Source organism: Trachemys scripta, chromosome 3, assembly GCF_013100865.1.
Source record: "Trachemys scripta elegans isolate TJP31775 chromosome 3, CAS_Tse_1.0, whole genome shotgun sequence".
Lineage (NCBI taxonomy): Eukaryota > Metazoa > Chordata > Testudines > Emydidae > Trachemys > Trachemys scripta.
Genome location: NC_048300.1, coordinates 17,399,726 through 17,543,904, shown reverse-complemented (window position 1 = coordinate 17,543,904; position 144,179 = coordinate 17,399,726). Strand labels below are relative to the sequence as shown.

General features: G+C 42.7%; 1 protein-coding gene across 2 annotated transcripts; it reads left to right on the top strand.

Moving 5' to 3' along the window:
- Positions 1-44,652: 44,652 nt before the first annotated feature.
- On the top strand, positions 44,653-132,682 carry SPRED2 (sprouty related EVH1 domain containing 2). 2 transcript variants are annotated; one of them, XM_034764229.1, is made up of 6 exons: positions 44,653-45,125; positions 103,659-103,836; positions 104,811-104,979; positions 108,018-108,082; positions 129,143-129,292; positions 129,964-132,682. In XM_034764229.1, exons 1-6 carry the CDS (start codon positions 45,079-45,081, stop codon positions 130,612-130,614), a joined length of 1,260 nt encoding a protein of 419 aa, XP_034620120.1. In that variant the 5' UTR covers positions 44,653-45,078; the 3' UTR covers positions 130,615-132,682. The 2 variants fall into 2 exon arrangements, with proteins under 2 accessions (XP_034620120.1, XP_034620119.1); XM_034764228.1 differs by having other exon boundaries at positions 44,655-45,125; positions 129,961-132,682.
- Positions 132,683-144,179: the final 11,497 nt, after the last annotated feature.

The following is a 144,179-nucleotide window of genomic DNA, read 5'->3' as shown; positions in this document are numbered from 1 at the left end:
AAGCTAAGAAGATGAATGACTAACCATGTTGAAATATCAGATCATCCCAAGAACAATGCAAGCTTCAAGCAGCTACAAACCATAGTACTGTTGCCTTTATTTAAACTATCTATTTAGAGCTGAAAACCTGTTCAGGCCAGAATTCTTTGGAAATATGCTACTGAACGTGCCTCTAGTGTGGAGATAAAACAAAGGCGTTAAAGCTGCTAGGAGATTTGATAATGACGATGAGGGACTGGTTGCAGCCTGCAGAAACCTGAAAGGAAACTGGAGAGTGCAAGAATTAGAAGGCATTGCTATGGCAACAAAGCAAACCACCCCTAAAGAGAATAGAAAATATGTATAGCGAAGCCAGGATCATAAGGAAAGAAATGTATATTCCCAGTGGAGACAAATGATAAATTGACTTAAAATGTATAAGAAGTCATGCTAAAGGCATGATTTTGATTTCAATTATTACATCTTCACTAAACACATGTTTTTGGGGGGGTAAAAGACATTTCCCCAAAACCAGCACTTAGCCATGTCTTTAGGCTTTGAGGAGATGTAATGATATCATACGGTACATATTTTTGTTTTAATCCTGGATGTTAATTAATCACCGGGTGGAAGGGAACAGAATCTTCTTTAGACTATTCTGCCCTTAACCCAGTCACAACTAATGTACTTTTGTTTTAATTCAGTGTTAAAGATCTTTTTTCCTCCTTCAAATAAAGTTAGGCTGCTATTTGTAAAGGAGTTTTTTTTTTTAAATTCATATTCACAGTCCAGTGCCCTTCATTCTCTGGTGCAACTGATTGGAAATTTCTTTAGGAGCTGTATTTAATTTTGAAAAAGTGGTGTGGGGGGGTATAGTGCGGCGGCTGCCCCACTCCAATGGGCACTGGTTAAAAGCAGCCCTGGAGAGGGCTGCAACTGGGAAAAGGAGTGAAAGCACCTGAGTGAGTAGCTGACCACAGGTGTGACCAGCTCAGTTAGGGCTCAGCTGGCCCTGATAAGAGGGCTGTGGGACAGGAGGAGTCTCTCTCTAGCCCTTGAGGGAGAAGGGCTAGCTGCCTGAGAGAAGGTACCTGAACTGGAGCAGAGCGGAGCAGAGCAGTGCTGGGGAAGGGCAAAGGGAGCTGGGGAGCTCCAGCCTGGTAAACCTCCAGGCTGCAGGCCTTGGTGAAGGCCTACAAAAGGTACTGGGGCTGCAGAGGGGCAGCCCAGGGATAGGCAAAGGCAGCAGGTCCTAAACCCCTTGCCAGTGATGAGTGGCCATTACAGACTGCAGTTTGCCCCAGTGAGCAGGGGCTAGATGACAACTGGCAGTAGCCACTGAGGCAAGGTGGGTTTAAAGGGTTGGGGGTTCCCCTGGGAGGGGAGACCCAGAGCGGGGGGACTGCAGGGGCAGAACCCTGAGGTAAAGGGGCACTAGGGTCCAGGAGGGATACAGGGGGCCTGAGGCAGGTGAGCCACTGGCCTGCTGAGGGCGCTCTGGGCTGGAATTGAGCTAATTCTCAAGACGATCAGCAGGAGGCGCTGCGCCAGTGAGTCTCGCTTCACTACAGGGGGTTAAAATTAATTCATAAATATGAATACTGCAGTCAGTTCAGTAGCTTGGGATGGGTGCACTGCTCCTTTAAATCTGTAGCAAGAAACCACGCAGGAAGGGAAACTAGGGAAGTCTCAAAATCATGACTGGGACAAGGGCAGTCAGGCCTAACAACTGGAGCTCTGGGTGTGTGGCCAGGGCTGGAGATTAGAGCAGAGCTGAGCTGGAATCAATAATCTGGACAACTCCGAGCCAGGGATCAGAAGCCAGTTGCCAGAGTCAGTGGGTGAGCTGGAAATGGGGTCAGGAAGCGGAGCCAGAGGTCAACGCTAGGTTTGTCAAGGATGGGTACGGGCAGGAACTGAAGCAGGCACAAGAGCAGGCTGGGCAGGAGCGGCCACAGGAAGCAGGACCAAGTTCAGCTGTGGGCGTAGCTCTGGCTGCTGCTGGGTCAAATAGTAGCTAGCTCCACCAATCAGGAAGTGCAATCACTCAGGCAGCCCTTGCCAGGACCAGCTGTGTCCAGTGTGTTGCTAGGAGACGGACCCTGCTGCAGCTGGCTCCCTGACGTTACCTTCCCCTAAAGGGTACCAAGTGTCTGATAGATTTGGTCCAGCATGTCCCAGAAAATGTCATTCACAAAACGCTGGAACATAGCTGTAGCATTACCTAGCCCAAATGGCATGACTAAATACTCAAAATGCCCATATTGAGCATGGAGTGCCATCTTTCACTCATTGCCTTCCCGGATACGAATGAGACGGCAGGCTCCATGAAGGTCCAGTTTAGAAAAAACCCTGTCCAAGCAAAGTCTTTCAAAAAGTTCATTAATAAGTGGCAAAGAATAGCAATTTCAAACGGTCATTCTATTCAGAGCCCAGTAATCAGCAGAGGGGCACATGGAGCCATCTTTTTTTTGCTAGAAAAGGATGGAGGTAGGATGAATAAACCCCTCTTCTAAATTCTCACAGAGCTATTCCTGAAGTGTCTGGCGTTCCGGTTCGGAGAGGGAGTAAATACGACCGAAGGGAATGTCAGCTGCAACGGTACAGGTGGGTTAGGGCAATCATAACTGCAATGCAGAGGCAACGAATCTGCCCTCCTTTTGTCAGAAATATCAGCATGGTCTCAGTAATTCTCCTGAATACCCAAAGTGGATGAAGAAACGACAGAGTGGGTGGCATCTACTTTGAAAATCCCCACTTCAACCACTGCGTTGTAAAGGGGTTTGAGTCTGACACCCGACCTTGGGAGATATGACTGGAAGCAGAATCTTGACATAAATCGCACTGTGCCTGATCCCTATTGGATGCAGAGGTTATGAGTGACCAGCCAAGGAATGCCAAGGGTAACAAGGAAGTGAGGGGTGCAGATCAGTCCAAATTGCAGAACCTCCTGGTGGCCCTAGAAGGTGGTCACAGTCAGCTCTGTTGTTTGATGAATAACTGAGCCAAAAGGGGGGGACCCATCAATGGATTCCACCAATATTGGGGATGCTTTTATGCTGAGTGGGAATGTTATGGGTCCAAGCAAAACCTCAGTCCTTGAAGTTGTCAGGGGGCTCTGAGTCCACGAGCTTCCTCAGCTCGACCTCAGACATGGCAGGATGCTGTGACTGAAGAGGAAGTTGGAGGAAGGTGTCTCAATGGCTGACCATAACCAGGCTACCAGTTGACAAAAAGAAGCTTTTCCCAACTGGGGCAGGACATGAGTCTTACTAGGGCACCCCTTAAAGTGACCAGACGTCCCAATTTTATAGGGACAGTCCTAATTTTTGGGTCTTTTTCTTATATAGGCCCCTATTACTCCCCACCCCATCCCAATTTTTCACACTTGCTCTCTGGTTACCCTAGGATCCCTGGATGTACGTTCCCCATGATATAGGCATAAGTCTAAAGCTCCTTTCTGTGTCAGAAAGGCAGGGTCAAATCTGATCAACCTGTGGGGGACAAAAACTTGACTCCCTTTCTAGTTAGCATTCATCCAGGCAATCATGGATGCTGATGCAGCTTGACCACAGCATCTTGGTCAGATGGTGGCTCTACCTGTGCCAGCTCATGCTTGATTTTTTTCTTCAAGCCATGCTGGAAATGGTAGTGATATACTGCCTCATTCCATCTAGTGTTGGCTGCTAAGCACTGGAATTCCACAGCAAACCCACCAACTGATCTATTACCCTGGCATAGGTACTGAAACGCATGCTCAGCAGAGCAGGTACAATTCGGGTCATCGAAAACAATCATGGCTCAGATTAATTCCTTGGCTGCCCCAGCAACGGGCTATAAAAGTCTCCAGGAGTGGAGAATGCCCAGGCCAGGGCCTCTCAAGCTAACCGACTGAAAATGAGCTCCACTTGGGCCCAGTCAGTGGGAAATGACAGAAGTTGTGCATGAACAGAAAGCAGCATTGATTCAGAAAGCCACAAAATTTCCATCAGTCACCGTCAAACTGGACTGAAGCACAATCTTCAGTTCCTGAAATGCCTGGGCCCCAGGTAGTGAGGCCTGAACCTGCAGAGCTGTGATCTAGGTCTGCAGCCTCTGCAAGGTAGCCATTACCTCAGTCAGGAAAAGGGAGGCATTAACAAGGGTCAACCTCACAGCTGAACCCAGTCTTCAGTCTCTCTCTCTTGGGCTTCTCAAACTTTCAGGATCATTACCGGAACGTGGGCAAGTGGACTGGATGGTTGGAACCATGCCTGGAAAGCAGAGAATTAAGACCACAGCATGTCCGGGGGGCACAGTTGCAAGCAGAGCAGAGGGTCAGGGCCAAGGATCGGAAGCCAAATGCCAGGGCCAATGGGTGAGCCAAAGACATGGCCAGGAACCGGAGCCAGCGATCAAAGCAGGAGTGTCAAGGATGGAACTGAGCAGGCACGGCAGGAGAAGGAACAGCTACAAGAAGCAGAAGCAAGTGCAGCTGCAGGTGTAGCTCTGCCACAAGGTGATGTAGTAGCTAGCTCCACCCCATCAACAATCAGAAAGTGCAATCAGTCAGGCAGCCCCTGCCAGGATCAGCTGTGACCAGTGCACTACTAGGAGACTAACTCTGCTGCAGATCGCTCCCTGACAGGAAGTTTCTAGGCAGAAACTCTGCTCTGAAGAAGAGAGAGAGAGTGAAAGACTTTGTTCTCATTCTAAGTGCAGCTCTTTTTGCGATTCCTTTGGCACATCTATCTCTCTTAGACACTACTTACATGACCCCCTTTAACACAGTATCTGAGCATCTTTCACAGCACCCCTGGAAAGCAGGAAAATGCTATTATCCCTATTTTACAGATAGTCTGTCTTTGCCTCAGTTCCCTATGGGACCAGACCAAGGTCAAACAGGAAGTCTGCGACAGAGCAGGGAACTGACCCCATGTCTCCTGAATCCCAGACTAAGACCCCAACTACTGTTAACTTTTGACACTGTCTTATGTAAGAGAGGAAGGTGACTTAATTTAACTAGAAGTAGAAGAGGAGAAAACATCATTTGATTATCCCTTGGAATGTGTGAATGGTAGTGAAACATACAGTTTAACACAGAGACCAGTGAAACACAGGTAAGCTTGTTAATTTACACAACAAGGAGTGAATCTGAAAATATTTATTCATAATTTGCCTTTGCTAAGGAAGGAGATGAGACTAACTATGACATTGTTCTTAAAAAGTTTGAGGAACATTTCATTGCAAAAAGATGTGCGATACACAATGAAGCATGCGTTTGCCACATGGCTCACAGGGCCAGAGAGCATATGGAAGCCTTCATATGAACAAACAGAGCAGTGGCACTTCCATATCAGTAAGGAAGGCCACAAAGAAAATGTCTAATAGTTGACATTTTAAATAAGGAGCATTTTAGAAAAATTACAGTTAAGGTTTGAGCTCAATCTGGAACTGGCATGAAAGTCTGAGCCAGTTGAAATGCAAGTCACCGAGCAAGAAAATAGTGGAAGGCAATTGCAAGCAGTAAAGAAAAGTTTTCCATGCAGAAAAGAGAAGCAGCATTAAGAGCACTGAATTCCGCAGGCAGAAACATGATGGGTGTAGCAAGGACAAACAACAACGAGGAGGCCTGGCCACCCAGGGGAAATATGTGGGAACATGAGAGCATGTCCTTTGAAACAAAGGAATCAGGGAGGAAGGATGAGTGCGTGAGTGATGTCCGTTTCCTTGACTGTATTCACTGGTATTCTCAAGATCTGTAACACCGTTGCACATTTAAATACATTTAAAATGGATTCAAGAGCGGTACTGGTTGTGATTTGTAAAGAAACTTTTAAGGAGATGATTCCTAGCCCTAAACTGAAACAGCCCAGGGAAGTGCTCAATATCCCAGAGGGACAGATAAATTGCTTGGGGCAATTAATGGCCCATATTAGCTAACAAGACAAGGAATAGGTGTATTACAAGCACCCTGCGAGGCCAAACCACAGCTATTGTGAGGGGCCACAAAAAGCCCACTGGGGAAGTTAGAATGGTGTGGCATTTGGCCTTTAGAGGAAATGGCCTTTTTAAAGGAGTACTATGGAAAAAGTGTGGATCTCATGGAAAAAGGGGTCCATAACTCTGTGCTCCGTGCACAAGGGGTCCATTCCACTGTATTCCAAAGTGAAGGAAGAACTGGATAGACTAGAGACGAATGATTTAACTGTGCAATAAAGAACTGCCGCAAGTGTGTCCCTACAGAGCATGTTATGCAAAACAATGGACATTTCCAAATATAGGAGCTTGTCTAAATGAGACATTTTTCCAGTTATAGTTATACCAGTATAACTCCCTGTGTGGACACTCTTGTTTTGATATAAGAGTGCCTTTTCCCCATTTAGCTTCTGTCATTTTGGAAACAGTTTAAGCTAAGCCAAAAAACAGGCTAAAAAAAAGACTGGCTTCCCCTTTCCTACTAGCATCTGCTAATCTGGGACATTCATTTATTCCCATAAGATATCTGTCAGCACTCTATGATCAACTCCATCCATGACTGCTGAGGGATCCAGCAGTATCAGCATAGAAGTTTGTTTATAGTTCAGATGCTGAAGTATAGAAGCCATCGTTTTCTGGATAACGTTACCATGATAAGGAAGGTTGGAGACTGCGTGGTAGTTGGTGGTCATTGGCATTAGGTTGTATGCTTCTTTAAGGTCTGCCAGACTACTCCATGCCTTAAAGTGTCTAATGGCTTCCTTTTTTTGAAGGAGGGTTTGATAATAGCTTTCAAAGGGCCTGATTAGATTTTACAAGGCATGAAGGTTTTACAGGTGGTGGCTCAGCCATTTCCAAGAGCCATCCAGGTTCTGACTGAGTGACTGGCTAGAACTCCATCAAAGTAGAAGGTGTGGGAGGGGAAGGGCGGGCTTCACCCATGTTTCGGGGTGTTTTCCTTTGTCACTGTAAGGCCCTCTTTGATTTTTGTCCATGAAATAAAGAAAAAACAAACACCTCCTCTCACACAGACTTTTAAAACTAAACTGAATAACTCTGTACGATCTTCATTGCCCACTACAGGCCTGTAAGCTCCACTGCTTTTGCTTGAGACTCTTTTCTACCACTGCCAAGGCTGTCCTTACCCAGAGTTCCAAGTGCAGTGTACAGTTATAGAAAATAATGATATTACTGGAATACACTCAGTGCATTACACCACCAAATTATCGAATGAAAAACACTGTCCCAGACCAAACAACATACTGCACCGACCAACACAAATATTATTTTCCTTCTCCAAAATGAATGGTTCTTCTACAACATGAAGTCACCTCATAAGTTTTAGACTGCAAACCAAGTACATATGTTTTACTGACCTTTTGATAAATACAGCTGGGCTTCACTCCCCTTTGATAGATAATAATTACACCTATCATTTTTAGCGGACAGGCAAGCCTTCTTTGCACTTCTCCAGAAGGGGGAGGTATATAATTAACACCTTGTTGGGATAACGTACCTTCTTTAAGAACATTACTACATTTCTTACAGATTTACAATTGAGGTTTTAAACATTAGTTTCAGCTCATTTTCTCCTTGCTTAAAAATTAACCTCCCTCCCACCAACCAAGTCTATACTACCAGGGCTACAGCGGCATACCTACAGCAATGCCACTGAAGGGTACACACTTCCGACAGCAAGTGTTTTTCTGTGGGCTGGTCTACACGTGAATAGCATAGCTGAAGTCAAAGTATCTTAGATTGATTTACCTTGGGTCCTCATGGCGCGGGATCGACGGCCGCAGCTCCCCCATCGACTCCGCTACCGCTGCTAGCTCTGGTGGAGTTCCGGAGTCGACGGGGAGCGCGCTCGGGGACCGATATATTGCGTCTTAACAAGATGTGATATATCAATCCACAATAAATCGATCGCTACCCGCCAATACGGCGGGTAGTCTGGACATACTCTGTCACTGTAGGTAATCCACTTCGCTGAGCGGCAATAGGTAGGCTGACAGAAGAATTCCCTAGCAACGATTACTCCGGGTGGTAAGTCAGCATAGCCATGATGCTTAGGGGTGTGAATTTTTCACAACTCTGAGAGCCACAGCTATGTCAACCTAATTTTTAAGTGTAAACACACAAGGCAGCTGAATTCCAGAACACTGAAGCAAGAGCTTAACTAAAATGTTTGTCTATATAATTGTATCTCCTAACTTTTAAGGGGAAGATTTGGGTTGACGGCATCAGCAAGCGTCTGCAGCATCAGTTGTATCAATGGGAAGATTATTTCAAAACAGCTCTCAATTGTGTGTCGCCTGCAGTCCCTCTTCCATGTGAAGAGAAGCAGGAAGTTCCAATAGTCTCCTTCCTTCAATTAACGAGAGATCTGTATCGCAGTCCATAAACCGAAGTCTGGGAAGGCACCGGGGGTTTGTAACATCATCCTTGCGTTGCTGAAGACAGATGAGAGTCTTGTTGTACTGTGGTTGCATAGGCTCTTCCAGACTATCTGGTGTACTAATATCATCCCCACTGACTGGAAGAAAGGTGTTATTCTGCCTAGTGATAAGCCTGAATGTAGCAACTATTGCAGTATTACGCTGCTGTTGGTCCCAGAGAAAGTCGTCTCTTCCATCTCAGTGTCTCAAATCAATGATGCACTTCATGGCAAAGGCCAGGATAGTCAATGCGCTTCAGACCTGGTCATTCCCTGTTGGCCAGATCTTCGCCTTGAGGCAGCTTTTTGAGCTTTTTGAACTGACTTCAATAATGCATGGTACTTTTTATAGATTTTTATCAGGCCTTTGATTCAGTGCATTAAGAAAGTTTGTGGGATCTGGTGAGATGACTCGGCATCCCTGAGAAGACAGCGTCATTGTTAGAAGAGCTCTACAATGGAACGAAAAGATGAGTTCAAGTCAACAGCAGATACATGACATGGTTTCCTATCTCCACAGGAGTCTCTTCTGTCACCATTGTTGAATTTTGTCATTGACTGGTTAATGAATAAGCTTGAGGAGACAGCTGTTGGTGGTGTCAAGCTGAACAGCATTCTGCTTTGAGATCTTGAATATACTGATGACATTGCCTTCTTGGCTCAATCTGATGAATTGCTGCAGCTGATGGCCGATCTGGTCAGGCAAGAAGCAGCATGCACAAAAGATGTGGATATGGTTATAGCAGCAGCTGCTGCCATGTTTTGGGCCCTTCAAGTTGCCTCCCTGAGGACATTGTGACATCAAGCTTGCTATGACTCTCTGGATGTACCGAATCACAGTTATACCAACTCTACTGTAGGGAAGTGAAATGTGGACACTGAGGAAAGCTGAAAAACATCAGATTGATGTTTTCGAGTCTCGTTGTCCTTGTGAGCCACTTCATGCTGAGTAGTGGCAGGACAAGATCAGGAAAGGAGATATTTGAAACCAAACCCAGCAACTGCCTCCATCAGCACTGGTTTGATTTTGGCAGCCTTCTTGGAATGGACATTATTAGAATGGAAGACCAATGAATCCCGAAGCTTGTGTACAAAGCAATGCCGCTGCATGGCCAGCAATCACGTAGATGTCAAAAGCTTCAATGGTGCAACAAGATAGCCAGTGATGGACATAAACTGAATATACAATCTGACCACCTTAAGCATCTTGCCAGAGATTGATCCAAGTGGCTCTTGCAGGGAGCCTATGGGATCTGCCAGGATGATGACGGAAGATCTCTGCTCTGTCCAAAGCCTTTTGCCATTAATGGCTGGGGACAAAGGGGGCCGTGCAGCCTTTCCCTGAGTGGAAAAGGAAGCCCAGCCATCAATCTCCCTGAAGAGGACTTCTCTGGGAAGAGTGCTCTAGCCTGAAAGGGTATGAATGTGGGGAGAAAGATACAGAAGGTAACAGAATAAAGAAAAAGCAGAGCTGGACCATAACACTTGACTAAAATCTCTGATTTTACTCACATATGCCGAAACGCCTTCCTTCCAAATTTTCTGTGACAAATTAACTGATAGACCAACAAATGTCCAAGGAAACTTGTAGCATCCATCCTTTCCAAACTGATCACTGTACCTTCCATGTCTTAGGACATACGTAATGGCCAAATGGGTTTTCTTCAATCAGAGCAATACAGCTCAGTATGAATCAAGTGTTGGCATTCTCACTGCTGAGTCCAAAGATCAGGTGTGAAAATCTCACAACATAACTGCTCTTATTCACACTCAATGGTGACATCTTGGAGTGGTACAAGATGGTTGCTGTGTATACTAGCATTCTTGTTAAAAATCTCTCTTTGCTTCACCAACACTGCAAGCTAGACTGGGAACACTAGTGTAGATGGGTCATTGGCAACTGCTGGCATTTTAACTACTATGTCATCTAGACCTACTCTGCTCTGGGTTACAGGATACAGAAGTTAAAACAAAGATGGCTGTCTACATTAGCACTCTCATAATTGTGACCACCAGTGGTAGTGCAATGGTTGGAAATTTGAACAAAGATGTTAGTGTAAACAAGGCTGCAGCTTGCCTCCGAGCCTGGATAGACAAACACTTGCTTGGGTGAGTAGCCCCTCAGGCCAGAACATTCAAAGTGCTATTTTTAGCACGCTAGCTCAAGCAGAGCTAGCACATGTCTGTTTCACCAGACTGGGCACATTCCCAGCTGCAGTGTAGATACACCCAGAAGTTCTGTCCTTTGGATCAGATGTTAGAACTGGCATCAGTTTAACTACCTCCAGCAGCTGTCGAGGTGGAAATTAAAAATGTCATCATGATTTTAAAAAGAAAAAAGGATAACCTTAATCCTGATGCTTTGGCCAACATTGGCTCTCTCAGGAAAATGGGTTCTAATTAGAGCCGCGTTAAACTTTCATAACTAAACCTGAAACCAGTTTGTTTGTTTTAGGTTCTGTTACAAACCTAAAAGTCAGACCAAGTTTGCAAAAACTGGGCTGAGTTTCAAGTGAATCCATGCCAACGTATGGTTTTGAGTGGAAACCAGGCTCAATTCAGTAGTTTCACAGTGTTTTGATCTGAAACCAGGCCCAATCTGGCAGCTGCAAGTGAGGTTTGCTTTGAGATTTCATTTCAAACTACATACATTTGCATGAAGCTCAGAGAGTAAAAACCACCAAATTTTCTCTAATGTCCATGACTGTGGGGACCCTAGAGCAGTGGTTTTCAAACTTTTTTTCTGGCGACCCAGTTGAAGAAAATTGTTGATGCCTGCGACCCAACAGAACTGGGGATGAGGGTTTTGAGGTGTGGGAAGGGCTCAGGGCTGGGGCAGAAGGTTGGGGAGTGAGGGCTGTGGGATTGGGCTGGGAATTAGGGGTTCAGGGTGTGGGAGGGGGGCAGGGAGTTGGGGTGTGGGAGGGGGCAGGGCTCTGGGCTGGGGTGCAGGCTTTGGGGTTGGGGTTTGGGGTGCAGAAAGGGGCTCTGGGTTTGGGGGCACTCAGGGCTGGGGCAGGGGGTTGGGGTATAAGGGGGTCAGGGCTCTGGGTTGGGGGTGCAGGCTCTAGGGTGGGGCCAGGGATGAGGGGTGCAGGAAGGGGCTCCAGGTTTGGGGGGGCTCAGAGCTGTGGCAGGGGATTGGGGTGCAAGGTTACCACAGGTGGCTCCCAGTCAGCGGCGCAGCAGGGGTGCTAAGGCAAGCTTCCGGCCTGTCATGGCAGCATGGACCACGCTGCACCCTGGAAGCGGCCAGCAGCACGTCCAGCTCCTAGGCAGAGGTGCACAAGCGGCTCCACGTGGCTCTCGCCTGCAGGCACCGCCCCCGGCCAATGGGAGTGCGGGGCTGGTGCTCGGTGTGGGGGCAGTGCACGGAGCCCTGCCCCGCCCCCATCTCCCATCTAGGAGCCGAACCTACTGCTGGCTGCTTCCAGGGCGCAGTGTGGGGTCAGAACAGGTAGGAATTAGCCTGCCTTAGCCGGGCAGCACCGCTGACAGGACTTTTAACAGCCCGGTCGACGGTGATGACCAGAGCTGCCGCAACCCAGTGCCTTACATTCCGCGACCCAGTACTGGGTCGCAACCCGCAGTTTGAAAACCACTGCCCTAGAGGAATGAAGGGAGGGAAGAGACACCCACAATGGATGCCACGATTGCATACGCAGGCACTGCACTACTAATACCTACATGCCATTGTAAATTGGCATGGTTCCATTTTTACACCAGCACAGGATGTGTGATATATTTTGAGAATGTTTGAGTAAAGAAGCTGTTATACCAACCAAATTCTGCTCTGTAGTGGCCTGCTTATTTTTTCCTTTTAAAAAAAAAATCATTAAAAGACATCTGTTTCTGTTGGTTTAGTACAGTTGACTTTTTATCAGCTTGCAAACAAAGCTATGGTGGTCTGGTATCACAGGCTATAAGTTACTTTCCTGCCAGTGAGTTAGAATACTATTGGAGAATGGATAGTAATACACCATTTGCATTTAAAGAGAAGGTACATGCCATAAGACATACACATTGCTGCATTATCTTTGGATTTGGGCTCATCCTGCTCTACACAGATGTAGGCATGTTTTATGTCTGTTTGTTATTTTTAAATAAATTTTTTGGAACATTTTAAAAAGTGATGGCAATTTATCTTATTGACAAATTTGACCTCAGTGCTCAGTAGTTTGTAAAGACAACCTTTGATAAGGCCAGAAAGTTAAACAAGAGTAACGTGCAACGGACGCCATTATTTAAGAATATAGCACATTGTTTCAGAAGGCTATTTCACTCTACAAAATGTGAAGCCTCCTCTATACCAAAAACATCTCCAATCTCTATGTCCTACTTAACAAGGCTACTGCTGGGCATCGGGCAGAATCGGACCTTAAAAGGTTTTAGTGAAAAATCCTAGATGAATGTAGATTTTAACATACAGCAGCAATTAGTCTGTGCTTCAGCAATTAAGACAACTAGGCCCCAATCCCACGAAGATTTTACACACTGAGTAGTTCCAGTGACTTCAGTGGATTATGTGTAATGTTAAGCACATGCTTAAGACTTTGCAGGACTGTGAGGTTTAGTTATTAACAAAACAAATACATAAATAATTTGCACTTATATAGTACCCTCCATCCTAGTATCTTAACATTTAAGTAGACTAAACTTTGTAAAATGATAGTATTTCATGACAAAAATGTGAGTGAAAATGAATCTTTGTACAGGATACCAAAGAACCATCATGAGATGCAGCTTTGGTTAAGCAGGAGATCTCCAGCTGGCACAAAGCAAGCAAACCTTCTTCAGCCATGAATATTCCACAAACCATCAGGAAGCCACAGGGAAGTTTTGCTCATTGTTTTCTGTAGTGGTTTTAAAAGGAAAACTGATCATAAATAAGATGGGTTTAACATATGAGCAGTTCTTTAGTCAGTCAACTTGATTCACTTCTGCGGGTGCAGAGGAATAATTTACTCCCTATGTACTCCCCTTAGGGTGACCAGATAGCAAGTGTGAAAAATCGAGATGGGGGTGGGGGACAATAGGCGCCTATATAAGAAAAAGCCCCAATATCGGGACTGTCCTTATAAAATCAGGACATCTGGTCACCCTAACGCCCCTCGCTGTACTTGCTGGAGCAGTTATGCCCAAGGGGCAGTTCATCCACAGAAAAAGGGGAGGCTTAAACTCCAGCCGGGACCCATATAAGCCTGTCAGTGGAAGCTGACCAGGGGATCCACTCAATCAGTGGATCTCCTGGGACTCTTGGTTCCATCCCCTTTCTCCATTACCTCACCCACTGAGTGGGCTGTGACAGTCATCTTCAGGTCCTTATCAGAGCAGTGATTGCAAGGAAGCAGTGTTTGTCTGTGTGCTATCCCTCCAGGTGGGCTTTCTGTCCTTAGGGGCACAGCCTGAGTTCTGCCAGAAGAAGATGGTTGAATCCAGGCAATGAACAGCCCAGTGCTGCCAAAAAACATGAGTAACTCTATTCCTTGCCAGACAGAAGGCAGTTTGGGCTGGTATTCCTTTATTTATCATTCCCAAATTTACAAGGCTATGAGATCTGTTAAAAGTGTAAATCATCCCAGGCAAATCAAGTTAGGGAGGAATTTCTAGATGCGAATAATGATTGCCAGAGACTCCACAGCAATCTGCATACTGAAATACTTGAACAACAAACCAAATTCATCCCTGATGTAATTCCACTGAAACAAATTACATTCCACAAGGGGTAAAGCTGGCCCATTCCTTCTAACGACACATGCCATGCTGTAAGCCAGTTTTCTATTTAAATTTTAAGTAACCCTCTCAGACAATACCATGAATTAGAAAACAAAGCAGTTTTGAAGAAATTTGTGCTAGTAACACTGATTACAAAATAAAATTATTCCATCTGGGACGCCACTAGGTGACTTTTCGTTGTTATTGTTTTATGCCCTTTGGGATAGAAACTAAGTCCCCATTCCAATGATAGAATAATGCATGCTGGGAGCCCATTGCTTCATTACAAAATAATGCACCAGAATGCATCAGAAGTTATCCAGCTCCAGTTATGAGGACTTAAAATTTAGAAAAAAAATAAGTTATCTTAAAACTATCTATGTGCAGAAATCCCCTCCAGCTCCTTCTATTTGGAGCACACATTTTAATTATTTATTTGATGACTTATAAATATCACACATTACCTAAGTATATAGCACTCATCACAAAATACAGAACTAAAAAGGTCTGATCTCATCATAATCATTTTGGCAAATCCCAAAGACACGTGTTCTCCTTGCAAATCGAGCACCACCCACATCAATCTCTAGCAAGGTACTTAAGGTGATCTGATTGTATATTCAGTTTGATCTAAATATCTGTAAATCCTACCTTAAAATAATCCAGAAGTCAAGTACAAATTTGATCAGATAGGTACAATATACCTTAGGTACGGTTATCATATTTGACAAATAAAAAAAGAGGACCCTCCATGGGGCCCTGGCCCTGCCCATTCCCCACCCCAGCCCCGCCCCAACCCCGCCCCCTCCTCCCTCCCACTCCCAGCCACGCAGAAAGGGCTGCCTGAGCTCTACCAGCTTCACGGTTTGCTGGGCAGCCCCCAGACTCTGCGCCCCCGGCCGGCGCTTCCCCAGCGCAGCTGGATCCCAGGAGGGGAAGCGTCCAGCCGGGGGCGCAGGGTCTGGAGGCTGCCCGGCAAACCGTGAAGCCGGTAGCGTTTGGACTTCGGGCAGCCCCTATGCCTCCGGACCCTGAGCCCCCGGCCGGGCACTTCTCCTCCCGGGCTCCGGCGGCACAGGGTCCGGAGGCATGGGGGCTGCCCGAAGCTGGTAGCGCTCGGGCAGCTCAGCTCTTAAACAGAGCCGAAGAGTCAGGGGAGGAGCAGAGCAGCCGCGGGAGGGGAAGTGCCTGGCCAGCATTTTCCCGGACATGTTCGGCTTTTTGGCAATTCCCCCAGGACGGGGGTTTGATTGCCGAAAAGCCGGACATGTCCGGGAAAAACCGGACGTATGGTAACCCTACCTTAGGCTTGTCAAAATAGAGCTCCCAGAGTGATCAGGCTCCTCCACTGAGAATGTCTTGCTATCAGTCCTGCAGTGTTCAACCCCAGACAGTAAAGATATGAGACTTTGCTTTCTCCACTAGCATCCAGGCATAAGTTGCTGGGGCATGGGAGGCCTACCTAATGGGTGGAAAAGAACCTTGTTGAGTGGTTGTGGTGGCAGTTTGGCACAATGGTGAGTCAAGTACTGACCTGAGGGTGAAGCCAGTGTCAGGGTCACGGAACCAAGCCAAAAGGGCAGAACCAGAGTCAGGATCAGAAACACCAAGCTAAAGGGTAAGCCGGAGTCAGGGTCAAGAGGTCAAGCCAAACGTCAGTCTGAGTCAGAATCAAGGCAGGGAAGCAAGGACTAGACTGAAGCTGGCATGAGTCAAGGCAGGAGGAGGACTGGAACAGGAAGCGGAAGCAGAAGCGAAAGCGAAAGCAGTGTAAGCACAGAGCTGTTGCAGCAAGCCGCAGGCTCCCCTGCCCAGTCAGGAAGCATGACCATTTGGAAAAGGCTCAGTGGGCCCAGCTGAGCTTGCTGGGTTGCCTAGCAACCAGACTGGGAGCCAGCTGTCTCCTGACATCAGGTGCTTTCCAGCCATAGCCCCAAATATGGCAGTGATCAGTCGCACTCCAGCCTTGGGCTACAAAAGTTTGAATTACTGTGACAAGGTCTGTGTCAGACCCTGAGGCCTCTGGGCCACCCATTAATGAAAAAAGGCACTGCATGCCACTGCAGTCCCCTGGGAATCCAAGACAGGCGTAGCTATGATGGTGCAAGTGATGCAGATTCCCAAGGGCCACAAGATTATGGGGGCCCAACCAGCAGAGGCTGCTCTACCTTAGACACCATCAACGTTACGCCCCAGTCTAGCTATAGGCAGACAGGGCTCGGAGGGGCAAAAAGCAGCCCCCACCCAGGCAGAGAAGCCCTCTTGCCCCCTCTCCAGCCATTTCCAGCCCTCAGTGTAAATAAAATTGTGGCCACCACTCCTCAGGCCCTGACTGGCTCAGGGCTGGTTCTGGCAGATCCAGCCCGTACCTACTGCTCCATGCCGGGCCCCTGCCCTGACTGCTGCTGCCCCGGACTCGCACTGCGACCACTGATTCAACAGCGAGGAACTTATCCAGAAAGGCGCAGGGCAGGGGGCAGAATGGGGGTGCAGAAGGCCAGGCGGGGGGAGTGGTCTGGGTTAAGGATGCAGGGGACAGGCAAGCTGGGCTTGTGGGACTGTGTGGAGTGTGGGGGCCAGGAGGGCTGGACTGGGGTGATCCTCAGGGCACATGAGCCCTCTGACTCCAGTTCCGCAGATCAAGACACAGGCCACAGGGAGTGGAGGAAACTGGGGGAAGGGTTGCGGGAGAGAGGGGACAGATGGGGAGCAAGTCCCTGGCCCCAGACGTTGGAGGAGGATGCTGGGGGAGAGATGCAGGAGGCATATGGGGAGTGGCCCCTGATAAGAATTAATCTCTTTTCACTCTGTTATAATGTTTTTCTCCTAATGCAACTAGATTCACTTTTGCAATGGAGCTCCCATCCAACATTTTGACATGGAAAACCATTGTCAACTTGGTCTGATCAGCTAGTTAAATTGGATTTATGGAGTGGCCCAAAATAGCTGAAGCATACCAGTAAATCTTGCCCCTCGTGGGGCAAGATCAAATCCAATCCGAACAGTGTGTGTATTTTAGGGATACTTAGAAGATGATATTGATATTGGTGAGGGCTGGTTTTTTATCTAGATCAATTAACATTTTGATGATATGGAAATAGATACACCATAAGTGGCTGACTTACACAGTAATGTAAAACGGACTAGGCATCATAATCTTTGAAAAGTGCTGAGGATGTTATTATTTTAATTGTTTTTAATTGCATGGCAGTATGAATCATTGTGTTTGGTTTCTGTGACACAGAGACCACATCCTCAAGAGTGGTCCGTAAATTTGTGACAACACTTGTTTGCATTTGGTGCCACACCATTGGTGAATGCAAAGCTAGTGCTGCTTGTGTTCAAATTGCAAGTTTTTCCATCGGCAAAATTGTAGGTTCAGCTATAAAGATTTGGGGCCTGATTCGCCATTACATTACTCCTCTTTTACAGTGGTGTAACTCCAGACATTTAGTTCCAGTAGAGTTGTACCAACTTGAAACTGGAGTAACATACAGTGGTGACTCAAGCCCTTGGGCTTTTTGACAACTATATGTCTTGCTACTTGATTTAAAGTCTCAGCTATAAAAGGTGAGTTATTTGTATTGCTAGAAATTTACACACTGTTTTTAAAATGTTAAACAACTGAGTGGAGTGGCTAAATTCAAGAAGCAAAATTAAACTAGTGAGCAAATTAGCCAAAAATTGATGGTTTTCTTAACACTGCATCAGATGTTTCTTAACACTGCATCAACATCTTCAGCTACCAGAGACAAAATCATGGAAGATTTTGGCAGTCAGTGTCTGTGTTGAAAATGTTTTAATCCTGATTTACCCAAGATAGTCAAACTTGATAGTGCTCCAGGAGCAAACTCTGGTCAGAATGAAAATATTTATACCTCAGTAGCATCCACTGATGTCTTATTGACTGATTGCAGTGAAGTTAAAGTTGAGTTGTCTAAAGAAAATCCCATTGACAAATCAAAATTTAGTGCAGAAACTTTAAGTTCCAAATAGAAACATTTTATTGTAAAACGTGGCCTTTTTTCTCAACTTCTGAGGGACCATTCCCACATGACTCAGACAAATCAATTTTTTTCAACATCTTCTTATGAAACCAGGTGTAATGGAGTGCACTCACCTTATGGAAGCACCCCTTAATCAGGTGTGTATGTGTCTGCTCTTTTTTCTCAATTTTTCCACTCACGGTGTCCCCTGCTGGCTGCTGTGCTCATCAGGCAGGTCTTTGATGACAGCCCTCCAGCCGAATCACACACAGGCCATGTACAAAGCCAAACAAAACCCTTTTAGGGCACACGGGTGCCCCTCCAGTTGAGATACTCCTCTCGAACTCAGTTCATGGACCCTAGCTCTCCAGCTGAGTCAGTCTCAGTTCAGCCCCCTTCGGGGGTGTGCGGGGGGGCGGGGTAACAGTTCCAGATGCAGCCAATCCCTAGGCCTGTTTAAACTCCCATTCTCAGGGCATAGCTACTTCCCCAGTGGTTGATGAGGTGGCAACCCGGACCCAGCCACTATTCCAGGCCCCAACCCTTGGACCCTATAACTACCAACCACATGCCACAGCCCTCTAACTGTATTTCCCTGGGCCACTTTCCCATGTTCCTTATCTTTCTCGAGTCCCAGCAGCCAGCCAGGATCACCTTCTCTGCTCCCCTGATCCCTGCCAGTAACTGCTTGCCTTGGTCCTTGCAGCTCCTGTAGCCACCCAGGAGCACTTCTTGCTCCCCTGGTCCCGGCCAGCAGACTGAACTCACTCTTTCCCTGTAGCTCCTTTTATACCAGCCTGCTGAGACCTGGTTGGCTGCTTCCCAGCAGCCTCTTTCTGATTGGCTGCGTCCAACGCAGCCACTCTAAGCAGCTTGGAGTACTCACCTCCACTGCTCCTTCCTGGGACAAGATGAGGTAGGATCGTGAGGCCTCCAACAGGGGGCCTCCAGACCTAATACACTCTACCACTCCCTGTCAAAGGCTGAAATCAAACAAACAAATTTGGTTATGCTATTCTCCTGTGCAGGACAACATTTACTGCCAACTCTGTTGGCTTTTCAGGGACTGAGGGGAAAAAATGTCAGATGACTTGGCCTCAATAAGTGGAATGATAAATACAGTGATATGTGAAACACAGAATCATAGGACTAGACGGGACATCGAGAGGTCATCTAGTCAAATCCCCTGCACTCATGGCAGGACTAAGTATTATCTAGACCATCCTTGGCAGGTGTTTGTCTAACCTGCTCTTAAAAATCTCGAATGATGCAAATTCCACAACCTCTCTGGGCAATTTGTTCCAGTGCTTAACCACCCTGACAAGAAGTTTTTCATAATATCCAACCTAAACCTCCCTTGCTGCAATTTAAGCCCATTGCTTCTTGTCCTATCCTCAGAAGTTAAGGAGAACAATTTTTCTCCCTCCTCCTTGTAACAACTTTTATGTACTTGAAAACTGTTATCATGTCCCTTCTCTGTCTTCTCTTCTCCAGACTACACAAACCCAATTTTTTCAATCTTCCCTCATAGGTCATGTTTTCTAGACCTTTTAATATTTTTTGTTGCTCTTCTCTGAACTGTCTCCAGTAGACTGTCTGGACTGTCTCTTTCCTGACATGTGGCGCCCAGAACTGGACACAATACTCCAGCTGAGGCCTAATCAGTGTGGAGTAGAGTAGAAGAATTACTTCTCGTGTCTTGCTTACAACACTCCTGCTAATATATCCCAGAATGATGATGATGGGTTGTTGTTTTTTTTTCCCCAACAGTGTTACACTAACAACAAGGAGTCTGGTGGCACCTTAAAGACTAACAGATTTATTTGGGCATAAGCTTTCGTGAGTAAAAACCTCACTTCTTCGGATGCATCCGAAGAAGTGAGGTTTTTACTCACGAAAGCTTATGCCCAAATAAATCTGTTAGTCTTTAAGGTGCCACCAGACTCCTTGTTGTTTTTGTAGATACAGACTAACACGGCTACCCCCTGATACTTGACAGTGTTACACTGTTGACTCATATTTAACTTGTGATCCACTATGACCCCCAGATCACTTTCTGCAGTACTCTTTCATAGGTAGTCATTTCCCATTTTATGTGTGCGCAATTTATTGTTCCTTCCTAATGGAGTACTTTGCATTTGGCCTTATTAAATTTCATCCTATTTAGTTCAGACCATTTCTGCAGTTTGTCCAGATCATTTGAATTTTAATCCTATCCTCCAAAGCACTTTCAACCAGTGGCAAAATAACATATGGGTCAGTCTGGAGGCCCCCTCATGTGCACCAGAACTTGGGTAGAAGTGCAGGGGGAACCGGCACTGGAACTGTGGCCCTTCCCCCTGCTCCTTCTCTTCCCCCAGGGCTCTACCCTCTGGCCAGGCCAGAAGTCAAAGTTGATAACTACTCTCTGGGAACAGTTTTCCAATCAGTTATGCACCCACCTTATAGTAGCTCCATCTATGCTGTATTTCCCTAGTTTGTTTATGAGAAGGTCATGTGAGACGGTATAAAAAGCCTTACTAAAGTCAAGATATACCACTTGTACAGTTTCCCCCCGTCCACAAGACTTGCTTCCCTGTCAAAGAAAGCTATCAGGTTGGTTTGACACAATTTGTTCTTGACAAATCCATGCTGACTCTTACTTATCACCTTATTATCTTCTGGAGTTTGCAAACTGATTGCTTAATTATTTGCTCCATTATCTTTCTGGGTACTGAAGTTAAACTAACTGGTCTGTAATTCCCCAGGTTGTCCTTATTTTCCTTTTTATAGATTGGCAGCATATTTGCCCTTTTCCAGTCCTCTGGAATCTCTCCTGTCTTCCATGACTTTTCAAAGACATCTGCTGTCATTTCATAGCTTGCTTAGTGTATGATCAGGGGTCCTTGTATAGGACCGTTGACAAAGATCTCAAATTGAAAATAAGGAAAAGGGGCCAGTTGCTTATGGCAGGACCAAAATCTTATCATTGACACACCATCACTTTATCTATGTCTAATCTTGTATTTAGAAGTTGTAGAGAAGTAACTGCTGAGGGAAACAGCAGTAATTTTTTGTCTACTGTCGACTATCAGACAAATACAATCCTGTACATCATAAGGAAGCCAAAAAGCTCAACAGTTTACTTCAGACCAGAAATTCCAAATGAAATCATCCAGTTGCTATTAGGCCATGTTACAGAAAGTATTGTTGATGACATCAAGAATGCTCCATTTTACTCAGAGATAATGGACATGACCCAGGATTTATCCAAAATCGACCAACTAAAGCAAGTTTTTGGTAGGTTACCATAGAAAAAGATGAAAAAGGCAATCCTGCCAAAATAAATATTAACAAGAGTTTTTTAGGATTTCACAGAGTAAGTGGTCAATCGGGTGCTAATCCTGAAAGCAATACCAGTAAGTATATTGAAGATAGGTCTAGAACTATCAAAAATAGGAGGACAGGGATATGATGGCACTGCAAATATGAGCAGAATCTATTGTGGTGTAGAAGCAAGAACTGCTGAGAAAGTACCAAACACAAGATGTGTGCTCTGTGCTGCACACAATCTGAATCTAGTGTGAAAGGATTCAGTACGGACAATCACAGAATTTCAAAATTATGATGATTTAGATGAGTGATTACAAACATTTTTTAAATCACAGCATTAACTGATGGGCTTTGTGCTCTTCCTTTGTAAGTGAATCCAACCTAACTCTGAAAAGACATTCGTCTTCTTGTTATGAACTTCTGCAGACAGTAGGCAAAAATATGTAGACATAGTCTGTATTTATGGATGAGATAGATACGTTCTCATTTTCCAAGAGGGTAAAGATAAGCAAAATTTTAGATTTCAGATTGGGGAATGGGGTCCCTTACCTATTTTGCACCATGGCCCTCTTGGGCCTTGTAACGTCCTTGATCCAAGAAGAGTGATGGATCTAATATGTCCTCTGGACTGCAAATGGTAAGAGTAAGTCAGAAACCGTACTGCAATCAGTTACTCTAGAGGTTTCCTTTTGCATATCAGTATAATTGCTGTCTTACCTGGGATAAGTGTAAGGCAGCTTGCCCTTACATATATCCTATATCTGTCAGAACTGTAGAGGAAAGCAAGGAGACCACAGTATCGGGGTTCAGTGAAAAGGTGATGCAGAGCTGAGTAACATCTGCATACTGATGACCCTGTCAACCATCTCACTGTCTCCTCTCGCAGCTTCACAAACAAGAGGGATGACAAGAACCCTGCGGACTCCACATAAGAGAGCCTGTAAGGAAAAGGGTACTCAAACTATCCTTTGGCACCACAGAGAGAGGAAAGAATGACCCTGTCTTTCCCATCCATCTTTGCAAGGATCCTGCAGGCAAATTAACAAAACCTCAAGGTCAAAGGTATCAAAGGCTAATGCTAGCTCTAGCAAAATCCACTCGGACTACTTACAGGCATTTATTGTTAGAAGATCAACCATAAATAACAATACCATCCCCCAAGTGCAACCACATTTAAAAATCAGACCAATAGGAAATAGAGGACAGAAGACAACTGCAAGACTAAGATGTAAGTGCTGCTGCTCCAATATCACTTTTTCAATAGCTTTCCCCCAACACAGAAGGTGTTAACTGGCAAGATTCTTACAATCAAGGGTATTTTTTTACATCTGAGTTAACCCAGGCTCTTATTCGGGTGTTGTCCCAACCCCGTCCCCATCCACACACAAATCACTCTCACCATAGGTAAGTGGTGCTTTCAACCCAGGCTAACTGGCCTGTTCTGGGCTTGTGGGTTAGAGCCCAGGTTCTGTTTTCACTTGGGCTGGCAACCCATCCACCCACCGCCTTCCCACAGTTCCTCCATGGGCCCAGAAGTACAGTCAAATTCTCCCACAAGTGACTGGGAAAGAATCAGAGTGACCCAGCATATTGCAGCCCAAAGAACCATGGGATAATATGTCCCCAGAAATCCTAGCAGCATACAAAAGTGAGTGCAGGACCAGGATTCAGTTATGGCTGTGTAGTGTGGCTGCTCACACCTGAGCTAGGCTAGCCCAGGTGCTGATTACCTGAGTTAACTCTGCAGTGAAGACATAGAAAGGTTTTTATTCAGTGCTGGTTCTTTAAGGGTGGATGGTGCCATCTTCACTTTGTTTCTGATTGCCTTTTCCCCATTTCCCTTTAAGCTTTGTTTTCCTCCTTCTTACCCCAGTAGTGGCACAGCAAGTGGTAGGGCTGAACCTGCAAGTAGCCAGCTGCTACCTCCCTTGATCCCCATTGTGTGCGCACACACTTATCTCCCACCCTCCCCTGCACATTGATCATAGTTTCAAAGTGAAAAACTACAGCACTGTAGGGGGACTGTCACAGAGAAGCATAATGGTAGGATATAAGCAAGATTCGTGTGGAAGTGGAAAGAAAAAGGGGTGTCCTCTTCTCCGTTTCAGTACGAAAAACTGGTACACTTGACTGTAAAGGGAAGGGTGTGAAAAAATAATGTTTATCTCTCTGTGATCCAGCTTCCCCCAACCACCACCCACTCAGAAACAACTATTCACCCAGGCTGAGGACCTGTGGAATCGTTCCACAGATCAGAACCACCTTCTTCCTCCCAACGTCCACAGGATCAGAACAACTTCTCCACAATACACCCACAAAAGCCTCCATGCTCAGAACACTTCATTACCAGACACCCAGCACCCCCAGGTATAGAATCCCACCCCCCAATTTGTTGCTGACCCTGTATTAGCTCCACAGAAGTCTGTATTCCATGTCCTGGGCCTACTCCTTGTGCTACCGGCAGTATAAGGGCTAGAGACTTCAAGAAGCCATATAATTTGCCTCTTTGGGGCAAAACTGAATTAGTCCCTCAGAAACCCATTTTTATTCAGGATGCTTCACCCCTAACATAAATTTCCCCTAACTTGTGAACCAAAGTCTTGATCCATATACAATTTTTACATGGGGCACTGTGAATGAATGTGAATGGCATAAGGAGTTGGGAGATCCTGAATTCTAATCCCAACTCTGCCACTAACTTTTTGTGTGGCTTTGGCAAGTCATTTAACTTCTGAGCCTCCATTTCCCCATCTATAAAATGGAAATAAGCTTTACCAACCTGGCAGGTCTCGGTGAGGATTTGTTAATTTATACAGCATACTGAAAATGCTAAGTACTGTATGTCTCTAGACTATTGTTATGCAGTGACTTTTATTACCCTTAATTTCAACATCTACCAGTAGGATAAAGAAATATTTTAATAATCTAAATCTATCTAAGATGTTTGCCTATTTTGTGATGTTATTCTGCTCATAAATGCCACCTGCAGCCAGGCACGTAGAAAAAGAAAACAACTTTTTTTTTCCACCTTTCACATTTGTTGCATCCTCTTCAGTGGGTTTCCGGCGGTTTGCTGTGGCCCCACAACAGATAGCTGCACTCACAGTACCTGTAGGTGTATGTCTTTCTCACTATTTCTCATTGAGAGATTTGTCTAGAAGATAAAAACAAGCTCAGGGACGTCCTATGATTCTAACTGTGGGACTGCTCTCAGACTGGGTCAGTGCAAATGAGGGAGATTACGGTGACGTTTCAAAGGTCCTATTGAAACACACACACCAAAGTTTTCCATCCCCACAGGACAAGACAACAAAACCTTAAAATGAATCCTGAAATGCTGGAGCCACCCCTCCTCCACCACAAATGAGTGAGACTTGCCTGCAGCTCTGTGACTACATGCACCATGGCAAAACTTACTTTCACTTCCACACCGCAGACAACATGCCCACCATCTGGACTCAAAGAACAGGGAACTCCCTTACACCTTACAGAGCATACACACAGAGAAACCATATGCACACAGCAACCTGAGTACCACACAGTCTCTAATGTATTTATCCTCACAACCCCCCAGAAGGGCTGGAAAGTATTATCCCCGTTTACAGATGGGGAACTGAGACACAGAGAGGGTAAGTGATTTGCCCAAGGTCACACAGGAAGTCTGTGGCAGAGCAGGAACTTAAACCTAGGTCCTAGGCTAGCACCCTAACAACTGGTCCAGTCTCCTCTCCTTAACCTAATTATAGGCATCACAACCTCTTGCTCTGCTGTACACACTATACACATCCAAACTAAAAAGAGACGACCTGATTCTCCTCTCCCTTAGACTAGGGTAAAGCCTAGAAACTCATGATTATATTTTTTTCCATTTTCTGATTTTCAGAGATTGAAAAATGTTGGGGTTTTTTGGGGTTTTTGTTTAAAAAACACACAAGAAAATTATAATTTTGTACACACACACACACATACACATACACAGAAAATGAAATTTAAAAAAAAACTGTTGGTAAGACATATTTTTACTATTTTTGACCAGCTCTACTTTGAACTAGTTCCAAGGACTCAGTGAGGGAGTAAATCAGGACCCCAGGAAACTGGGAACTTCCCAATATTACGGCTCAGTCTTTGGGCTGGTCTACACTGGGGGGGAGGGATCGATCCAAGATACGCAACTTCAGCTACGAAGTATCTTGGATCGAATTATCTGGGGTCCAGACGGCGCGGGATCGACGGCCGCGGCTCCCCCATTGACTGCGCTACCGCCGCTCGCTCTGGTGGAGTTCCGGAGTCGACGGTGAGCGCGTTCAGGGATCAATCTATCGCGTCTTAATGAGACGCGATAGATCGATCCCGGATAAATCGATTGCTACCCGCCGATACGGTGGGTAGTGAAGAAGTACCCTTTCAAAGCAAGCATAGGATGAAATTCCTCTTTTTTTTTTTTTCTTTTTTTTTCAGAATATGGAAATGAAAGGAATAAAAAAATAAACCTCCTTGGAAAGGGTTTAGGTCCCTCTTTCCACTTCAATCAGAGACCTCATCTTCCATAGGCAGTTTCTCAGAGTAGAGGTCTGATTTAGAGGGCAATCAGGAGACGGCTTGGAGAGAAATCCCTAGGACTCAATAACAATAAGTAATTCCAAATGCTGCTGCCATGAAAAAGAAAGACATTCCCTCAAAAGGAAGGGAGAGGGGAAAGATCGATAGCACATTCCAGTTCAAGGTTCTCAAGGTACTTATCAGAACTGTTGTTTTGCAGATGCACACAGCAGAACAGCCAAAGTAGCCAAGGTAGGTCGTTTCGGTCAATGGTGGCAACTCCTGTATTTATTACCTTTTCTCCTTGGCTTGCTCAGCACAGCCCTTCTATTGCACCTGGTAATCTGGCTGAACTGTGGCTGCGGCCAATTCTAGACATCAATATTGTATCTACTCAATTAGCACTGGGGACTCTCAAGCGGAGACAATTTAAATGAGTGATCGCGAATGTCTGATAATTGAACCGTATTGCAAAAATCTTTCCTCACAACAGTGAGTTACTTTTAAAGGCTGACTTAAAATTAATCTAAAATGAGGACGTCTCACCCAACATGGTAGGTTTGTTTGCAAACCACAGGACTGTAACAGATACACATTTGGAATTCGAAAGGGGTAATTGGACTTCAGTGGTATTTATTGTTAATCTGATACAAACTCAGAGAGAGATAGACAGAGAGAGTGAGAGGACTCCAGATCTGTAGGGTTATATTGTTTACGGCTATACGTAGACAAAAGAAAATGTGCTGACGTTATATTAAAAGCCAGATTCTGGTCTCACACTTGTATCAATCCACAATAAAAAAAGTCAATGGAATTATACCAGCGTACATGAGATCTGGTCCCAATCGTCTAATTTAACCTACAAAAGCAGAGGATTAGTAGCTCAAAGAACTGGAGCTAAATCCACTTTCATTTAGGGCCAGATTGTAAACCTATTATTCCCACTGGTGCTGTTATTCAACACCAATCAGAGTTAGGGTTTAATGATTTAGGCTGGGATTTTGAAAGAAGCCTGAATGTCACTGGATTTTGGGTACCTAACTCCCATAGGCCCATTGAAAATCTCAGCCTTGATCTTCTTTGCAATTAGATGCAGTGATTACAATACCTTTTATATTTCAGTGTGGTTTTCCTTTAACTCGCCCACCTGAGTCTTTACACTATAGCATATTACAGTATATTCCAACCTAAAGTAATGCAAAGCGGTAAATGTTATAAAACCATGAAAACTATAGAATACAATAGAAAAGGCAGCTAAATTTAACTGTAGAGGCACAAACATGATACTATAAAGAAGTTTCTTAATGGAATGCATTCTTCATATAGACCTTCGTTACAAAGATTACAATTAAGAAGGGAGATGGTCTATGTCTTCCAATAAGGATTATGTTTTTAAAAAGAAAAGTATTACAACCAGGAGTCTAGGTTTTATGCTTTATCCAAGTTGCATGTTGGCACCAGTGCAAAGGAAGGGGCTCATGTTTAGGCAAAGAGAATTTGTAAGTGAAAACAGTTTTTTGGAAGGGGAAAAAATGTGTTTAATCTGTGGGGAGTTATTTAAAAACAAAGAAATTAGGAGGTAGCAAGTTTTCACTACAGTGGGATGGAAATGTACAATGGATGTTCACTACTTGGGCCAAGTCAAAAAGAATACAGCCCTGTCCAATTTGATTGGGCCCTTTTACTGCCTTTTTCTTGATTCAATCAATATAATGGTAAACTAAATAAATATGAGAGGAGAAAAAACAGTACAATATTTAGGCTTGGAAGGCTCAGATTTTACCCTACAAATGTTGCTAAGCACACACACACCTACCTCAAAAAAATGACAGAAAAATCTTCATCCTTCCCAATAAAAATTTACAAAGAGGGAGAGTTTTTAGCAATTATTAAACTATCATTTATAGGCAAGGAAGAATCCCCAGCCTATTATACATAAACATGCATTGGGAATGAAGTAATGGTGAAGCTGTGACCTTGTGGATAGGACACTGGACTAGTACTCTGGAGACCTGGGTTTTACTCCTTGTCTTCTGAGTGACCTTGGGCAAGTCTCTGTGCCTCAGTTTCTCCATCTGTAAAGTGGGGATAATGATACTGCCCTCCTTCGTAAAATGGCTTGAGATCTACTGATAAAAAAGCACTAGGTATTATTACGTATGTTCGCTGATTATATCAGTGGTGGTGTAGTATTATTCAGTACATCTGTGGGTGTCTCTTTTCAACACAGGATGTTTGAAAACTAAATAGTAAGAACTTGCTATTATGCAATTCAATCGTTAAATATGATGATCTTATTTTGGAATAATGTATTTGCTGTAAACACAAAGTCACAACAAATCTTCTGTCACTTTCTGCTGTATAACTAGTCAAAGTAAAGAATTTACCATAATTTCAGGAGCTCTTATAACAGTATTTTTAATGTACTTTACAAACATTAAGAACCAGATTCCGATGCTCTTTACTCAGAGGGACCCCTAGGCCCCTTGATTTCATTGGAACTAATCATGGCATAAGGCACTACTGAACATGAGTAAAGAATCAGAATTTGGCCCTAACTAGTTAATTTACACACCACCCAGTGAGGCAGGTCAGATAAGGAAACTGAAAGAGGGAAGTTAAGTCCAACATTTTCTAAAGGTGACCATTGTATTTAGGCCCCCAACTTGAAGTCATTTAGAACGGCCAGTATTCAGCACCTCTGAAAGTCAGATTCAAGATGTCTCAAGTTGGACACCCAAAATCAGTGGCCGCTTTTGAAAATTTGGGCCCGTGGCTATGTATTCACTGCAGAAAAAGGGGTGTTTTTACGTGGATATAGCTATCTTGTAAAATCCTAGTAGAGCCAAAGCACTGTAGTCTTTACCTTGATGTAATTAGTAGAGATAATACCCAGATTGGGGGAGAGGGGTACGGAGTTGACCTTGACTAACCACATCAAGGTAAAATGTACCTGTGCTTGTCCTCATTAGGATTTTACATCGAGATAGCTATAACCTTTGGCCATAGAGGGAAGGAGTGTCCGAGCCCAGGATTCCTGCCTAGTGGTCCTTTGGTCAGACCACTGGTGCCCATATTTTTCTCAGTCTTCTTGTAAGACCCTTTAGGAGCTTGCACAATTTATTATTTTGGTAGAATCAGAGATGTCAAAGAGAAGATCCCAATCTTGTTAGGACCGAGTAGCAATTATTTATGGCAATACATTAAGAGCTGGTAGTATGATGACTGTGCAGGCTAAAGGAATGTGTACTAGGCAATAGCTCACACACAGCACTTAGTGTTAGGTTAATTCTGTCACTTCCAGCTAACTTTTGAGCTTGGTTTCCTGTGACACCGCAGCAAGGAACATGTGGCACAGATCTGACAGAAAAGAGCAGAGCTGGAAGTTAAAAACTGCAGAGAAGCCTAGATTATGCGATATGTCTAGTAAAAAACAAAACAGATGCCCTTTTAAAAAAAAAAGATCAATCACTAACAAAAAAATAAAAAACAAACTTTTTGTTCATAAGTTCTTTATTTGAAAAAATTGGTAGAATACTTGGAACAATGGGTAACATAGTCTAGAACTGCTTCTGGTGGTTGTTTTGAGCCTATTGGTTGCTGAGGGGTATGGATCTAGTTATATCAGTAACATGGAACACCTGAAAATTAAAGACTTTACAAAGGGAGGCCCCTAATTTTGCAAAGATTTTTGTGCGTTTAACTTTAAGCATGAGTGATCCCCTCTTATGTCAACTGCGCTATTCACACGCTTAACATCAAGCACATGCTTAAGTCTTTGCAGATCAGGGCCTATGATTTCGCAATATTTCACAGAATCTGTGTTCTAGATTCTTGAAATAGATTCTTTCTTCTAAAAATCTTATCCAACTCCCAGTGACTTCAGTGGAAGCTGGGTCAGGCATTTATTGTGTATGCTCTTTCTATGTAAATCAACCTCTAGATGTAGTGATGACAGACAATTTACAAAACTGTAATTGGACAGATATCAACAAATGTGTATGAAATGCATGATCTTATCTTCCCAAATAGGAAAAGATAAACATCGGTGTAAATGTTGTAAAACAAAGCACATGATTTGAACTAAGGAGGTGGCGGGGAGGGAGGGGAGAAATCTAATACAAATGTTACTCTACCATGGATCAGTGTGCACTTCACAATCCCTGATAATCCTCTTGCTTGATACACAGTTTATCTAAAAATAATACACGCTGCAAAAATTCTTCAAACTATGGAAACAAATCATGACAAATATTGCCATTTTCCAGCATATTCCAAGTAATTATTTTCTATAACAATAATCAATCAAATTAAGGACAAAAATCTTCACTTATCACAGTAGTGGGATGATGTTAGCTTAATTTTAAATGAGAAAAAAAATCTTATTTTAATTGCCACTTCAGTATGTAGGTCACTTTAAGACTGTTTTCATTCACAGATTTTTAAAGCCATAACGGATAGTTATGATGATCTAATCTGAGCTCCTATAACTTTAAACCAGTATCAGTCTGGGGGCTGGGATTGAACCAGAAACCTGGCCTGATCCTCCCAACCTCAAGCAGTAGGGTTGCCACCTTTCTAATCCCACAAAACTGAACACCCTTGCCCCGCCCCTTCCCCGAGGCCCGCCTCTACCCCATCCCTTCTCCGAGGCCGCGCCCCCACACTCCATTCCTCCTCCCCCAGTCACTCGCTCTCCCCCACCATCACTCACTTTCACTGGCCTGGGGTAGGAATACGGGGGGAGTTAGGGCTCTGGCTGGGGGTGCGGGCCCTGGGGTGGGGCCAGAAATTAGGAGTTCAGGGTGCAGGAGGGGGCTCCAGGCTGGGGCAGGAGGTTGGGGTGCAGGCTCTGGGGTGTGGCTGGGGATGAGGGGTTTGGGGTAGAGGAGGGGGCTCAGGGTTGGAGCCGAGAAGTTTGGAGTGTGGGAGCAAGCTCAGGGCTGGGGTTGAGGCTTGAGCCTCCGGCGGCTCCCTGGTCTATGGTGCAGTGGGGCTCAGGCAGGCTCCCTGCCTGCCCTGGCTCCGTGCGGCTCCCGGAAGTGGCTGGCATGTCTGGCTCCTAGGTGCAGGGGCGGCCAGACAGCTCTGCCTGGTGCAAACTGCCTGCGCTCGCAGGCGCCACCCCCACAGCTCCCATTGGCCGGCACTTGGGGTGGGAGCAGCGCGCAGAGCTTCCATGATTGCCCCTGTGCCTAGGGGCTGCAGGGACATGCCAGCCACTTCTGGAAGCCACGTGGAGCCGGGCAGGGAGCCTGCCTTAGCCCCACTGTGCTGCCGACCGGACTTTTAACGGCCCAGTAGGCAGTGCTGACCAGAACCACCAGTTTCCGCTTTAGACCAGGCATTCCAGTGGAAAACCGGATGCCTGGCAACCTTATTGAGCAGTTTAGCCACTCCCAAGTTTGGAAAGGCTGAGAAATAAGGGTTTGATCCTGCCCTATCAAAGTCAAGGGGAGTTTTGTGACCAACTGTAATGGGAGCAGAATCAGAGCCTAACTCATCCCAGTGCAGTGGATTTCCAAAGAGCCCGGCACATCACTAAAATCCTTAACGTGGGGCTTAAGCAGTTAAAAGGTGCTCCACTGCACTGAGAAGAACTGCAGCCTTAGTGTTTTTGTAATACTAACTTCCATTTCATGTATTCATTATATTGTGGTGGAAGTATGAACCAGGGTCTGGCTGATGTCCCACAGTCTTCCTGAACTGATGGTAAACAAGTGAAAGGCCATGTATTCTGTTACTGCAGATGAAAGTAAGTCAATACCTAAGTACTAGATCCATACATCTGTATCCATCTGTACACAGTGAACATGCATGTGTGACCAAAATGTTGGGATATGCATATTGTGCCAGAAGATTTGTATGTGGTGATCGACTTGACAGGGCCTCCGTAAAAGAAGTTGGGACTGTTCAAATTCCATATATTGGCAATCACCACAATATTGAAGGAGCACGTGATTATTTTTCATTGGAATTCTTTCCACAATGGAAGCCCCATTTACAAATGAAGTCAACAGGGAGGCAAGACACCAGGGATTGAACCACAGGGGACTGTCCTATCTTTGGGGCAGACAATGAACTTTTTGGATACAAGTAGAAGGCAAGGAGACACCCCTATAACTTGCACAAGAGGACGTACTTGGACAGTGCATTTACATTAATGAAAATGGGATCTCAGACAGGCTTGGTTGAAACGCTGCAAAGACATTTGGGGTGAGGTAAACTTTCTTAGACAGAAAGATAAGTTTAATCTCTAGGAGGTGTGTTATGATCTGGTTTGATATGGAACCTTTCTGTTTCCATTATCCTTTTCCACTATCTTTTAAATCTTAATCTTTGATGACAAAATTATGATTGTTTTCACTATAAATATAACTCAGTGCTGTGGTGTGGTATCATTCAAGTTGCTGTGTACACTGTTCCCTTGGGACAGCAAACCTGGTATAACTGTGAGTCTTCAGTGGATAAAGAGCTGAACACCAGAGGAGAACCCTTAAAAGTTGCACAGAATCTGGGGTACACTTCTTGTTAACCTGAAAAACAAAGTAAGGGCTGACATTGCCCAGAACAGATTGTTTGGGTGGCTTATAGATTAGAGGTGTCAGAGAGCTCACACCCAGTTAAGCACAATCATGTCTTTCTCTTGCTGGAGACCGAAGGGTGGGAGGGGCGGGGAGACAAGATGACTCACATTCCTGGGCACTGTGAGAAAGCATCACAGTCATTCTCTGTGGTACCCTTGAATTCTCCTTTCAAACTTTCTTGTTTTATGCTGTGACTTATCGATTACAGAATCATGCAGAAATGCAAAGAGTTTAGCAATCCATTCTTTAGGCAGTGTGTATCTCCGTCTTTCCAATACACTCCCAAGGTTGGACATTCGGTTGCTGTGCAACTGCCCGGTCCAATTTGAGATGGAGGAAATGTTGCAATTGAAAGTACTTGTAAATATCTCATTTTTTGAGCTTCTATTGTGCTAACCATTCAAAGGGATTTCCAATTTCAGTTCTGAAAGCACTGGCCTAAGTGAATCAATATATTTTGCTTTCATCTAGTTATACCATCAAGGGGAGGGGTCAGGAGCATAGACTGAGGCCATGTCTACACTACGGGCACTACAGGAATGTAGCTACAGCGCTATGACTATGCTGCTGTCATCCTGTAGCATAGACACAGACTACAGTGACAGGAGGGGTTTTTCCATTGCTGTAGGAACTCTGCCTCCCCAAGCGAAGGTAGCTTGGTTGAAAGAAGCTTTCTTTTGTTGACCCACCTGCGTCTATGCTGGAGGTTATGTCAGCATAGCGCCGTAGCTATGTTGACCTACATTTTCAGTGTAGCCCAGAGGCCTGAATGGTCAGAAATACATGCTAGATAGGGAAGGGAGGCTCTAGGCTTAATTTCTTAAATGTTTCCAAACAATAAAGGTGTTTTTAACCCTTGTGTCACAGGAACATATTATAATATTTGTAGAGTTTATGCCCATGCTTAACTTCAAGTCAACAGGTCTACTCATGTGCTTGAAGTAAGGAATGTGCTTGAATGGGGCCCTATTTGGAAAGTCACAGCAATACGTGATGCTGTAACATCTTTATCGTAACCATGCATGTAAAACCATCAATAGAAAAAAAACTCACTGTAAAATAACACAGAAAATACACATTCAAATGTTTCCTGTTCACTCCAGGCAGCACCAGTAATTCAAGCCCAACAGAGCTTCTGAGGAATGTGTCGCTAGCCTGCTGCCTTCACCCTGTCTGAAGGAATCCCACTGTGTATATTGTTTTCTCATTAGTGTTGTCAACACTCTGATGATATTTTGCTGTCATCAAGCAGGAGAAATTCTAGATTTTGGAAACAGCAAGTTGCAGAAGAGTGGACTCACTGTGGTGTGGCAACGCACTCCTCTCTAGTGCCACCTGCTAACAGTTGCTTCAGTCATGTGGTAGTCTGCCTCTTCTTGTGACTCAGCCTTCCGGTCACATCCTTTGGTCCCACCACTTCCAGGGTATCAATATGCCAAACACTGGTCATCAATATATGACATATTCCTCTCTTCCAGGGCTCTTTTCCTGTTCCACTTTTTTGTCAGAGTAGTGGCCCCCCAGCTTCTTCTCCCTGGAGTCTCGTAACCAAACTCAGAAGGGAAACGCAAACCACAATGAAAACAACTTTTGTCCCTTTCTCATGCTTAAACTTTTAATCCATCCTGGGTCCTCTCCCAGCTCTCCGCTCCTCTGCAGAATACTGGCTCTCAAGAGTTACCACCCTGGAGCCTTGCCTCTACTCTGGATCCTTCACTCCTATCTACCCCCAGGCCATCTGCCGGTCAGTTGGGTTTCTCTCAGTCCCAATCCAGGATTCTCCTTCTCCGCTGCTTCCCTCTCCCATCAGGCCCATCACAGGGGAGTAAATTCCCTTGAAGCTCCTCTTCAGTTGAACGTCTTCCTGGATTTCTTCCCTGGAGGCCCAGGTCTTGCTCTTTTGTCAGGGCTCACTGCTGGATCATGTGCTATCCTACAGTTTCGCTGTATCTCTCCAGTTTCCATTTTCCACACTCCATTATTCAGAGGGACTGCAGCATTATTTGTCCTCTTACAGCCTCCTTCTAATTTGTGCTGCCTTTCCTTATACTCACCCCCCCTAGCTCCTCTCCATCTTGGCTTCATCTTTAATTAAGCCTGGCCCATCTTCCAGGTGCAGACAGATGGGTTAATTGGCCTCTGAGGCCCACATTAACCCTTTCAGAAGCAGGATACTAGGATGGTGTAAATAACCCATCACACAATTCTATTCAAGAGCAAAGAACTTTAACACTATCTGTGTCCCAAGGACAATGTGTCATGTGCATCTAAGATTAGGATTTGGGTTTATCATCTTCTGTTTATGTCTAAGCAAGTTATGCAAACGAGAGAAACCATCGGGCAATGACGGAAACAGATCTCTAAATGTTTACTGCTCAGGCTAGATCAGAGTTCCAAATGGGAACAAGAGATATAAGTGAAACGGGATTTTTTTTAATAGCCTAAAAATACTTTTTAAGCATAAAGAAATATAAAAGGACTTCATAAGAGAAGTTAATGAGTATTTTCCATCCATTAACAAAACAGAACACAATAAAAACCTAACAAGAACTTTAGGACTGCCAGATCTCACGCAAAGCAGCAGACTCCAGCAATTTGGGCCATATCTCACTCTCCCACATGATGTTACAACTCTGTAGATCCTCTATATCCTGCAGTGCTGCTCTCTGTTTATCTCAAAATTACACATTGGTGAAGATACAACACTGCTGACTATAACTCCATTTCCTTTCCATTGGTAGGTGACAAAAAATCCTCAAGATACATGCTCACCTCCTAGCCCTACACCGAAAAAAGATCCAATGGAAAATCCCACCCAAAGTGAAGAATCTATAGGTTATATTTCAAAACTTTACAATCTAAGGAATGCATCGACACTGAACTGTTCATGTTTGCAAGCTTAGATTATTTGCTTCTGCTATAAATTCTGAGAAGCATCACTGGGAAAACACTGATGCTCGTTCTTGTTGCTTTTAAAATACAATCGGCTTGCCAAAGGACTATTCTGATGGATGGATTCAGGACTATTTGGGTTTATTCCTCACTCATCCCAGGTCACAGAGTGAATCACTGGCAAAACTATTTAAAGCAAAATATTCAACTTGGATGTTTAAAGATAGATGCCTAAACTCATATTTAGGCTCCTAAATAAGTTTCAGCCCAAAAGAAGAACTTCTAAGAAAGATGAGAGTATGCAAAAGCAGGAGGTTAGAATGGAAGTCTGCAAATAACCTTAACTATAGACTTAACTAATAACTTTATTATTGCAAAGGATGACACATTAAACCAAAGCAACTATAGGAGACAGCTGATGCTACAACAAAGTTTGGTGAATTCCATTTTCCTGTCAAAAAGGATCCGTTTCTCAGTTCTCTATGAGCTGAGGGGTGAAAACACTATCTATTCTTTAAAGCAGTTACAATATAACTTTGCATCATAAACTTTCCTTAAAAAATAGAATGTAGAACAGTCATATCAGGCAGCTAGACACTAAGCTGAAACTGCTGTTTTAAAGTACTCTCACCAATGGCTAATTTTCTGTACTGGAATGATCACATCACAGGGAAAACTGCATTCTCTGTGTGAATAGTAACACTGTATGCAACCAACAATAAGGAGGGATATACAAATAGAACATGTAACCCTGAGAGACATTCAAAATATCCAATCTTTTCCATGGCTTAGAGCCACCATTGTATCTTTCGGATATTTCATTCAGAAAAGCCAGATGTTTCTAAGTCATTATCCATGGGACCAGCATGATAGCTTCAAATACCAGAAAACTATCATTTAGTATTCATAAATATTAAAGGGATACTGAATAGCCATATATTTCAAGTTGCATATCAGGGCAAACAATTCAAAGAATAGTTATGTTAATAACACTCAAATTATTCTGATAGTGAGACCAGAGATCAAATCTGAGATCTAGGGGAAATTACTTTTATAATGAGTTATGGAACAAAATCCAATTCTTAAGTCTAAGAGGAGTCCATGTCTGACCATTATGTATTTATTACAAACAAAAGAATTACATTAAAAGAACATTGAGGTTGCAAAGTCAAGCATGGAAAAGTTAGGAAATGCCAGAATTAAGGTTGCCCCCACAATCTTAATTCAGACCCCTTGTGCATGTGCATTATAATTAAGGCTACGTTTTAGCCATGGGTATTTTTAGTAAAAGTCATGGACAGGTCACGGGCAATAAACAAAAAGTCATGGCCCAGTGACCTGTCCATGACTTTTACTAAAAATACCTGTGACTAAACCTTACCTGCTGGGAGGGAGTGCTCCTGAAGACTGCTGCTGGGGGCAGGGCAGCGCGGGGTGACACTGCTGCTGGGGGCGACCCAGGGCCCCCTGCTGCTGGAGGGGGATCGGACGGGGCCCCCTGCCGCTGCTGGGGGGAGGGAGTGGCGGCCCGTGGCCCTCCCGCTGCCAGTCCAGGTGGGGGGTGGCCCGTAGCACTGCTGCCACTCTGGGTGGGGGGTGGCCAGGGCCCTGCCACCACCGCCTCTTGTCTGGGCAGGGATGGCCCAGGGCCCCGCCACCGCTGGTCCTGGACCACTGTTCCAGTGACCTGGGACTGCCAGAGAAGCGGCCAGTGCAGTTGATCCCGGGGCTTCCCCAGCTGCTGGGGTGGTTCTGGGGTCAGCGCACCAGCGCTACAAAATTCACGGAGGTCACGGAAAGTCACGGAAGCCGTAACCTCCGTGAATGATTCGCAGCCTTAATTACGACCAGGCTTAGCAGAATTCAATTTTTATATTTTGATAACTTCAATAGATATTCAACTTTTTTAAGCATTTTTTTTTTTGTTTTTATCTATTTAAATTTTCACAGTTGCAGAAAATGATTGGGGTTCAAACATTTACTTAATGCCATCGAGATTCAAAAAGTTAAAGCTTTATGACCGTTAATACACAACTTGTCAACACCACATGTCAAAATATACTAAGTAAATAACTTTGTCAAACTCCAACAAGTTCTCAAGTAGCATTTTTCTTATTTTGCCTACCTTTAAATTTCTTTTATCATCAATAGAAATATTTTTCTTCGGTTTTTGTGTGTACAGTGAAATTGATATTTATTGACATTTATAGATAAGTACAAGTCTAAGACTTCCAAGCCTAATTATGATATAGTCTTTAATTACGTGATCTCATACTATTTTCTCCACATAACCCCTGCTATGTCTTAGTTCCATCTTCTATACTCATTCTGGTCCTGCAGCAGTTAACAACCAAATACTATTTTCAGTACTCTGCTGACATCATCAGTGCTTTTGCTGTACAAAGACATTTTGGCATGAAAAGGTGTAATAGAATTTAATGGCCTTTTAAACCCAGCAACATTTGAAACACAGGGGGGGAAAGTGCTTTACATATAGGGCAAGGACCAAATCATTAAGGAAAGTAAGTTTGTTTTCTAGGATATTTACAAATGACAGAGAGCAAAAACAAAAGTCAGCACTATGAAAAAAATGGTGACAAAGTAATTTTAACTTCAATGTGGTGAACTGACAAAACCAAGTGAATGATTCCTACAGTATCTCTAAAGGAATGTTTTGTTCCTTTTAAGGTATTAGACACTATCATCTGATTCTTAGCTCACTTACACCACTATAAACCAACTGAAATAAGTTGACTTAAACCAGCACAAAACTGGCGTAAGCATGACTTGAAATAGACCTTGTAAATTTAATCAACTTCTGCCTGTGGGGAAGAGAGGTTGTGGAGTGCCTAATGAGCCAAGTTTTCAAAAAACGGCTTTCAATTGTGAGCCTTCAAATAGTTGTTGGCACAAATTACGCCATTTAGATTTGCAAGCACAATCAGGTAGTTAGACATGTACGTGCCACGATTCCCACTCACAATTACCTAAGACTGATCTGACGTCCCTTTAAAATTAAGCTCATTGTATCTGCTAAAAAGGGGTATTTCCCATTTAGAATAAGAAGTAGACTCGCAGGTGAGGAGTTTCCATAGGACAGCAGCCAAAGATGACCTTCTTGGAAATAAAGCTTAGACAGGACAGAAATATTTTTTCCCCCACTACTAATCAATTATGGTGGAATTTTGGTTTTTCATTATCCCCTTTTGTAAGGGTCACTCAACTATACAAATTAAATCTTATTTTCCAAAAATCAGTTTCTATTGCTGCTCATGTGTTTGTCCCTCATGTATAATTATACTTACTGGGTTTTCACTTATGAGAGGCAAACTCAACATGACTTTTTTTCTGTTTTTTTTCAGAGCTAGGAAAGGATTTCACAATGTATTTGCAGACATTCAGTCGCACGTAAAGGATGATACCATTTTTGTCAGTGCCCATATAGCCAAGAACAACATAGCGGACCTGCATAGATACTGTTATGCTGGAGGGTGCTGGCTACCAGAAGATACATAATTCGGACCTCACGGACCCTGTGAGCCACCTTTAATGCAGGATAAATGTACAGTAGAAAGCAAACAGGCTTCTTTGTGGAGTAAGAAAGCTGAATCAATAGCCATCATCCAAGAGACCAGACTACATGCAAAGCCAGTCAGAAGCAGAGTTAATTGAGCAAGGAGTTCCCCTGGGGGCTGATTGAAAACCCAGTAGCTGTGTGTGTCTGTGAGAAGCAGAAAGCTAGGAGAAAGCAAGTGGACAGCAAGAGAAGCATTGGTATCATGACCCTGAGACAGAGCTTCTTGGGGCACAGGACTGGCTGGAAAGCAGGCGTGGATTTCTGTGAAAGGAAACGGCCTCCTGTTGCTTGTTCCTACTGCAGTCAGTGAAACAGGACTTTGTGTAGATTCAGTGTAAATAAACAGGATTTTAGAATAAAAAGGAATATCTAACCTGGTAAGGAACTGAATATTGGCTAATTGCTTGGGCCAAGAGACAACAGTATTAAAATGCCTCATGGAAATGGCTCTTTGCTTCTAAGATGGGCAAGTTGCTTCTTTGGTCATGACTTGAGAAGGATTTTATGGGAACACAGGACCCATTCTTTTGTCCCTCACCTCTAATGATAGCATGCAGTTTTCAACAACTCCTCTTCTACAGGAAAGGAAAGAAGAAGGTTGCCAGGTGAGAGGAGCTGGCAATTAGTCTGCCAATGGCGAATCAAGGGAGGGACACAAAGGGGGGCACCAGCTAAAGGGGGGGGGCACGTGACCTCCACACATGACTCCCGCCTACCCCGCCCCTAGGCTGACCAGATGTCCCGATTTTATAGGGACAGTCCCGATTTTTGGGTCTATTTCTTATATAGGCTCCTATTACCTCTCACCCCCTGTCCCAATTTTTCACATTTGCTGTCTGGTCACCCTACCCGCCCCCAGCCCGGGTCCTCCATGCTCTCTCCATCCCCGCCCCGTCCCACGTTACCTGGGGGGGTAGCCTCTATCCTCCCGCTGCACCAGGTACTGATTTCAGCGGATACGGATTTCTGAATCGCAGGGCTCCCCCAGGAACCACAGCAGCTAAAGCAGCAGAATGTGGGGCCGCCGGGTGGCCCCACGCCAGCAGCTCCTCTGGCGTGGCTGTACCACCCCCAACTCTGTCCTCCGCTGGGGCTGTACAGACCCCAGACAGGAGACGCAGCTGCATGGAAGGGCTGGGGAGGGCCCAGCGGCCCCACGTTCTGCTCTTTTCAACACTGTGGTTCCCTGCTGAATGTGCCCCCAGGCATCTGGGGAGGGGCATGTAACCCTTCTTGCCCCTCCCAGGTGTCACCCACCTGCCAGTGGGTCAGGGCCACACTCCTCTCTCCCGCCCTTTTGGGTCTGGAAAAGCAGCTCCCCTTTACTTGTAGCTTCTCTCTCTCAGACATGCATGACCTTGCAGGCCCCCAGGGCATTCAGCTGCAGCTCCTAGCAACAACAGCCATCACACTTTCAGTCTTCATAAAGCTGGTTCCTCAGGGATAGTGGAGTTGAGGCCTTGCCACATGCTAACAGCTGAAAATCTGCAAGTCAGCTTCCCAGTGCTCTGACAAGTCCTATCCCAGATATTCATCAGCCCCTTCCTGTTAAGAAATCAGAGTATTGGTGTAAAACACAGCTAATAACTGGTTATTTCTTTACTTTAAAAACCCCCTGATGGGAGGGATGGTTAAACCCAGTCAATAATTTAAGGCTTGACTGGGCGGTTACCCCAGGTCCTGAGGAAGGGGCAGCACGTATTTATGCTGCCCCAGGAGCAGACCAAAGACCAAACTATGGCTGAGAGAGTTACATATGAGCCCCTAGTTCCCCCCTTGCTGCAGGTAATCTGCCACCAACCATATCTATTCCTGTGGCTTCCCTTTTCGTTGGCTAGCTATGCTGGCTGGTGCGTTGAGGGGATGGAAGAGCAATACGGACCCTGCCCACTTATGTGGGAGGAGGAGTAGCAGCTCAGCAGAGGCTAGTCTACACAACAGTATAACCTGTGATGCAGGCGGCCAGTGCAGGGGAGGAAGGAGGTGACTTAATCCCTTTAATCCCCTGCGTGCAGGTACACAAGGTTAGCCACAGTCTTGGTATTTAGTTCAAGCTCAGCGAGACCCACGCTATAATGGAACTATTTAGTGCCTTGTTTGCCATGCAAGAACTCATAGTGCAGATTGGAATAACATAACCCCAGGTGTCCGTGAACTGGAGAATAATACGTCCTTACTATGGGCCTGATCTTGAAGACACTTGCCAGGTATAATGCCTACTACCATGAGTAGTCCCATTGAAACCTATAGGACTATTCATGGTAGTAAGCACCATGCCCGGTAGCAAGTGTCTGCTGGAGTGGCCTCAAGAATTACACAATAATAAGCATTCATACTATGCACTTTAAAGTACACAGTAATCATGACTTACCATATTTCCCTGTGTAAGAATCTTTTTAGAATACACTTTTGGGGAAGGTGCTTTATAATTATTATAAGTGTACAATAAAGTGAGTTACAAAAACAAGTAACAGCAAAAGGAGAGAGAGAGATTGAACAGAAAGTGAAATTTCTCTTTGTTGCTGTCTGATTAGATGTATGAACAAGTTTCTTGAATTAAAAGTTAAGCAAAACATTTTGGAATGCTCCTGGAGGAGCCATTATAGTACATTGTCTGTGTATACCCTAGTTTTTACAGTACAGGCTTTTGTTTTAATCTATATGCCATGGGGTAAGTACTTTATTCTGTAAAATGCTTTGAGACTCTTGGAAATACAAAAACAACGAGGAGTCCGGTGGCACCTTAAAGACTAACACCTTTATTTGGGCATAAATTTTCATGGGTAAAACCCCACTTCTTCAGATGCATGAAGGTGCCACCGGACTCCTCGTTGTTTTTGTGGATACAGACTAACATGGCTATCCCTCTGATACTTGGAAATACTGTAGAACTTCAAGTTTACAAACAACAATCTTACAAACAACCGGTGATATGAACTATTTTTCCAAACAGGAAGAAACAAAATACAGAACAAACGTGATGTTGATGAAGAACAAGTTAACATCCCTCACATTCTGATGCCTTCAAATGCATTGGAAATCGATTTGCAGTGGTTTAAAAAACAGCAAGAAAGTGATGCACTGGAACTTATGCACCATGCCTACTGTAATTGTGAGATATTCAGTTTTATGAACACCTCAATCCCCAATTGGTTTGTAAAATAGAGGATCTGCTGTAACAAGATGCTATATTTATATAGTGCTGAAAATATGGAAGTAATATAAATACATAACATTATTATTCATTATTTTTACAATGCCAGTATCATTCAATGCAGCTTGTGTGAAGACAAGTGCCAAGCATTACTATTATTATAAAGCATGACGCTGCTCGGGGGAGAGCGTGTTGAACTCTACCAAACCACCTGGCACCACAGTAAAGAGCTCTGCGTGAAGTGAAATGAAGGCAAACAGAAAACAAGACAAAAATCAATGAAAAATGCAAAAACAAATCAAATGCATGAAACTAACATGAAGGGATTTGATTTACAAGCCTAGAAGCAAAGAAAGTGAAAAAAAATCCCTTATCTCTCACACTACCACTTACCAGTGTGTCCCAGCATGCACACAGCTGCCTAGAGCTGTAGCACATGCTGCAGTCCCTGAGCACAAGGGGGTGAGCTGAGGACAGAATCGCTGCTCAAGCTCTGTTTGCATGAATGGCCTTTGCGTTTGCTGGGCAGGAGCAAGGGCCTTCTCCATTCATATCTGGCAGCTACGAGTAGGGGCATTTGGGAAGGGAAAATAAAAGGTGTGCCTTTTAACTGCTTTGAAACTCATGGGTGTGGAAGAAATTCCTGCAAAGACCCTAAGGGTGTGTGTGGGGGGGGAGGACAGTTACAGATATTGTCCCTTAAATAAGAGTAGGGTCTGAGGCTCCAGGGAATGGGGTTATAAGAGAGAGATGCGTCTTTAGGACCTTGGGGTATATGGGGTATCAGATGTGTTATTGAAGGGCATGGGGTTATATGAAGGCAGATGCATTTTTGAGACAGACCTGTGGTTATATAGGGGCAGATGTATTCCTGGGGTCTTGGGTTTCACGAGGGATCAGCTGCGTTATTGAGGGGGTCAGGGTTATATTGTGGGGTCGGGTTACCTGGGGATCAGATGCATCAAGAGGCTGGATTTATACAGAAGCAGATGCATTTTTGAGACAGATGGGATTGTATGGGGGGGCAGAACCACTACTGAGCGGCTGGGGTAATATGGGGGGGATCCAATACATTACTGAGGGGCTGGGATTATCTGGGGATCTGATGCAGTACTGAGGGGCTGGGGTTATTTGGGGGATCCAATGTATTACCAAGGGGCTGGGGTTATCTGGGGATCTGATGCAGTACTGAGGGGCTAGGGTTATTTGGGGGATCCAATGTATTACCAAGGGGCTGGGGTTATCTGGGGATCTGATGCAGTACTGAGGGGCTGGGGTTATTTGGGGATTTGATACATTACTAAGGGACTAGGGTTATGTAAAGGATCTCATGCATTACTGAGGTGCTGGAATTCTACGGGGGACCCAATGCAGAACAGGGGGCTGGGCTTATATAGGGGATCCCATACAGTCCTTAGAGCTGGGGTTGTCTGGAGGATCCCATGCAGCACAGAGCGGCCAGACTGGGATAATCTGGGGGAGGGGGAGGTTCCATGCTACATAGGGGGCTGGGGCTACAGGGGGATCCCATTCAGCACAGAGGTATTGAGCTGGAGTTTCATGGGGGATCCCATGCAGCACAGAGAGGCCCAGCTGGAGTTCATGAGGATCTCATGCAGCATGGAGGGGCCCAGCAGGGGTTAACAAGAAACCCCATGCAGCACCAAGGAACCCACCCAAGGTTACACAGGGGATCCTGTGCAGCACAGAGGGACCTACCCGAGATTACACGAGGGATCCCATATAGTACGGAGGGACCCGGGCGAGGTTACACGAGGGGAATCCCCTGCAGCACGGAGGGACCCGGATAAGATTACACGGGGGATCCATGCAGCATGGAGGGACCCAGCTGAGGTTATACGGGGATCCCATGCAGCACGGGGGGACCCAGCTGAGGTTAAATGGGGGGATCTTGTGCAGCACGGTGGGGCCAGGCTGGGATGGGTCCCATGCTGTACAGGGGGCCGAGGATACAGGAGGATTGCATGCAGCACAGAAGGGCCCAGCTGAGGTTACACTGGGGGATCCATGCAGTCCAGAGGGACTCTGCTGTGGTTATCTAGGGGACCCCAGGAATCCTACACAGCAGGAGGGGCCCGGTTGGCATTACACGAGTGGGGGGATGTGAAGTCCACGCAGCGGGAGGGGCCCGGCTGGGGTTACACGAGTGGGGGGAAGCCCACACACAAGGAGGGACCCCGCCGGGGTTACACGGGTGGGGTGAGCCCACGCAGCGGGAGGGGCCCGGCTGGAGTTACAGGGGTGGGAGAGCCCACGCAGCGGGAGGGGCCCGACCCAGGTTACAGGGGGGAGGGAGCCCACGCAGAAGGAGGGGCCCGGCTGGGGTTACAGGGGTGGGGGGGAGCCCACGCGGCGGGAGGGGCCTGACTCGGGTTACAGGAGTGGGGGGGAGCCCACTCAGAGGGAGGGGCCCGACTAGGGCTACGGGGGGCAGAGGCAGCGGGCGGGGGTCTGGCGCAGCACCGCCCCGTGCACGCCGAGCGCGGCTGGGCCCGGCCGGCCGGAGAAGAAAGAGGAGGAGGTAGGGGGAGGTCCTACTTCGCAGACGCGTCTCCTCCCCTCCCCGGCTCGCTCGGGCTCCGCCGTCCCCGCGCTCCGGCGGGACTGGAGGCTGCCGCGCGGCGGCGGCTTTGGCAGTAGCGGGGCTGCCCGATCACGTCATCGCTTCCGCCCAGTTTCCTCCTGCCATCGGCGGCGGCGCGCCTCGGACATGGAGTGACTGAGGCGGGGATGGGGCTCGCGCGGGGCCGCCGGCTGCACCCGGGCGCCGCTGCTGCTGCTCCTCGTGCCGCCGCCGCCGCCCGCTGACCGGGCCAGCACCCCCGCCCCGAGCCAGGCCCCCGCCCGCAGCCAGGCGGCCTCCCCCGCGATGTGAAGCCCAGGAAGATGCGGAGGCGCAGCCCGGCTGCCCGCGGCGGGGGATGAGCCTAGAGGGGGAGAAAATGACCGAGGAAACCCACCCAGACGAGTGAGTGACGGGGGATAAACACCTGGGGGAGGGCAAAGTTGTGGCACTTGTGCGTGGAAGGGCTGCTGAGGGGGGTACCCCGGGCCGGGCCAGCGGGGGCGGTGCATGCCTGCTGCTCCCTGCAGCCGTGCCCAGCCCGCCCCCCCTTGCTGGTTGCAGGGCCCCTGCTGTGTGCATTGGGTGCACGGTGCGAGTCTTTGCAGCCTTTGTTGCTGGGGGGAGGGGGCAGGAAGGTCCCGCGGCCGGGGAGGCCCAGTGTGTTGTCTGTGCCTCGGCTATACGAGCGGTCCTACTAACCCTGCTCCCTTCCCCCCGGGCTCTGCCCTGCTGCTCCCCGCTCGCCCAGCCTGGCTCTCGGAAGCCCCCCGCTAGTGCCTCCAGCCTGGGCAGTCCCCTCCCCTCCCCCGGGGTGTGCGCGCTGCAGCTCTCACATCCGCCATTTCTTTTTTCTTGAATCGTCCTCATTTGCATACCACATTTTCATTCATAAAAAAAAAAAAACACCCTGTCCAGGCAGGCGAGGGCCCGGCGCGGCGTGCGGGGCTGGCCGCTGGTGGAGCGGCCCGGCGGGGCTGCCGCGGGGACCCAGCAACGGCGTGGGCCTGGGGGAAGGTGCCGTGCAAACGGGGCGACGGGGAGGTCCGGGGCGCCCGGCGGAGCGTGCCTGGCCTGCCGGCGGGGGCTGGGACACTCGTGCGGAGCCTGCCCTGGCGTGAGGGCGGCTGGGACTCGGCTCTGCCTCCCCCGCCGGGCAGGGTGCACGGCTGGCGGCGGGCGGGAGCAGAGCTTGCCTCTCCCTGCCCCGCGGGCCGGCTCAGCCAGTGGCGCGGCGGCGGCGGCTGTTTGTGAATAAGACGGTTCCCGTTATTGTCACATGATCCTGGCATTCATAAATCCGGTAACCTTTAGCCTGTCCCATTCAGTCGCTCCGGCTGCCTTGTGCGCGGTTGCTGCCCGCAGGGCTTGGCGGGGAGAGACTCGGCCTGGCTGGGAAACTCTCCCTCTCAAAAGAAAAAAAAAAAAACAACAACAACCCAGCACTTATGGGCCCCAGACCACCTTCTTCTCCATGCGCTGCGGGGAAGGGGAAGTGACTCAGTTTTGCAGCACAGGCGAGGGGCGGTCGATGTCGAAGGTGTAATCTCGCAGACGTGGGGAAGATATTGTCACTGTTGCCCCTAATTTGGATGATCGTCAACGCGCTCGGAAGAGCAGTTCCTGCCTGTTGGTTTGTGTGAAGATTTATGCAGGAATGCGGTATCCACACTTGACTTGGGGATTCCACTGTCTGTATACCTATTGCAACTAATGAACCTTGCACATCCTATGCAAGGAATGGTAGTAAACATGAATAAAAGGTTAAATGTCAAACCATAAAATAACACTGGACCCTGCTTAAAAGTAATTGGTGTGGGGAAATGCCTATTAAAAATGCACTACCCTCTGCTTCTGCAGTTCTTAAGACCCATGCCCTCACATTTTGTCCAGAAATTTTGATTTGACATGGTTGAAGAAAAAAGTAATTGTTGTATAACTTATTCAACTGTTCCATTGTGGCAATTATAATAATGGCTCCGATTCCGCAGTCACTTACATGCATGTTTAAATAAACATAAAGCACATGTTTTTTAGTGTTTGCAGGATCACATCTTAGGTATGTAACCTTCCTCCAGTGAAATATGGCAGTAGTCGTCAAAAAAACACACAAGATATTTAATATACAGCTCAGACTGCTAGTGTGACATTTCTATTTCAATAGCAATAGAATAGAAAGAGCTGGACTCCTCCAATATGGTAATGCTTTTTTCTTGGAAGTGTTCTCCAGTTAAACCTGTCAGTGTTAACAGTATTTGCAAATAAATAGATTAATACTTCTAGAAGATTTTGTGGGTAAATGCTGGGGACGCCATGTTTGCATTTATTTCATAATTATTGAGAGGACTGGTCTCAAAAATAAATTAACAAAGATGTTATCACAATATTACAGAAACCTATTTAAGAGCTGTCTGTACTCACCAAAACATTGTTCCTGGCTTTCTTTTTCTGGGTTTGACAGACAGAAAAATGAGTCTCAACATATAAAACAGGTATATGCTTCAGTATTTGGCATTAGACCCATACTTACAACTACTGCAGGTATTTTAAAACATTGTTAAAAATGTACAGCTTTATTCCTATTTACAATAGAAATGGTAGTTCAGTGGCGTGTCCTGTGTTATCACTACAGCTAAAAACCGAACCAACACTAAATCAGATTGTTGCAGAAAGAGTGATGAAGGAAATGGCTTTTAACTTCAACCCAGGTGTTAAGAGGGATTATATTTTTGGCATTTCTCAATGGAGAAGCCGTAAAATATCTGCATAGTTTATGAAATTGTGATAAATTATTTTGAAGTCTAGCAGACTATGGCAATTCTTCCAAATAATAGTCCCATTTATCGTATGGATTTTCTCCACTAATAAAGCTAGGTTTAAAACAAATAAACAAACTGTAGGGTGGCTTTTTCAGTAGTATTACAAAAAATGGTTGCCACGCTTTCTAGCCTGGTAGGCCACGTCTAAGCACAGTTAATTTGTAGTGAAGAAATTAACTTTCTGGTTTACAATGGATTAAGGTGGTTAGTGGTTGTGTTTATTTATGCTCTTTTATCTAGTTAAACAATATTTTACTTTTTATGGTATTAGATGACAGAATATTCTAAGTGTATTTGGGGGTTGCTGCCAGAATGGATGTTGATTTAAAACAGCATATTAGGAAATTGAGAGAATTCTGTTCAGAAATCTGATGCTTTGATTTTCAGTGGTTCATTCTGATTTGTTTTAGAATAATTTTCCCTTGTAACTGTTCCACTGCTTATACTTGCATTTCTGGCATGCTTTTAAAAAGGAAACTAACTCAAGACTACTTTATTTTGTCAGGGTTGGGTTTTGGTGTTTTTTTGGAGGGGTGGGGGCGGGAAGCAATGCCACACTAGCTTGCCTTGGGATCATCACAGCTTAACCAAGCAAAGCTGTCCCTGGCCATTATTTAAATGTGTGATTTACTAGAAAATCTCATGGGTGAGAGGAAGTGGTGCAGGTGACTCAGTGGGCAGCGCTCTTTAAGTCTGGGTAACTATTGAACCAATTTCCCAGTATAGTGCTAATTGTCATCATGGCTGTTGGAGGTGCTGTCTTTCAGGTCAAATGTAAAGCAGAGGGCCTGACCACTTATGGTCATTAAACATCCTGAGCAAGTATTTGCAAGAGTAATCATGTTTGTTCTAGTGAAACTCGGATTGCTGCAGTACAATTCAGGCAGTTTACATTATGACTTGCCTCAATATTCTCTGTAATTTCCTTTATAAGTAATTCTTCACCTCCTATCCTAAATTGATGGATAGTGTTGCTGAAGTAGTGACTTGTACGGTGTTTTTCACTTCAGTAAAAAGAAGTAAGGACCAGTCTCTGATCAATTTCTTCAAGCTCTCTGAACAGTGGTAATAAGCTCTTCTATTTGCCCTTGATATCTGGCTCTGATCTGCTTAATTATTCTAGTTCCCTGAGTACACTCTGAGCAAATGTAACAACTAGATTACAAAAATAGCCAGTGTTGACATGAATTCTAAAACAACCTTCTTCAAGGTAATTTTAATGTTTTTGTTTTGTTTTAGTGTATTGAACTGAGCAAACTTTGGAACAACTCTAACCATTTGTAAATCCAAACTGAGTGTTTGCAAGATTAGTATCAATAGTTGAAGGTGCATTTGTCATTGCACAGAATGCCTCTTTCGGCTTCTAGAGCTTTATTTCCTTCCCCGTTCCTTTCCACATCTGCATATCACCACAGTACTTCTAATCCATGTTGGTGTTAATAGGAATATTTAATAAAACTTAAACCTAATTAAGATGTAATGTTGAGTGAGTTGAAGCTGAGAGACATTAAAAAAATGTTAAATTCCATGTTCCTCTGGGCCATTCCACTATAATTGTCTATACCAGATCCAGCCATTGATCTTTGAGGGACTCCCACGAAAGTCAGTCTTGTGCAAAAGCTGATGGCAGCTTTTAAATATCAGTAAGTATTATAATTTTCTATACAATTGAAGAATATAGGTTAGTTGATTCTATGCTCAGTACAGATGTTAATTTATTATTACTTGTTGCTGGTGATGTGTTTACGGGTTTCACTGGGAAGAATTTTCATGTACAAAAATCAGTTATATTTAATGCTACTTTCATTGAGCATATCCCCAGTGCCAGAAGTTGTCACAGGAAGTAATTAAATGGAAAAGGTCAGAAAATGAGGATGTGTTTGTGTGTAGCATTGTTTGTTGTTCTGTGTCAAGATAATTAAGTTAGTCTCAGGGCTTGACTATATGGGGACACTCAGGAAAGTTAAGACAAATTAACTGGAAGTGTGAAGATATAGCACATTAAACCCTTGTGTGGATGCTCTCATTCAGAAATAAACTGGCCTTAGCTCCTCCACCAGCCACCTGTAGCTTATTCATGGCATTAAGTTGGCTGGGAAGCAAATAGTTTGTGACTCTGATTAGAGGTGTCAAAGTTGCTTTATGAAAGTCTGTAGCAATTATGCTATGGGGTGCTGACCTTGCAGAAACTTGGTTCTAGAAACAGTAGAGACCCATCCCAAACTTTGCAAATATGACTAGCAGTCCTCTTGAAATGTTTCAAATAACAGTTTAAAGTGGAATATTAACTTTGCATTGGCATGTTTTGCAGCTGGTTTTATTGTCTCAGATACACCGATCCCACCCACCACTGAAACTAAGAGCAATAAATCACCACTGTGCGTACTGTGAATACTGAAAATATTCAAGCTTTAAGGTTGCCCTTTAGAATTAGACTTGTCTCATTTTCAGAGTAACTTTCTCTATTGCGCATTACTGATTACTTTCTCCTACATGTAATAAACAACTGATTGCCCTTTTTTTTTTTTTTTTTGGTCATGAGTATGAGCTGTGCAGGAAGACACTGGCCATACTGTGTGTCGTGACATCATTGCTTGGGTCAGGAAATGCAGGCTTGCCAAAATTTAACCATTCACTTTTTGGCCTAAAAATGTAATATGATTATTTCTGAGGTTTATATATTACTTTAAAAAAATACTACAAATAACTAGCTAATGTATTCAATTGCATTGAGAACTATTTTCAAGGGAAGTTCTTAATGAGATGTGATAATTGAATCTAGCACCTTCTACTTCCTTATCCCAGGCCAGGGCTTTAAAGGGACTCATAGGTTTGTTTATTTATGTATTTATACTACATCCTGAATGGTTTATGGGAATGGTATGTGGCACATGGTCAAGTGAGAAAGGCAAGAGGAAGAGAAGTCAAGACAACAGGGGAGGAACAGAACTGGTAGAGGTGCACCATATTTCTCACCAGCGGTAGCACTTTACTCTTAATTACAGACAAGCTCAGCTTATAGAACAGCAAGTTCAGGTATTGGGAAGCTAAAGTGATAAGGGAGAATCAAATAATTTGCCTTCAGTTGGACAAAAAAGTCCATAGCCCATACATCCTTTTTAACCCTTTTTTGTTTTTTTTTCTGGGCAAGTGTGGTTCTCAGATTGACAGCCCTGGAACTAGAGGTTGTTTACTACTTATAAAACAGATGCAGCCCAGGCAGGGGCAATGGACTGCCCTGCAGTGTGCCTCATTCCTGATCCGGCAAAACAGCAGTAAGGACTGAAAGATTTATTTCCTCTGCAGGTTTGTTAAATCCTGACACTTCAAACAAGAGTATTCAACGTAGTGGGATGTTTTTAATGTAGCGCTCTGAGAGCTGGATTTGAATGATACATTTGTTTGTTAGGCCAGCAAACCACCATCGGATAGCATTCACTTTCAGTCCCTCAGACTGAGCCATATTAGAACCAGTGACATTGAGACAAAAGGCAACTGAATGCCACTATAAATCCCTTGAGCCATCCAATTCCTCTGCTTTCCAACACACACTGTCAAGTTTATTAAACGAACTCTACTCATCATCACTGTGCTGGAGGAAAGGAAATTATCCTCCAGTTGGGTAAAACCTGGGAGCGGAGTTGTCAGGCAGTAGAATACCTTTTATATCTTCAGAGGGACCATTGCCATTTAGAACAAATCCAAAGCAAATGGTATAAAACCGGCTCAAGCCTGTCATATTCTGGGTGCACTCAACTTCCACTGAAGTAAAGGAATTAAGAATACTTGCAACCTGGCAAGGTTGTACCCTATATATCCTTGTATCTTGGGACTAAATTCTGCTCAAGAAGATATGTGCAGCTCCTGTTGACTTCAGTGGATTGTGCATGTTTGTTGAAAGGCAGAAGAATGCCTTCATACGAGAAACTGAAATTTACACGAATACAAGTTTACATTGTGGGCAGACAAATAGCTACAGAACTGATCAACAAAAGTACATAATCAGAAACTACAGGTGCAGGCGAAGTCTTTGATACATAACCTATTTGCTGAACAGATTAGTCAGTTTGTGTATTTAAACTGCCATGGTAGTGTAGACAGCAAGAAATGATGGTATATTGGCTCTGATGTGAGGGTATAATTTCATAGATTCTACTAAATGAAATAGGAGAGTGAATTTCTAGCCTACCTGATGTTGCATCTTGTGCGCAGACCGCCAGAAATGCAATACTTAAGCCAGTTATCCATTTAGTTGAGGTGACTGGATGGCTAATTCTCTTGGTTTTCTCTGCAAGTCTTTCCTCACTGGACTGCTATTAAATATTTAGGATTGAAATCTAGCAAATAGGAGTATAAGGAGAATCCTTGCACTTTATTTCCTTTGCCAAATAGACTGAAATGGACTGAAAATGTAATCACCAGCAAACGTACACTATGCACAGCAGGAACTGAAGAGGGGGTATTGCAGCCTTTCCCCAGTCATAAGACCTAGGGAGAAGAAGAGGAGCTCCCAGCAGCAGAACCAGCCACTAGAAGTGAAGGCCCTCCTCATCCCTAGTAAGAGGTAGGGGTAGTGGGGCATCTTCCAAACTCTTGGTCTGTGGTGTCAGCTTCTTACAACTTGATTTTTGGGGCGCCTTTATTTATTTGCCAATTGTTTTGCCTCAGACTCCTCCTGCTTTTCTCCCTTAATAGCTCTGCCTCGTTGTCCCTGCCTTCCATACACTCTTCCTCCTTTCCTCTCCCTTCTTCTTCCCCTTCTTTTTGCCTTTGCTTTTGTTTGGTTTTACTAATTCTCACCCCCAACCCCATTTAAAAAGAAACACAGGGCTTGTGTACATGGGGAAATTGACCAGCATAGCTATAGTACAATAATTATAACTATTCTGCTGTATCTATCCGGTTTAACTCCCTGTGTGGATGCTGTATTCTGACTTTATTCCAGAATAATTCTTCCACTATAGCTACGCTGGAGTATTTCCCTATGCAGACAAGCTCTAAGGTTTGTGCCAGGTATCACTTTGATAACTTAAGTTCTGCCTCCATTTACTCCCTACTCTTCGTGTGTGTTATGTCTTTTAGAGTGTAAGCTTTTGGGGGAAGGGATTCTCTTTTCTTGAAAGTTTGAACAATGCCTAATTCATTGGGACCCTGATCCTGACTGGGGCTTTGGGCACTACCACAGTATAAATGATAATCACCGATAGTCTTTCTTTCCAGCGTGGGACTGTTGTAATATAAAAAAAATGACTGGCTAAAACTTACTAAGTATTGTTCATTTTTCAAAAGTTTCTATGTAATGTAACATAAATGCTTTTAGGATATGAAAATTAACCTTATTGTAAGTCTTAATTCTGTGCTCTGTTTCCAAAAAGCATCATTGTACTTCATTTCTAGACGTTTTCCTTAGACGAACATTTGAGCTAATGTATACTACGTGGGTAGGCCAAAGTCACCTACTCTGGTACCAGATGTTGTTATTCCCTCCCCTGAAAGGATTGCACTATATTAAATGAAATATCAGAGTACTGACTGTATTGTCCCTGCACCTATATACCCTTGCTAAATTTAATTTTTAATTTAGAGACAAGAATATACTTATTGGGAGAGAATTTTCTCCCAATGAAGTTAAACAAAATGTGCGTCAGGCAACAGTTTGAACACGTCATACACTCTCTGCAGAGAGATAATAAACTGCTCACTTTTCTCTTTAGGTGGAATTTTCAGTCTCCTTTTCTGCTCACATTCTTCCTGTTTCATTTTTTGTTCTGAAGAATTATTATTTTTAGCTCCTTTTTTAACCCCCTTCCCTTATTCTGTTTGTCTCTCACACTTGTCCTTTCCTCCCCTGTTTCTGTTCCATCATTTGCTGCTCTCTCGCTCCTCCTCCCAAGGGAGAACCTGCCATCACTGCATTTCAGTTTTCTTGCCTCAGAATCTATTTCCAAAATCCTGTCTCCCCCCCCCCCCCTTTTTTTTTAAGGGATGTTGCCCAAAATTACTTGCTGTTTTGACTAGCCATAGAGGAAAAGAATCTCTCTTAATGAGCCCATTACATATGCCAGCCAAATACCTTTTTGAATGCCAGATATTTAATGCAGTAGAACTGGATGCTTACCTTAAAAGTAAATTACATCACAAAATAGTATTATAAACTCACTTTCAGGGTTGTAAATACATGTCATTTTTTAACCAGGTTACCACCTATTGCTTGAGGTTTAACCAACTCTCAAACTGCTAAATTAGAATCCATGTTAGTCGGTGGCCTGTTTCATCTGTGTTCATATAACTTTCTTGTTGGACTTGCTTTGATCACAACTTTAACAAACAATCAAAAACAAAAAAAAATCCTCTCTCCAGGTGTAACTTTAAGGGGAATATTTGGCCAAAGATCCCCCTTACTACACTCTGGGTAAACTCTTCAAGGAGTGGACAGCCAGGGGAAGATGCTTTCTGGCCCAGTTATAAAGCCCTCTTTGACTAATTGATTGTTAGCCAGGAAAGAACTTTCCTCGTTTTGGCAAGCTGGGGGATTCACAACTCGGTACCAAAACTACTGGGCTTCTCCTTTATCTCCGACACTTGTGTAAGCCAAGTAGCCATAGGGCAATTTTGTTGTCAAACTAACTTGTGAAGAAAGTGGGCTTAGGTCACCATTGACGGGCTATGCTTTTGATCTTAGGAGCTAAAAGCTATCTCAGTAAGGAGCAGCCTCCGTTGTGCAGTATCTGTGGCCTAGCGGCAAATTTATGGAGGCAGATTTAGGCTGTGCAATGCCCTTAGTAAAATATTAGATAAATCTACCATATTTTATTTTAAGACTTTACATAGATGTTAAAAGGACTTTCAAAACTATTTTTAGAACTACCTCTTCCTGTATCTGTTTCTCTCTGGGAACAATGTTCCTCTCTCAACAAGAGCAGACATCTTTTTTGAAACTTTTGGGCAAGGCAGGTAGAGTCCGCTGATGCCAGATCCAGCCATTGATCTTTATGAGGGACTCCCACTAAAGTCAGAGTCTTGTGCAAAAGCTGATGGCAGCTTTTAAATATCAGTAAGTACTATGTGAAAGTAAAGGTTCCCATCCTGCAAGCTGCTTTGTACAGACAGACCCCTGCACTTGTGTGGAGCCCCATTTCTGGATCAGGACCTACATTTTTAAAAGCGGATTTCTGCTTAGCACTTGAATGCATGTGAAGACTTGGAAACATTCAGAGTTTAAAAGTCTATTATTCAGAATAAAAAAATATGCTTAGAGTTTCAAATTAGTCCAAGTTCTATTAGGACTCAGGACTCTGTTTTTCCTCATCCATTGAAATGCATAACATCACTTTAATAAACTATTAGTAGTTGAGCAAGATTAGTTTCCTGTTCAGTCATTTTATAATATTGAATAATTTAACTGCCAGTGGACTTGTTTAAACAGGTATGTGTAGTAGTTACTATCGTGGGGAAAATATTGGTTTCATTTTTATTAAAATTTCATTAAATTTTATTAATGAAAGTCTGATGATGGCACTGAAGAACATTAGAGGAAATCTCTTTTTGTTCTTCCCCAAACAGCTGACCAAGTGCCCTCTGCCTTGGCCTACACCACCAGTCTGGTTCCTCCCTTGCCTTCAGCATTTGGAATTGTATTAAACTGTGGCTTTATTATCTGGATTAATGCCCACTGAGGATTAGATTGATATCACTGACATCACTTCACATGTGACCTAAAGGTTATTTTGAACTAGTGTCTCCAAACGAGACTCGTATGGTATCTTTTTGCTTTTGTCCTTATGCAGTGGAAAAAGCAGTTCTAAAAAGATCACCCAAACTCAAAAAGGCCACCTGTTCACCCTTCTGCTAGGCATTCCTCTTGTAAGCATTTATTTTTTCTTTTAAACACCACTCTGAAACAAACAGAGTGGTCTGCATTGTGAAAAATCAGTAATGAATTGTTTCTTGCAGCTGAAGTGCTGCCAGACAGCATCTACAGAGTGGTCCCTACTGGGTGACACCAAATGTTCTCTATGAGCGGTGTTTAACGCCCTATCACAGTGCTTCCATGGCTGACTATATTACATGCTATGTTCAGTGGAAGCCAGGATGCTAATTCACATATGTTTTCAGTATATTTTTTTCCATTAACATGTCTTAACAATTTGGTGCTCCCGCATTTTAACACGTGGAAAGTAATCTACCTGTTTATGTGGTTTATGAGCAGAAAGGTATGCCCCAAAGCTGCTATAAGGTTACTAATACTTCAAGTTACAACATATAAAGAAGAGTGTGTTTTGCCTCAAGTTGAGACAAATGTGAGTTAAGGTTGTGACTCCATTGGCTAATGCTCTGATATTCAGTTGCAGCAGGGGCAGGGCCTGAGTGTATTTCCTCTTGCACATCCTCCTCTCCTTTGGCAACAGGACTGCTACCTAGTGATTTCAGAGTGGGAATTGACAGCCCGCAACACTGGAGCTAAAGCTGATAACTCTCATGATCTTTAAAACTGCTTTTTAAAGCACCAGATATACATTTTCCCCATGTTGTTAGCCAAGTAGTGCAGTGGAAGGATGCCAATAGGCATCCGTAGGGTTAATGAGAGCATAAATTCAAACATTCCTGCATGGCTCCTGCATGGGCTGTTGCAAGCTATTTACAAATAGACTGACTTTTAAATGCTTGTATGAGGGTAAATAGACCATCTAATCCTTTGAGCCCCAGAAGTTTATGAAATCATTCATTTAATTTTAAGGACTCTGTTAAATATATAGAACTTTAAATGTTCAAAGTTTGGTACTGTCTTTCTAAGATAATTAACTTCATTGCCACAGCAGGCTTGCTGCTGTTTTACCAACTCTGTCTCTTAGCCTCTCTACCTTAGCTTCCCTACCTAAGTGACTTGCCCAAGGCCACCCAATGAGTCAGTGGTTGTCCGATTCAAACCGTGGTAGTTTGACGGCTGATATTGTAGTGGTGCATGCTGGTGCTTTTATACTTAAAAATTTGTAGTGGAAACTTTATCTCTTAGGATTTATAACTCTGCCATCATAATTCACTCCTGACTAAAACTTGGCACAAAAGGTAGCAGGCTGGTTGTATTCTCCCGCCTGTCCTCTCCTTCTTTACATGCTATTAAAATGAGACTGTTTATTTATTTTATCGGTGGCTGGAGGGAGGAGAGAGTAAAGGTAGTAAATTATGTTGGCATGTGTCCTTTTTGTAAGGAGTGCTTTTGATACTCTTTTGTAGTCAGATGTCTTAAATCAACTTGGTTTTAAAATGAAAGTTGTCAAATAATTAGTCCAAATAAAATCAATTAAACTTAGAAATAAGAGATATTGTCAGTCAAATTAGTTCAAACTTTAGGTTTTGTAAAAAGTAAGCTTTTACAAAAGTGGAGATTAGTAAAGCTTCCAGGGACATAAATCCTATAGAAACAGTTATTTTAAAGAAATACACTTTTCCCCATCATGTTTTCAAACCAGAGATTGTGGCATTGTGCATGACAACCGGAAAGTTAAATTGATTAGAAACTGACTTCACAAAAGTGATGAAGACAAGTCTATTTTTATTGTCCCAGCTGATTGAAATGCAGAAAATAAGCTACTAGCATCAATGACAAAAAGTAACATAGACTTTTAAAATGCTTTCCATTTTAATAATGGAAAGTGGTGGTGGTTGTAAGGACATTTTGTAAATCATGATTCTTATTTTCCTTGAAGACGTGCATGTAAATAAAGAGAGACCGCTCCTACTAATGCTTAATGCATATGAGTGACTTTACTTAAACAAGTAGTTCCATATCTCAGTAGAACTACTTAGTTATCTGCAGGGTAGGACTCTGTATTACTGAGACCTGCAATATTGTACGTATGAAGCATCTTTTTAGGTGGAGTCTAATATACACACTGAGGACTGAATGCTGCAGGAGGTTATAGGAATATTCCCATTGTAAGCACTATGTCCACTAGTGAGGGTTTTGCAAGACTGGTTTCTTAACATTCTTCCATGGACTTATATAAACTATAATAGCTCTAAAGATCTTATCACAGAGGTGATGTGCCTTTTAAAAATACTTCCTAAAAACAAATTGCACAGTAGACCTCAACAGCTATTTCGGAGCCATTAGTCAAGTCGGTTCATGTTTTTACAAGTTCTTCGTGTAGTTATATAATTTGCATCTTACAGTTTAAATTTAATAAGTCTTAAGGTTTCCGGAGATTATCACTTTCGTTCTTCTAGGTTGATTGCTTTTTCAAAAAGAGGATTTAAAAATATAAAGGTAACTAAAAGTGAGAGATAAATCGACAAAAGCAAAAAAATAGAAGGGCGAGACTCTATCCTTGTGTCTGTTTTACAAACATTTTCACACAAGAAGATGTCTTTTGTACCCCTCTTGCAGAGTGTTGGAGCCGAGGCTCCAGCACTAGCCCAAATGTCTACAGTGCTATTTTTGGCTCTGCAAGTCCAAGTCAGCTGACCCGGGCTCTGAGACTTGGTGCCACGTTTTTTTTTTTTTTTTGCAGTGTAGACATGCCCATAGTGTATGTGCGCCAGGGGACCAAATTAAAGTTGCCTGGGCAACTTTAATTCTGACACTTCCAGACTTTTGAGTGGTTGGTTACTAATAGCCTTTACCTTTTAAAATAGCTTTTTTGGAATTCAATAATGTATACAGTTAATGAGGGGAAGGGGGAAGAGTCTCCATTAATGGGCCTGGTTCCAGTGGGATAGCTGTGGCATCACTTGGAGCTGGAGCTAGTGGAACATAACTTTAGAGCACCTGTAAAAGAAATCAGTATGCCTGGGATTTTCAAAGGTGTTTAAGGGAGTTAAGTTAGGCAAGGGCCTAATTCCCTTAGGTGCCTCTGAAAATTCCGACCTGTATGCCTCGACCTTATTTGGAACGACCAGACTTAAATTTTGTTGCGGATCACCTTTGGGAAATACCTAAAAACAAAATTCCAATGTCACCTTCGCTCCCTGGCTCCCCAATTGCCTGATAAAAGTACATATCGGAAAATAAGTACACCTTTTATATATCATACTGAAATGTTCATAAACTAGCAGACCTGTCAAATACATTGTAACCATTTACTTTAAAAAAGTTAATGCAAAAGATTATTCATTTAACCAGTTTCTAATTCGTTTTTCAAAATAGTAGCAGCATTAATCCAAGAATCTTCCCCAAGTTTATAACTTTAGTGAATTTAAAAATATGTTGTGTATTGATAACTTAATATCCATAAAGTATTTTGTATTTATGACACCTTGGCTAAGGCTTTTATCTCATGTGCTCTTCCCTTGTGCATGCGCACACACATATATATGAGATGCTAAACTAATAATAATTTCAGTAGCTCTGTAACAGTTCATGATTATTCTCAGACTCAAGAATAAAGCTAGCCAAAGATACCAAATTTCAGCACTTCAAAAGGGTAGTACAATTTCATACTGTCTTGTGTCGTAGTCAGAATAGTATCCAGATATTTAATAATAGCTTAGTGAAAAATAATTCTTGCAGGCGAGGCATTTTGGGAGTGTGTGCTTGAGCACTCATATCACCAAGGAAGTATAGGCTACCTTTATCAAGTTACTAGAGGAACAGCTCATCCCAACATGCTGTGAGGTCAGAAAAGAACACATGCCAATAAATATTGCTATATTTTTTTTATGTACACTATCTTCATTTGATGGGAAGAATAAAATATATGTGCCTTGGAGTCCATGCAGCATAGTTCAGAGGTGGCTGTTTAACTTAGTTCAAAGAGAGAACTTTGGGCATTTGATCTGGGCGAGCAAAACACTGTTATAAACCAGCAGTGAGCGTGAGGAGTAACTTCTTAGATGTTACTGCTACAAAATAGTAGCCTTGGTGTACGTACATATGTCCTCTAATGATGTTGGTGATATAATTGTTAAATGACTTTATTTTCCTGATTACACTGGTGCCTTTGAGGTTTATTTCATGTGTCTATTAAAGTGTTGACAAAGAATAGTGTTACACCTGTAACCAATAGCCTCTTGATATCTGAATAAAATACTTGAAGTAGAAACTGCATGGATGTCCAGAGTAGCTAATAGAAAAATATTCTGTAAGTCTCTCAAAGGGAAATAATTATCCTTTAAATGCTTTAATGCTTAGTTCTGGTCTGCACTAAAGAGTTAGGTCTATCCACCTACATTGCTCAGGGGTGTGAAAAATCCACCCCCCTGAGCAACCATAGTTAAGCCGACCTAACCCTCATGTAGACAGTGCTAGGTTGATGGAAGAATTCTTTCGTCTGCCTAGCTACCGCTTCGCAGGGAGGTGGATTACTTATTCCTGGTTTCATGCTTGCCAACTTACCCTCCCACTTCAGCAGCAGCCCACTGGGGACGCTGGGCTTCCAATGTCTGCATCTTCAGGATAGTTCGCTGGGCAGACTGCCCTTGGACCAAATTTCAAGTAGCAAAATCTTTTGTGAAAGAGGTTACTTTTTTTCACGCAGGTCTAGCCACAAGCCTTAAAATACAAATCCCACAAACATATCTTATGAGAGTAAACCTTGCTGGAGGATTTAAGACAATCAGCTAGGTGTCTTGCTTATCTGCTTGGCAAGAATGTTTCTTCATGAAAAGCTGCAGCTGTAGGCAAGTGTACCCAGAACCCAACATAAATCCATGGAACTATAGGGCACACAATACATCAGCAGCCTGCTCATATTGCAAGTGAATTTGCTGGGAAACTAGTTTAGTGAAAATATGAAGAATAGCATTCCACCCTACACCTTAATGCAATGACTGAAGATGAGAAGGGGAACAAACCCCTCAAGCCCTACTGATGCCCTCTTCAACATGACTGAAGGACCCCATACGTTTTCATTATTCATTTCAACAGAAAATGGATTTAGTCCTAGGCTTCTTTGAATAATTTTCCTCTAACTTGCTGTGGTGTTAATGATTGTGATGAAGCAGAGACACTGCCAGCCAGCACAGCAGAGGTTAAAGAAAGCCTTTGGGCCCAGCTAGCCCCACCCCACTATACCTGCAGCCAATGACAGGCCTGGGGGGGGAATAAAAGAAGGAAGCTCAGTTCAGGGCTGACTGGCAAAGAGGCAGGAGCTGGCTGTCTCCCTGCCTGAAGGGATAGAGCGCCGGTGCCTGCCAGTTAGGGCAGCCCCCTGGAAGTAAGCACTGGTCACCCCAGCCTTAAAGGCTGAGGCCACTCAGCCAGCAGGGAGCTGAGAGCCAGGTGATCTAACCACTAGGCTGCCCGGCCACCCAAGCCCTGTTACAGTGATCAATATTGCATCTTTTATTGTCTGTTTCTTTGTAATGTGAACTAAAGCAGCATACTGCATGCTAGTTAAGAGTGCCACTTTCAATGACTGATTTATAACAACAATCAATACACAAGTTATTTCCAAGGACAATTTTGGTAAGGGGTAAAATTTTTAAAAGCACGTAAGTCCCATTTGCAAAAGTTTAATTGAAAGTCAGTGGGACTTAAGTCCCTTACGAGCTCAAATCTTGCTTTTCTTGTAGGATTCAAAATTTCCAAAGAATGAGTGAGCTTGTTTAAAAAATTCACATGGAGTATATGAGAGCTAGATACTGGGTGTTTGATTGATCTGGAACAGTCCAGGTGATCTTTCAGATTTTAGTAATCTTTGCCTATGTTTATGTGGTGTTTGCTTCAGGTAGGGAATTCCTTCATACTCCAAAATTTTCATCGGGACATTTTCATCTGATGGGACTTTGACTTTCTTGGAGGTCAAGAAGTCTCTCTCTCTCTTTGATCTGTGTAAAACAGTAACTCTTAGCTTCTGTAATCTGGCTGTGTGCAAGAGAGACTTCTGCTGCTAACCAAAGTCATGCAGATTGTGGTACAGTAGAGTAGCCAAATGTTTACTCCTGTCTTCGCTAAAGGGAATTCTTGCTTAAAAGATATTGGATATTAGTTTGTTCCTTAGTTTAAAAAAAAAAAAATTTGGCTCAAACTACTATACAGAAACCAAGCACTTGGCAGGCTTTGCTCTAGCTCAGACTGCCATTTAAATAAGTTTCAATATGTCCTTGTTCGTACTCAATCAAGTCCCTTCCTTATTCCATGCCAGTAGTCTGGGTTGTGTTTTTCTTTGCAGTGATTGTGGCAGCTCAGTGTTGTGAAGCAGATGCTCGAAACTGCGCTTACTGTGCTCATGTAGTCACCTGCAAAGATATTCCAGAGCACCTGAAGGTGCACCCCTTGCATGTGGAGAAGACAGTTGTTTAGGGGCTGACCATATGACCATGGCTGAGAGCTTGTGTCCAAAGAGGATACCTCCTTTATATGTTGTAAATGAAGGTTAAATGAAACAAAGTGTTAAGATTACTTTGAAAATGGCATTAAAACTCATCTTGAACATAGAAGAATGCTGAACCTTCTTCTCATGTAAAATATTATACATAAAATGTTATGAGGCAAGCAGCATGGCTGCCACCAATCAAAACTCAAGCCATAACCCCCCAAAAAATCTGTATTGTATAGAGAGCACTTTACTTCCACATTTAGGATGAAGAATTCGGTTAGTTCACCGCTTTGTATTGAACTGAAATGCCTGCAGTTATTTGAATGTAAACTTTCCCCAGAACTGATGAATGTTCTATAGATACTAGTTTAATTGTTGACTTAGTCACTTTCTTTAAATAATGATATGGAATGTGCAGTGCATTTGAGTGACTGTTTCTTGCTTCATGTAGTGTTACAGGCCATAAAGCCGAGGTCCAACTAATTTTCATCATCTGAAAAGAGCAACATCTTTGAGTCAACTTTTTATGATATGTGCATGTAACCAGCAAAGGGGTTAAACCTGATCCTTGGCAATCCATTGCCTCAGCCTTATTTTGCTATTAATTAAAGTTCTAGGTATGCTGTAAAGCTTGGCGCACCTTCTGCACGGTAGCCCTTACTGTGGCTCTAATCTGTATGCAAATATGCAGATTCACAAGAATCCTGCTATCTCAGGGCTAGTCTGCACTGGACACACTATAATGGCACAGCTGCAGTGCTGTAGCACTTCAGAGTAGCCACTCGCTACAGTGAAAGGAGGGATTCTCCCATCAACGTAGTTAATCCACCTCACCAGCAGACGGTAGGTAGGTCGACAAGAATTCCGTCATTGACCTAGCACCGTCTACACTGGGAGTTAGGTAGGCTTAACTATGTTGCTCAGGGCGTGGAATGTTCACACCCCGAATGACACAGCTGGGTCAACTTAACTTTTGAGTGTTGACCTGGCCTCCGTATTGTGGCAAAATCTTGGAGCTCAGTTCTCCCACCCTTGCTGACAAGGTGTGGTATCTTACTATGCGGATAGCATTATTGATGTTAATGGCACCACTTGCCTAGCATGGTGTGCTATGCAGTGTGAGTAAGGGTGGTAGAATCAGGCCTGGTCTGACTTCAGTAGAAGTATTCCAACGTACGCACAGTGGAATAGTAGAAATCTGGACTCTGCCTTAATCTTAACGATCATAAAGGTTCATTATGTAATGCATATCAGTCATAATACGGGCTGACGTCTGCCAAACGTGTCATTCAAGCTTGTTGTGAATTCATTGAAAGCATCTCTTTAAAACAGGAGGAGTTGTAATAATCACAATGGAAACCTTGCCTGTTTTCAAATAATTAGTTGCCTCAGGCCAGATACAATAGCAACTGGAAATATTTATACATATATGTTCAGAGGAGTTGGTACAAGAGAGTGGCATGGTATTTTATGTCACAATACTAGATTCAAGTCTTGCCACCAGTGAGTTTGATTCTACATGTTCTTCTCTCTGCCATTTGTGCACATAGCAGTATTGGTTGGATGCATTTGGTAGGCTTTTCTCCAGAGAGGTGAACGCCTGGAATGGTAGAGATTGTGATCACATTATTTACAATAGTTCTTTTTCATCTTCCAACTGCTTTACAAACAGTCAAGCCTTCAATAACCCTGTAAGCTAGGGGATTCCCCTCTTTTACAAACTGAGAAAACTGAGGAAGAGAGACTGTTACCTTGCCCAAGCTTCCAAGGGAGTTGACATGAGAGCTATGATGAGAATTTAGAGGTTCCTGCCTCCTAGTCCTGTGCTCACTCGCCTTAGGTCATTGCTAATTACTCCCTCATTTTTAAGAGTACTACATTATCCCACAAATATTTAAAATAGTTCATCTGTGTCATGGTTGTGTCACAAACAGGTGAAAGTGGAGACCTGAAGAAGGAAGGCTGTTCTGTTTAAAATGCCACTTTGTCCTTAAGTTTAGAGTTGCAAAAGTAATGAATAAGTCCGTGCAGGAATGACTGGAGATGCCAGCCCTTCTCTGAATTTCTTTCCTTTAGTTAAGCAGAGTAACTACCATCACAACTGGTATCTTTGAAAGTTAGCTTGTATTTAATAATTTAGTGAATGTTATAGCCACAAACCATAGACCTTGGATTTTGGTTTGGGGTTTGTTTGGGTTTTTGGGGGAGGGAAGAAGGGGGGCGGAAATCTCAAAGGAGTAAACCCACACATATGTGCAAGACATTTTTGGATAAAATCAGTACACACAGATACTTTGTAGGAATGTGGGTTTGTGATCCATTCAAGTATATCATCAAAATACTAGCCTATACTAAACTCCTCATGTGCATAATCAAGAAAAACCTTTGTTTTTTGTGGGTAACTCTCTTTTTCCTCCAGTCACAAAGCAAACAAACGAAAACCTGTGGCTAGTTGTTGTGTGTTTCTGTATGACCACAGTTCGGATGAAATCATTCAGTGGAGAGGTACTCTCTTCAGTCCCTTTTTGGTCCTGATCTCGAAGCCGTTTTCCGTGTTCTTAACTTTAAGCCAACAATTCTGTTATGCAAAGGCATATTCCCAATATTTTTGTCTGACTGGGAAGTGGCTTGCAGATCCAAATTTTCCTGTATAGTACACCTCTACCTCGATATAACGCTGTCCTCGGGAGCCAAAAAATCTTGCCGCGTTATAGGTGAAACCTCGTTATATCGAACTTGCTTTGATCCGCTGGAGTGCGCAGCTCCCCCCCGCCCCCCCCCGAAGCACTGCTTTACTGCGTTATATCAGAATTCGTGTTATATCGGGTCGCGTTATATAGGCTTCAGTTCCCAGCAAGCGTGTTGGCTACATTCAAGTTTTGGTACCTCAAAGAACCCGTTCAGGTTTACAAACACAGAATGAGTTCCCATGACATGTCAGTGCTTGATATTGTTCTAATTTAGACTAGTTATGACTGATACACATTTGTCTAGATTCCAAACTTGTGCTTTGCAAGCAAAAGTTATAGGTATTTTGGTTGGCTTTTTCTTTATTTCAGCTCTCTGTCATGTTGACCAAATATTTTAAGCTGATATTTGAATCTAAGGTACAGTTTCCCTTGAAAAAGCCTAACACAGATGTACAATTAGTAATTTGGAGAAATTCAGACACTCCAGGAATTATGCAAACTTTACATGAGGTTCATGTATGCAGCATTTTGCATAAACCTGCAAATGTAATCACTTTTGTCATCTGGGTCCCTATCCACAGTATGCCACAGAAGGTGCTAAAATGTGAATTGGGCATGTCACAACTTCAGAGCATGCTGCAGATCCCTCTTAAACATGAATTTGGACAGAATAATTTTGTTCAAACTTAGAGTTGTGCTGAATATGTTCCTTTTTTTCTAAAATTAAACACTAATCCTCCCCAAATTACTCCCACTCTTGGAGTTTCACCGTCCTGAGAGACGTTCAGAACATACATTGAGTTGGTGCGGTATTTCAGTTAACTATTAAGTTCTTCAGTGTGGTTCATGTTCTGATTTAAGCTTGAAAAATCCACTTGCCTCAGGTGAATAACTTGCCCTAACAAGCAGTGGGACTTGAACCAAAAAATTAAGGTGTCATTTGGCATAAAATAAAATTTAACTTTACAGATGTGAACACTATGAACCAATGCAGTGTGCTCTTCAACCAGTGCTATTTGCATTGGTTGGCCAAACACCAAAAGAATGAAATAAGACTCTAGTCAGTTTAACTGCTACTGCTTTCCAGAACCATGTGAGCAACCGTGAAACTGAGAAGAACCATGTCCATTTCATGCTGCTGTTTGGAAAAACTTAGCGCTGCGTCAGAACGAGGCACTGAAGGACCACCCAAAAAATAAAGGCTGGAGGAATTGTAAAATGGTGGAGATCCTGTCCACCCATCCCCACACCCCACCCCACCCCAGCAGCTGCCAGGAGTAGCCCCAGGAGTCTGGAAGGCGGGAGAGAGACAACAATCCCTTTCAATAGCTACAGAGGGTGGGTGGAGCATGAAGATATCTATATGTCACAAATGGGTAAGAAATAAGAAGCCCCAAGCAGAACACGGGCAACATTTTTGGTACCTTCCTCCTTAGCAGCATTTGTTGGTGAGGATGGTGATGAGCTTCTCATCAGTGAGTTTTTGTGGACCCCAGTAACAAAGCCAAACCTTTGTCTTCGGCATCTCCCTAGTTGTAGATTTAGTCTTTGAGCTAGTAGGTGTCCGGCAAACTTTTCATGTCTTCTACTTAGATCAGTGATACTCAGACTGAGGCTCACGAGCTGCAAGTGGCTCTTTAATGTGTCTCCTGTAGCTCTTTGCAGCACATGATATTAAAACCCCGTGTGATTTAATTATTCACCAATATAAGTTCTTCACCAATAAGAAGGCTTTTATTATGATACTAACCAATTGTAGCTGATAAAATAATAATGGTTCTCAGTCATTTTGCTGTGAGAATAATGTATATAAATAGTAAATGGAAACAATGAATTCACACTACTGTGACTCTTTTGGGTAATGTTGATCGCCAATTTGGCTCCTGAACCACTGAGGTTTCAGGCTAGATCTACACTACGGGCCTTACAGACGCTCTCCTGCCAGCATAATTAAACCACCTCCAAGGAGCAGCCTAAGCAGGAGACCTCTCCACACCGGCACTTTTATCGGTGAAACTTACGTCAGTCCGGGGCGTGGCTTTTTCACACCCCTGACCGACAAAAATGTTACTGACAAAAGGGCTAGTGTAGACGTAGCCCAGTATCACTGACTTGGATCATCGTTATGACTTAAGTTGGCATGAATCTGACTAGTTTCCCTGTAAGTATGTGCTGGTGTCAAATATTGATTGACTTAATTGTTTGGTTTTTCTTTGACTCTTAGACTTAGGGGTTCTCAACCTTTTTCTTTCTGAGCGCCCCTCCCCCCCAACATGCTATAAAAACTCCATGGCCCACCTGTGCTACAATAACTGTTTTTCTGCATATAAAAGCCAGGGCCGACATTAGGAGGTAGCAAGCAGGACAGTTGCCTGGGGCCCCATTCCACAGGGGCCCCCACGAAGCTTCATTGCTCAGGCTTCGGCTTTAGCCCCAGGTGGCAGGGCTTAGGGTCCTGGGCTTCAGCTCCATGTAATGGGGCTTCGGCTTTCTGTCCTGGGCCCCAGCGAGTCTAATACTGGCCCTGCTTAGTGGCCCCCCTGAAACCTGCTCGCGGCCCCCCAGGGGGCCCCAGACCCCTGGTTGAGAACCACGTAGGCTTTTTAAAGGCAGGGAGAAAGGTGTACCATGAAATTGGAAGGCAATTGATTTCTTAGAAATCAGTATCTAAAATGTTTAAATCGAATGGATGAAGGGAAGAATGGTTTATCGTGGCTTCATTGACATAAGGCAACCATAGCGGTACAAAATCTAGAAGCCATGAGACTCTCCAGAGGAGTTGGTCTCTGATAAGCAAACTGACAAGCTCTTTGACTAGCCTTTGCTGAGAGCTCTGTTTGAGAACCATGGTGAGTGCAGCGTATTTTTAAAAATGGATTTCCAGGACTTTCTGAATGTCATTTTGGGATAGCACACACGATTGAAAAATGACTGTAGTGCAGAAGGGTTGCCTCTGACAAGGTCTTTCCCCAGCTATTCAGCAAGTTGCTAATAGCTTTTAATCTTTTAAATGCTTTTTTTTAAAAAATGCATTAAAAGGGATTTGAGGGGCCATTGTTAACTCTAGCCTGAAGTACCTGATGTACTAATTATTGGCAGGTGGGGGGAAGAAAATGGAGACTGGCCCCCAGTGCAGTGCACTCTAATTGGCATGCAGTACGCTAACAAGACACAAGGTGGGAGCCCAACTAATTTAATACCAGTAACTTGTTTTGAAGAAGTACTGCGCAATTTCTTCCTTTGAAGCAGGTTGGTAACCTGAATATTTTCCTTACCATCTCCTAGAACAAATAAAGATGAGACCTGAAATATGTGGACTTTAGCTGTAAAGTTTTTTGCATGGAACAGGAAAAGGTTTACAATGAACGTTTGTAAGCAATTAAGTATTGTTCCCTCCTGCAAATCTCACATTTTAAAATTCTGCTACCCATAGTAAACCACTCACTGAGTATTATTTGATTTTAATAGTTTAATTTTAGGTTGGATTTATTGCCTAGTCCCATCCTCGACTTCATGGCATGAAACAAGCTCTCTTAGGGAGGATGGAAGTTGAGAAGACTTTGACTTGTGTGAGAGCAGTGCCAAGGAACTGACTTTTGAAGCTCCTAGGCTAAGATTCTTTGCTTGTGGGACCCGCACAATACCCATGTTAATTCTCTTCTCCAACTGCAGGCTTGAGGGAGAAGGGAGTCTTAACTGTGGGGTGTACAAAGGGACCTTGGCAGTCCAATGAGTCTGACTGTAAGGGGACTTCTGAATATTGGGTTGGAGGGACTGCAGTGAGTTGGAAGTCAGGGTATTTAACAAAGCTTCAGGAACAGGGTTGCTGCTTATGAAGAACCATCTAGGGAGCTGTGATAGTGCTTTCCCCTTGAGCTACTCCGGGCAGCAGGCTGTGAGTAGCCACCTCTCTGCAGTATTGGTGGATCTCCAGCATCAAGCCCACTCGTTCCTTTCCCTTGTGGTTGCATTTGCGCGCGCTCTCTCTCTCTCTCTCTCTCTCTGCAAACGCTTCTGGAGGGAGGAGAATTGATAGTAGAGAAGCTAGTGAAAGCAGATGAAGCTGCTGTATATTGGTATAACACACCCATTCTCATCCTGTTGAGAAAGGTTACAATGTATGTGTTGGCAATACACAAATTCCCCAGGAAAGGACTGTGAGTATAGCCTAGAATATCCACATATAATCCAGTAAAGCAGATTGATGCTGAATCTAAATTCTGAAAAACATGGTTTTAAAAAAGTATATATTGGCTATTTAAATATTTGCAAAATGTGTTTTTTGACATAGCATTAGCATTTAAACTGAGAACAAAATGAGAGGTTTAGTGCTCTAAAATACTGCTTTTTGGGCGAAGACACTGATATGATTTTAACATAACCTGATGGAAAAGAACCCATGTAACAATGGTTAGCCTGGTACATATTAAAGTCAATAGGGGCTTATTTTTGTCCTTTGCAAGTGTATTATGTATTAATTTCAGTGGTGTTCCCCGTACCACTGCAATGTATCAAAGCTCTGAGGCCAGGCTACCATTTCTATACTTGGAAAATATTAAATGCTGTTAGATGATGCTCAAACTAGAATTAAGGAAACCACGTGAAAAGGGAAGGGTTGCATGTGGTGTAGGGAGCATCAGTGTTTTGTTTTGTTTTAATTTCTCCTATGTTTTGATTCATGACAAGCCTTTTCCTGAGCAAAAAGTAGTGCAGTTTCTCTCTGTTTGCTTATAAAATTCACTTCAATATTGACTACTAAGGGGAAATGAAGGTCCCCTCCTAAAGTACACTATCAACTTTAAAATCATGTTTCTGTATGTATGATTTTGAATCTGTTGTTAAATTGTAATGCCTAAGATTAGTGAAGTATTTTTTTCTCTCGTTTTCAGTTGGCTTACTTTGTGCATCAGACAGCACTTTGTGGGCAGTCACTTTCCAATGTTCCTCCCCCGGCCAATTTCTTCCTGGTTGAAAAGGTCCTTATAAATATTAAAAAAAAAAAAAAAAAAGGGGGGGGGGGGCAGAAAAACCTTTACACATTTGAAAGGGGTTTTAAGGCTATATTTAATTTTATTTATTTTAATGCCAGAAAAGGGAATTTCTTAACATTTTGTTGGGCACGTTATAATCAAAGTACGGTCACATCCGTCTTTATAGGGTAGGTGTTTTCTGCTTTTTTTTCTACATCTAATTTAAAATTAAAACAAAACTGTATGTACAGATATGGAATGCTCTCCCAAGTCTAATTTCTCTGTTCTTCCTGCTGCTAGGAAAGAAGGCTCTCGCTGGCTTATGACAGAGGTAGGCTTCCTCTCCCCATCCCTAACCAAATGATCAGATGTGTCAGTATGTTGGGGATTGGGGAGGGAAGGAGAAGCCAAAGAGATCCAGAGAGCTATACAGTATTTCACAGAGGGCAGCACTCCCATGTTTTCCTTACAAGTGAGAGCTGGAGAGGAAATAAGTTGAGCAAATTACCTCAGGTCTCAGTTCAAGACATAGGGTGCAGTTTTCCTTGCCCTCAGGTACCTGGATTCTCAAGAGGAGAAGATGGAGGGCCTGGGGAGTAGAGGTCTGCTGGAGCCTAATTTTTAAGGCCTACCCGGCCCCTCTCCCCAACACCTCCCATCCCCCCGAACCAGAATTAGTGCTGCAGCCTCTTGCTTGTGGGGTCAATGTGACTGCAGCTTTGTGTGTTAACTGAAGTAACTGTGAGCGTGCTGGGCAGGTCTGCTTCACTGCTTGTCGGTTTCCTGACCCGCTCAGTGGCACTCACACTCTCTTCTCCTGGAGCTGTCTTGGGATTTGAGCGGGGGATAAGGGGCAGGGCTGAGGGATGGTATCATCTCAGTCTGGCAAATGTCTGAGGGACAAAAGGGCTCCTCTTTCTCCACTGATATATATCTTCATTTGCTGCTTCCTCCTTTCGTCAGCAGGTGCACGAGGTGGTTTTTTGCAGAGCTGTGACAAAGATTGTGTTTGTACCTCCTTAATCTCAACTTTAAGGGTTGCCCCCCCCCTTTTTTTTAACCTAAACTTAGTTAATGATGGTGTGCAAGGCAGGACAGAGCACAGCTCGTAATTCTGTATTGGCTGGGCAAGTCCTAACCATAGTAGATATTTGACTGTTAGGAAAGCAAGCAATATCAAATATAAAAGTCATTTTTTATTTTAGCATATTTCCCTGGGTCAAGGTGCTTTTACATACTTTAAAAAAGCAGTTTTGGGGGAACAGCTATGTAAAATGAGTATTTTTAGAGTCACTTTTCAACTATAACCATAGCTGAAAACATGCCTGGGATCTTCCCATACTCCAGAGAAAGTCAGGGTTGGTGAAAATTAACTGTATATTTGCAAAATCTCTTGTTTGGTGACAAAGCAAGAGGCAGAACAAAGTTTCACTTTACACATGCATCAGGTCATAAAGCAAGTTGGCATAAGCAGAATTTTGTAAAATAATTATTTGACCTGTAAACTGAAAACACTTGACAGTGAATAAATATGGGGCACTTCATATGCGGTAGGTATGGAATATGGAATGGGACGTAGTTTCGTGACTATAACTATACTCTGAAAGGGGCATACTTTGAAGTTTTACACTATGTTAAGCTAGTTGGCTGAATATTTATATTGAGAGAAACATTTGAAGTTATTTACTTTTCATACCTTTTATGGTATATTACAGCCAAATCTGTATTTCTGTGTTCAGTTTGGCTATTTTTAATCTATCTTAAATTGCGGCAATAACTTGTACAAGTTGAGGTATGTAAAATATAAATACTGTAGTGTGGTACTTTATAGTTTGGGTACCAAACAGTTATTTAAGTTGTGTACACTAAACAATTGTTAATTTATATTCGTAGTTTGGTTAGAGTGCAACTCCAACTGGAATACTGCAGGAAACAAATAGTTAATTTGGAGATATAGACTGTATTAAAGATGAAACCACAAAGCAGACACATTTGAGTTATTTTCCAAAGTAAGAGAAGAATGCCCCAATTCAGACTGTTGAATGCTTTCAGTACAGACAAGTTGCAGCTGACCTACAGTATTTAGGAACTTCCCCAGCTTTGAAATTCTCTGTCACTTCCTGCTTTGGTGAAGATGTTCTGGAATTCATTATTCTCTAACATCAGACACTAGGAGCCTCGCTATAACCCATGAAACTTGGGGTGCCCGTTATCCACAAAATAAATCATTTTGCCATTCATTAATGGCACTACCTCCAGGAAACAGGGAGGTGACATTGGGTATCAGAAAAGGGAACGTTTTCTTTGAAAGTAAGATTAATTTTTTCTGTGCTTACTGTCCTCCATTGTCAGGGTTTTACTCATGGGCTTCATTCCTCTTTATTTTAGTTTTCACCTTAAGTTTATTCTTAAATTGAATGACTCGGATTTCTTGTGGCTCCCAGATTATATGAAGGTTCATTTGATACTTTAAAATAGCTACTGGAAAAGAAAAAATGAATGTGGGTTTAAGTTGTTTGGGGGTTTGTGATTAAAAACAGCAAAAAAGGTATACAGCACCAGAGGTCATCCAGAACTGCACTATTCCTCAGATGTACTATTTAAGGACAAGTTTAATTGTTTCAAAATATTAGTAGAACAATTTATTTTGTATATAGTTTACTGTGTCTCTATTGGATTCTTGTAGAAGACAGTAAATATATGCTTCAGAAAAGGAAGAAAATGTTAGTGTTTGCAATCAAATATAACCAGGTTAGCCTTCTTTTTAATTGATTTTTATTCCTTTCTTTTAATATTATAAATCTTTCCATCGCAGGACTCTTTTGGTGATGTGCCATCCAGAAAATGGCCTGTTGCCCTGATTTCTGGTGGTGCCTAAGGAAGCACTATCCCCAGTTATGCCAGCTTAAATCCATCTCTCTGGCAGCACCCCGCCACATTGTGAGACATTTTCTAAACCAAAACGGCTACTGGGTGAACCAGTAAGGCAATACCAAATAAGTTAATCTTTCGAATAAAGAATGTGTGTGAAATTAAATGATTCTGTGTGTAGAATGAGTTAATCATGAAGTCTTCATTTGTTCATATGCAATAATTGTCTTAAATGGAAACCTTTATCTTAATTGCACAACTTGTGATGACTGGTAAAATCTGTGGTTGTAGTACCAAACTTGTGCTCTGACACTGTGTCTGTAATACAGTATTTACCTGAGGAAAGCTGTCATCCGATTACTAATGCAGCATATTATTTTAGGAAAAGCCAATGGAAAAGGAACCCTATTTTGTTGTATATCATCTATGCATCTTTAGCTACAGTGCCAACATTATGACTTGTAAAGTTTTCTAAACTAGGTGAATAGCAATACCTGTGGCTAGTGAAGTAAATAGCTTGTAGATCTGGAACATGGCCTTTCTGGGCAAGGAACAGAGGTCTTTGGTGGGCTTCTGTAAAGGCGCTTTTGTTGCAGCTGTCCTTGTATAGAGTAGTAGGACCTGCAGCTGGGAGGCTTTTGCCAATATCTTAAGGGTCACAAAAACAAATATTCACTCAAAATAACATTTAAAAAAATAAACTTCTACTTCTTCCTATTTTCATAGTTAGCTTATTTCCTCAGTGTCATGGTTTTGTCTCCAGTACTGTAGATTAATAATCTTCAGAGGACCAGGACCTTCCTAGAAGTATTTCCTGTACATGTTTATCTGTCTTTATCAAATTAGTTTTTATTGGTTCTTTTTAAATTTTGCTCTGAATGATAGGAAATTGTCCATAGTAATAAAGCTTTTTGCTAGAAAAATCTCAATGAAGCATTGTTGGGGGGTTAAAGTGCCTTTTGTAGGTTTTAGCCAATGGCATCCTTTAGGACATCTGCATGTAGCCTCAAATTCTAGAGGTCACCATCTTTGTGTTAGTTTTGGCTAGGCATTACTGTAGCTAAATTTAATATTCAGTAATAAGTGCAGCCAGAATCCTTTTGTCTACACACTGCCTGGTTCTGCAGAAGGGATACTGCTCAATCTAATATCAGCTCAAAGACTGCAATCATTGGATGGAAGGGCCTACATAAGTAAAGTATTAACTTTTAATCAACAGTTTGTACTACTGTACTAAACCCAGACCCCTTGTTTTCTTGAACATCTTCAGTGGGATGGGAACAGTCATTCTCTTAACTATGCTATTAACTTGTTTCCCATCCAGCTAAACTAAGCTCAACTTTTGAATAGATGTCCTTTAGTCCCCCTAAAATATATTTATGTAGGGGATGGGGGTCAACTCCAGAATCCACTACAGACCCATTATGAAACTTTTGATTCAGTCTTAATGATCCAAATTGGGAATGTGGTTTCTGTGTTCTAACCCAGAATTGATGGGTAGAAAATCTTGACTGTCGACTGGCTGCCTGTGCCTTGACTGATGGGTTTAAGGACCAGTCATAATTTTGGATTAGTGTAACGATCACAGAAACAAATCATTATTTAGAACTTACCTTCTTTGGGAAGAGTAGGAGGCTTCAGAGTGCTCCTCTCAGGAAAATCAGTTCTCAGCTCCACTGTTGAACAGCTAGATCACTGTGTAATCAAGGACTATAAAAATGTTCCCCATTTTATAGAGGAGGAGAACATGCTAGCTAATGGGATGTAGTTCTGTTGAAGGGCCTGTATGTTCTACAGAAAACACGGTGGTAGAAATCCTGGTTTTAAAATTGTTTCAGTTAGCATGTTTTTTACCTCCATTGTAGACAGGACATAATGTGGTGTTTTTATAATTGTTCTCCAGTCTTTCACAACACCTCATACTTCAGTGGCTACTGGACAGTGGAACATGCTGTCAAACCAGGACCACAGCCCAGCATATTAGAGAAATTGGGGTGGGTGTCCACGACTTAAAACTTAGTGTGATGGGCTAATTAGCCTGAAGTACAGTGACTTTCCAGTCTTTGCTAGAGATCAGTATGCCACTCTTCATCTCTGTGAGATAAGTGAACAAGTTCCCAGAACATTTCCTGCTGGCCTTTCTGTGGATTGGCATCAGCTGTAGCCTTGCATGAAGCTCACCTATCCCATCTTTCTCAACAGTATAAATGCCCTAGTGATTGAGCAAATGAAAAGCAGGGGTCAGTGGCCAGTTTGAGAGAGTAGAAAGAGTTACTGCCTCTGAATAAACAGATGGGCTAAAGCCCAACTTCGAATGCTTGGACTTAAGAACCCCCATAGAAAGGGGAGGATTCCTGAAGTGTTCATGTGGTTATGCAAATTCCATTTGGGGATGAGTAGCTGGCTTTCTGCCTAGACTTTCTGTTTGGAATAGAACTCTTGCATTAAGCACCAACTTCTTAAAATCGCTAAATCCATTAAAGCTGGGTTGATCTGTTAGGCCTCCAGTAACTTACACTTTTCTTGGCAACATGTTAAGTTTCTGTGGCATGTGCTGAATTACACCACTATCCCCGATATCCCAATTGTAATGACTTACCTCCTCCTCCACGCTGCAGTTGCAGTGGAGAAAATGTGGGTTTGAAAGTTTCATTGCCGTGATGCTGGCATTGATAAATGGGCAACTTACTCCAGATAAAAAAGGGAGCCTGTCTGGCTTCCCTTTTCTCCAGTCCTTTATAGATCCAAATTTTTAATACTGCCAAGCCTCCAGATTTTCTATTTACATGGAAATCTGATGTGGACTTCAGACATAAGGAATAGATTTTTGTTAGTTGCCTATGGTAGCTGAAGGTAAAAAAACATAATCTTTGTGGTTTTCTTCTGCTCCTGTACAAAACAAAATTATTCTATTTTAGACGTGTGACTTCTGAAGCATACTTTTAATACTGGAAGCATCACTTGGTTAGATTCAAGGAGATGTGGATTTGGTGCTGGATGTTAACAGTATCGGCAAGTGAATTATGATGTCCAGTCCCCCTGTTAATTATTCTGAGAAATGAATATTAATTATTTTAAGACGGATAGCATATGTATATTACCATGTAATTACCAACAATATGTACTCTGTGAAAATTCATTTCTAGTGGACACAGGGCGTTGGATAATCCCCTTGGCAGTTTGTGCTTGTTTAATCGTCTTGTTTCTGAGCCAAAACATCCTGTTCGAATATGGGCATGGACCTTCCATCTGTGTACGTGACCTCACCATGGCACCTGGGGAACACATTGCCATTAGATCAGCCTTTTTAAAAGATTTTGTTTACTTCATGCATTTTAACAAGGCTGATCTGTTCCTTTGATGCATGTTCATTATGCACAGTGAAGCACTGACCATTTTTATTCAACGTGGTGTGTAAGTTCTGGTGTGATTTATTTTTGTGCTGTATCTCTATCCATTTTCCTGTTGGGAAATTGATCCGAAAGTGTGTCCGTTTCAAAGTAGAACCACCTACCTTTTAATTGTAGGTTTTTCTCTTTTGTCATTCCTCCAGCTCCAGAGACAATATAGACATAGTGTAACTGGGTGAAGCCCCCATTTTTAGCTCGTGCACAGAAGTCTGTTTTGTTCTTTCTGTAAAACATTGGGGAATTTTATGTCAACATTATCTAAATTAAATCTCAGTTAAATCTGGATTTGGGCAAAATTTGGCAATTTGGGGTCCAGATAAGCATCCGTTGTTCCACTAGCATCCGCTAAATATATGTGGTTTGGATATACCCACAATTAGGGCAAGTGAAATTCAGGTAGGAAAAATGAGCAAAATGAAAATGTTCAACATTTTGTGAAACTGTCAGCAAAATTCAGACACACGCTCTAGTCACCATCCTAGCAACTATTCTTTTTGGGTGAATGGGGTGACAAGTCAGAAGGTAGGTAATCCCCACCCTCCTGCCATCCTTTGAGTTAAGTATATTTTAAAAATTTAAGAAGGGAGGGGGAAAATCTCACTTTTGACAAGCAAATACCTCAAAAGAAAATTTATAAGTTGCCCTCACTGGTGGTAGTCTCACAATGGAAACCGTAATGTTGACAAAGGGTGGACACAGAAAATGTCATTGTCTGTGTATATTCTGAAAAATGCTGAAGATTGGTGTAGTTAGGGGAAAAAAGCATATGCTGTAAACGGGTGCTTTCTTGGTACTGAGGGTTTTCAGTTTGGTGGGTATTATCGATTTAAAACATCCAGTTCAGAAACTGCTAATAAATACATGGAATCTGGCAAGACTCCAGCTTTTCTTTTCTTTTTCAAAGAAAACAAGCAGAAAAACAAATCCATCTGACCTCCAGTTGAAATCTTACAGGATGCTTTAAAATATCCATCGCTGCAATAATTATTATGCACAAAATTGAAGGGGGGGTCCTAAATCTCATACGCAAACAAGTAAATGTAGCTGTCACAAAATGCTCAGAGCCATTGGCCTCAATAGCATTGAGCTGAATACTTTTAAACAAATACATTTTATTGCCATGGTTGTCAAGCAAGTGGCTTTTTCAGTTAGAAGCTGCAAGGAATATTACCTCTGCAACTTGTCATGTAGTCTGGACCCTTTTATTTAATTACGGGGTGTCCATCTACACTAGATCATGGAATTGTCAAGTGTACACAATACCCAGGTGTTTGAAGGAATGCCCTGCAATCGTTGCCAAATTCGTAGACTAGAAGTGGACAGGAAATGCTGGTTTATGCCCACTGTATATGACACTGTTTGCCTTTCGGTACACACATCCTCCAGCATCTGTTGATGTATGGGGAGGTCACCTTTATACTTATTGTGACCATTTAGTAGTGACTTTATACTGGCATATGTAGCATATTTAAGCAGCCCAAATATATTTTCACATGAAATGAAACAATTTGTCAAGAGTCAAAGTGGAGTTGAGCACACTGCTCTGATTTCCAAACAACCACGATTGCCCTTTTTTAAGGGGAGACTTCAAGGGTAGAAAAGAGAAACATTAAACTCTGAAAATAATAAAATACAGGGAAATCCAGAAGTTCTCAGGCAGTTTCTCTTTTACTTCCTTAAAGGGGAGAAACTCGTTTCCTAATAATTAGTAGTACTCTAAGGGTATGTCTACACTACGAAATTAGTTCGAATTTATAGAAGCCGGTTTTATTGAAATCGGTTGTATACAGCCGATTGTGTGTGTCCACACAATACAATGCTCTAGGTGCTCTAGTCGGCGGACCGCGTCCACAGTACGAGGCTAGTGTCGACTTCCGGAGCATTGCACTATGGGTAGCTATCCCAGAGCTATCCCACAGTTCCCGCAGTCTCTGCCGCCCTTGGAATTCTGGGTTGAGATCCCAATGCCCGGATGATGCAAAACAGTGTCGCGGGCGGTTCTGGGTACGTGTCGTCAGGCCCCTCCCTCCCCCGTCACAGCAACGGCAGACAATAGATTCGCGCCTTTTTACCTGGGTTACCTGGGTTACCTGTGCAGACAACATGGAGCCCGCTCAGCACAGCTGAGCTCACCGTCACCATATGTCCTCTGGGTGCCGGCAGACGTGGGACTGCATTGCTACACAGCAGCAGCTGCTAACTGCCTTTTGGCGGTAGACGGTGCAGTAGACTGGTAGCCTTCATCGGCGATCTGGGTGCTGGCAGCCGTGGGGCTTGCCTTTTGGCAGTAAATGGTGTATTATGACTGTTAGCCGGCCTATTACAAGTCGGGTCATCGCACATTAGCAGAGTCTTCCCTGAGCAGCAGCTCGTGCAATAGGCCTGAAGACCATCGTCATACACCGCCCCGTATTTGCTGCCAAGCACCCAGAAAGATGCCGAGGGCTATCAGTCACGCTGCACCGTCGTCTTAAGATGTAAAAAAATAGATTTTCTCTGTATTCATTTGCTTCCCGCTCCCTCCGTCAAATGAATGGCCTGCTAAACCCAGGGTTTTCAGTTTGATCTTTGGGGGGACCATTCTGTGTGACAGGTGTTTGTGTCTCTCCCTGATGCACAGCCACCGTTCTTTATTTTAATTCCCTGTGCCTGTACGCCATGTCGTCACTCGGCCCGCCCTCCCTCCTTCCCCTAGGCCGTCAGATACTACGTTTGCGCCACAGCTCGAGCCGAGAAGCGGTTCGCACCTTTTCTTTGAATTCTGGGTTGAGATCCCAATGCCCGGATGATGCAAAACAGTGTCGCGGGCGGTTCTGGGTACGTGTCGTCAGGCCCCTCCCCCCTCGTCACAGCAACGGCAGACAATAGATTCGCGCCTTTTTACCTGGGTTACCTGTGCAGACAACATACCATGGCAAGCATGGAGCCCGCTCAGCTCAGCTGAGCTCACCGTCACCATATGTCCTCTGGGTGCCGGCAGACGTGGGACTGCATTGCTACACAGCAGCAGCTGCTAACTGCCTTTTGGCGGTAGACGGTGTAGCATGAGTGATAGCCGTGGGGCTGGCAGCCGTAGGGCTGCATTGCACCAGCCCCTTGCAGGCAATGGTATATTATGACTGGTACCCATCGTCGTCGTACTGGTATGGCTGTCAATCATGGCCACCTGGGCAGACATGCTACTGTTTCGATGATGACGGTTACCAGTCATAATATACTATTTTCTGCCAATTGCCCAATATTGTCCGCTAAGCACCCAGAAGAGGCCGAGGGCGATGCTGGGTGCTGGCGGACGTGGGGCTGGCAGACGTGGGGCTGCATTGCTACACAGCAGCAGCCCCTTGCCTTTTGGCAGATGATGGTATTTTATGATTGGTATCCGTCATCATCGTACTGGAGAGGCTATCACTCATGCTGCACCGTCGGCTGCCACCTTAAGATGTAAAAAATAGATTTGTTCTGTGTTCATTTGCTTCCCCTTCCTCCGTGAAATCAATGGCCTGCTAAGCCCAGGGTTTCCAGTTTAATCTTTGGGGGGACCATTCTGTGTGACAGTTGTTTGTGTTTCTCCCTGTTCCTGTACCTGTACGCCATGTCGTCACTCGGCCCTCCCTCCCTCCCGCCCTCCTTCTCCTGGTCCATCAGATACTACTTTCGCGCCTTTTTTCTGACCAGGCGCCATAGCTAGCACTGGGATCATGGAGCCCGCTCAGATCACCGCGGCAATTATGAGCACTATGAACACCACGCGCATTGTCCTGGAGTATATGCAGAGCCAGAACATGCCAAGGCGAAACCCGGACCAGGCGAGGAGGCGATTGCAGCACGGCGACGAGAGTGATGAGGAAATTGACATGGCCATAGACCTCTCACAAGGCACAGGCCCCAGCAATGTGGAAATCATGGTGTCACTGGGGCAGGTTGATACCGTGGAACGCCGATTCTGGGCCCGGGAAACAAGCACAGACTGGTGGGACCGCATCGTGCTGCAGGTCTGGGACGATTCCCAGTGACTGCGAAACTTTCGCATGCGTAAGGGCACTTTCATGGAACTTTGTGACTTGCTTTCCCCTGCCCTGAAACGCCAGGATACCAAGATGAGAGCAGCCCTCACAGTTGAGAAGCGCGTGGCGATAGCCCTGTGGAAGCTTGCAACGCCAGACAGCTACCGGTCAGTCGGGAATCAATTTGGAGTGGGCAAATCTACGGTGGGGGCTGCTGTGATCCAATTTGCCAGGGCAGTGAAAGACCTGGTGATAGCAAGGGTAGTGACTCTGGGCAACGTGCAGTCAATAGTGGATGGTTTTGCTGAAATGGGATTCCCAAACTGTGGCGGGGCCATAGACGGAACCCATATCCCTATCTTGTCACCGGAGCACCAAGCCACCGACTACGTAAACCGCAAGGGGTACTTTTCAATGGTGCTGCAAGCCCTGGTGGATCACAAGGGACGTTTCACCAACATCAACGTGGGATGGCCGGGAAAGGTACATGATGCTCGCGTCTTCAGGAACTCTGCTCTGTTTCGAAAGCTGGAGGAAGGGACTTTCTTCCCGGACCAGAAAGTGACCATTGGGGATGTTGAAATGCCTATCGTGATCCTTGGGGACCCAGCCTACCCCTTAATGCCATGGCTCATGAAGCCGTACACAGGCAGCCTGGACAGGAGTCAGGACCTGTTCAACTACAGGCTGAGCAAGTGCCGAATGGTGGTGGAATGTGCATTTGGACGTTTAAAAGCGCGCTGGCGCAGCTTACTGACTCGCTCAGACCTCAGCGAAAAGAATATCCCCATTGTTATTGCTGCTTGCTGTGCGCTCCACAATATCTGTGAGAGTAAGGGGGAGACCTTTATGGCGGGGTGGGAGGTTGAGGCAACTCGCCTGGCCGCTGATTACGCGCAGCCAGACACCAGGGCGGTTAGAGGAGCACAGCAGGGCGCAGTGCGCATCAGAGAAGCTTTGAAAACGAGTTTTGTGACTGGCCAGGCTACTGTGTGAAACTTCTGTTTGTTTCTCCTTGATGAACCCTCCAACCCCCCCCCCCCCCCGACCCGGTTCACTCTACTTCCCTGTAAACCAACCACCCCACCCCACCCTCCCCTCCCCTCCCGCTTGCAGAGGCAATAAAGTCATTGTTTTTTCACATTCATGCATTCTTTATTAGTTCCTTACAGAGGTAGGGGGATAATTGCCAAGGTAGCTGGGATGGGTGGGGGAGGAGGGATGGAAAAGGACACACTGCATTTTAAAACTTTAACTCTTATTGAAGCCCAGCCTTCTGATGCTTGGGCGATCATCTGGGGTGGAGTGACTGGGTGGCCGGAGGCCCCCCCACCGTGTTCTTGGGCGTCTGGGTGAGGAAGCTATGGAACTTGGGGAGGAGGGCTGTTGGTTACACAGGGGCTGTAGCGGCGGTCTCTGCTCCTGCTGCCTTTCCTGCAGCTCAACCATACGCTCGAGCATATCACTTTGATGCTCCAGCAGACGGAGCATTGCCTCTTGCCGTCTGTCTGCAAGCTGACGCCACCTATCATCTTCAGCCCGCCACCTCTCCTCTCGTTCATGTTGGGCTTTTCTCATCTCCGACATTGACTGCCTCCACACATTCTGCTGTGCTCTATCAGCCTGGGCGGACATCTGCAGCTCCGTGAACATCTCGTCCCTCGTCTTACGTTTTCTCTTTCTAATGTTCACGAGCCTCTGCGAAGGAGAAACATTTGCAGCTGGTGGAGGAGAAGGGAGAGGTGGTTAAAAAAGACACATTTTAGGGAACAATGGGTACACTCTTTCATTACAAGGTCGCATATTTCGGCTTGCAGGCAGCCATCGTAGGCCACAGTGTTTTGGCTTTTTTAACCTTCTTAACATGTGGGAAAGGTTGCAAACAGCAGCGCATTTCCCATATCAAGGATGAATTGGGTTGTCCATTTAAAATGGGGTTTCAATGTGAAAGGAGGGGGCTGCGGTTTCCCGGTTAACATGCGGCACAAACACAAGTAAACCACCCCCCCCACACACACACGATTCTCTGGGATGATCACTTCACCCCTCCCCCCCACCGCGTGGTTAACAGCGGGGAACATTTCTGGTCAGAATAGCAGGAACGGGCGCCTCTGAATGTCCCCCTTAATAAAATCACCCCATTTCAACCAGGAGAGCTTTCTGGAGATGTCCCTGGAGGATTTCCGCTCCATCCCCATACACGTTAACAGACTTGCTTGCTTTTTTTTTGTAATGTTTACAAATATTTACAAAGTTACACTCACCAGAGGTCTCCTGTGTGCCCTGAGGGTCTTGGGTGAGTTCGGGGGTTACTGGTTCCAGGTCCAGGGTCACAAACATATCCTGGCTGTTGGGGAAACCGGTTTCTCCGCTTCCTTGCTGCTGTGAGCTACCTACAGTACCTCCATCGTCATCTTCCTCGTTCCCCGAACCGTCTTCCCTGTGTGTTTCTCCAGTGAGAGAGTCATAGCACACGGTTGGGGTAGTGGTGGCTGCACCCCCTAGGATCGCATGCAGCTCCGCGTAGTAGCGGCAAGTTTGCGGCTCTGCCCCGGACCTTCCGTTTGCTTCTCTGGCTTTGTGGTAGGCTTGCCGTAGCTCCTTAATTTTCACGCGGCACTGCTGTGTGTCCCTGTTATGGCCTCGGTCCTTCATGGCCTTGGAGATCTTTTCTAATACTTTTCCATTTCTTTTACTGCTACGGAGTTCAGCTATCACTGCTTCATCTCCCCATATGGCGAGCAGATCTCGTACCTCCCGTTCGGTCCATGCTGGAGCTCTTTTGCGATCCTGGGAGGACTCCATCACGGTTACCTGTGCTGATGAGCTCTGCGTGGTCACCTGTGCTCTCCACGCTGGGCAAACAGGAAATGAAATTCAAACCTTCGCGGGTCTTTTCCTGTCTACCTGGTCAGTGCATCTGAGTTGAGAGCGCTGTCCAGAGCGGTCACAATGAAGCACTGTGGGATAGCTCCCGGAGGCCAATAACATCGAATTCCGTCCACACTACCCCAATTCCGACCCGCAAAGGCCGGTTTTATCGCTAATCCCCTCGTCGGAGGTGGTGTAAAGAAACCGGTTTAAAGGGCCCTTTAAGTCGAAAGAAAGGACCTCGTTGTGTGGACGTGTCCAGGCTTAATTCGGTTTAACGCTGCTAAAGCCGACCTAAACCCGTAGTGTAGACCAGGCCTAAGCTCTGAGTTAAGTGTTTTACTTCACCAGAAACATCATTGGCCTCAGTTTGTACCATTGTACTGAAGAGCCCATTTGATTTCTAATGTGAAATCGTTCAGAGCCTCAGGCACTCAAAAGATGGTTTTAAAAGTGCAATGGCCTTTAGCTTCTTTCAGAATCCTGACAAGTAGGAGACAAGACGTGAGATCTTAACACTGTTGAAGTCAATGGGAATTTTTACCATTGACTTCATTAAGGTCAGGATTTCACCCTACGATCCTCAAGGGCTGTTGTCCAAACTCTCTCAAGTTTATCGAATACCCAGTTTACTTTGACTTTGCTCATCTGGTTGTCTCATCCTAGTATTGCTGGTCTTTCACTGTGGGTATTTTGTTTACACTTTTAGAGTTACAGTGTTCAGGAGCTCCCAGTCTTTGGGGGAAAATTTCGGAGATAGTAGAAATCAGTCTCCCTTTTTCCTCCTCTTTCCCCCCCAAACAAACGTACCTTTCAGATCTGTTAAACAGATATAACCTGCTGCATGACCATGTGTTTTCTCACCATTGGCAAGTGGCAGGAGGGGGTGGTGTGGTCTTCTAACATCCCCCAGGTTTGCTTGCAGGAAATCACAGCTGATTTTCAGTTTGGAAGAGCAACCGGTTTGGTTTGTTGGCATTCTAAAACACCTGAATTTCAGAATATACAAGAATTATAACATTGTGAGCATTCTGTAAGTGTCCGGGGATAAAAAACTATAGCCCTTTATAGCTTTAGGAATAAAAGGAAACACTTCCATTGTTAGAATACCACACCACCCCCTCTGCTTCCCATGATGACTAGATTGCTGTGCTGCTGCTGCTGTCTGGAATTCCTCTTGTGTTGAGCGGCAAGGTGGTGGGAGGAGCATAAAGTGCTTTGACTGTGAGTGGGAGGTTAGTGATAGGGTAGTTTCAGCCCTGCTGTTGTTGTCCAGGTACTTTATTATAAAAATATTAAAAAATTAAGTTTGAAAGCACTCGCTGCTGGTCATATGTCAGGGAGTGGAGAACAGGAAGAGGCCACTGCTGCTTGAGGTATTCTTGCAGGAAGGAGGGGGAAGGAATCCTTGATACCTTTTTCTTGGTCCAATGGTGGGTACAAAAAATAAATCTTTAACTTCCCTATAACAGCTTCTAGTTATACTACAAGGCGTTAGGACCCATCTGCGCAATGAAATGCTTATGTAATGATGTTTAACTTAGATGGGGAACTGACTGTGTGTTATAAACATTGTCTGGCCCTGACTCTGTGGACAGAATCAAAACCATGTTTTAAAAAAAATGTTCATGCCTGATGTTTATAGACCATTTGTCTCTTATGAAATGCTTTGTCTGTGCTATGAAGCCTAGTTGCCTAATATATTTAGGGATATTACTTTGGAATAACGTGCTTGTAAAAGAAGAACCCTGAGAGAATTACCTCGTTATATTAGATCTACGCATTTTTATAATCTTGCTTTTTTTCACCAGCAAATTATATGTGTATCATAGTGGGATCCTGCTGTTGGCTGAGGTGTTTTCAACACTACCTGACTACAAATAAGTAGACTTTCAACTATTTTTGAGACAAGCACACTGTAAAATTTGACATGATTCTTAAGGGTGTACGGCTAGAGCATTCTCTTCCCATCGCTGCTCTGATCACATCTTTTCAGTACAACGTGACTTAGACAAAGGCTAGACTGCAAATCTTTGTGGGCAAGGAAGGGTGTATAGAAGTAATAGGCACCCATTAAATTCTGGATAGAAAATGTTCAAAATGAAGACTTTAAAGGTGTTTACTACTCCTCTTTTAAGGTGCACTTTAAAAAAAAAAAATCTTAGATACAGATAAAACAGCACCACTGGACAAGTAGCCCATTGTTAATGTTTTGATGTTAAATTTTAGTCCCGTTAAAAAAAAAACTTTTGTTTTTATTTAAGTGGTTTACTTCCTTCTCCTTAATTGTAATTACTCCAATAGCCACAGGGAAAATAGTCTTCTTTTGCCCAGACCACTGCCTCAGCTCTGCTTGTTGTGGGCATATAGGCAGTGGAACACAGATGTAGGGCCTTGTTGGCTGTGCAATTGCAATGTTTACTTTAGTCTTCTAGTAGCAAAACTATGCAGCAGTAATGTGTTCCACTCCACATTAGAAAAAATGTCTATATATCAGAACACTGCAGTCCACGTCAGGAAGCATACTAAAATGTTAGAGGATAGTCAATGTAGCACAAAACAAGTGGGAATACATGTGTTTAATCTCAAACACTGGTGGGTTGTTTTTTTTAAGGATTGTAGCACTGTTGCCAAACTGGGAATTGAAGTTTGGGTAGTATATCTTCAAACCTGGACGGTATTTGAAAGAGTGACAAGCTAGGCTGATATTCCATTACAGGCTACATAATATTCTGTATTTTATCTCTGCTTTAGAAGAAGCTTTGGAAACCAGATGGTGCAGCAAAATTAGCTACCTAGTTTTTGTTTGACTCTTTTGGTTTTCCCCCTTAAGTTTCTCTGATCCTCAGATTAATGGATCTGATATTAGAATTCAGTTTCTTTGAAACAATTCTTAAGCAGAAAGTAAGTTTAGCCAATATTCAGTGTGTCTTTCAGGAGCAGCCCTGTAAAAAGGAGACTATCATTCAGTCTTCCAGATCTCCCCTGACTCCAAGGAGGGACGGGACATACACTGTGACAGCTCTATAGTTGATTCAAGGTACATCCCCCTGGTGCAGCTGCACTGCCCAGTGCATTGGTGGACCAGAGCCACCTTTCCAGGAATGGAGGTAGTGGTTCTGCAGAGCCTGCTTCTTTCCCCACCCCCGTTGACCTGGGAAGCCAGAACAGGGAAGTAAAGCGGCAACTTACACCCCTGCACAGATATGCAGGACAAGCCACCATCTGGTTGTATATAAGGAAGTTGTAAATATTCGCATATCGAGATATGCCATGTCACTGTTGATCTTTCCTGAGGTCATACCTTAATTGTCCCCCTTTTTGAGTGAAAACAATTACCCATCAAATTGAAGGGCTTTTCTACACTACAAACAGAAGAATTCGGGATAGGGTACAACACAGTTGTCAGTTGACCTAGTTACAACAAAGTTAAAATGTGTTGTTCCTATTTTGTGCTATCCAAGTCTCTAGCAAGGCTTGGGAATATAATTAGAGTCCTGTGTATGCTACAAAATAAAGCAATGTTATAAATGGGTCATCCTGGCATTTTCACTTGTCCTGCATACAGATTGCTGTAGTTTAAAGTAAAATGTATTTTTCTGTTCTAAACCCCTTTCATTTTCTCATAACTTTGTCACCATTTGGACTAAACTCTTCCAGGTTCTTAAAGAAAGCTTGTGCAATATCATTTCAGCCATTTTTGAGTTATACGAACATCAAGGGGAAAATAATTTTGCCTTATGTTCTGATTACACACTTTGAGCTTGGCTTACTCAAAAATGGCTGAAGCTGGAATCTTCAGACTTGTCTGTCCGCAAGGAAAATAATTCATTCATAAATCAGGTCACAACTTTAAAGTTATAAATATTTTTAGAGTTGGAATTTTCACAAGTGTTAAACATGGCAGGGAAAAAAATGCTAAGGCAGTTCTGTAGAAGCATTTTTGTTTTCAGAAACAAAATGGGGAAATTTAAATCCAAAGAAATGTGTTTAACTTTAAGGGTGAGTAAGCACAAAAGCCCCAATTCACCAAAACCTCAGACATGTTTTTAATTTTAACCATGTACTTAAGTCTCATTGATTTCAAGCTTAAAATTAAACGTGCTTAAGGGCTTTCTTTTAGTGTGACTTTAAAAGTTACATGTACTGTATATTATATAATAGAGACTAACCTAAGTAATAATACATTCCATTTTACATTTAATAAGAAAAACAGGAATAAGAAATGCTACATGTTTTATGTGGCCAACATTGTGGTAGAAACTTTTGGGAATTTCCTGACTTGAGAACTTCAATGTTAACATTATGCTAATTCCAGTTTCTTTTATCATTTAACTATACGTGGTACTTGGAAATATATTGACCTTGTTTACACTGCAATTTGTAATCACGTTAGTGAACGCGTACCAAAACACTATTACGAATTGTATCATAGACAAGCCCATTGATAGGTGCAGATTGCTGCTTTCAGAAGTGTCAAGTAGTTCGAACTTTTAGAATTAACATGATACAATATGAACATTATTCAGCATAAACAGCTAGCACGAAGTGCAATCTGGAGGCCCTAAAGAGAGTATACCTGCTTTCAACTTTGAACCTGTTTGTAATTTGGAACAGTTCACTGATACGATTCTGAGGATTCTGTGTAATTTCTGACTGATTTTAGCAGTGTGTTCGTGAGCTATTATGAAATTGCTGAATTACTAATTAATGGTAGCTACAGAATTTTCTTAAAAAACACCACATCACCACCATACCATTGAACTGGTGTGGCAAGGGGGCAGAGATCTTCAGTCAGTTCAGCGTGCCTCAATTCTGAGAAGCAGGATGTTGAATATGAGTAATGATACAACAGGCCAATAATATGCAGAATAACCCTCTGATGACTCATCTAGTACAATGCAGTATATTTGTCAAGGAGACTGAATCATACATGGGGGGAAGCCACTTTTCAGGCAGCCAGCTGGTACTCAGGTCAGCAAAAGACGATCCATTTTATCAGAAGGTTTATAGTGGTAATAATGGTAAGACAGAGCACCCTGGGTATAAAATGTAGAAGAAATGGCATCTCCCAGCAGGTATATGTATTCTCTTGATACCTATGATTTCATTTTTACATTTCCTTTTTTTCTGCCTCCCCTTTCCTCCTCTGGTTCTCTTTAATTCTGTACATAATCTGTAAGTAAATACTGTGTGACTTCTTCTAGGGAACACACATGTTTTCGTTTATGCTTAATATGTCAGTTTTTCATAAGTAATATCAATCTTTTAATCTTCATCCTTTCATAAAATTCTGAGAGGAAAATAGATGCTGCCTTGGAAACAACTTGTCTAGGTGGGTGCCCCCTCGTCATGGGCAGTAATTGATGTGAGGGGTTGGGGAGAGAAGGAAGGCGCATTGAATTGTGCATGTTGTACAATGTTTATATATAACTTAGGAGCATAATTTTTCTGATTTATTTACCTGGCAGGGGAAAATGGTTAAATTGTGAATGTGTTCCTGGCATATATCCTCTTTTATTTTTTGTGAATTAGCTTGTGCTGAATTACTGAAATAGCCTTAGTGTCTCTGCAAAATATTCTTACAGATTAGTCTGTTATGTTGTAATATATGTACTAAAGTGAAGATTTCTTATTGAAATAAAAGATGCATTTCTGCATTCACCAAAATGAAGCCGAATGAAAAAAATACATTTTACATGCACTAAAAGTATTGAGTGAATTGCTGATTTGTAGGTTTCAAAACTGTGTGTATGCCACATTTATCAATCATCTAACATTTTTAATGTATCAGATGTTTAAGGACTAATGGCTATAGTTGGAGACAGACGTGTTTTTGTGTAAGCTTCCCCATGCAGGTTCACTAATATGGCTGCATCAGGACCAGGAGCTCTAGCCTCTGAAACTGAAAATTGTTGTGAATAAGGGGGTGACTTGATGTCTGGCGTACTGAATTTCTGTTTGTTTGCTGTTGTGATACCTATGTACATGATCGCAAGAAAAATCTCATTTGTAAAAGACAAGGATCCAGTAGAAATGGCACAGGACTGGGAGTCAGGAGGGTAAGGTTTTCTGCCCAGCTCTTCCATTGACTTGCTCTATGATCTTCTCTATACCTCCATTTCCTTATCTGTAAAACGAGGCCAGTCTTGAGATGAAAACCCCCATAAGTGCTTGTTAGAATTATTTATTATTTTTGCTGATAATTACTCATTCAAACCAAGTCATTCCTTGCTTTAGTTTAAGCAGAATAAATATAATGGGATTTTTATGATCGGTATCTACTACACAAAATTATTTGTGTAGTAAAGGATGAAAGTAGGTAGGGCTGATTTTAAAAAAATTGTAATTCATGATGCAATTCTTGAATTGTCTGTTTATTTGGCTGGACATACTAAACGAGCACTCTTCATTTGTCTTGCATATGCTATGAAACAAATGCCATCTGTCATTCAATAACATGCTAATTACAACAGGGGATAATGGTAATAAGCAACAGAAATCTGTGGGGAATTTTGTTGAAATCTACAAGGATTCTCTGCCCAAATCAGCAGTGGTCTTGTATAAAATCTGGGACGCCTCAGTTAGATTTTTCTCTTTTACTCTGCTTGTCATTGCCCTTGCATTTTAATGTGAGACAGGGTGCATCATTCAAAAACTATTAGTTTAAACTGAATTTCTTTTGTTGCTGCTTGAATGTGTGTCCCAGAGTTTATGTACAACTGAAATGATTAATTGAATAATTGGTCTGTTAAAATATCAAATTGTTAAATTTAAAGAGAAGTCTCTATGCAAATAAATAATCTAATAATCCATTACTGCAAACACTGAAAGAAGTTTAAATGAGAAACGCTCTAAAACAGCTTTGAACAGTAGTTTGACTGGTATTATAACATTGTAACTATGCTTTAAAATTGACCTTACGATACAGCTAAAATTTCCATATGGTTTTCTAAATCATCATTGAAGCAAACAATGAGCATCACAAATTTAGTAAAAGGAAACTTACTTAAATTTCTCAAACTTCATTTTACTGTCAGTATTGTGTTACTCTAAACTGATAATGTGTGAGAGGAGAAATATTGCATTGAAAATAAGCCTCTTAATTGAGTTGAAGATGTAAATGAACACTCCATTTGCCACCATCCTTGCCAATATACCTTTCACTGATGTTCACAGCTTTGTCCTTCTTACTCACCTACTCACAATGTTGCTACTAGGCCTTCTTCAGAGCTGCTTCTCTTCAGTCAGACACTCAAGCACTGCAGCTAGGGTGACCACGTGTCCAGTTTTTGACCAGAATACCTGGTTGAAAAGGGACCCTGGCGGCTTCGGTCAGCACCAGCGACTGGACCGTTAAAGGTCTGCTTGGCGGTGCTAAGGCAGGCTAGTTCCTACTTGTCTTGGCTGGCACCGTGCTGCACCCCGGAAGCAGCCAGCAGGTCCAGCTCCTGGGCAGGGGGGGTCTCATGGGGCTCTGCACTCCCATTGGCTGGGACCTGGCCAGTGGGAGCAGGGGGGAGGTGCCTGTGGGCGAGAGCGGCGCGTGGAGCCTCCTGGGTCCCCCGCTGAGGACCTGGACCTGCTGGCTGTTTGCTGCGTGTAGTGCCAGCATAGGTGCGGGAAGTAGGGGTGCGGGGCTTGCTTTCCGCGCCTATGCCCTGCTCCCCAGCCCTGGCCCCAGGCCTCCACTCATGGGGCCCGCCAGCCCCGCACCCAGGGCTCTACTCCTGGGGCCCTGACTGCTGGCCCCATACCCTGAGCCTGGCCCCATGGCTGGGGCCCTGGTCTTGGCCCTGCACGTGGGGCCCATCTGCCGGCCCCTGCCCAGGGCCCCACTCCTGGTCCCAGGCCCACCCCCAGCTGTGGTCTCGGCCCCCTTACCCATGTCTGGGTCCCCCACTCCCGGAGACCCAGTCCTGCTCCCAACCTTGGGTTGGGGGGGCGGACAGGGGTAAGGGGGCTGGCTTTCAGCACCTCCACTACTAAAAATGTTCCATCGCCCCTGGGTGCCAGGACAGGCAGGCAGCCTGCCATAGTGCCCCTCCTGCCCCCCACTGCGCCGCTGACAGGGAACTGCCCGAGGTAAGCCCGAGCCTCAAACCCTCATCCCCAGCCAAGAGTCCTCACCTCCCCTGCACCTCAAACCCCAGCCCAGAGCCCGGCCCACACCCTGAACCCCTCATACCTGGCCCCACCCCAGAGCCAGGCCCCACCCCAGAGCCAGCACCCCCAGCCCAGAGCCCTCACCCCCTCCCACACCCCAACCCTTTGCCTCAACCCGCAGCCCCCTCCCGCACTCCAAATCCCTCAGCCCCACCCCCCAGCTTAGAGCCCCCTGCTATACACCCAACCCCTCATTCCCCAGCCCCACCCCAGAGTCTGCACCCCCTTCTGCACCCCAACTCCCTGCCCCAGCCCAGAGCCCCCTCCTGCACACTAAACCTTTCATTTCTGCCCCACCCTGGAGCCCGCATCCCCAGTAAGAGTCCTCACCCCCTCCCGCACCCCAGCCCAGTGAAAGTGAGTGAAAATGGGGGAGAACAAGCCACCAAGGGAGTGGGAATGTAGTGAGCAGGGGGTGGGGCCTCCTGGAAGGAGCATGGCCTCGGGGAAGGGGTGGGGCTAGTGTGTTTTATGCGACTAGAAAGTTTGCAACCCTAACTGCAGCAGTTCCCTTGCTCACCTGTTCTACTAGTTCAGTTCCTTTTTCCTTTACTTCCCACCTACATGTTTAATTTTAGCATATACGTTGGTGGTATCATAGCATCCTAGAGCAAATGGCAGGAATTCACAATGACTGTTCTACAAAGCATCTCAAATCTGTTTTCAGGAAGACCTGAAATAACTACTGTAGAACCTCAGAGTTACTTACACCAGCGTTACAACTGACCAGTCAACCACACACCTCATTTGGAACTGGAAGTACGCAATCAGGTAGTAGAGATTGAAAAAAAGAAGACGCAAACACTGTACAGTACAGTGTTAAACAGAAACTACTAAAAAAATACAGGGAAGGCTAAAAAGAAGATTTGGCGAAGTAAGGAAACTGTTTCTGTGCTTGTTTCATTTAAATTAAGATGGTTACTATGCAGAAGAAAAATACTGCTTTTAAAGCTTCAAGGCTGTATTAAGTCAATGTTCAGTTGTAAGCTTTTGAAAGAACAACCGTAACATTTTGTTCAGAGTTGCGAACGTTTCAGAGTTATAAACAACCTCCATTTCCGAGGTGTTTGTAACTCTGAGGTTAGCAGGAGGCTAGCAGCATTATGAGTGCGGAGTTAAGGCTGTTGGGGTGATCTTAACTGTTGAATTTGCACACTTTCCACTTTTCAAATGACTTCAAATGTTTGAAACCTTAACTTTGAATTTCCAGGCATTTAACTGATAAGGATGTATTTCTTAATACTCTTACTACCTTTTAACTCAGATCAAGCTTTCCTTGACTTCAAAAGAAAGGGTTGAGTGTCAAAGATCTGGATGACTACTTGCCTGCCTGAAGCTTTTGAAGCTATAAGCTAGAAGACTCTCTTCTGGAATTCCTCCGTAGGTTCTTCTGATTCAGATTCCAAAGTTGTCCTTTGCTGATGGTGAAGGACTTCTGGCTCCTTGACTTTATTTTCTTCTGCAATATTTTGTTCTTGCCCCATTGGCAAGATTCTGATGCCTCAAGAGATTAGGACTTTTTCTTCATTAGGACCAGAGCCAGTGGGCACATTCATCAGCTTACAACTTCCATCTGGTGTAGTCCAAATAAAGTCTTAACACTTGAGTTTAGTTTGACATCCCTTTTGTCATGGTGAGTTTTAGTAACAGAAGATGCAAAAAGCTCAAACATTTAGTAACAAAAGCTTCCCTTGCTTTCCATAAGCTGGAGGGAAGAGAGAGAGGAGACATCCCTCCCCCATGGAAACCTCTCCTGACTACTGTGGAGAAACACAAGTTTGGTCTTCCTTGATCCTAGATCTTTACTGCCTCGGAGGCAGGAACCCAGTTATCATCTTCCTATAGGTCATAGAATCGTGAGACTGGAAGGAATCTCAAGAGGTCATCTAGTCAAGTCCCCTGCACTCATGGCAGGACTAAGTGTTATCTAGAACAGTGCTTCTCAAGCTATCTGATGTGGGGGACCGGCAATTTTTTTTCCCAATGTGCCAGGGACCGGTGCCATATTATTATCCTATTCGACGCTCTTATGAGGAAACTCGCTGTGGACTGGCAGCCGATGGCTCGCGGACCGGCACCGGTCCTTGGACCACCACTTTGAGAAGCACTGATCTAGAACATACCTGACAGGTGTTAACCACCCTGACAGTTAAGAAGTTTTTCCTAATGTCCAACCTAAACCTCCCTTGTTGCAATTTAAGCCCATTGCTTCTTGTCCTATCCTCCAAGGGTAAGAAGAACAATTTTTTTCCCTCCTCTTCTTAACAACCTTTTACGTACTTGAAAACTATTATCATGTCCCCCCTCAGTCTTCTCTTCTCCAGAAGAAACAAAACCCAATTTTTTCCATCTTCCCTCATAGGTCATGTTTTCTACACCTTTAATCATTTTTGTTGCTCTTCTCTGGACTTTTCTTTCCTAAAATGTGGCACCCAGAACTGAACACAATACTTCAGTTGAGGCCGAATCAGCGTGGAGTAGAGTGGAAGAATTACTTCTCGAGTCTTTCTTACAACACTCCTGCTAATATATCCCAGAATTATGTTTGCTTTTTTTTTGCAAACTGTTGACTCATATTTACACTGTTGACTCATATTTAGCTTGTGATCCACTATGACCCCTATATCCCTTTCCACAGAACTCCTTCCTAGGTAGTCATTTCCCATTTTGTATGTGTGCAACTGATGGTTCCTTCCTAAATGATATACTTTGCATTTGTCTTTACTGAATTTCATCCTATTTACTTCAGATCATTTCTCCAGTTTGTCCAGATCATTTTGAATTTTAATCCTATCCTCCAAAGCACTTGTAACCCCTCCAAGCTTGATATTGTTCACAAACTTTATAGGTGTACTCTCTATGACATTATCTAAATCATCGATGAAGGTATTGAACAGAATCGGACCCAGAACTGATCCCTGTGGGACCCCACTCAATATGCTTGCTCCTAGTCATGCCCTGTGACTACAAACCCCAGTTTTAAAGGGGCCATGGCTGTTATGAGGGCACTGGGGTGCGGCATGTGCTCCAACACCTGGTGCACTGTTACAGTATTTTTAAAAATAATCTTCAAGGGGCATGTGTGAAGGGGAATCCGTCCCAAAGAATTACATGCTGTTGGTTTTTTTTTTTTTTTCCAAAGAGATCCAAAATGTTAACGACGATGAATTTCCTTTTTAGGATCACAGTGTAATACTTACCTTAAAAATACTTGGGATTTCAAAAGTACTTAATTGAACCAAAAGCCACATCAGATTTAAGAGAAGGAGGAGACACAGCGGTGGTGCAGCATGATCAGCAGTTGCAGGCTATGGCACTGGGCACAGCCTTTCCCTGTCCTCTGAGGTCTGCCTGCAAAGAAGGGAGGGGAACGTATAGCCACCAGGTAGCCATTAATCCCCGTGTAGCCAGTGGTTCGTCAAGAAAGCCTCACAGGAGAGTAGAATGACTGTTTCACCCTTTGACAGGACCCCGGATTTGAGTGGGGCAAAGAGGTCTGAAGCTCCCACAGAGAAAATCGGCTTCTAGCCCTGTATATCAAACAGGTAATGTGGGGTGTTCTATTGCAGAGGAAACCAATTTGGAGAGGAACATAAAAGTTGAGGCAGCCTCCGGCAGAGTGCGCAGTAACTCATGGAGACTGAGGAGGTTTGGACTGTCTATCCCCATCTGGCTCCTCAATGCCACTATACCTCCACAGTCATTTGTGAGGAAGAGGGAAATCTGCTCTGCAGTCAGTGTGGGAGAGTCCATCAACTTGGTGCCCTAGAGTTAGATTTGTTCCAGTTCTTCCGAGATAATTTAGCCACTCCTTCCCTCAGGGCCTTGTCTAGATTAGAAAAAATGGTGTGTAGTTAACATGTTAGCTAAACATGCCTTTTTTTCCAAGTGTAGACATGACCTGACAGACTGGGGTGGGAGCCCCCTAACACTGGCTGCATCTCCTTGTCTGCAGCTGCTTGTGCTGCAATCAGCAATGGGGAAGGAGGCAGAAGTAAACTCCACCCTGAAAGAAGTTCATGCAGCATTTATGTGTTTAGAAAAGGCAGTTACACAAATATAACTTGTAGAGGGGAGTTGCCAGCTTCTAAAGGATATGCTTGAAATAAATCTTCCAGAAGAAAGCATTTTAGATTTTAAAAGTATAATGGGTGACTAAAGGAAAGTAAGTATTTTAAAGTACAGCTAGACATTTTAGAAATTACAAACCTAATCATAGAATTATTTTTAAAGGGGGGCAGCGTGAAGGAGGTGGGGAAGAACCGGAATTGGTGGAAACCATGATTTTATTTTTTAAATTTGATCCTTCTTTTAAAAGGACATTGACCCAATATTAGACCAACCTTAAAACAGTAATCATTAGATAGGAAGCGTCCTGTCCTCTCTGTTACTGAGAAACTTTTTATAAGCCATTCTTAATACATGGCATTTTATTGGTACTGCAGAGGCAGCTAGCTAAGAGAGACCACACATTCAATTAACAATCCCCATTCACAGAACTGTCGGAACGGTAGTGATGGCATCTTTAACACGGATGGCCGTCAGCAGAGAAAGCTAGATTGAGACAGTGCTGGCTAAATGGAAAAAGCAGAAAACTGGTAGGAAAAAATGTTCTCCAAGTTTTTAAGTAAATGTTTCATTTGGAGTGCTCTTTTTAAGACTCTTCTATATAATGAATACATAGATCCTGTTCTGAGGTTTGTGTGTTATTGCAAGCAACCCATCCTCTACCCCCTCATCTATCTCTTGTCTGCCCCCCCTTTTAATTTTAGCTTTGCTCTTTACCAGCTGTGTCCATCAGCAGAGGAGGAAAATAATTCAGCAGGATCTTGAAATTCTAATCTGTGTCAAATGAGGGAGGGTGTAGGAAAGAACGATTGCAATAGCGGATTAATCAAACTAGGAAGGGAAACAGACCTACAGATATTGGGTTGAGCAGCTGAGGGTAGGGAGGAGAGTTGCTTCACGTAATAGCTAGCAAAATATCCAAACTCCTCACCCTTTATTCCGCTTCCCCCAAATCCAAAGGATGAGATAGAATCATAGACTTTAAGGTGAGACGGGACCATTATGATCATCTAGTCCGACCTCCTGCACAACGCGGGCCACAGAATCTCACCCACCCACTCCTGTAACAAACCTCCAACCTCTATCTGAGCCATTGAAATCCTCAAATCATGGTTTAAAGACTTCAAGGTGCAGATCTTTCACTCCGCAGACAGAAGTGCAATTTAAAACCTTCACTAGTAAAGAAATTATTTGATATGATGAATTTTGGATACACAGTTGCAGATGTTGCCACTAAACCCTACTGTAGACATTTAACAGAACTCAATTTTTGTCTTAATTTCTCATTCTGGTATGGTTAGTGTGACGAACAAGGGAGTTCTATGATACCAGCACATTAACACTTTATGACACAGTTGAGCGGAATCCTCGAAAATTGATAGTAAAATATCCTTTATATTGCAACTACTCTATATATTTGCCCCATCTTTTTATATATTTGGCTTTTTAGAAAAAGATGTTGGACTATTGGTAAAATATTCATGACAGTGATTTGCTTATTACAATATCATTGTTGGTTTATTTCTCAAAGGAAATCCTAGCTTTCCGAATAAAAAAAAAATGCCCAGGAGCTATAACTTTAAATAGGTTATGTTTTTCTTTCCAATAAAAAAAGTGTAACAAACCACATGCTACCTTTAGCCCCGAAGTTCCATTATGGTTTTGGTTCTGGGTGGGGCTGACTAACAGCCTTGAAACACAGCGATAGAAACAGTTGGCATCCTGCCACCCAGTTGGATAATCTGAGCAGATATTTTCTTCCAAAGCTTCTAACACTATTTAAGACCAATCATTTCGGGTTAAAATAGCTAAATATTCCTATTAACTAACTAATTAAGAATAGATTGTGCAAACGGAATAGTATGTAGGCCAGGGGTCGGCAACCTTTCAGAAGTGGTGTGCCGAGTCTTCATTTATTCACTCTAATTTAAGGTTTCGCGTGCCAGTCATACATTTTAGTGTTTTTAGAAGGTCTCTTTGTCTAAGTCTATAATATATAACTAAATTATTGTTGTATGTAAAGTAAATAAGGTTTTTAAAATGTTGAAGAAGCTTCATTTAAAATTAAATTAAAATGCAGGACACACCCCCCCCCCCCCCCGGGATCAGTGACCAGGACCCAGGCAGTATGAGTGCCACCGAAAACCAGCTCGCGTGCCGCAGGTTGCCTACCCCTGATGTAGGCCATAAACAAACCCCAAAATTAAGAGCAGTCTGAAAGTTTTTAGAAGCCAATAAAATGGGAAGAATTTAAGCCACTTGAGGGTTCCTCTAATAGTTTTACTCGAACAGTGAAAGACTGACCTTTAACTAATCTTAATGGCATTCAATATACTATACATGGAAGTTAATCAAATATTGTACATGCTCTGAATAGATCTCCTTTAAAAAAAAAATGGCTGCAGCACAATAAAAGTAGATGGATATAGCAACAAGATCGTGAGTTTCCTGCTGCTCTGAACCAATAATGTTCACATAGGATTTGTAAATTATTATTTAACTATGGAGAATGAGTTGCTTGAACTAGTCAAGGCCATAATGCAGTCACCTGAAATTATATTGCAAAGAAAATAAACAGTTTGCATGCAGAAGAGTTTAGGTACTTGTATGACCCAACACTATATTAGCTACACACCTCCCAGGTATTTACCTATGCTGTTGTGGAATAGAAAAGCATTGCTTATTCCACTTTTACGGATGAAGACCTTAGGCATGGAGACATTAAGTGAAGTTTGACAGAACTAGAAGTTGACCCCAGGTATCTTGAGTCCTAGCGCAGTGCCTTAATAGTGGAACCAAATAATAATTATTGTCCTAGGTCTTTTTTAATAGTTAATATCACTGGAAATAGTGGCAGTGTTGTGTCTGGTGATACATGAGGGAGGAGAGCCTGTCCCTGCTCTAAAGAGTGTACAATGTAAATGTGACCTTCTGGTAACAGCTGTAGACAGAATTCCAACTGACTGTATTAGAAGAGCAATTTAGTATTCTTCCTGTCTCACAAGCTAGAAACTATTGTCTGGCAGTGTTGTTTTTGCTATGGCAAAGGGGGATAAAGATCTCATTTTCAGGGGGGAAATTAGATTTGTCTCCTGATGAAAAAGACTGAGTCCCCTGAAGTTACAGTTTTTAAAATGGAGAAGTCATGGCTTCCTCTATAGAACCTGCATTTATCTATACACTTCCCTGGACAACCTGTAGAAACCAGGAATCTGGGGCTTATTTTTGAAATGCATTTCTTTCATCGCATGTTGTTTCGTTAAGTTAGGATTCGTATCAATTGTAATCTTAAAAGTCTTTAAACGACCAATTTTTAGCTGCTATAACATTAATCCAGCCACTTGTCATTCAAGCCAGTCTACCTAGCTGCTCTGTCAATTGTCTGCAGTCAAGTGAAAATGCATTTCATGTTCTCTTTCTTTAGTAGTTCCCGCTTTATACCAGTATTCTATTGAATTGTATTTGTTACCAGCTAACCTCAGTATTCAGTTTGTTTCTGTGTTCTTCACTCTACAGTTCGGTCTGACTTAATTCGTGTCTATGTCCCCGTGGCAGTGTCCTTGGGATGACTTTTTGGCCTTATGCAATTTCCAGATATGGGGCCTGATCCAAAGCCTATTTGAGTCTCTTCATTGGCTTGAGTAGACTTGGATCAAGCTTGTAAGACATTCCTGGCTGATGACATTGGGTACAATCCAACCAAACCGACTTCCACAAAATATGATTCATTAGTGGAACTGACAATTAACGAAGTGTCTGTCTTTTCCCGCGTTCAATGTCAGATTGAGACATCCAGTCAGGCAGCTGTTATACACTCGGATACAGTTGCAGGCCTTGGTACTAAAGGTGTAAAAGAGCCATAGGTCAGAATATCTGCATAGATGTCTTAATAAAAGCCGTATGATTCACTTAGTACCCCCACGAGAATGTAAATACGAGGGGGAGGGTAGTTTAAAAAAATATTCAAACCCAGAGTTATACTAATATTTAAAACAGAAGAACATGTGAAGCTTGTCAATGACGAGAGAATTATCTGAGATAATGGAAACATGCAACCTTTAAACCTTAGAAATCTGAAATATTGGTGATTGGAAACAGTCATTAAGTCAAGTAAAATCAAAATTAACAAATTTTAGAAAGTTCCTAGTAGTGCTTTTTCAGGAAAGTGAAAGGCTCTGAATTCTGCCTAGAAAGTTTGTACTAGATTGTATAGAAAATGTTAGTCTGAGCTATAATACACTCAAGAAGTTTAAAAATAAATAAATAAAGGAAACAGGCCATTTGTTCTATGGAAGAGTATTTTGAAGATTGTGTTCATGTCTCTTTCTTAAAATAAAGGCTGAAATTCCATGAATGCTCCCCAATAACACAAAAGGATGTAATATAGAAGCAGTTAAGCCCAAAATAGAAGGAATGCAACCTTAGAAAAAAACAGAGGGAACTGGGGAAGAAAGATAAATAGTTAATCTTTAGTAATCAATGCATAGAGATAATCTTCAGAAACTATGAAAAACAAAGCACAGGAGAAGAGAGTTCAGAGATCACCATGGAGAGGGCTTTCTTGAAGCCCATCAATTTTTGTTTGAAAAGAATGTAGCATATGTAAATTGGCCACTTCGTATCCAGAGTGGAGCAAATAAATTATTTAAAAGTTACTGTGAATCAAATTTAGAAATTTATTTTTAGTAGAAGCCAATGGCTGCATAACACATTTTACTGGGAAAATACTAATGTCTGGATCAATCAGACTCTGGACATGCTCATCTGACTTTCTCCTATAGAAGGCTACAATGTCTTGAGGGCTGGGAGCAAGATTTCTGAAGACATCCCTAGCTACTTAATCTCAGTTCTACTGATGCTTTGCATATCTCAGCCAGAGCTATGGGCGCAATGTAGGCATACATGACTTTATTAAAAGCAGATGTCCAAGCAAAGCCGCTTATGACAACATCAAAATATGTTGGAAAAAGTCCTGGAGAGCCAATGGAAAAGTAGTGCCAGAGGCCAAGGGCAAACAGAAGGTAAAACTCTACCTTGTACAAGGCTGTGTACAGGGGAATAAAAGCCATACTAAACCATCAGACAGTCCTTATGAAGCTGTTTTGCATGCAAATCCAATAAGAGAACCAAAAGTCTAGTAGATAAATCTGATCAAAAGGGAACCATTCTGGAGAGACTTCTCTAGAACTTTCCATCACCACAAAACAGCCTACGTGATTCCTAATATACCCAGCTAGAAACAGAGGCTCCACTGTCTGGCAGACTCCTATGTTTTGCCAAACTTGATAGGTCTTCCATTTTCCTTGGGATACTCTCAGTTTTTGGGTGACTTCTGAAGATTTTCCAAGTGGGTGGTTGGATCTCCCAGGAAAAGAGGAGTTCTGAAATGAACTCTGCAGGGCAACAACACAGGCATCGATCCATACCTTTATCTCTATCATAAGGTAAACGGTCAGGCCTCTATGAAGGCTTTCATTAGGAGACAGATTCTGCATGATACAGCCAGGTAGATCTCAGATCTCTGCCTTTCTGCTCTGGGTACTACTTTTGACATTCCAAGTGACCAAACTGAACTTGGGGGTGCAGGGTGAAAAATAATTTTACCTATTGCCGTTTCTTTTCTCCTATTTGCTACTAGTCTGTGTGTGCATCCTGAGGCTGAAATACAGAACAGTGCTAGTTGGGGTGTCTTTTAGATTCACTCCTGTCTTGGAATTTGCTTTTAGCATATCTGTGACAGGGCAAAACCCCATCACAAGATAGAAAGGGGTTAAGAGACAATTAGTTTGAGTATGGAATGGCTACCATATGAGGAGAGATTAATAAGACTGGGACTTTTCAGCTTGGAAAAGAGACGACTAAGGGGGGGATACGATAGAGGTCTATAAAATCATGACTGGTGTCGAAAAAGTAAATAAGGAAGTGTTAATTTACTCTTTCTCATAACACAAGAACTAGGGGTCACCAAATGAAATTAATAGGCAGCAGGTTTAAAGCAAACAAAAAAGTATTTCTTCACATAGTGCACAGTCAACCTGTGGAACTCCTTGTCAGAGGATGTTGTGAAGGCCAAGACTATAACAGGGTTCAAAAAAGAAGTTCATGGAGGGTAGGTCCATCAATGGTTATTAGCCAGGATGGGCAGGGACGGTGTCCCTAGCCTCTGTTTGCTAAAAGCTGGGAATGAGCAACAGGGGATGGATCACTTGATGATTACCTGTTCTGTTCATTCCCTCTGGGGCACCTGGCACTGACCACTGTTGGAAGACAGGATATTGGGCTAAAGGGACCTTTGGTCTGACCCAGTATGGACGTTTTATGTTCTTATGTTCGAGTTACATCTGTCGCACCTGTGCTGTAATTAGTTGCTTCTCTGCTAGAGAGGTGGGCCTAAGAGGCATCAGGTGATGGACACTTAGGATTCATCATCTGAAGGGACTTGGTTGCCTGTTAAGGGGCCTGAGTCTGCAGGAGAACAGATCCCTCAGGGAGACTCTGTCTGAGGGGGCAGTGCTCAAATACTAGCACTGAAAGAAGTCTGGAGTTACAAGAAGGGAGATTGAAGACTGAGCCTAGATGAAGAAGGGTTGATTTTTTGGAAAGACTTTGGGTAGTAGTTTGAGCTTTTGTTACCGCCGAGTTGCATACAAGCAGACGGCGTACAGGGGATCCCACCCTGACACAAGGGGACACATTGGTGGTGAGTGCGCACCATAACAGTACCAAAGGACTGCAAAATGAGCCAGGTGGTTGATCTGTAATAAGCCTTATTATTACTTATTAATAAGTAACAAGTCCTCCTTTTGACTTTTATTTTAAATAAGTCATTGCATTAATTTCACTTTAGTGTTTAGAGAAAGTCTTTATTGTACCAAAGTTTCTCATGCAATTTCTCAGCTGTTCCCCAGTGTCCAGACTGACTTAATTGTGTATGTAAAAGCCATAGGATGCAAATAAGCATGAAGTATGGGTGTTTGGTTTCTGGGCGATGGTAATTTTGGACTACATGCCAAGCTTATTTTTAAACATATTTTTGAAGTTATTTAAAGTGGAAAATAAACCGTTAAAGGGAGAGGAAAACATGAAATAAACAGGATATTTATTTTTAACAAACGTTTTCCGAGTCATGTAGCTAAGCTAGAAGCAAGACCACTGTTAGTGACTTACTAGATATTAAAGCCTGGTTGCATTTGAGAAATGCAAGTCATACATCAAACAGCAACCACTTTTAATGAAATATTAACTGTGTGTTGGTAAATTTTAAAAAAAGGTTTACCACGTGTATAAGGACAAATGGTGCTGCCTCTCTATTAACCTTAGCCGGATCTTGTCAAGTTTAAAGCGATACTGTCAGTTTGTTCCGATGCCAAAACTTTTGCAAAAAATAAATTTCAAGCCTCATCCCTCAGGTTGAGGTCTAGCCTATTTTAAAAGGCATCTTTGGGAACACTGCATGGGTTTACAGTCCTTTTTATGAACAGTATGTTTTGGGGTGTGAACAGGTTGTGTCATTTACTAGTACAAACTTTTGGGCCTGTTTGATTTGACAGTGTGTTGAAAACTTACTAGATCAAGCAATTAGTTTCCTCTTCTTCTGTATTTTCCTACCCTAGAACTATCCTTAGGTTCAATCAGTACAACTGGCCACATGCTAGACGTAGAGGGTTTTTTACTCAGATTGGTGGTAGGAGGGGTAGTAATTACGCCTTTGTGCAGGACTGAACTCTGCCAGCTTCTGTTTGGACTCTCCTCTTCCATGATGTGTGAAAGTCTTGTTTTGATTGCCAGTTGAGACTGGTGAAACTAATGCATTTATGGGTGTCTCTCGAAGCGAACGCTCTTCTTCAGGTGATGAGACCACTCTCCTTTTGCTTTCAGTAACATTTCTAAATGGTGAGACCAGGGCTAGCAGTGTCAGAAATCCTCAGATTTCCTTGATTCCACTCTTGTTTCAGGCCTGGGTATAGTATGGAAATCGTGCTAGTTGCATTGGTTGATCTGCTCCTAGTTAGGGATCGGCACTGATTCTCTTAGCTCTGTGAGCTGCTTCCAGCACTGCCCATGAGATCTTGATGGAACACCATGTTCCCTACGGGGTAGGCAGAGCTGCCTTAGAGTTCTTGTGTGATCCTAAAGATTAATGTTGGGCAAATTGTTCCTGTGCCCAGAGGGCATGCTTACGTGGGATATTGCAAGGTTCATTCTTTCTCTCAGGAAGCATGTTATGCTGGCTGCAGATGAGTTTCCAAATGTAATTTAATGTGTTCAGGGTGGGAGGTAGCCCTACATGTTTTGGACACTGGTACCTGACAGGTTCCCACTCTCCCAGTGTGATACTTCAGCAGTTGTGATCATGGGAGACACTGGAGCTAGAATCCTTCCCCCTGTTCAAGAAGGAACTGCTGGCAGGATGCTTATCAGCAAGGGGTATTCAGCCCTGGAACTTGCTTCTCTTTGTAGTCCAATAGAGCCCACATCTGTAGACCCGCAGGGCACGCTGCAAGGCTGGTCTCCCGTTCAGGGTCTTTTCCTGATGGGCTGGGGTAAAAGGCTTCAGGCTTGATTGTGGTATGTTGTTTCGTTTGTGTATTGAGCTCCTGAAATTAGACTGGGCAATTACTGCTGTTGGTATAGTGACTGTGGCAGTAAAGATCATCTGCTATAAACACTTATATCTATCCTCAGATAAAACTTTAAATTGTTGCGCAAGTACCTGGAGTCTAGATCTGTACTTTCTAAATATTGCAATAAATTAAACTCTTGTAAGATTATGTGTGATCTCACACAGTTATTTTGTTGTTGTCGTTACAGTGACAGCTATATTGTGCGAGTCAAAGCTGTGGTTATGACCCGAGATGACTCCAGTGGGGGATGGTTACCGCAAGAAGGAGGCGGTCTCAGTAAAGTTGGCGTCTGCAAGGTCATGTACCCAGAGGGCAATGGAAGAAGTGGATTTCTAATCCATGGGGAAAGGCAAAAAGACAAACTGGTAATAGAACCTAATTCAACTTTTGTCTGTTTTCTTAGGAAAGCTACCCAAAAACAACAAATTCTTATAGGAGTTTCAAAACCAACCAAAAAAATCTTGAAAGCAATGCCGGATTGTGCAAAATAACTCCACCCTAATTCAAATGAACAATAAATTATCATGACCTGTTTTTTAGGTTGCCATGTTATCTCCTTGAGATAGCAATTGCATGTTGAACAGCAATATGTAAAGGCCACCTTTAATTCCTAAAACATGAAACTGACACATTTATTTTTCTAAGACCTAATAAGAATATGTGAGAAGTGAACTGAAGTGTAAAGAATTCATGAAGCCAGTCACGTTGTACTGAGTAATGCAATGCAAGCCTTTAAAACAGCAATGAATTATTTATGCTGCATGCTATTCAAGGTTTGGACTAATAGAGTAAGAATTTGAGGACAAGTTGTCTTTTTATGAATTGACAAGCTCAGTTCCTTCCAATAGCTATTTATTTAGAAGACTTCTTTTATTGCACAAAATAAAATGAATAAAACTTATATTCAAATATAAATTGGAAGTTTAAAAAAACCCCTGTTGTTTTAATTCCCTGTTGGTTAGTTTTTCTTGTTGCTTCTAGGATACCCAATTATAAAATGGAAAAGCTTAAAAATCCAACTCTTTTTGAAATTGGTTTGGTACATGCTTATAATAGGTGTTTGAAAACAAGCTAGTTGAATAAAAGTGGATAGTATAGTGTAGTTTTAAGATTGTCTTATTGTCAAGAGAGCTGGGTTTTTTAAAGTTATTTCATTTACAGCTGCTTTTGACATGATTTTATATTGAACGATATTCTCTCACTAGAGTAACAGATTCATAACTTGCTTGTTTTGTGTTGGGGAGATTGTGGGGCAGGAGATTCTGGTCTGTACTAAAACAGTGATAACCACGCCCTTCAAGTCTAAATGTAACCTTACTTTTGTGCTGAAACTTTTTAGGTGGTATTGGAATGCTTTGTAAAAAAGGACTTGGTCTACACTAAAGCAAATCCTACATTTCATCACTGGAAGGTTGACAACAGGAAGTTTGGGCTCACTTTTCAAAGTCCTGCCGATGCACGAGCATTTGATAGAGGAGTGCGGAAAGCAATTGAAGACCTCAATGAAGGTACTGAAGCTTGTATCAGCATTCTGTTTGTTTCTTTGCAGAGGAGAGGTTCCAGAGACAGGGCTCACTCAAGCTAACTTGAATGGATTTCTCACATTTCTTACTGCGGTCAGCCAATTAGCCTTTAAAATAAAGTTTAGTTCTTGTTCAGTAGAGAATTAGATTAGTAGCCTCTTGGGGAGGGAAGGATTTAACTCAGGCATTTCTTCAGAGTTTCCAATCCCTATGTAGCTTAATCCATCAAGACCTAAAATGAAAAGATGCAACTTATAGCTGTGGATCTAACTATAGCTCGCAAAAGAACAAAGTATTTCACATCTTGTCTTTTAGGTCCCTTTTCTGTACATGCAGCTAATGCTGCACTGGAAATTATTTCATTATATGTTTTTGTTGTGCTTTGTGAAATTATAGTATGAATTCCTATGTGGACTTGAATAAATCATAAGGATTTTTTCTTAGACAAAATTATGTTAAGTCTCCACTTAATTGGAGAACTGTAGTGTTTAAAGGCTTCATATTTTTTATCCCATCAAAAATTGTATTTTAATTAAAAAGAATTGTCCATACTTTGAGGTTGTTCTAAACATTTCCTTTTCGCATTATATTGCCATCAAACGAGAATCAAAATGTATCTTCAGTTCAAAATTATCCTTTATTTTGTTCTCATTTCAGTGAAAAATAATTAATCAATTATTTGATAAATGGCTTTTCATATATAGGTAGTTGTGCTGCCAGAGCTATCTTTTTTCTGAATGACTGGAATAAATATATAAATATTAACAGAATATTAAGTTCAGGATATTTGTGTTTAAAAATCTAGTTTCTTACATTTTTGATCTTTAATTTTTGAACATTTTTAGCTGTCTCAACACAAATACATGGCACTCCTCGTTCATGCCTTTTAAGGTCTTGCACATCTCCACCCCAGTCTACATTTCTGTCGTTATGCCCAAGTGCTTTTTGTGTGCATCCTTTTTTCACTCTGCTCCTTTTCCATTCTTCTCTGCCATTCCTAATGCTTGGAATTCCTGCCCTCATGATACAATTCCCCCCGTTACAGCAGACCTTTCAGTGATGATCCACTAAGAGATGAGATCCAATCCTCACTGGTCATTCATGCATTATGTGCTTGACCCTGCGCCATGGAAATCAATGAGAGTAGGATTAGGCCCTATGCTTCTGAACTGTATTCCTTTTCTTGTTTGTCTCATATAAACTGTAAACTCTTTGGGGCATTAAATGTGGCATCTTCTATAATATAATTCACACTGAAGCTCAATTCTATTAGTAATGTATATACTCTATAGTTAAGGGAAATTGTGATTAAAATGGTATTTGAGAACATTTGTACCTGGCAGCAACTCCTAACAGAAGATGTATTGAAGTAGAGTAGAATTCAAAATTCAAGTATACATTTAAAGCTGTGTGGCTATTTTTTAGCTACTGTTCAAAATCAGTGCATCTGTTTATCACGTTAACAGAACAGACTGATGCTGATGGGTGCACTCTTACTTAACTTCCAAATAGGGCTATCCAAATTAAAACCAATAACCAGTTCTCATATATATTTATATACATTGAAGTTCTGGATTTGAGTCACTGTGACTCAATACTGTCTATGAAATCTGTCAGATTAGCACAACCAAGCATATACATTTGAAGCTTTGCTGCATTCAAATATTCTTAGAAGCAACACTTAACCCTTAGTTTGTTTCTTGAAGTATCAGAACTACAGAAATTCTGTTTGGTATTAGTGACGTTGCACAGCTCTGGAGATGTGGGGGCTGGGCTTTCAACCTGAATGTGTATGCACATTTCTCATTAGGTGAAAATTTTGCCTTTAACTCTGCATGTCTTCATGAATACTCAACTCAAGTTAGCATGCCACAGATAAGATTAATGTTTAAAATCTTTCAGAGTTAATGTAACTCATTGTCTGCCCCAGGACAAACAATTAAAAAAAACCCCAAAAGTTACTTAAAGCTCAGCATTCATAAGCAATAACAAAACTGTGTGTGATGTGGGAGGGAGAGTGTTTTGGTACAATCAAGTTTGGTGATTATTCTGGTTGAATATTAAAAACCCACATACTAGGGTAACCAGATGTTCCGATTTTATACAGACAGTCCCGATTTTTGGGTCTTTCTCTTATATAGGCTCCTATTACCCCCCCACCCCCTGTCCCGATTTTTCACATTTACTGTCTGGTCACCCTACCACATACAGAGTTCCACCCCGCCACCCCAAATGTAGAGAATACCGCAGTGTCCCTTTTTAAATGCATAAAAAGTTAAAGCAGATGGAGGAAGGATTCTTGGATGAAATTTGCAAATTTCATGTTAAACCCTAATAGTTACCACAAGGTTAATCAAAACCGCCTCAAATTAATTTATTCTTCTACCTGTTTTTGTTCGTTCTTCTGTCAACTCTTACATGTTTTGTTTACAGGGGGGAAGTGAGAAGGAGAGAGATGGCTCTCTGACAAATACCTTTTAAATCAAAAATTCTTCAGAATAGGTCGTTATTTCCTGAACTCTAAAGACTGACTCCCTTTCTGGTTGAGCTTTTTTGTATATTTCGTTTTTTTAGTAAAAAACAATAAGTTTTCTGACTTCAGAGGTCAGATCCTTAGCTTGATGTAATTCAGTGTAGCTTCATTGATTTACATTAGTGGAGGATCTGGCCCTAGATGTTCATTTGTTATACTTTTGTCACATTTTGAAAATGAAAATATTATATAATTATAAGTGCTTATCATTATTCTACTGTGATCTAATAGTACAGACAGTCATACAATATCAGTTCAAGGAACTCTTTCTGGTTGTCACCTTTCTAACCTACTTAGCAATAGATATATTTTTCTTGTTAATTTGGTACCACTTTCTCACTTCATAAGTTTATTATGTCAGTGTAGTTTATCTGGAGAATGTAATTGTCCATGATAATCCCAGTGGTCAAAATCCAAATAAAATCCACCAATTTTTAATTTAAAAAAAATCTGATGTTTAGAAATGTCATATATTTTAATGTTTTTCTAGGATCTACTACTTCCTCTTCAACGATCCACAATGAGGCTGAGATTGGTGATGATGATGTCTTCACAGTAAGTAAAGTTAGTTTGAAATTGTTCTCTTTTGCACTGTGGTTCACTTGATCAATTTTGAATGCTCCTTTTTTCATCATCATGATTTTCTTTAGTGTCTGTAATTGATATTTCTCTGTTCGTCTTCTGCCTTCCATGGCCCAAAAGAAGATTCAGCCTTCTAAAGTCCTCCCATTGTCATCACTGTAGTATCACAATATAGAGCCAATGTTCATAGTGTCATAGAGCTAAGTAGATAATGCCAAAAAAAATAAAATATATGTTTAATTTAATTTTCAAATGACTTGGCTTTGGTGGAGTTCACGCCCCCTTTGTGTTATCTGTCTGCTAGTTTTAGAGACATTGAGTGTTACTGACATGTTTATGGAAATCAAGTTTGTCATGTTTGTGGTTATTCATGAAAGCTGAATTTTAATTTTGCTTGTGCAAGCATTAACGTAAGAAGTCCATCCAAGCTTATTCAAAATGGGGAGCAAACTAGATCTTGTGACTTACCTGACCAATAGCAACTACATAACAGCAGAAAGTCAGCCATTCATTATTATTTGTTGTTTGTTTCTCATTTTATTTTATAGTAGCATCTAAAATGTGTCTGGAGCTTTCCTAAAAGACCGTGTCCCTGTCCCATCCATAAGCTTAAAAGGTTGAATGAATATATCAAATGAAATTTCAGTCTGGTCATGGATATTATTCCATGGACAGAAAAAAGCTAAATTAATCAAATTATTTGCTCAGCTCCAGTAATGCGCATACCCACCTTCTTTACCTTGTAAATGAACTGTTGGTTGAAAAACACTGGAGAAAGCAGAGGGTTAAAGGTGGATATCTTCAGAATCCAAAGTAGAAGTAAAAAGAACAGGAGTACTTGTGGCACCTTAGAGACTAACAAATTTATTAGAGCATAAGCTTTCGTGGACTACAGCCCACTTCTTCGGATGCATATAGAATGGAACATATAATGAGGAGATATATATACACACATACAGAGAGCATAAACAGGTGGGAGTTGTTTTACCAACTCTGAGAGGCCAATTAATTAAGAGAAAAAAAAAAAAAAACTTTTGAAGTGATAATCAAGCTAGCCGAGTACAAAGTAGAAGTAATAAATATACTTTAATACTGCATTTCATTGCTGTGAAAATTTGAAAATATTTCATTTATTTCTCATTTCAAAAATGTGCTTTTCTACACATCTAGGATAATGGAGGGAGGAAATGGAGCAGGAAACATTCAGTTAAATCCTGTGAATGTCAGGCGAGGGGATGGGAGTGGGGGAGGGGAGAGCCCAAAAGCTGAAAGGTAGCTCAAGATGAATTTAGCTGAGCTTCCATTAGATCAGCATGGTGTGGGTCTGGACAGGTTTCCTGTAGTGTTTTGACCAGATCCTCTTGACAGTTGGCATGTTGTTCACATCTGTTCTTTTGTCACAGTTCTAAGAGACAAACAACAGCAGGCAGGGTTAAAAGGTGACTTCCTGTGCTCCAGAGCAAAACTATCATTAGCAGCTGCTTCCCAGCTACCTGCCAGAAGTGATTTATAGAATCCGAGATGGGAGAGGGTGAGGCCTCATTGGAGCCAGAGTGCTTTACTGTTTTGTAGTATTTATCCAAAAGTTACAAGATCCTTGAAAACAATGCTCTGGTGCCATTTGAAATGCATACAGATCTTCAGGCTTGTGTATTGCTTTTGAGTGTTTGTTGTAAAGTAGAGGTACTCAAAACTTGTCATGCGTACAGGTCAGCTTTGTTAGCCCCATTAGAGATGTTGAAGCTGCCAAATCAACATTCCATTTACATTTCTCTTTAAGTGCTTTAAAAGGAAATACAGAAAATAGTTAAGGATAGTTAAGTTCTTCCTAAAATCAGTCCAATTTGTCGAGGGACCAGATGGATCAATGCAAGTAACTGAGGCCTGAAAATTCCCATGGTTTTGTCCATAATATTTAGGTTTGGGCCCATGTCTAGATTCTAGGTGAATAGAAAGTTGGGATGCTTTGGTTTTTATATAGGAACAGATGTTGGAAGTACTGTAGTTTAATGTTTGTGTTAGGAAAGCTGGATAAATTGTGCACCAGCTACTTTAAATATACCATCAATCTAACATTCAGTGTTCAAAGCCAGAACTGAAAAATAAACTATTTTTTTCCCATTTGACCCCCAATGAGGTATACATATATTAGGTATCTGTACACATATTATTACTACAGTGATGGGTTATTCGTGTGCACCTTCAGACTTGTTGGCAGGCGGGACCCAAGATTCACCTCTTTCACATAATTACACTTGAAACATTCAAGCTACGTGGTGTACTTCAGGCTACGTTTATGGATAATGTTAGCATGCAAGTAGTCAAAACTTAATTGTGATCAGCATCCACTTAAGATGAATGGTGGAAGTTTATGCCTCAGGTTCTTCTGTTGCAATTTGTCTGGCAGCTATCTCAAGAAGATAGTGTTGATTTATGTACTAAAAGTAAGGTTGCTAGGTCTTTGGGTTTCCAAGGACCAGGGCCATTTTTCACTAGCTGTAGGTGGCTATGCTTTGGATTGTCTTTTATAGCTGTTGATAGTCTCCAGAAGGCTGTTTTTGTGCCACTCAGTTGACCATAACGTTGAATCTCATGTAATCCATAGTACAGTAAAAGCTGTTTTATCCAGCATGTTGGGGGAATGGGAGGTGCCGGTAAGTGAAACATGACGGTTAACTAAGAGGGAGGGAGTTAGGGTGTGGGAGGGGGCTCAGGGTAGCAGGTTGGGGCACAGGAGAGGGTGCAGGGTGCTGGATCTGGGGGGCGCTCACTTCGGGCGGTTCCCCGCAAGCAGCAACCTGTCTCAGCCGCTCCTATGCGGAGGCGCAGAAGGCGGCTCCGCACACAGCCTCCACTCACAGGCGCCACCCCCGCGGCTTCCATTGGCCGTAGTTCCCAGCCAATGGGAGCTGCAGATCTAGTGCTCGGGGTAGGGCAGGGGAAGCGTGCGGAGCCACCTGCCTAGGAGTAGCTGGGACAGGTCGCCGCTTGCGGGGAGCTGCCAGAGGTGAGCGCCCCCCCACCTCCTGTCCCCTGGATCTGGAACCCCGCACCGGACTATATACCAGTATTTCAATCAAGATCAGAAATGCCAGATTACAGAGCTTTCTGGTTGGTGAAGTTCTGGATAAAACAGCTTTTACTGTACTTGTAAAGCAGGAAAGCATTTGTATCAGATGATTGGCTACTCTGCCACCATTTAAGCCATCCGTTCACAGTTTATGATATTGCTCCAATAGTCAATGAGTGTTGGTGTCAAGATGTCCTCTTTGGTTGTCCAAGTTAATAAAAGACCTCAAGTAAAAGACCTTTCCCTTTCCAGTATCTTTAAGAGGTTTGGGACTGTTAATTTATAGCTCATGTCATTAGGGAGCCGGGATTTATGATGGTAGAGTGAGGGGACCTTCTCAGGCCCCAAAATTGTGTTTTGGTTAGGATTTTTTATTTTTATTTATTTATGTGCTTACTGTTTAGTCCTTTAAAACTGAAAGACAATGAAGAAAAATTACCTTTGTTGTGTGCACTAGTAGGACGTCATCAACGTTCTCTTACGTGCCTCTTAAACTCCCGTGCACCTGTTTTTTCAACCACTGCAGAAGTATTCTTAACAGTAGTGCTGCTGCCATTTGAGTTTGGTTTCCACTGTGCTTCAAGATGAAGATGCATTACTTTTCTTCTTAGTGTACTTATATATTTGATAAAACAGTAACAACTTAAAAAGCATACCTATGGTGAGATTTTCAAAAGTGCTCAGATGATGTGAGAGCACAAAGTCACTTAAGCACTTTTGAAAATCCCAACCATAATCTGTTCAGTCTAAGGACCTGTATATACTGGGGATATTTGTATCAATATAGCTATATGCATGCAAAAGCCCAGTCTAGATGCAGTACTCTGGTGTAAAACAGAGTTGCACCAGTGTGGCTTACTCCAGTTTGAGGTGTGTCTACATTGACAGTTTAAATTACCAGTGTAATTATATCAGTGCAAAATCCCTAGTATAGATAGGCACCAAAGCCTGATCCTTCCAGTGGATACCACAGGATATAGTGCTTTTGTATGCTTAGTTCTGTTGACTTCAGTGGGACTATGTGTAGTAGTAAATAATATGCCTGGAAGTAAGCGGAGGGGGTGGGGATGAGGGAATTAGGCCTATAATTATTTCATACATTTTCCCTCCCGCATTGAAAGCCAAAGCCATACCTAAACAGAAAACAAACCACCCTGAAGACTACATAAACAAATGACTGGCTTGCAGGTAAAATGCTTGTTTTAAAGATGAAACCTTCATTTAGGTTCAACAGTATATAGTAGTATTACTTTAATTCCAGACCCTCACTAGAATCCATAAATGTTTTCCATATGTTTGCAAATAAATTTCACATGTCCCTGTGTATTATAAAGTTTCCTCTCAAGAGATGTAATCTGAGTAAGGCTAGCCATCCATTCTGTTTCCACTGGGGGAGCACTGTCTTTCCAAGGATCTGGGATTGTTCTGTTTGCCTCCACTAATCCAGTCTGCATGCAGACTGCCTTCCTCAATTAAATGTTCTTCAATTCGGAAGTAGCACTTATACTTCAGGACACAATGTATTCTGTGCTTCTGCAACCACAGAATTTACAGCTGAATCCTCCACCCCTTGCTGGAGAATTATTTTTCAAAATCTAAGCTTTCACTTTCTTAAAAATTTAAAATAAAAAAAAAAAGGTTTTCTCCCATATGATTATCAGCTGAAAAACGAGAACTTAGTCCACTGAACGATGGGGTGTTGTCTTCCTGAGTCTGCAGAGTGCGTGAAGCAATAGCTCTGAGCAGTGTAAACAGCCCACTGAAATAAATTAGTGGCTGTTAATTCTGAAACCTGTTGACAATCTTAGCAGAAACATTGGTCTGATCTGTGTATCATATAAATCCAAATAGCCTTTCTGCGTGCCAGAAGTGGACCCAGTGGCAAAAAACTCTCTAGCTTTCCCCTTGACAACTTCCTCAATGTAGTTCTGTTTTGTAAATGCAAAAATCTTTCTCTCTTTTCTCCCCCCTCCCACATTCAGTTATTAATATGTCAATGTAAAATAGGTACTTTGGTATCAAATTGTAACACATGCTACAGTACTGGCTATTTTAATATTTAATCAAAACCTCTCAGTTTAAATGAAACTGCTGAAGAATCTCCAATCTGCTACACCAGAGTGCTGCAGAATCTATAATCTAGAGAGGAAGGATGGGGGTTATACTTAGGGCCCTACCAAGTTCATGGCCACGAAAAACGCGTTGCGGACTATGAAATCTGGTCTTTTGTGTGCTTCTTACAGATTTCACTGGGGAGACCAGCATTTCTCAAAGTGGGGGTCCTGACCCAAAAGGGAGTTCAAGGAGGGTCACAAGGTTATTTTAGGGGGGTTGTGGTATTGCCACCCTTATTTCTGTGCTTACTTCAGAGCTGGGTGGCCGGAGAGCGGTGGCTGCTGCCTGAGGTCCCAGCTCTGCAGGCAGCAGCGCAGAAGTAAGGGTGGCAATACCATACCATAACAAGAAGGAGTCTGGTGGCACCTTAAAGACTGACAGATTTAAATCTGTTAGTCTTTAAGGTGCCACCAGACTCCTCCTTGTTTTTGAAGATACAGACTAACACGGCTACCCCCTGATACTCAATACCATACCATGCCATCCTTACGTCTGCCCTGCTGCTGGCGGCAGATCTGCCTTCAGAGCTGGGCTCCTGGCCGGTAGCTGCCACTTTCCAGCTGCCCAGCTCTGAAGGCACTGCCACCGCCAGCAGCTCACAAAAGTAAGGGTAGCAATACTGCAACTCCCCCCCCCCCCCCCCTCTCTCTCTCTCTCACTCCTTTTTGGGTCAGGACCCCTGCAATTACAACACTGTGAAATTTGAGGTTTAAATAGCTGAGATCATGAAATTTACTATTTTTAAAATCCTATGACTCTGAAATTGACCAAAACGGACCATGAATTTGGTAGAGCCCTAGTTATACTGCTGGCCTAGAACTCTAGACAGCTGGGTTCAATTCCCTGCTCCCACACGGACTTCTTGCGGGATTGTAGGCAAGTCTTTGTGCCTTAGTTCTCGATCTGTAAAACGGGGATCAGAGTATTCCCCTGGCTCACAGGGGACTTGTGAGGATAAATACATTTTAAGACTGTGAGGTGCTCAGATACTGTGGTGAAGGAGTGAGTTGGGGAACATACAACTACTTCAGATAGAATCCTTGTTCTAGAACGTAGGTCCAGCCTGCTGTGGAATACATTGGATCTTGCACTTAGTATACTGAACATTCAGTTGAGATGGATCATTCTGGATACGAGCTTTTTTTCTCTTGCATTTTCTCAATATTCATGTATAATCACAAATTCCCATAGCCCGTGGAAAAAATTGAGAGGTTGTTGGGTGTTTGTCATGTGGTTTGGCTGCTGCTAACAACCGTTCAGGTCTCAGACCCAATTACCTTCCATGTCATTACAGATTATGTCAAATGTTAACACTGCAGCCTATTTTTTTTTTTTTTGCATCTCTTATTGTTTTATAATTTAAAAAACACATCTTGTCCCACTGCCTTGCCATGAAACCTTTCCCCTACTTTCATCTCCCATGTGGGTCTCAAGTGCGCTCAGGCACCAGTATTAAAATTCATAAGATTTATGTAAGTTGAATATGCACTAAATCTGATTTTTCTTGCTAGCATGTCAGTTCACACTCAGCTAGTTCCTGTAAAGAACCACTGCCATTTTTTAAAAAGAGATAATCCTTAGAAACTCATTCAAGAATTTGTTACTGGCCACAGGATATTTTTTTAAGTTGTATTTAAATTTGGAATATAGATTTTTTTTTTTTTTGTCTGAAAACAATGTAGTCTGCCCTGGGGAAAGGGACTCTCTGTGGACAATGTTGAAGGGTGGAGACAGGCCCGGAGTGGTAGGATTCTTCCGTCCGCACCAACTCCTGCATTGGTTTGGACAGGAATTTGAGCAGTAGCCGCAGGTTGTGGCTTCCCTTCACAGGGCTATGACATAGTGGCAGAAAGGAAAAGTGCTTCTTTACAGGGCAGTGCAAAGGACAAGAGAACTAGATAGGTTCCACTACCCACCTTGACTTTTCTATAGGCTGGGCAGAGTTCAGGGAAAAGCCACAGCAGTGAAATCAGGCAATACGTTGCCTATATTCTTCCTGCTGCTCAGCAACCAACCGTAGCTGCTGCTCCTAGTTCCTGTTACTGTTCTGTACGTATGACTGTGGGCTCAGCACTCCCACCCACATCCTCTGAGGTCTGCTTTTGGGCTCGCATGCAAACCACAGCTGTTCCGTTTGGGTCGAAAATACCAGCTGAGAAAAGTGAACCTGATCCCCTCCCCAAATCCTCCTTCAGAAACAAAAAAACAAAACAAAAAAAAAAACCCTTGCTTTATCAAAAGAACAAAAATGAAAGACTTAGAAGTAGATACAATTTTTTTTTTGGTACTTAGGTATTTTGCATTAAACAAAACTTATTACTGAGCATCAGAATCCAGCACTTGAATGCCAAACTTACACTGGCCAAATGTTCCTGTATCTTAGTACAATTCTCATCCTTCCTGCCTCATCGCTGCTTCCAGATATCTGTCTTTATTTGTTCCAACAGACTGACCACTGAGGTTTACATCCTCATAATGAGTCTCATGTACATGTATTATCCTCAGTTTAGTGATAATTCTTTTCCTTCCATTGATACTAAGATGTCTTGTGTTTTGACACTGCTTCCTGGCATTACCTCTAATGGAATCCTCTTGAATTATACAATTGTGGCAAAGAGATACAAGAGAATATTAAGATTTGTGGGTGGATGAATAAGTGCTGAATATACAGAACTTACAACTTGATATTTCTTGTTCTCCTCTATCTTGGGGGTTATAGTGGATTACACGTTGAATATGACCCGATAATATGGTGCATTTGCATCAAAAGCTAATATACCAGAGTGTATTATCAACAGGAGTATCCTATGTAAGGGCTGGTCTACACTGGGGGGGGGATCGATCCAAGATACGCAACTTCAGCTACGCGAATAGCTGAAGCATCTTGGATCGAATTACCTGGGGTCCAGACGGCGCGGGATCGATGGCCACGGCTCCCCCATCGACTGCGCTACTGCCACTCGCTCTGGTGGAGTTCCAGAGTCGACAGTGAGCATGTTCGGGGATCGATATATCGCGTCTTAACGAGACGCGATATATCGATCGCTACCCGCCGATACGGCGGGTACTGAAGATGTACCCTAAGACAGGGGAGATATATTGTTCTGCTCTGCTCAGAGAGTAGAGGACCTGTGAGGAAAAGTTGTTGGGGGTTTTTTTTGTTTTTTTTGTTTTTTTTTTATAAAGGCATGTTTAGCCTTGAGAAAAGAAGACTGAGAGAACCTGCTAACAGTTATCAAATATATTAAGGGCAGTAATAAAGAGGCCAATGTTCAATTGTTCTCCGTGTCCATTGAAGAAGGACTGGAAATAATCGCTTTTGATCTGCAGCAAGGGAAATTTAGATTAGGTATTAGAGGAAAAAAATTTTAAGCATGCTTAAGTACTGGAATAAGTTACTAAGGGAGGTTGTGGAATACCTGTCACTGGAGGCTTTTAAGACCACCTGAGACAAACACCTGTTGGGGATGGTCTAGGTCAGGGGTCGGCAGCCTTTCAGAAGTGCTGTGCTAAGTCTTCATTTATTCACTCAGATTTAAGGTTTCGTGTGCCAGTAATACATTTTAACGTTTTTAGAAGGTCTCTTTCTATAAGTCTATAATATGTAACTAAACTATTGTATGTAAAGTAAATAAGGTTTTTAAAATGTTTAAGAAGATTCATTTAAAATTAAATTAAAATGCAAAGCCCCCCAGACCAGTGGCCAGGACCCGGACAGTATGAGTGCCACTGAAAATCAGCTCGCGTGCCGCCTTTGGCACACGTTCCATAGGTTGCCTACCCCTGTGTAGGTATACTGGACCCTGCCTCACCATGAGGGAGGTGGACTATATGACCTTTTGAGGCTCCTTCTATTTTTATGATTCTTTTCTTTTCTCAGATTAATTATGCTACTAACTAGTCCTGGGCAATCAACAGGGAACCTCCACTAGTTGGAAAGATTTTTACTGTAGGAAGTGACTTCAAAAATTAAATCCCTTGCTAACTGTGGGACCTTCTCTCATTCACGTCCGTGTCATGTTAAGGCATGGTTCTGCCTTTGTCCACAGTATTTTTTTTTTAGTAGATAGGTTGAAAAAAGCTACATTAAAATTAAACCAATACAAGCAAGTTATGCTTTCTTGTGAAGCATTTGATACTGAGCTAGACAGGTGATTGGTATGAGCTGAGATGGCAATTCCTATGTTCCTAAACTGATTAAACTACAAGAATAAACATATAGTTCCGGCTATAAAATATCTATATTCCATTGCAGTTTGTAGATTAGAGAGGATCACTCATAAAATCTACTGTGGTGAAAGCTGCATAGATATGCAGTGCATAAAACTGATTCATTCTAACATATTTAACTGATTTTTTTTTTTCTCCCCAATTTATTTACATGTAGCAAGCTTAACCCTTTGGAAAGATGGTTGCAAGGTAGTCACATTTTAAAAAACATCTAAAATTTAGTTACTTTAAAAAAAACTAAAACTTTTTTTAGCAACCAAATTAATATTACTGGAGAGTGAAGTTGGATTTTGTTCTGAGAGTATAGGAAAATGGAATTGGTAACACTAAAGTGTTCTGAACCACACATTCTTTGTTGTATGAGTTTAAGGCCTTAAAACAATAACTTCCATTCCTTTTCACCAAATCACCCTGCCATTTCTCTGTCTGTGAATTTCACCACACCGTTCTGAAAATGTTTTAGGGAACAGGTGAAGTGAAAAGTATTCTCCAAACATGTCAAAGTGCTTGACAAAGCACTTAGGCCTGGTCTACACTGGGGGGGGAGGATCGATCTAAGTTACGCAACTTCAGCTACGTGAATAACGTAGCTGAAGTCGACGTACTTAGATCTACTCATTGCGGTGAGTCGACTGCTGACGCTTCCCCGTCAACTCCGCCTGCGCCTCTCACGCCGGTGGAGTACAAGAGTTGACGGGAGAGCACTCGGGGGTCGATTTATCACGTCTAGAGTAGACGCGATAAATCAACCCCTGCTGGATCGATCGCTCTCGGGCGGGTAGTATAGACGTACCCTTACATACCAGTGCTTCAGTGACTTTATGTAGTCAGAATGGTCTCTGCTGTGCCGTACTGTTAAACATAAACTACTAAAAAAATAAAGGGAAAGCAGCATTTTTCTTCTGATAGTAAAGTTTCAAAGCTGTATTAAATCAGTATTCAGTTGTAAACTTTTGAAAGAATAACCATAATATTTTGTTCAGAGTTATGAACAATCTCCATTCCCAAGGTGTTCGTAACTCTGAGGTTCTGTTGTATGTGTGAAGAGACGCAGATAGCAGAATCAATTACTAGAAAGAGTGTGTAGACTGTAGATATTATTTATGGATTTGCTTACAAATTCAGCATTGAAAACAAATGCTAACATGCAGTTTTTCCATAATTCATAGTAGTTGTTAGTTGTGCTAAACTACTTTTCCTTACCTAAAAGAAGCAACTTCTGTTGCCTCTAGTTCCCTTCTCTAAAAACAGTTTTATAGTGCATTTCCTAGCTCTCTATCTTCTCATACGCATATGCAGTCAGGTTTGCAGTAGGACAGTGATATATCCTGTAGGAAATTGAAAAGTGATCTCTTGCAGTGATGTAAGTTTCCTTACAGTGGTATCTTGCCAAAACATGTAAGCGTTGTAATAAGATGTACCAGTTAGGCAGCATTTTATATTATTTGCCTTTTTTTATTTAACTGCCAGTGTGGGAATTTGGGGGCAGTTTTTTAATGACGAACGCCCTGCCAGCCCCATGAGCCTAGCGCCTCAGGTTAACTGGCTATGGTAATACTATTTAATATGCTGATTGTTTTGGTTTTGTGTATTACATTTAATTGCTTTATTATATATCATTGTAATTGGAAGCAATCAGGTATTCTTCAGAATACCAAGAACCACCACATGAGTAATGCTCCTATATCTGAGATTTCTAACCTGATCAAATTAATAAAAGAAAAATGCATCTTCCTTCAGATCATAAAGTACATAGTTTGGCCTGTGCTCTGAATGCTGCCGGAGGTCAAAATGAATTGAACAGTCGCTATTTTCAAAGTTGTTGTCTCTCGCCTAGGTGAATAAATCTGTGTTCTGAATGAATGTATTGTAGCAAAGTCACACTTTCATATATCAGTTGCTTGAAAGTGTCTTGGTTTCTCTAGTTCAAAAAATAATTTGTTAGTGCAAATGTCTGTATTGAAATGACCCTACTTAAATCTGAGATCTAGCCTCAAAACACTTTTGTGCAAGTTTTAACACCTCTCTCCATGCAAACCAGGTAGTGGGAAAGGGTATTTCCAGCTTGTCTTAGTTTTATTTTTCTTTTGCCACAGTTGTGGTTTTTAACACCCTTGCGCTCAACCACTGATGATTGAAAAGGGCATGCGCTGGCACTTGATTTATCACAAGGTGATCCTGAATGATGCTTGTTGAAAGTGGGACTTTGATTTTGAGCACTGCAGTAGCTAAAACTTTATGAAGATGTACAAACTCTGACGCCCCAAACCTCCAGTTACACTGACAGGCAAGTTCTGAGGTGGATGGAAACATGGTTGGAGAAGGGGTCAACTTAGCTGTTTCCAGCCACTTTCAGTTCATTTTGTGCTGTATAAGCACTACAAGTAAACTTGGCAGACTGGAGAATCCAACTTTGTAACTCTGTCCAATCTGTCTCCGCTATTTAAAATTACCCAGGGGACCTGTGCACTATATAGACAGAAAGAGTATAGTTAAGGGTGGCAGTCCAAATCTCTTTGCCCTTGTTGGTTTGTTTAAATAATTGTGGGTCTGATTTTAAGCATGGGGTTTTTGGAGTGGAGAAGAGAAGGTTGTGTGGAAGCTTTCTATTTTTATAGTAGGTATGAGAGAATGAAGCGGACATCATGTATCTGCTTGGAGGGCTACATCCTGTCTAACAGCACACTGAGTTTGTTTAGATTTAGCCTTTCAATTTGTCTAAAGTAAGATTTTTAAAAAGGTGTATTTTTAAAATGTGTTAGCTTAACACCATTGTAAGCAGGACAAGTTTTGTTTTAGCATGTGCTAGTTTGTCAAGGTGAACCTCAGGCACCCCTTGGGGTTCACCTCAACCAACTGACACACATACCAACGTGTCCTGGATACTCTAGTGCAGTGGGGCCCAAACTTTTCCTGCCACACCCTCCCTTACCAGCAATGGAATCTGTCCACGCTCCCCCACCATTACTGCACAGTTGACTCAGCAGAAGAGCTTGGGCTGATGGCAGAGCCGGGGGCAGAACTGGGGATGGGGGAGGAGCTGGGGCTAGAGGCGGAGCTGGGCTGGGGGCAGAGAGGGAATGAGGGCAGAGCTGGGCTGGGGGCAAAGCAGGGGGCAGAGTGGAGCTGGGGCTGGGACCGGAGCTGGGCTGGGCTTGGGGCAGAGTGAAGCTGGGTGGCACTCCCTCTTCGCCCCTTGTGGGGGCTGGCCCAGGCTCTGCCATGCACCCTCACCCAAACGTCCCTCTCCGCCCCCCTAGGGGTATGCCCCCACAGTTTGGGGACCACTGCTCTAGTGTATTAAAACATGTTGGCCAACACATTTGTGAAATATATCTTTTTATCCTAGTTTAGATAAGCCCTTGGTGTGTTGTTGCTAAAATGTATGTGGGTCACAGCTGGTTAAAGTAATAAATCCCATTGCTTTGTTTTGTTTGGGTAGGAGGGTATGGGGGAGGATGTGGGGGAAGAGAACTTTATTTGTAAGATACTTCGTATATAATTAAATCACTAGAATAGGTTACCTAGGGAGGCTGTGGAAGCTCCATCACTGGAGGTTTTTAAGAACAAGTTAGACCAACATCAGTCAGGGATGGACTAGATGTCCTCTTGGTTCTGTAATCTTGTGTGGACCGTGGGTCAGCAGTTATAGCCTTCTGCCTCTCCGTAAATCCTGCTGAAGTTACCCAGAAGAGTATATATGATCGGTATGCATCCTGAAATAAATATATTAGGTGAGTGAGAGTAGAGTAACAGTAACATAGCCAAACTGCTGGCAGTAACAGGAACGATAATAGTTCTACATGTGAGATAGGGTTTATCTGATTCTGCCCTCTGGTCAGGATTCTTTTTAATCTATGGACACAGCTCTTTACACTAACATCTAAACTGTAAAATGCATACACATTTTTTATTTTGTTTTGTCTTTTGGTTCTTAACATACTTGAAAATTTCACTAAGTAGTAAAGGTGAAAACTTCTGTTATGTATTACATATAACTAAGGAAGTTGGTCTCAGTAAGAAAATAGATTTGTAAATGGTGATCTATTCTTCTGATATGTTAAAACAGACGTCATTAGTTTCCTTGGCTCTGGGGCACGTATGTTAAAATTAAGAGAGCTAGCCATCAGTGCGGAGGAGCAGTCAGAAATTTCTGTTTCTTGCTCGTCATTCAGTTCTGCCTTCTGCTCTTGAAGGTGACACACTGAGCAGGCCAAACTTAGCATGTAAACATGGTTTGAAAGAGAGGCAGCCTTGGCAGCCTGACAAGGAGATGATTGACAACTTCCTGTTACCACAGTAAAACGGATTAGGGAATTGCCTTTCAATGTATAACACAACAATGTTAGTGAAGCCTGAGGAGAATGCTGGAGGGAAGTGGAATCTGGAATTAGTGGATGAAGCTGTCCCTGGCCACGGCATCCTGGCCTCTGTAATTTAAAGTGGGGGGAGGGGAATTTGCCTCTGGTGCTAGCTTGGACCATCTGTCTTAGTGATGACAGGAAGAGGGTTGATTCAGAACCACAGGGCAAATGACTATCTAACCACCACTCTTCAGGAGAGAGGTTATAATTTCCACATGCTATTTAAACACAGACAAATCTGGTTTGATTCCCATTGCCTCTTGTAACTTGAAGAAAACCTGCAGAGACTTTAGGTTACTTGGAAATGTGCACATGAGAGTTGTTAAACCAACCATAATCTGGTTTTATTCTCTTAAATGTTGCAGAAAGTTCTCAAAGGAGAACGAAAATCTCTTTGCAACATTTTACTAAAACTAAACAATGAATGTGTTTTGATGTCAGCAACCAAACAAAAAAAAATTAAAAACCTAGAGCGACTTCTTTTAGTGGCAAACACTTCCATTCGATCCTCTTCTTCTTTTGGTGTGGTTCACTAAGGAAGTGGAAGAGGGTTACTGTCATATTTCACAGTAATCAACTTTTTCTATAGACGTTTTGCTAATAGAGGGAGAGGAAGAATACGTGTCATTGGATATTTGAGTGTGGGGGACTGAAAATTTAACTCTGCATAATGTAGAAATCCATTGTAAATGACTGCATCTAATAACCCTCCTCCCTCATCTACCTGCTTCATGAGATTTGTCATGGGCCTGATTTCCCGGCATCTTGTAGATGTTTCATGAAAATCAAATCAGAAGTAATTATAAGTAGGCAGTTACTTCATCCTCTTCTGCTTATTTCTGCAAAAAGATAAGTTAGTAATAAATAAATACTACTGCCTTTTTAAACAAAGCTTGACATATTTGCAAGGCATGCAGTGAGAGTATTTAAAAAGTTTGCATCAGCTGTTGAGTTCTATTTTGGTGATGGATTCCAGCTAAAATAATGTGGATAGTTATAATTAAATAAATGACCCCCCTTATTGATTTAAAATATCAGTTCAGTCTGCTGAACTGTATGCAGCTGAATGCATGGTTGTTTTTTTTAAAGTTACGAAGAGCAAACGCTTTAACGTGGGGGTGGGTGCTCAATTTTTTAGCTCAGCTAACTTAGTTTTGTTGAGGTTTTTTAATTCTAGTTTTCCTTGGAATGACAGTTGCCACCAAATAGCCAGTTTTGTAGAATTATCTCTTGTGTTATATGCTCCTACCAGCAGACGGACACAGAACAAAGTTACTCATTCTCTGTGCGTGTGTGCACGCCTACTAGTGCTCTTTTCCCAATTAGTTCCTCTTGCCTGGGTAGTGTTTATACAGATTTCTGAAAGATAAGCCTATAAGTAACACTGGGTGTTTAGTCACCTGAATAGGCCTGGCCTACCATCGGCAAATCTCTGTAAATGAGAATGTGCAGACTCGACACTTGATTCTACAGACTGTCATAAGCTATCACCAGAATGCTCTTTCGAGGCCTGAAAAAATTAACTACTGAAAGCACTTGCTTGTGCACTTACTAATATACTAACGATGCAGTGTGGCAACACTACAAAGCTTGTTACCATGCAGTAAGTACGCTCTCCTCACAAGGGCAGGCTCTCCATCTTTGCACAGAGGGTTAAGTTAAACAACCACCAAAGATTTTGAAGAGGGAAAGAGTGTGATTTTTAAGGTACATGACAATGTCCATGTTCCCAGTGAAATTATCTAGTTAATCTCACTATTGAGAAATCTGTTAAGGCAGAGGCAAGGCACAAAGAGAAGGAAACAGGAGATGCCCAAATAACGAGATAATCTCCGGAGTCTCATAAACAGAACTTGTAGGTTGAAAGAACATTCTTTTATGTCTAGGTTGTCGTACCACACTCATCACGGTAACATGCGATAGCTTTAGCCACTGCTGTCAGCAAACCTCTGAACAACATCCCATATAACTTTTTTCACTACTCCTTTTTATATCAACTTCTTGAAAGTTAGAAACTGAGACCTTTCCTTACCAAATGTGTCCAGGATATGAGAACGTACACCATAAAGGAGGATTATAGATAGTATTAGAATGGTGGCTTTAACCCACAAATTTCTTTCTTTAAAATTTGTTTGTTAAAATTGCTTTTTCTGTTGTGAAAACTCTATTCTGTCCTTTGCTTTTAAGAGACATGTCTGACGCCTTGGATCACTGACAATTAGTCAAGAGTATTTAAAGAACACAGAAAAAAGCTCAGAGCTTTTACCCTATGCACATTTGACACCATGTACCATTCTAATTAAACTGCTTGTGCTGGATTCTCATATATACTAAGCCCACTTCTACCACGCTGGTAGTGTGAGGGAGCCTTAATCAAGCCTTGTACAACGTAAGAGAGAACTTGATAATGCCAGAAGCAGACTAAGATGCAGTTTAATCAGAAGATTTTGTGCACAGAATCCATGTAAACTTTGCATTAAATTATGCTGATTTAACAGCACAGTCATGGGAGTAATTTTGCCACTACATGTTACCACTCCAACAGTCAAAAAGGTATTCTTGCAAAACTTATATTTTGCTATTTGTATAAATAGTGACTAGGAAACTGTCCAATCGTTTATGAAATTGTAGTCCTATTCCTGTGTTACAAAATCCTAACTCATGCTTACTGTAACCACCGTTATCTGTGTACACTCAAATCTTCTCTGAACTCCATGGAAAGATAATCTTTCCTCCACATTTGCTTCAGGTTTCTGTATATTACTGCAGTTGTTTAGTTATATGTTTTAAATGTACAACATTTTTCTTAAATCTGTCCTTATGCAGCATCACTTTCAGGATTATACAATAACCACTTACCTTACAAGTTCTTGGCAAAAACGTGTTCTTTGGCTAATTTTATTTTATTTTTTATTTTTTTTTTGTCACTTAAATTTGCCTATGTTCACAAATGCCTGTGCTGTTGCCTGAAATCATTTTACAATTTTTAATTTATTTATTTATTTATTGTAATCTCTCACCTTACAGCCCAAATTCTCAAGGGATTTTCAACCTGGACTTTTTACAAGCACAAAAAATACAATGTTAGATGTGACTTGAAAATCTGATCCTGCAAAATATTTCTTGGTGGGTGGGGAGGTTATTTCTGTAAAATCTCATTGATGAGGGAGGAACTGGTGTGTGTTGTGATACAAGAAGCAAATATTTTCTTCTCCCCTCACTTCCACCAAAATCAAAAGTGCAAAGGCACTTGTCTTTTCCTGAGAGCTCCGTCCAAAATTGGGGACTTGCTCTTATAAGATTTAACTGAAGGAATCTTGGGAGAATGACATCTCGTGATTTCATTGGGAAAATGGTTGCACCCCGATTGTGCCATTGAAATCGTGCACAAACTAAAATATTAAGATAGTGTAAACCGGAGGGATTGTCTGCAGAGAAACTGCAGACACAAACTTAACCCAATAGTTGTTCAATCATTTATTTTATGTGCCCAGGTATTGTGATTTTTCTTTCATGGTGTTGCCATTTCAATTTTTTCCCCCCAATGATCCAACTGGATAAAGAGAGTCCTATAAGAAGAAATAGCTTGTGCTACTCCCCTGAAATTAGTGCATCTGAATATAGTAAATACACAAAGGGGTAGATTCCACATAGGAGATCCTCACAGATGTGTAGGCGGTTGGAGGAAGCTGTCAATCAAGAGAGCTTGGCATCTCCTGACCCGTTAGGCTGGCCAGGAGGGGGACAAAGACCTTACTGCTTAAACAGCCTCTCCCTTGGCGAGCAGGGTACATTGTCCTAATGATTGATCAGCCACTATTGCTCCTGTTTGGGAATGAAGACCAATTGGCTCTGCAGCTCTCCACAGGCCTCAAAATTACTCTCTTGAGAGGATGATAGCCATGCAGTCATCCTTATTCACCCTGCTGTGCACCTGTCTTTGTGTGTTATCCTGCAGTGACCGTCTTTCCTGACACTTTAAGGCACCTGCATCAATACAAGTTCAAACACATGCAAAACTACAACTACCTTGACCAAAGAGTGGACGGGAGGGAGACAAAAGACTCATTTTCCTTAGCCCCGTCTTTGTCTCCCAGTCAGAGTCTCTCTCTCTCTCTCTCTCTCTCTCTCTCTCACACACACTCACACTCACACTCACACACACACACACACACACACACACACACACACACACAATGGAGCCTCAGAGAGTGGTTCCTCCCCTAAACACCACTGCTGCTGGTGAGAGGAGAAGTCCCCCCATCCCTGTGGATACTTGGAGGTTGGTGGGAAGAGGAATAACTTGTTTATGAAAAGGAATGCTTAGTTTTGCTCATCCTTCCCAACTTGAAAAGAGAGGCTGGGGGAAAGATGTTGGAGTGTCTCAGTGCATCTTCCTGCTGTCTGAGAATTGTGGTGGCTGGTGGGGCTCTGGGACACTTCAGCGACAAGAATGAGATGGGCAGAGAGAAGGGTATGTGAGAGAATAGTTCTGTCTCCACCCACATTCCCAACCAAACATGGGTGATTCAGTAGCTGGGACTGCATAGCACAGGGAAGTGAGCAAAGCAGTGTGAAGCAACACAGAGAATTGGTCAGCTAGTGATGGTTTATGCTTAAAAAAAAAAAAAAAAAGACCAAGCTAATGTAATATAGATTCAGATTATGTTTAGGCTGTTATTCTTGTATCTCCTGACTAACTTTAAAACCATGATTACTTTTATTTTATGGAATCATAAAATCTAGAAAGGCTTATTGCACCTTCAAGAATCGTTTTTGACAGTACACTTTGTTAGTGCCCTATTCAGTCTGCTTTTAAAAATCCCAAGTGATAAGGCTTTCATTATTTCCCTTGAGCAGCTGACTTCTGACACTGCCTCATATTGCATTGCTTCATCTTTTCAGCATGAATCTTCACATTTCTTTATATATTCATCCTGTATATTGCATCACAAGTGGCGAAACTATTCTGAAAAGCCAGCAGAGACAAGGTGACCAGTCCAGTTTTGTTGCCGTAAGGGAGTAGTCTTTTCACATCTTGTTCATGATGGGCGCTTATCTCAGGATATTACTCAGACACCTGATTAGCCATTCTTGAGCAACAAAGACATTTAGTCGGAAATGAACTGTAGTAAATGATTAACACACTACTCTTTATTAATGACATAGATTGACTGGGCTTTTCAAATTTTAAATGACTGAGTCATTTTTAAAAGGAACGTCTCAAATTCTGAGAAGGAAATGTAAGTTAAGCATTTTTTTAAGTAAACCTACTGGAGAGTTATAATAGAGATCTTTTCACATACAAACTGGATAACTTGTATTTTCTTCCCCAGCAACCGTATCTGACCCATTATACACATACACTCCTCCTATAAATTAGTGTAACTCACATTTTCACTTACCCCAGTATTTAATCATAGTGCTTGGGGACTTCAGCGTCCATGTGGATAACAAGCCTGAAACAGCTTGGGATTTCTTGGTCACCAATGAGTGTCATGGGACTGTGCCATGAGGTTAGCAGTTCAACTTCTTCAGCAGTCCTAGTGTTTGAGATGAGTGGAGGTGGGGGAGTACTGAAATGTATTCCCATGTGGACAGAGTGTTGCCTCCTTCCGTTTCAGGTTTGACGGTCTACCTTCATGAACTAATGGAACTGAACTGGTTCTAGATGGCTCTGAGGAAGATTGTTCCTCCTACAGACCTCTCTAGCGATGGTTTGGAATGGTGTAGCACGCTTTCGGTGAAATGGCCCCAGAGGCACACACATCTCTAAACGCATCCCCAAGAAGCGTACTGATGGCATGCAGTGACTGAAGTGAGAGGGAAGACTGCTAGCGCACAGGCAACAGAAATCCCAGCTCATACATCAGTTGCAGCATAAAATGCTTTTTAAAATCATATGCCATGGCATTATGGGAGGCCAAAAAATGGTGATAGGCTGTATACTAATTAACAACTTCATACTCTTGTTGGCCTTGGATAGTTATCCTGCAGGGATTTTTCTCTGACGCTTCAAGACACCTGCATCGATACAACTCCAGGCTTATGCAACAGTACAGTGTTTCTCATTGGTATCTAGGCAATGTTTGTGACTTCTCTTGCCATCCGTTCCTTCCACTCTCCCGAGGCTTCTTGGCAGGGGTGCAAACAGGTGCAATGAAGTGTACTGGCACTTCTGCCGGTTTCAGTGCTGATACAATGAAGGATTTCATGCAAGTGGGGGAGAACTTGTAAAATAAATCACTCTCTGGATTATATATGGTACAGGTGGAAAGTTGGACTAGTTTCTGAAACAGGTTCAGTGGATGGTCCGAATCGATATGGTGGGCATATTGTTTTCGTATCAGATTCAGAATTCTCAATCAAGATTGCAAATAAAGTTGTTTGTTATATCCTCAAATCTATGATCAAATAGAGATGCTGATTAAGACCCCTTGGAATTTCTCTTGCAGGAGAAATAATCTTAATATGAACCTGCAGGTCTTGTGATGCATCATGTACTGCCATCAAGATGTATCACCCATTTGTTGAGATACTCATTGCAACATAGTGATGCAGTAGTATCAGACCCAAAAAACTTCAGGACTCTAGGCAAGATCTGGGCTAGGACGACACTGGACGTATCTTTTGAAAATTAAAGAATATCCATTGAATTTTGAGATTGGTGAGAACTTTAAAAAAAATAGCTTAAAAAACTTGATCATTTTATGTAAGTAGTTTGTGACCCATTAGAGTTAGGCAAATTCTTAGAGAACTGCAAAGAAGGTTCCACTTGACTTTTTTTTTTAAACCTGCAAAAGACCATTACTAAATCTTCTGCAGCCTGACTATCTAGTGTGTGTGTCTAAATCAGTTGCACCTAACAGTGTCTGAATGCATCCTATTTAAATTCCTTTCAATGATGCAATCAGCTAATTTTTGCCATCCAGAAGGAGTTATAGCATGAACATCCCGCTTTCTAATGTACATCACAACCAATAACATGCCAGGCAAATAGAAATTGTGTTCTGTCACCAAGCACTCATAGGCTATGGCATACTATATTTTCTGTCTGTGGTAGCAACTTATATGACCTACGTATAGATCCATCTGCTTTTTTCTAGAATGTAGGGGCAGGTTACATGTATAATGGTGTTTGTTTTTGTGTGTTGCCAATATTGCAGATGTCTGAGTGGCTGCATGTGTCTCAAACTATATGCAGTAATATATGGATGTATGAATTAATTATTTTTTCCTTCTATTTTAAAATAGAATGCTACCGACAGCTCTTCTAATTCTTCTCAAAAAAGGGAACAGCCTCTGCGGATACTAGCGTCTCCCACATCCTGCGAACATCGCAGAATTTGCACTCACGGTCACGTTCACGACCAGTATAGCTCTGACCACTACCAACTAGAACAAGTGAGCTTCTTATTAATGGCTGCTTACTTAAAGGGATACTGTGAGAAAGTTCAAGCATCAAGTTCTTAAATAATCTAATATTAAGAGACTTATGAATTTTGTTTTTAAAAGTTTTCACTGGAAAAGGAGGTTGGGGTTTGTTTTTTTTAAATTGGAATTTGAACATTCACTTGTGCTGGCTGCAACAGACAACTGCAGCATTGAGCTGGCATGTGGATTTTCAACCTGGGGCTCTGTTCCTGTGGTGGTTACAAATATGTGGGGACAGGACGGGACAGGACAGGGAGCGCAGTGAGCAACATGCCTTTCCTTATGTCTAGATGGGATGCAGGTTCTGAAGCTATTTTCTGTTGCAACGTAGAGTCACAGCATGTACTAGGTTGTTACCACCATGCTAATGCAGAAAGTGAGGCACAGTATAAAGTGAAAGTGGTTTATCTATTTTGTTAATCAAAGCTTAGTTGCATACAAAAAAGAAAAGAAAATTAACTTAATTTTATCATTTTAATAATGTGCATGATCAAGAGAAATTAAAAAAAAAAATAAGAAAACACTGATTAAAATTTCTTTCCCAAATGCACTAATGATGCTTAGTAGCACTTGATCAAAAATGTCAAAAGCCTCTGCCAATCATTGATACAAAAATAAACTGTTTGCCTTTTCTCCAGCAGTCAATACAAAGGTCTTATCGACACGTCAGCTTTCCAGATGATGATGAGGAGATAGTGCGCATTAACCCTCGGGAAAAGATTTGGATGACAGGTTATGAGGACTACCGCCAGCCCCGGTCACAAGGGAAGTACATCGACACTGATGATGTGGACTCGTACGTACGTTTTGCCAAAAGTGATGCCTCAAAACATGATTACAATTATCCTTACGTAGACAGCTCAGACTTTGACCTGGGTGAAGATATAAAGGGTGCTGTGATAAAGACTCAGCCTGTCAAGTTCAAACCAAGACGGAAAGAAGATGGCGAGAGATCGCGGTGCGTGTATTGCAGGGACATATTCAATCATGAGGAAAACAGGCGGGGTCAGTGTCAGGACGCACCAGACCGCGTCAGAAGTTGCATCCATCGAGTCAGCTGTATGTGGTGTGCGGACAGTATGCTCTATCACTGTATGTCTGATCCAGAAGGAGACTATACAGACCCTTGTTCATGTGACACCAGTGATGAAAAGTTTTGCCTCCGGTGGATGGCCCTTATCGCCTTGTCCTTCTTTGCCCCATGTATGTGCTGTTACTTGCCCCTTCGGGCTTGTTACCACTGTGGGGTTATGTGCAGGTGCTGTGGTGGGAAACACAAAGCAGCTGGATGACTACACACAAGTTTAAATTGTGTTATGCTTTCCCTGTAGTTAAGGAGCACGTTGGTTTGGAGCATTCAAATCCTTTATATTTTGATGCAGCCTGTGTGCCCAACAGAGTCCAGAAACCACTTGGATCATTTATGTTTGATTTTCCAGGGGCCACTCTGCATCAATTTGCTCTTCAAGTGTTCTAACAAACTAACCTACAGCATAGACTTTTGTATTATTAATCTGTAATCGAACAGAATGTCGTGTACATGTTTATATTTTTTCAGTTAAAAGGACTCTGAGATATGAACTGTGGATGGTGGTGGATTTTAGAACATCTCTAATGTGGATCTGTCATGCCATAGCTTGCCTTGAGCAGTATCATCTACACCTAGCAAGCATTGGCACTTTGAGAAATGTAGTGTAATGGAATGAAATCCCACCCAGAAAGTATTTTAACCTGCGATCAGTTATTGTATGTATAGAAGGTGTTCTAGTAACAAACTTGTACCACAACACAGTATTGCTATCACTGTTTGTTTTTTAAAGCCAAAATATTCATGTAAGCTGCAGTTTCTCTTTAGAGTCCATAATCATTTCTTTTGGCAAACATCTTAAATTATTTCTCTGATGTTAAATTTCAAATATTAAGTGAATATGGGAAATGAGCCTTAATTTCAGTTAACTTTTGAGAATCTGATAGTCATCCAAACTGCATTTATTTCAGACCAATACTTGAAAGGGAAATTTAAATTTAGGCTTTTTTCTTAAATAATTTTGCAAATAAAACGTTAGTTTTGGAATTCTACATAACGGAAAGGAACTTTTCATTACCCTGCTATGTCTTTATTTGAGAATAAAACACTAATATTTCAGCTGAATAAAAATTCTTCTCGTTGTTATGCAAAGAATTATTAACAAGATAGCCAGTGCAACCACAAAAGTAGTAGCATAATCCATTGTGATTTTGAGAAACATTGAGCAAGTGGTGGATTATGCAGAAAAATAATAATTTTAAATTCAATTTTGTTCTATAGAATAAATACATGTGCATGAGAATTTTACATTCACAATGAAATCCAGATGTTAGAGTAACTCGGAATATGTATTTAAAATAAAAAGCCTACATGTAAATTATCACTCCTGTTTCCTGACTAAGGACCTGACCCTGCAAATGCTTATGCATGTGCTACTTTTATACATGTGAGTGGTCCCATTGACTTTAGAAGCACTTACTCACATGTGTAAAGTTCATCATATGAGTAAGTGTTTGCGGGATTGGGGCCTAAGTGTCTCCTACACCCTTCTCCTCCCAGCTCACCACCCAGATATTGAAAGTGGATCCAGAGGGTTGTGTTATGCATACAGCAAGATGAGAATACTTAAAAAAAAAAAAAAAATGTTACTGTCATGTCTTGTGTACAAGGCTTGTAATTAGCTGGGAAAAGAGTATTTTTCTATTATATTACAAGGAATAGCCAAATAATTTTTATTAAAAAAAAAAAGATTTAGATCAGTTAGCTATAACTAGCATAGTACAATCTGAATATTTTGAGGCAGCTAGGGATTGGCTTGTCAAAGCTGGCACTGCTGTTCCTGCCATAATTTTTTTCTGCAGTAAATTGCCAGTGGGTGCATGCCCCTTCCCTCCCTCTTATTGCACATTGACATCAGTCTTAAAGGAAAGGAACTTTTTATTTTTGCCAAATAGATTTAAGAAATGCTTGCCATTCTTTCGAGTTGGAATGTTCCAACAGTTCCGCTGAGAGTTAATCACAGCTTTTTGTAAACCATCCGTTAATTATGCAACGTGCTTATACACTGTAGAGTTTGGTAAACTTAATTTGCAGCAGTTGCTGGGTTTAGGTTCAAAAAAATTGAATGATGATAGAAAGGGATCGATTTTTTGCTCTTGGTGTAACGTGTCTGGGTTCACTGAGTGAAATACAAATTTTTCGTGCCTGATCGCAAATGACAAATCTCTCAATGGTGTCTAGTAAACATCAAGCCAGCCTCAAAAAGATGTGATGGAACAATCTTTATTTGCAAGTTGTTTCATGTAAACAAACATCTGTAAGGTCTTGCCTCTTAAAGCACAACACTACGAAGAGATCTTACAGTTTTTTGTCAAGTCTCTATTAAGTGCCCCTATTTATTTAACTAAACCAGACATACTCCAAGCCTTTATGTATGTCTTATTTTTAAAAATCCCTCTTCCCGACCCCTCTTGGTTTTTGTAATACTTGTAGATCTTGCTACGCATTTTCTTTGGATTGTGAAGGCAATGGTGTAAGGGCACAATGGTAGAAAATGGAGGCGTTATTTGTAAATATTTCTCATTGGTCTCCACACTGCAGCTGAACAGTGTGTAGTGTTTTCCCAGTCAGCTTTGCAATACTGACATCAATCATTTGAGAGACATTCTCCAGATTTTATTTTTGTATCTGTGGTAACAAAACATTAACCAAAATTTGTTTCGGTTGTGAAGAGGTTTTTTTCCAAGCTATTGCTCACATTAACAAATGAAAGTGCCTGAAGCCTACATCCATAATGTATCTGTATACTAAAAGTTAAAACCCTGTTGTATTGATTTTTTTATAAGCCTTTTTACCTCTGTGTAAAAAATATATATACAAGTGTATGATGTACATTTTAGTTAACTTTTTTTATTGTTTCTAATATGTATGATCAGCGTAGTCCATGTAAATATAAATACATCGTATCAAAATGCTGCTGCTTACATTATTTGCAAATCTGGAAATTGGATAGGGACAGCATTGTTATTAATACAGGTGACACAAAAGAGAAAACTGATCATGGGAGGGGATAAAGGAAGAATTTTTTTTTTTAAAGCCAGGTGAACACATGATGTCAATTCCTCCAGTTAGCATGGGATTTTTGATTGTATTCAGCATTGGCCTAAATCTGCATCCAGTGAGGTCAATGGGGATTTTTTCCTCTTGGGCACCTGATGCTCTATTATAACTGAGTTGTTCCTCATTTTCCAAGTATGGAGTTTCCTCTCCCTCTAGTCTAGAGTGACAATGTACTGCCAGCGGGTGGAGCTGTTCAGAGACTTGGCTGTCTCCCAGTGTCTCATCTCCACTCAAAGAAGCAGGAGATTCCCCTAGGACTCTCATCTTTGTGTCCCTAGGCTTCCCATTGTGTTTGGTTTTGATTTTTCTGTAGCAGGCCCAATTAAGATCATAGGAATTCTGGGTCTCCAGCACTGTACAGCAAGGTGAAGCATGGCAGCCTTGGCTGCCTCCCAACAGCCGCAATGGTGGCAGGCAAGCTTTGAACTGTTTGGGGTGGAAATTCAGACGCAGGATCTGGCGTCTTGGAAGCAACAAGCTAGAGGTCCTTGGCTGGGCTTGGGGCTATTTGCTGTTCTGACTGAGGTGAAATACTGCGTCCAGGAGTGTCACTAAGAAGCTGCTAAGTTAGAAGGTTATGGAAGATCCACATCACAGGAACACCCCACCAGCACCCTTTTCAGACTGCCTCAGTAGCCAGATTTTTACCCCAATAATTCCAGGAAGGGGCTTTGTCCCGTCCTGGCTGATCTCTCCAATATCCTGGGACAGACGTGACTACAAGACGACTGTCGGGGGTAGCCATCTTAGTCTGCATCTACAAAAACAACAAGGAGTCTCGTGGCATCTTAAAGACTAAGAGATTTAAATCTGTTAGTCTTTAAGGTGCCACCAGACTCCTTGTTGTTTTTACAAGACCACTGCATATACCAAAAGAGCTGGAATCTGCAGGTAGAAGATTTTCTCGTTCCAGTTTGGCCTAGCTAGCCATCCTGTTGAGCCTGACAGCTTTCATCTAAGCGACACTGCTGAGTATCTAGTTGCTCCTACCATCAGCCTGCCAGTTTCAGTGGACAATCAGAAAGGCTACGATCTGATGCTAAAATTGCATTGTTGAGAGAGGAGAGCACACCATTTTGTACAGGTGTTTTTAAAACCACTTCAGCAAGGCTTTAAAGCTCATAGAGCATTACTGCATGACTAAGGGGCTTCTGAACTGGGCTCACATAGAATAGAATCATAGAACTGGAAGAGACCTCGAGAGATCGTCTAGTCCAGTCCCCTGCACTTGTTGCAGGACTAAGGATTATCTAGACCATCCCTGACACGTGTTTGTCCAACCTGCACGTAAAAATCCCCAATGATGGAGATTCCACCGCCTCCCTAGGCAATTTATTCAACTGTTTAACCACTCTGATGGGAAGTTTTTCCTAATGTCCAACCTAAACCGCCCTTGCTGCAATTTAAGCCCATTGCTTCTTGTCCTATCTTCAGAGGCTAAGAAAAACAAATTTTCTTCCTCTTCCTTGTAAAAACCTTTTACATACTTGAAAACTGTTATTATGTCCCCCCCTCAGTCTTCTCTTCTCCAGCCTAAACAAACCCAATTTTTTCAATCTTCCCTCATAGGTCATGTTTTCTACACCTTTAATTATTTTTGTTGCTCTTCTCTGGACTTTCTACAATTTGTCCACATCTTTCCTGAAATGTGGCACTCAGAACTGGACACAATACTCCAGTTGAGGCCTAATCAGTGTGGAGTAGAGCAGAAGAATTACTTCTCGTGTCTTGCTTACAATACTCCTGCTAATACATCCCAGAATGATGTTTGTTTTTTTGCAACAGGGTTACACTGACTCATATTTAACTTGTGATCCACTCTGACCCCAGATCCCTTTCCGCAGTACTCCTTCCTAGGCAGTCATTTCCCATTTTATATGTGTGTAACTGATTGATTGTTCCTTCCTAAGTGGAGTACTTTGCATTTGTCCTTATTGAATTTCATCCTGTTTACTTCAGACCATTTCTCGTTTGTCCAGATCAGTTTGAATTTTAATCCTGCCTTCCAAAGCACTTGTAACTCCTCTCAGCTTGGTATCGTCCGCAAACTATAAGTGTACTCTCTATGCCATTATCTAAATCATTGATGAAGATATCGAACAGAACCAGACCCAGAATCAGTCCCTGCAGGACCCCACTCATTATGCCCTTCCAGCATGACTGTGAACCACTGATATCTGTTCTCTGGGAACAATTTTCCAACCAGTTATGCACCCACCTTATGCTCCATCTATGCTGTATTTCCCTAGTTTGTTTATGAGCAGGTCATGTGAGACAGTATCAAAAGCCTTACTGAATTCAAGATATACCACATCTACCACAGTACCACTTCCCCCTCCCATCCACAAGGCTTGTTACCCTGTCAAAGAAAGCTATCAGGTTGCATTGACACACTTATGTCCACTCCCCCAAATCATCCCTTGATTGCCTTGTTTTTCCGAAGGGCGGGCCACAGACTGGGACAGCAGCAAAAGCTGTAGCTGTGGAAACAGCATTCTTTACAGCTGTGAGGCTGGGATGCCCAGTAGATTGGGGCCTCTGCCATTTCTGAGGTGGTCAGTTCATGCCTTCTGTGAGATGCCTTAGTGTACTATAACCAAAAAAAGCACCCCAAAAGGGTATAGAAGACAAAAAAAGAGCAGAAGGGGAGTAAAAAACATCTTGGTTTCCACTGTTTTTCTGCTTAGAACACAGCTTTCTTCCATAGCTTTCAAGCCTTCCAAATCAAATTAAAAATTCGTATCAGATTGATGGGCTCAAAACTACCTGAGAGAAGCTCTCCATAGACTTTCAAGTTCCTCTCCTTCCTTGGGAAAAGTAAACAGGCAATTGCAGGCTTTATTTCACCAGAAACAATTACTCCTTTTCTTGAGAACTATTTGTGTGTGAGAGAGAGTGCAGGGAGAGGAGGTTCATTCAAGACACTGGCTGGCTGGGAGAGAACAGACAAGTTCTGCCCAATACTGTTTCTCTCCAGGCTGAATGACAATGTGCAAAGCCCATTTCTGCATGAAGTTCAGACCATTCTGTTAAACTTCGCTTCAGGAGTGGAGCCCATCCTCATGTGCCAATTTGCCAGTGCTACCTGCACTTTGCCTTTGGCTTCTCCCCTGTCCTTGGCTTACCAGTCTATCAATATATTTGATGTCCAGTCTATGACTGAAAGCTCATAGATGACTTGATGGCCCACTGATACAAAATATCTGTACATACTGACTGGGCCTTCCAACTGTTTAAGTCCCTTGCCTTCATCTATTTTCAGTGGTGTTAAAATAATAATAATATATGGAGATATACCTATCTCATAGAGCTGGAAGGGACCCTGAAAGGTCATTGAGTCTAGCCCCCTGCCTTCACTAGCAGGACCAAGTACTGATTTTCCCCCAGATCCCTAAGTGGCCCCTGCAAGGATTGAACTCACAACCCTGGGTTTAGCAGGCCAATGCTCAAACCACTGAGGTATTCCCCCCCGGTGTTCCCTAGTGTCCTCTCAATCAGGATCTGGCCTGCCATTGGACATTCTATCAGACATTCCTGGTTCTAGTACAGTTGCCTAAGAAAATATTTCACAGTTTGTATTTCTTCTGGGAACTCCCCAAGTACTCCACTTACTTTGAGAAGTGATTGGATTAAAATCTATTCTGTGTTGGCGATGTACTGCTGTATTCTACACACGTTCCTGATTGTTCATGGAATTTCTAGAATCAGGAACCAGATTCTTTTCTGCATCACTGAGGGAGCTTTAATGGGCCCTATTCAATTCAAGGTAAATGGTTGTCCCAAGAAGCTCATCAGAACAACTTCCTACAGTAGCAATCAGCTAAAAAGTGGCTTTTCTCTCTCAAGATTTCCTCTGAATTTGGTTGCCATTCACATAAGAAGCAACCAATAGTGCCCCTTCAGGGCATACTGGCCCTCTGAGTCTGGAGTACACATTAAAAATCCTGAATGAAGCAAGGGAAATTTTCTTGCTCCTAGAGCAGGAAGTTTTGTTGATTTATTACTAAGTTTCTTTACAGTAGTGCCCACTGTATGCTGGGTGTTTACCAAGCCCTCACTAAGGATAGTAAGAGCAGCCTATAGGTCACCTGACTAAGCAGATGCCAGTTGGATATACAAGAATAAAACTAGTTATTCTATGTTGCTTTTCATTCCTAGATCTCAAAGTGCTCTACAGATGAGGTCAGTATAATTATCGCTATTTTAGTGATGGAAAAACTGAGGGATAGGGAGGGAAGTGACTTGCCTAAGGTCACCCAGCAAAGCAGTAGCTGTGAATTGAACCTAGCTTTCCTGAGTCCTAATCCAGTGCCCGAGCCACTAGGCCACACTGCCTAAAACTGTGGAGTCCTCAAGCAGTTATCAGTTATGGTGGCCCAGGCACCCATAGTCTCTGACTCCTAAATATGTTAGCTAAGCATCTTTGAAGCGCCTGGTCTGTAGGTAATTTCTATTCCAGGATTCTCTCCCTACAGACCTACAGCACTTGAGTTTCTTGTCAAAACCTCTCCGTTTACAGGAGAATATTCAGGATCGTTTGTGGCTCTTTATTGGAGCTGAGTCTTGTTGCCTACTCCACTTCTTACCCTTTTGTGTAGCACCCAAGACACTGTCAGGAGAGTGGTAGAATGATGTGATGCTTTAAGTAATCTCTGAACCTTCTTTTTTTAAATATATGGAGGGATTTTCCCTGTACTTTCTATTAAAATACTGTCCCCATTAGCAATTGCACTGGCCAGGAGAGGAACTAATTTTGAGGTCTTACCCATCTGCAGTCCTTATGTGCAATTTTTATCTCAGATGAGGTGATTCTGCACCTTGCATATGGTGGGGGAAGGGAGAAGAAAAGCAAAAGTTAAACAATAAAAGTTCATCTGCCGATAAAAACTGGTTTTCCTCTTGGCTTAGTTTTTTTTGATGATTGTTTTGGAGACTGGTTTTACTGCTGGCTACTGCCCATTGTAATAGATCACAGAGCACCCAGTGCTCACAAGGGAGAAAAGTCAATTTGACTTATGGTAAATTTTTCTTTCTCTGAAGTGGGCATTTTGTTGCTCTGAGAGACGTGACCTAGGGCATCCTCTAATTGGGGAAATATTTAAATCCTTCCTTTTTTTCCCCTTAGAAAGAGGAAGAGATGGAGACATCTTGGGATTCTTCTTCAAGCAATGGTCCCTATATGTATTCCAAAAGCAGGTGCGCATATGCGTCATGCGCCGGAGCTGTACATTTTTCCTCAGCTGCGGCCATTGACCTGCATGGTCAACATATATCACCACGTGTTCCATGAGAGGTTATAGGAGGCTATTTGGGGCAACACTCCCACAGCTCCCTCTTACCGCATGGGGGGAGGTGGAATCCTCTCTTCGCACTTGTAGCCTGTATGAGAACAACAGTCCTTTGTAAATAGATAGTTCTGCTTCTTCTTACTTCTGTAAATAAGTTACTTTGTGTATATAGTAGCCCTGCATGGGGCCCCCCCAACCCCTTCAGGGGATTATACCCCATGTCCCAGGGTTCAAGAATTGCGCCTCATGCTCTCTCTCATTTTCCATGAGTGACGAGCACATGCGCTAACTCTACTGCCTGAGCAAGACACACCTTGTCTACTGCTGCAATATCTGCAAGTCCTTCCCATCAAGGATCAGTGACACTCGACTTCTGCACCTCTGCAAGTTCCCACTTGGACAGGACTCATGCATTTCGCTCCCCCCCTCCCCAAGTGCATTACAGAATGCTATGTGCACTCCAACGTGACACCACCCGGCAGGATCACGGCACACTGCACGCAGGTGCACGCAGACACCTCCACCTCCCTAGCAGAATCCTCTGGAATGAGATCTGCCATGCAGCAATGTGGCGCTCCATTCTCACCTTCACAGTGCACTACATCATCGACCAATGGGCAGCTGACACGACTGTGGGCTGGGCCATCCTGCAGCAGGCCTTACCCATCACATCCTCACACCCATTTCTGAGTGGATCATTGCTCCATACTCACCCACGTTTGGAATACGTATAGGAACCATCACTCGAAGAAGAGGAACCTGTAACTGTAGGTTCTTCAAGATGTGTGCTCCCTATTTGTTTTCCAATACTCGTACACTTTCCCCTCTGCTGCGGGCTCTCTATGCAGCAGTAAGAGGGGGACTGAGGGTGTGTTGCCCGCCTGGCCGCCTATAACCTCGCATGGAGCACACGGTGATGTAAGACGTCCATGTGGGTCAACAGACACTGCTGCAGAAAAGTGTCTGGCTCCGGCACATGGTGCGCATGCGCACGTATATTTGGAATACAAATAGAGACCACACATCTCGAAGAATCTCCAGTTACAGGTAAGTAACCTCCTCTTCCTCATTTTGGGATCTTGCTTTGCCATACGTTTTTGTTTTTAAACAATAAATGAACTAGCAAATAAAAGATCAAGCCTGAATCTTGCCTGGAGATGGCTATGATCTTTCGTAATGTTTGTTAATCAGAACGTATAGAAACTTTTGCCAGTATAGCCATCTTGGTTAGGGGTGTGATTTTTTTTTATTGACATTTCTATACTGGGAAAAGCCCTTGTGTAGACACAGTTATGCTGCATAGTTTATTTCATTCAGTGAAACCAGTATAAGCCAGAACCAGCAAAAGAGTGCTGTGTGTACACTAAGAGAGTTTGCCGGAATAGCTGTAACCAGAACCATTTTCCAGTGTAGACTGGAGTGGCAATGAGGTCTCTGAACAGTACCATCGGCTGTTACTACATTGTGAAACTAGAAAGAGAAGTTTAAAAAAAGAGAGAGCGGTGCCTCCATGCTTGGAAAAAGAAGAGGAATACCCAGATGTAATGGATCACAGGGTACCAAGTATTCACTTCAGAGACAGAAAAATTATGAGTAGGTGAGTAAATTGTACCTTTTGCCATTGAATTCAACGGGAGCAGAGTTAGGCTAACACTGAGCACTTTTGAAAATCCCAGCTGTTTTTTTCCGTAAACTAATATTGAAGAGTGAGAATTTAATTATTTACATTATTTAATTCATTGCCATTTGTTTTTTATGCCCGAAGAGTAATGGAACTGTGGTCAATATTGTGAACATAAGAACGGCCGTACTGGATCAGACCAAAGGTCCATCCAGCCCAGTATCCTGTCTTCCGACAGTGACCAATGTCAAGTGTCCCAGAGGGAGTGAACCTAACAGGTAATAATTACGTGATCTCTCTCCTGCCATCCATCTCCACCCTCTGACAAATTTACCATTTGTTCCTACCCTTTGTTTCCTGTCTTTGAACCAGTTCTCAATCCATGAAAGGATCTTCCCTCTTATCCCATGACAACTTAATTTACGTAAGAGCCTTTGGTGAGGGACCTTGTCAAAGGCTTTCTGGAAATCTAAGTACACTATGTCCACTGGATCCCCCTTGTCCACATGTTTGTTGACCCCTTTTAATGGGGTGTGTAATGGGACATGCTCCTAACTAAGAATGTCCTTTTAAAGCATTTCAAATAGCCCTTTTTGAACAAAGGCATGCTACCTAAGTCCGCATCTATCCACCAAGCAGAGTAACCCTTTAGATGTATAACCTAACTGGCCTGACTTACAGCATTTGTCGCAGCTTTTCAAAGATTCTAGGTTTGATTTTGTTAACATTTTTCTGCCCCAGCCCACACAAACTCTGCAGACCACGTGAGTAGTATTTGCAATGTGAGTCAGGACTTGTGTTTAGCAGGGCTATCATTGCATAGACCATCCTGTGGTCTGCATTGCCGTTAACCCCACAAATGGGATCTATGCTTCCTGGACTGAAGACATAGTTACTCTTAAAAGGCTGCAACTCGCAGTTCAGCACATTCTGTCACCGTAGTTTTGGCATGAACTCTTCAGCTCTGTTTCTTGGGCCTTTTGGTGCAGCGTGTTTTCAGGTGGCCTCATGACATGAGATTTCTTTCATCCTTCCTTGCCTTGGCCTTTACAGGGCCATATATATCCTCTCTTAGTCTCTGTTGTCCTCTTCCATAATGTCGACCTGTGACTTAAAGAAGTAACTCACTTTCTGAAGATTTACTACTGGAGTAACTGAAATGTTCCAGTCTGTTAAAAAGGCATCACCAAACAGCTGGAACATGTATCCCCCCCAATCCATGGGACATGCATGCATCATCAAGGCACTAATGTGTCTGCTCAGTATTCTGTATATGTGAATCTTCCTAAATCTGGAGGTACCCCTCCACTCTAGGAATTCCTTCTAGCCATAAACATTCCCCACACATTTTTATGTTAAGGAGCTACCACCTCGACAAGTCATAGGCAGGAAGAGTGTGATCATATTGTATACATTTAGAAATACAAGCTTCCAAGTCTAATCCCAGACCAATAATTGGAAGTGCCCCTTTGTCCATTTTCCACTTTTTGTAGGATTCCTTTCCTATCATCAGGTTATTCAAGAATTCCTGATGGAGCATTTTTGGCCTCTTTACTATTCTCCCTATCTTTCCTTTGCATTGGATAGTTTGCTGTTGTGCCTTTTATATTGTCTCTGAGAAACTGCCAGCTCTCCGGAACTCCTTTTTCCCTTAGATTTTCTTCCCACGGGTCCATACCTACCACTTCTGCGATTTTGTAAATAGTCTTCTTTTTTGAATTTTTCCATCATCCTTCTTCTGCTACTCTCACTTCCTCCTTTCCTTAGAATAATAAAATCTATCATTTCATGATGATCACTTTCAGACTTCAGGTTCACACCCAATTCCTTCCTGTTAGTCAGAATCAAGTCTAAAATGTCTGTACCCCTGGTTACTTCCTTCACCTTCTGAAACAACACGTTATCCCCAATATCTTCCAAGAACTTATGGGACATCTTGTGTTCTGTTGTATTACTTTTCCAACAGATGTCTGGTTAGTTAAAGCCCCATTACTACCAGGTCTTGTCTTTTGGATATTTCTGTTTTGTTCTAGAAATGCCTCATCCACCATCTCTTCCTCCTGATTTGATGGTCGATAGTAGACTCCCTACCATGTTTTTTTTCTTTTGCCCTTTTATCTTCACCCAGACACTTTCAACTTGTCTGCTTCTCTCCTCCTCGACCTCAGAACAAGTATATATATTCTTGATGTATAATGCAACACCTCCTCCCTTTTTTCCCTGTCTGTCCTCCCCGAAAAAGCCTTCAGAATCAATATTCCAGTCATGAGATTTATCCCACCAAGTTCAGATATGCCAGTTAAGTCATACTTTAGCTTAGGTACAAGGTTATCGCTATTAAGCTAAGTTCTATACGACTATACAATAAGTAACTATTCCTGCCCCAAAAGAGGTGAGTCTGAAAGGTAATTTAATCACCGTAGGGATGTGTATAGTAGACTGAGTTGCAATTGCCGAGTTCACTGCTCTCCAATCAAAATATCATACATTGCAATTTGGTTTTAGGGGCTGCTTTATCTGTATATGATGTAAAATAATTTACAGGTATATTATGCATACTTACTAGCTATTTTTATCATTAGACATTCAACAGGAATCTTTAAGTGACATTAAATGGGAAAAGACATCTCCAAGCATGTGCTGGTTCCGCTGTAAATAGGTCCCTGTTGTGTAGCAATCCACACTCTGACTCACCTTGTGTTCTGCAGCCTTGTTTTATTATATCTGATTCATTCATGACCTGTCTCAGCTGATGAACTCAGGATTCAGTTTCAACCATCCACAAGTCCTGCCTCTAGAATAAACGAGGACGCATAAGGGGTTCAGTTTAAGAGTTTAAAATGAAGTGGGAGACTGAAATAATAAATATGAAGGGCCTGACCACAGCCCCCATTTAGATCAATGGGATAATAGCACCATTTCCCTGCTTAGCATGAGAAAGATTGTTTTTTAAACAATCCAGCTAGCGCTATATATTACCTTATGTTTAGTTTATAGCACGATTCTTGCCTACATTTATTGTTCCTCACATGTTGCATTTGTGCTTGTGTAAACAGTTCTATACCATGCTGTGACAGGGCACCTACCCCGCACTGGCCCTGAGAGGGTTAAACCAGCCTAGGGAGGCTGAGTGGTGGCTGCAGGAGAAACAGCCAATTAGGGCAGAGGCTGCAGACAATTAAGACATCTGCTGGACCGACCAATCAGGGCCCAGCTGGCCCATATAAAAGGAAGCTGCAGAGCAGAGTGAGGTGGTCTGTGCAGGGAGCCCTAGGGAGAAGATTGGCTTCCTAGAGGGCTCCTGACAGGCTGCCAGGACTTACAGGCACAAGGCCCTGGGAAGAGGGCAAAGGAGCTGGAGCCAGAGGCAGGAGCAGAAGGAACTGAGGCTGCGGGAAGCGGCCCAGTGAATAGAGAAAGTGAGCTGGAAGGAAGAGGCAGCAGGAAACTGCTGTTTGCAGGGGCCCTGGGCTGGGGCCTGGAGTAGTGGGCGGGCCTGCCCCCCATCCACTAGCCACTGAAGGAGTGGCCCGGCTGTGAACTGCCAAGTCGCTGTGAGGAGTTGCTGGACTCTTGGTGAAGGAGTCCTCCAGAAGGTGACACGGCCGGGGAGGCTGGGCCATGAAGCAGACACAGAGTGAAAGGAGCCGTAACAGGTCTGCTGGCGGAGGCAAGGACGGGAGAGCCACCACCACCTGAGGGCGCACCCGCTGGAACTGAGCTAATTCCCATAACTCCCAGCAGGAGGCGCCAGTGTGGTGAGTGACCCCGTGACACATGCCAAGTTGTAACCACATTTGC

What these genes read in the sequence shown, in the direction of transcription:
- SPRED2 (XM_034764228.1), top strand. Translation starts at nt 45,079, where the DNA reads ATGAGCCTAGAGGGGGAGAAAATGACCGAGGAAACCCACCCAGACGA. An exon ending in AAAGGCAAAAAGACAAACTG is followed by an intron (nt 103,837 to 104,810) that starts GTAATAGAACCT and finishes GAAACTTTTTAG; the next exon opens with GTGGTATTGGAATGCTTTGT. An exon ending in GTGATGATGATGTCTTCACA is followed by an intron (nt 108,083 to 129,142) that starts GTAAGTAAAGTT and finishes ATTTTAAAATAG; the next exon opens with AATGCTACCGACAGCTCTTC.